General features: G+C 48.2%; 5 protein-coding genes, 3 long non-coding RNA genes and 1 other non-coding gene across 40 annotated transcripts; 6 read left to right on the top strand and 3 right to left on the bottom strand.

The window, feature by feature from the left end:
* Positions 1–1,802: 1,802 nt before the first annotated feature.
* PDAP1 (PDGFA associated protein 1) lies at positions 1,803–12,762 on the bottom strand. The gene is made up of 6 exons (XM_072837148.1): positions 12,595–12,762; positions 9,374–9,465; positions 7,938–8,048; positions 5,822–5,943; positions 3,575–3,726; positions 1,803–2,522 (listed from the first exon to the last, which is right to left on the bottom strand). The coding sequence occupies exons 1-6, from the start codon at positions 12,605–12,607 to the stop codon at positions 2,464–2,466; spliced, it is 549 nt and encodes a 182-aa protein (XP_072693249.1). The 5' UTR covers positions 12,608–12,762; the 3' UTR covers positions 1,803–2,463.
* Positions 12,733–21,547, top strand: BUD31 (BUD31 homolog). Of its 8 annotated transcripts, XM_072837154.1 has the most exons (8): positions 12,733–13,072; positions 13,408–13,562; positions 14,078–14,208; positions 14,330–14,411; positions 14,625–14,745; positions 19,145–19,267; positions 19,492–19,658; positions 21,306–21,547. In XM_072837154.1, exons 5-8 carry the CDS (start codon positions 14,652–14,654, stop codon positions 21,354–21,356), a joined length of 435 nt encoding a protein of 144 aa, XP_072693255.1. In that variant the 5' UTR covers positions 12,733–13,072; positions 13,408–13,562; positions 14,078–14,208; positions 14,330–14,411; positions 14,625–14,651; the 3' UTR covers positions 21,357–21,547. The 8 variants fall into 8 exon arrangements, with proteins under 8 accessions (XP_072693255.1, XP_072693253.1, XP_072693251.1 ...); XM_072837152.1 differs by lacking the exon at positions 13,408–13,562 and having other exon boundaries at positions 14,078–14,213; XM_072837150.1 differs by lacking the exon at positions 13,408–13,562.
* LOC140638930 (ATP synthase subunit f, mitochondrial) lies at positions 18,802–76,231 on the bottom strand. 13 transcript variants are annotated; one of them, XM_072837069.1, is made up of 12 exons: positions 62,368–62,390; positions 61,778–61,920; positions 57,066–57,173; positions 38,931–38,943; positions 36,281–36,755; positions 33,391–33,531; positions 30,826–31,044; positions 28,595–28,696; positions 25,994–26,698; positions 24,855–24,971; positions 24,019–24,201; positions 21,064–22,170 (listed from the first exon to the last, which is right to left on the bottom strand). In XM_072837069.1, the coding sequence occupies exons 1-12, from the start codon at positions 62,373–62,375 to the stop codon at positions 21,988–21,990; spliced, it is 2,397 nt and encodes a 798-aa protein (XP_072693170.1). In that variant the 5' UTR covers positions 62,376–62,390; the 3' UTR covers positions 21,064–21,987. The 13 variants fall into 13 exon arrangements, with proteins under 13 accessions (XP_072693159.1, XP_072693161.1, XP_072693163.1 ...); XM_072837058.1 differs by lacking the exons at positions 38,931–38,943; positions 57,066–57,173; positions 61,778–61,920; positions 62,368–62,390 and adding exons at positions 18,802–19,017; positions 39,179–39,272 and having other exon boundaries at positions 22,003–22,170; positions 36,281–36,792; XM_072837060.1 differs by lacking the exons at positions 38,931–38,943; positions 57,066–57,173; positions 61,778–61,920; positions 62,368–62,390 and adding exons at positions 18,802–19,017; positions 39,146–39,250 and having other exon boundaries at positions 22,003–22,170; positions 36,281–36,764.
* On the top strand, positions 39,403–59,900 carry CPSF4 (cleavage and polyadenylation specific factor 4). 10 transcript variants are annotated; one of them, XM_072837132.1, is made up of 8 exons: positions 39,403–39,661; positions 42,627–42,677; positions 44,283–44,435; positions 46,590–46,685; positions 47,074–47,167; positions 48,268–48,340; positions 49,885–49,980; positions 59,568–59,900. In XM_072837132.1, the coding sequence occupies exons 1-8, from the start codon at positions 39,559–39,561 to the stop codon at positions 59,607–59,609; spliced, it is 708 nt and encodes a 235-aa protein (XP_072693233.1). In that variant the 5' UTR covers positions 39,403–39,558; the 3' UTR covers positions 59,610–59,900. The 10 variants fall into 10 exon arrangements, with proteins under 10 accessions (XP_072693233.1, XP_072693229.1, XP_072693230.1 ...); XM_072837128.1 differs by having other exon boundaries at positions 39,404–39,661; positions 49,810–49,980; XM_072837129.1 differs by having other exon boundaries at positions 39,404–39,661; positions 49,810–49,980; positions 59,589–59,900.
* On the top strand, positions 75,916–80,828 carry LOC140638952 (uncharacterized). Its single transcript, XR_012035878.1, has 3 exons — positions 75,916–76,470; positions 79,481–79,557; positions 80,240–80,828. It is a non-coding gene; the product is annotated as an uncharacterized lncRNA (long non-coding RNA).
* Positions 76,522–81,473, bottom strand: LOC140638950 (uncharacterized). Its single transcript, XR_012035875.1, has 3 exons — positions 81,345–81,473; positions 80,216–80,389; positions 76,522–79,642 (listed from the first exon to the last, which is right to left on the bottom strand). It is a non-coding gene; the product is annotated as an uncharacterized lncRNA (long non-coding RNA).
* Positions 81,474–81,571: 98 nt separating this feature from the next.
* Positions 81,572–86,123, top strand: LOC140638953 (uncharacterized). Of its 2 annotated transcripts, none has more exons than XR_012035879.1 (3): positions 81,572–81,893; positions 83,959–84,159; positions 85,850–86,123. It is a non-coding gene; the product is annotated as an uncharacterized lncRNA (long non-coding RNA). The 2 variants fall into 2 exon arrangements; XR_012035880.1 differs by having other exon boundaries at positions 81,576–81,848.
* On the top strand, positions 81,604–81,675 carry TRNAW-CCA (transfer RNA tryptophan (anticodon CCA)). The gene has a single exon. It is a non-coding gene; the product is annotated as a tRNA-Trp (tRNA).
* A 258-nt stretch (positions 86,124–86,381) lies between the features above and the next one.
* On the top strand, positions 86,382–101,855 carry LOC140638937 (uncharacterized). Of its 3 annotated transcripts, none has more exons than XM_072837116.1 (5): positions 86,382–86,852; positions 88,451–88,621; positions 89,067–89,164; positions 91,283–91,409; positions 98,492–101,855. In XM_072837116.1, exon 5 carries the CDS (start codon positions 98,795–98,797, stop codon positions 99,923–99,925), a length of 1,131 nt encoding a protein of 376 aa, XP_072693217.1. In that variant the 5' UTR covers positions 86,382–86,852; positions 88,451–88,621; positions 89,067–89,164; positions 91,283–91,409; positions 98,492–98,794; the 3' UTR covers positions 99,926–101,855. The 3 variants fall into 3 exon arrangements, with proteins under 3 accessions (XP_072693217.1, XP_072693216.1, XP_072693218.1); XM_072837115.1 differs by having other exon boundaries at positions 86,386–86,852; positions 98,712–101,855; XM_072837117.1 differs by lacking the exons at positions 86,382–86,852; positions 88,451–88,621 and having other exon boundaries at positions 89,099–89,164; positions 91,283–91,356; positions 98,712–101,855.
* The last annotated feature ends 508 nt before the right edge of the window (positions 101,856–102,363 follow it).

The raw sequence follows: 102,363 nt of genomic DNA on the forward strand, positions 1-102,363 counted from the left end.
CTGGGAAGGTCCCCAGAGACCAGCTCCTGGATATCCTTGGCGTCCCGGGGAATCAGGCCACTAAAATTGGCAGAGACATGAGGTGGCTGCTGCAGTTCTGTGGGTGTGAGGTGACCTGGGGATAGCACAGACCCTGGGGACCAACAAGCTGTAGGGATGAGGGACAAGGAGTAGAGAAACACCTGGGAGAATCCTACCACACAGGGGTCATTGTGTCCCCACTTTGGACAGAAGGCCTTGGGGCACCTGAGTCAATTAAGTGTCCAACACGATTTTGGCTCAGGTCATGATCTCAGGGTGGGGAGATTGAACCCTGCATCCAGCTGAGTGTGGAGCCTGCTTGGGATTCTTTTTCCCTCCTCTGCCCCCAACCCACTCTCTTTCTCAAGTAAACCTTAAAAAAAAAAAAAAAAAAGGCCTTGTTACCATTTTTTAAAAGAAAACAAAGCCAGAAAAAGAAGTTACCTCCTCAAAGTCTCACAGGCAGGAGGTGGCAGAGCCAGGATCCAATCTCAGGTCTGACTTCCAAGCCCCCCTGGAGGAGCCTCTGGTGACATGTACTCGATGTAAGTCAGGGTCTCTAGCTGAGCCAGAAAGGAAATGCTTCAAGGCAGCAGTCTTGCCGGCACATCACCCAGCTACACAGGTGAGATCTGTACAACCACTCGTCAGCCTGCAGACATCAGGGAAGTCCTTGGCTCTGGTCTCACACAAAGGTCCAACAAGACGAGGACAAGTCCTGGGCACCCCGGGAGCCCTGGTGACCCAGGCCAAACACGGCCTCTCCATGCCAGCCATTATCGCAAATCTCCAGCTTCCAGCATATTAGAAGATGCCTCCTTACCACCCCGTGTGGCTCTAGTTCTGCTTGCTGGCAGCCCCTGGAGCCAAGGACTGGGTGCTCTGTCCGTGAATCTTGCCAAACAGCTACCACCTTCTTGTTCATCTTCTCAGAGAACCTCTTTTTCTCGGTACAGACCTGAAACTGAGCTGTGGCATGACCTCCAAGGGGTGAGGGGAGGGGACGGTGCTCTGGCAAACCTCTGATGGGGGTCCTGCTCCTCAGGTCCAGGGTCAGGGGCTTTCCACCAGCTGCAGCTGCGGGCAGTTTTTGTATCCCTTCTGAGGCTCCAGCGAGGTCACACCCAGGGAATGTGTGTGGCAGGAGTCACTGGAAGTCAGGGGTCCAGTTCCATCTCTGCCACTCAATCCCGCTTTTTGACCTCAGGGCAAACCCCTGCTTGGCACCAGTTACTGACCTCTCAGAACCGTATATAAAGGATGCTGGTGTTCACAAGGCAGAGTGCCCCTCATGAAGGGGTGCAGGAGAAGGGACAGGCACAGTGGCCAAGCCTGCAGGTGGTTCACACGATTGTGCCAAACCTCAGTTTCCCTGCCGCCATCCCCACCATCCAGGGAGGTAAGGATGGCATGAGGTAATGCCTGGCAGCCATGCTGGGTGTCAGGACACTTCCTCCCAGCACTGAAATTCTGAGACTGTTAAGGCTGGGGGCCCCTGGAGGGCAGGACGGGGAGGTATGGTGCTACTGCCAGGTTGCTATGGAGCATGGACGGGTCGCAAGCCACTCGGGCTCCAGATCCACCATACTTGGGTTAAATGAAGGGAGGGGCTAACTCTGTATCCTGAGGTCTCTCCTGGCTCAGATGCCCAGGGACCAGTCCTCATGTCCTGCTGGGTGCTGCCTGAACCATGTGGAGATGGACCTGAAAGCAAACCCGTGCCCTCCTGGGTGGAAAGGGCCCAGGCACAAAGTGCCCCCAAACGGATCACAGAACAAAGATTACGATAATGTCAAGTTTAATCTGCCAAATATACAAGTTGGACTTGTGGAGCATGTTTTGCCTGGGTGCTGCACAGTAAACAGAGGTTTCTTGAAATGATCAATGGGTAGGGTTAAGAATGGGCCCGAGCTCTGGCCAGAAGGGTGGGGATGGGGCAGGGAAGGGCAGAACGGACTGGCTGGAGACAAGCCATGACCCTCAGGGACCCAGGGGCATGGGCTCCCAGACAACAGCCCCTCTCAGTGAGCACCCAGGCAACACAGACTAGGGCTGGTTGTTGCAAACTTGTCAGCAGCTGCCCCACACACAACCACCCCCTACCGTGCAACCTATGGGACAAATGGAAGCTCCTCTCACCCCACCTCCCAGGCACCCCCAACGAGAGTTCTGAATTCTAAAAACAGCAAAAACACCCGAATGGTTACATATGAAACGCTCTCCCGCGTCTTTCTGTCTCAAAGATAGCAGCCGCCCCCTCCCCCCAGCCCTCCCTACCATCCCCCCAAATGATTTCTGTGCCAAGGTGAAGAGGAGACCCCAGGCTGCAGGGGTTCCTTGCCGTGAGGGGCTGCTGTGGCGGCGCCAGGGTGGGGCAGGTGAGACTCGGCAGAGGGCCTGGCAGCGTGGCCGGATCCCCGGTGCCTCCTCCCGCAGGCCGTGCTACTTATTCAGGGACAGCGACTGCATTCGTTTTCCCGACAAAGTCGCATCATCCTTTGCTGAGGGTGGGAAGGGAAGGGCAGGTGTTAGCACAAAACCACCCTTCCCCCCACCACACACACACCCCCGGAGCACAGCACTGTAGGGCTCAAAGACCTCAGAAAACATTCTGGGCAACTGGCTCAGCTGGCAGAAGAGGAACAGACCCAGGGAGAAGAGGGTTCCTGGGGGCGCCACTGCGCCCGACAGGGGCACCAACGCACAATCTACAGGGCAGAGAGAAATCTCTAACCCCACCCCCAGGCAGGACCCTGCAATTACACCTTCTCCCTGTAGGTGCTGCAGCCTCCAATAAGCAGCAACGTTCAAAGGGTTTAGGGTTTGTGAAGCGAGAGCTTCCGGTGGGAAGCTGGGAGAGCAGGCTATCTCCAATGCAGTGACAACCCTGGGGCAGCTGATTTCCCCTTCTGGGCCTTGGCTACCTTGTGAATTAGCGAGGAGGCAGGACAGCAGATCCCTAAGGGCTCTCGTGGTCCCCCCATGTATAGAGTGTATGAGACCAGGAGACAGAAGGTCATAAGCATTCGACTTATAAACCAGACCAAATCCCACAGCCCCCACTGCCAACCTTTGACCCCACTGGAGGGAGAGCATCGGGGAGGAGGGACAGCTGGGCCAGATTTCACCCAGGTCTGCACTGTGAGGTCCAGCCTGCCCCTGTCCCACCCTCTCAAGCCCCTCAGATGGACAGCGGTTACCTGAGGCAGCTCTCCCCACTGCACAAGGCACCAGATACCTTAGCAGGTCCTTGAGGGTCAGACCTAGCTGTATCCCTGAGGCTTCCATCAGATGCTGTGGACAGTGCTCTGCTTAGATTCAAACCCTTATCCAACTCCCGGCTGCTGCTGGACCCTCCCAGCACCCTGGGACATGGTGGGCACAAACGCCCACCACCCCTTGACATGAGAAAGGCACTTGCATATACACACAGGCTGGGCCTCTACCCAACAACCCAAGCCCATGCCATGGCACAATGAGGACACTGAAGTGCAGGGTTTGGTGGCTTGCCCAGAACCAGATTCAGGCAGCTGCACCAGGGCTCAGGACTTACCTTTCCTCTCTTCTTCTTTCTTCCTGGCAGCCTCTTCCCGCTGTTTCCGGATGATTGCCAGCCGGGCAAGGTCAGCTTTGGCTTGCTCTGTCTTCCCAGCTAAATGCATTTTCATGTAACGCTCTTTTGCTTTCTGCTTCTCGATTTCTTCTCTGTTTGGATAAAATGGTGTCACAGGGAACATCTTCCCCACCATAACCGGCTGAGTTGGATGCGGGAGCCAGATGAAAAGCCAAGTACTTGGGCCTGGGGCTCAAGTGGAGGAGGGTGCCCTGGCTGTGTGTGTCCCCTCTGTGTTGGGCACTCACCAAACAAACAGGCAGAGGCACAGCCTAGACTCTGGTGTACAGACTCAAGGGGCTAGAGGAAGTTCAACTGGTGCACCAGCTTCTCCAGATAACACAGGATGGGGGTGAGCTCAGCACAGAGTGAACAACATCTGCATTGTGGGGAAAGGGGTGCTGACTATGGTCTGGTGTCCACAATGAGAAAGGGGGATCAAAAACCAAGTGAACACTATATCCAAAGATGAGCAGGAGGAGGAAAGCACTGGAAACCACATTCTATGGGGGGTAGAGAAGGGAGTGGATCAAGTAGCCCAGATGGGAATCACACCCACCCAATCTCAGGTCAAGAGAACATGGCACATTCTCAATCAGGGCAGTTCAGATGTGCAAGAGGCTGTTCTCAAGGGGGTGAGCACCCATTGAGGAGGGTGTGGGAACAACAGCTAGACTCCCATAGGCATCAGTCACCAACCCAGTAGGTAGAGAAAGAGGTGATGGGTCATTTCTTTCCTCTGAGGATATTCCTCCCAAGCCTGAGATTCTGGAGTGGGCACGCTTTTTCACTGTGGTGTTGGATGGTCCCATCTATACCAGGTTCCTGGAAGAGCCATATATTGGAGGGGGCAGGGAAGCCCTGTCTAGCAGGGGCCTGGGAGAGGGACTTGCCCCCCCAGAGGCCTTCACGGCACACAGCATTGGGTAATAAGAAACAAAGCATGGGGCCTGGCCAGACAGGAGAGAAAGCCACCCACAGAAAGTTAGATAAGCAGATGTCTTACCCAGGAGACTCTGGACAGGAGACTGGACAAGACACTTGCTAGAGAAGAGACTAAAATACCTCTTAGCTCAGCAGATCCTACCCTGGGAGGTAGACGCAGAGCCAGGAGCCTCTAGGCTGAGCAGAAGAGATCCAAACCTGGGTGGGCGGAGTAGGGGGTGGGGTGTGGGTGGGGTGGTGGTAGTGGTTTTGAGTGGTGTGCCCTGGAGGCATCTAGAATGACTGATGAGCAAGGCTACCCAAAGTCTCTGCAAGGCTCCCTCAGTGAAGGCTAAGTCCCAGGGCAGGATGCTGACCTTTATGGTTTTCACTCTGCAACCTCAATAAGTGGGGGTGACAACAAGATCTCCTTTTTACTGGTGAGACAGAAGCTACCGGAGAGGTACCTGGAGCTCATGAGTCTTCCTTGTGGGGTATTCATAGACCCCCTCAGCCGTCATGGGGTTAGCACAGGAAGGTGGACTTAAATACTAGCAGCTCAGAAAGAAAAAAAACTGGGCAGCTTTCCCTAGAAGGCTTCAACCTCTTGGAGGGCCCCTGATGTCAGCTGGTGGCCATCCAAAGTTGGGGCACTACTTGTCTGGGAATGGCCGTGTGCAGGGCATTTCAGCACTGGACTGGGATCCTCGCACAAACCAAGAAGAGGCTCTCTGCAGCTCTATTTCCAGCTGGGACTGAGAGAGCGCTGGGGCAGCCAGCAGTGTTCACTGGGCTGCCTTCTCCCACCTGCCCCCCTCTCATGGCAGTGACACCAGAGAAGAATGCAGGCCAGGAATGGTTAGCTCAGGCTGGATAAGGGAAGAGTCCCTGGAGTGTGGTGCTCTGGAGGAAGGACTGTAGCATAACCCTCCATATCCCTGGCCATTACTTCAAAAACAACACTCGGGTCTGAATCTGCTGTTCTGTTTTTCCCTGCTGTGTTCCCATTGGTGAAAAAAAAATTATTTTTGTTTTGTGTTTTTGGCAAAGCTTCTATAGAACCTTTGGGGAATGAGATGAAATAAAGTAAATGCTCTAGTTGGAGCCCCCACTCAGCTACTAGGAACCTCAGAGCCCAAGAGGTGAAGGCAGGGGAATTGGGCGCCTCAGCCATTTCCCCCCAAGCCCCTAACCCCCGCCCCACCCCACAGGCCAGGCCCCTGCCCTTGTGCCCAGGTCCCAAGGCCTAGGAGCAGAGATTACCGTTCTCTCCTTGAAAGCTCCTTGGGCCCATCCAGGTCCAGTTGTGTGACCTTTTTGGTTGTCTGTGCCACCCGGTTAGGGTTCTCGATGTCGATGAGTCCCTCCACGCCTTTGCGCTTTTGCTAAGATAGGACAAGAAGCTGGCTGTTGGAGAAGTTTGGTCCTGCAGAGCCTCTGAGGGCCATGCCATCTCCCAACAGCCCGCCTGGATGGGGACAAACTCTTGCTCTACCCAACATGATTCTTGGCCTGAACTTCACAGGAGGAATAGCACTTAAGAGGAGTCTTCACCAGCCTAGGAGGTACAAGGACAGCGAGTGCACAGGACTAGAACCCAAGCTAGGCCAAGTCCCAGCAACCACAGGGGACGAACAGAGACACAGGACTAAATAATTTGCCTAAGGTGAACCAGGAAGCGGATAGTAGATGAGCTGAGAACCTAAGCCCAACTCACGAGCTCTCAACACAGAGCACTATATCTCCACTTCAAGCTCAGCCCCCGAAAAGTTTTCCATGGAATCTCACAGCTGACTGCAACGAGCACCACTGGATCCCCAGGGCAGGGCAGGCGAGGCCGAGGACATCCTCAGGACCAATTCCCATTCCTAGCCATCCCAACTGATAGGAGGGGGGTGATGTGAGAAGGAGCCATGAGATCACAATCTACAGGGTCGGGAAACCTGAACTTCCCATTTCCCTTAGGGCAAGTTCAGCAAGAGCACAAGTCCTCAATGTAGCAGGTTGGGTCCAAGCATCAGTCCTTGTTAACCCCAACTTTTCTCTTTAAATGACCGGAGGGAGACAGCTTCCAAACCTCAGCTAATCTGACAGAGCTCCAGACACCAACATACAATCCAGCTACCTAGAAACGCCTCCACTAGGAGGCTCCACATTCCACTGAGAGCACAAAGTGAATGTGCCTCACTCACCCTGCCCCTTCCTGACCATCCTTTATGCCACAGCCTCATGCCCCCTTCCCTCAACCCCCAAACCCAACCCTCCGCAACCCACAAAGAGCCCAACTCTAAAATGTGGTGTGAATCTGCCCACTTGTTTCCACTGCCATTGCCACCACCCACCTCAACACAAGCCACAATTTGTCTAGAGACTGGCTGCCATTTCCCTGCTTATATCCTCAACACCCTACCATGAACTCTTTCCAGAGAAGCCAAAACCGCCTTTTAAAAGCAAATCTGGGGAGCACCTGGGGGGCTCAGTCAGTTAAGCATCTGCCCTCAGCTCAGGTCATGATCCCAAACTTGGGATTGAGCCCGACATCTGGCTCGTGCTCAATGGGGAGTCCACTTCTCTGCCCCTCCTCTGGCTCATGCTCTTTCTCACCCTCTCAAATAAATAAAACCATAAATAAGTAAACAAAAGCAAATCTAGTCATCTCTCTCTCCAACTTCAAGGCCTCCACCATCGGCCTCCTACCCACAACAGTGAAACCCAAACCCTTTCAAGTGCCACATGGAAGCTACCCTTGCCAACTTCTCCTTCATCCCAAGCCACTCTGTATCCACCAAGGTACATCCCTGATTGGCCTCCTGTTCCTGTTCCCACCCCGGGGCCTCTGTGCTTGCAAATCCAGCCACCCGGTCTGTGCTGCACGACAATTTTCACACACCTGACTCCACCCTGTTTTTCAGATCTCAGTTTAAAAGCTACCTCCTCACCACACACTATTTCAAGTACCCATAATCACAGTTCATCTTATTCATGATACCTGCCACTACTTGAAATTATGCTGTTCGTTTACTTCTTTTTTGTCTGTAACTGCCCCCTTGGGGCACCTGGGTGGCTCAGTTTGCTAAGCATCTGCCTTCAGCTCAGGTCATGATCCTGGAGTCCTGGAATCAAGCCCTGCATCAGGCTCCCTGCTCAGCAGGGAGCTTGCTTCTCCCTCTCCCTCTGCCCCTCCTGCTGGCTCATGTTCTCTCTCTTAAGCAAATAAGTAAAATCTTAAAAAAAAAAATAAATAAATAAAAAGAAAGTAACCCCCTTAAGAGCAAGGACTCTATCTGCATCTACCACTGGAAACGGTCATCAACAGGCACCTGATAAACATTTGCTGACTGAATGAGGCCAAGTCTCAGGCCTCCACCAAACACAGTACCTGGTAATCATCTTCCTCATCTTCACTCTCATCTGAGTCTAGAGATTTCTTCTCCTTTTTGGGGTCACCTGCAGCCCCATCTCCACCTTCTTCTCCTTGTTCCTCTTCTTCCTGTTTCAGAAATGGACAACCTGCAAAATCAAAAATGCACAAACCCCCTAGACTGTGACCCCTGCTCCCACCACCTCTAGTCTGTGGACCCAGAAAAATTAAGCCCCAGAAGGCTGGGGCCAAGTATGACAAGGGTCCGACTCTGGGACCCCGGCCCCTAGTTGGGGACCTGGGTCAGAGGCAGCCTATCTATTCAGCTCCACAGTCTAAAAACCATTCCCACAGTCCATCCTGGATGAGAAGTTCATCTCCCAGACTCAGAAGAACTCAGCTGTGGGGCTGAAAACCACAGTCCTGCTCAGCTCCCCTTCTGCTTCCCCAGCTGCCACATGCAGCTGCCAAATCATACTCGCTTTTCTGGACAAGTCCTCCCCTGCTCTCCACTCCCACAGTCAATGGTAGGCCAGCCACTCCAACCTGCCCATGCAGAGGCCTTGCTGTGTTGGCTTCCTAAGACAACACCCAACATGTCGCTTCCTTCCACCCTTCTTGCTTCCCCACCAAAAATATTCCTAACAAAAACAGTAGGTCCTTCCCCCTCCTTGCACTTGCCCACACATTCTCCAAGGTCCTGCTTAGCTGCCAGCAACTCCATCAAGCCCTCTTGCCCTCTCCCAGTCGGTTATGGCCCCTCCCCTTCTAGGAACTCCCAGGCACTCCACAGCAGTGTCACTCATCAGGTCTGACTGAACTCTTTTCAGCCCTTATCCATGCAAGGATCTAATGGTATGGTCAGGGATGTGGATGTGAGTGATGATGGAAACATTCTATTTCCTGACAACAGGCTGTAAAAAACACTGCAGGAATAGAGTAAAGTATTAAGCTCAGACTAGAGGGGGAAGGGTGAATAGCATCAGTGAGAGTCACAGAGGAGGCGACGTTCAGCAAGGTCTGGAGAAAGGAATAGTACTTTGCCTGCTAGGGGTGTGGGAAGGCAGGGCATCATGTCACGCTGGGTCTGGCAAGCAGTCTGGCATGGCTACAAACAAATGGGGCCTGCTGGGAACCTGAGCTATGGATGGGCTGAGCCTGGCAGAAGGACAGCTTCCAGAAAGCAGGCACACAGGACCAAGAACAGAGACCCACTAAGGCAATCACTGCTAAAAGAACAAAGTTCTAATCGATTCAATCAGAAGATGGCTCTTCTTTTCAGTCATTGGTTGTTCTGGGATACTTGCCTGCCGCCCATGCCCCATCCCCAATCCCAAACCTCAGGTGCTGGCTGCTTCTTAGGAATAGGTGGTCCTTGCCTGGCCTCTCTGAATGCCAAAGAGGCAGGGAATCACCCTGGGCCACTGGAGTGGCCTCGACAGGCATGTACTCACCCTGGCCTTCTGCTTCTCAGCCTGGAGCTGTGCGTCGATCTCCTCAGGGCTTGTGTACTGCCTTGCCCGGCCTTTGTGGCCTCCCTTTCTCCCTGCACAAGGATTAGCAATTTAGGAAGGTGGAAGGGAATAGGCTTCCTTGATGGCCCTGAGCCCCAGGGGGCTGTGTCCTGATGCACAGAAGCAGAGACCTCCCCTCCCCCTCACCAAGCACCACCCAAACCTATACTTTCCTACTTTCATATGTTCAAAGGGACAAAAGAGGCAACGTGTGACAACCTGAGGCAGCTCCAAACTGTATGCTGGATGTAGGTTCCTACAAACACAGCTCTGAGGGAAGGATATGGAGGAGGGCACACTGCATATCAGAACTGGCCAAATCCCATGGTTCCTTAGAATCCAAACACAGTGGGATGCCTGGCTGGCTCAGTGGCTGAGCGTCTGCCATCGGCTCAGGGCCTGATCCTGGGGTCTGAGATCCAGTCCCGCATCAGGCTCCCTGAGGGGAGCCTACTTCTCCCTCTGCCTCTGTCTCCCTCATGAATAAATAAAAAATCTTAAAAAAAAAAAAAAAAAGGATTCCAAACACAGTGGACAAAAATGCAGTAAAAAACATATAACACTTATGCCCCTGCTGTCACTACAGTGGTTTTTACTTGGCAAATGTTCGGTCACAGCCATGCACTTATTTGATCCTCAGAATAAACCTATAGGGAGTCACAGCTGGTCTCGTTTTACAGACAAGTCACTGAAGATTCAAATCTCAGCTGCACCACTTACTAGCTTTGGGCAGGTACATAACCTTTGAGTCTCAGTTTCTCCATCTGTATCCTTACCTCCTACAGTTGTCACGGGAATGAACTTAACATACATACGTCTGTTGGAACAGTGCCTGGCACTGGATAAGCACTACAGAAACATACGCTAGGTTTGTGCCATGTTTGTTACTTTTCGGATAGAGTATTTTGACAAAAAGAAAACAACAAAGGCACTAGCCTCATCAGTGATTCACTGTAAATGTCAGAGAATACAATAAAATATTTCACATTCACCTAAGTGGCATGCTAGAAAAAAGACCCTAATAACCTACTGAGAACTTTCTTGAGCTTGAAGTGAGAAACATAGCTGACAAATTTAAAGTTGAAAATAAAACCAACTACCTTCTAAGAGTTAAAAATGTGACTAGTGATTAAAGCTCATCTAAGAGTATCAGTTTTACAGTCCAAGCCTCTTGAGCCAAGACAAGAGGCTGACTTAAAGCCATCAGCCAGTTTTACAGCAGGGTGGCACCTGTGTCTGCTGGTCCTGGAGGATGCTGGGTGGTTGTGGCCTCAATCCATTCCCACTTCTACTGGAAGCTTCGGCCCAGTTGATTTCCAGTGAGTGTTTCACTGAGCACAGAGAATCTGTAATTAGACAGCCAGAGCTTCTCTGGACTCCAGAGACAGCAGCAGAGATACCAACCTCCTCCTTAGTTCCTAGACAGCAGCTGCAGAGCCATAATTGGCTGCTAAAGACCACACCACCCATTTTTAATAACTACCCGGGTTCCCATGGGTGTCTCTGTTTATGCTCATGAAAGTCCTATTGTGTGATACCAAGCTTGCCATTAAAAAAAAGAAAAAACCTAACACCCTTTCTTGCCCTCTTAGTTTTCCAAGAAGTAGTAACAACTCAATACTGGCTACTATAGGCTCTCATCCCGCACACCTGCCTAGGGGATACTGACCTTAGTTTAGCCTACCATAACTTCTGTCAGAAGCTCCTTCTGCCTTTAAAAGTGATTCACAGTAACTTACTGGAAACAAGAGTGCATCCTTTTCTCTAGGGGAATTTTGTAGTTAAAAAAATATATATCTTTTCTTTAGTTTTTGAAGTAAATCAACACAAGCAAGAAATGCAAATCTCATCTGCCCATAAAAGCTTTTCACAAGCCAAAGGCCAAGTCATTTAACCAAGATATTCAGCATTTTCTAACTGTAACCTCTAACCTTGGCTCAAACTATCTGTGAAGTAGGACTTTAAAAGCCAGAATTCTGGAACCAGAGGGTTCATTTAGCACCCTCCTTTTGCAGGACCAAGATCGAGAAAAATGGAAGAGACTGATTCCACAGATGAAATCAGTAGGGAGGTAGGTTTAAATGGATTCGACTCTGTAAACCCCAATATCTCTGCAAGTAAAATCAGGAAGTCATTTAGGTTTGAAAAAAACTCCCAAGATTTCCTGTGGCTGAAGCAGCTTAACCAACATGACACATGAGCTACCGCTATTAACCGAACATATGTTCTGTGCCAGGAGTTAGCCAGGCACTCTGAGTGCTCTATTTTTTTTTTTTTTTTAATGACCTCTTTCTCCAGCTCTCCAAGCTAAGGGTTATTAGCCAAGTGCTCCAGATGAGAAAAACAGAGTGGAATTAAATAATCTGTTCAAGGCCACAGGGTTAGACAGTGACACAGCTAGACTTCAAGTCAAGAACTTCTGACTCTTAGGGGAAAGAGAATGAAGGACTGTCTACCGTGGATCCTCGGTCTTCTTGGACAAGAAACTGACCAAACCCTACAAATAGTGCTTAGCGGACACTTAACGATGGCCCGGCGCTGTGCCGCGCACTCCACGTGGATCACCTAGTTTAAGTCTCCCATCCGTACTATGAGGTAGCTACAATCACAAACCCGGTTTGCAAATGAGAAAACCGAAACACAGGGAGATGAAGCGCCTGGCTCAGAGGCACACACGCAGCCGCTGCCGAACAGGGGCAGTCAAAGCTAGGTCCGCCAGGCGCCAGAACACCAAGTTCTCTCACGAGGCAGGCCCGGCTCGCCCAGAGCTCGGGAGGGCCCACGTTTTACGCGAAAGGCAGACGAGCCCCGGCACAGGCGCGGGACGCGGTGACTCAGTCCCCGGCAAGCCTACAAGGGGAGGGAACTCCAGGTCCCCCAGGCCAGCAGAAGCGCGCCCTAGATCCGGCCTTCCGTGCCGGCGAGGAGCCGGAGGCCCCCGAGTCTTCTCCTAAGACCCCCGGAGGAGTAGCTCGTGGCCACTCCGGTCCTCAGTTTTTCCATCCGGACAATTGGGCGTCGAGGCCCACACCTGGCCCTCAGCCGGCGCGGACGTCCTCCCTCTGCGCCGCTGTCCGAGACACCCGCGGGCTGAATGAACAAGAGGAGCCGGACTCGGGCGGCCCCTCGAGGCCCACAAGCCACGCGCACTCGCCCCTCACCTCCTTTAGGCATCGCGGCTCCGGCGGCTGCGGCGGCGGCGGCGGCGGCGCCTCGAACTGACACCGGAACCGGAAATGCCTCGGGCTCGACTTCTTCCGCCCGGCCCAGTTTTCTTCAGCGCGCCGCCGCCGTCGCCGCCGTGCCCCCGAGTACCGGGGACCTCAGGGAAGCCGGCTCACGGAGACTGTCCCGCGGGTCGCCTGAGTCCAGGCTCGCCCGGGCGCTGCCCAGGCAACAGTGCCTCCAGTCCCCCCGCCCTGGGGAGACGCGTGAGCCTGCCGGTCTCCCCGCGGGATGTGAGGGCAAAACGCAATAGCGGCTGTAAAATTCTCTACAGGCAGAACTGCGGATACCTAGGATGACGCAATCTCGGCGCGAGGTGGGGAGCGGCTCCGCGAGGACCTCAGCCTGGAGAGATCGCCTGGGAAGCGGAAGCCGTCGGTAGCGAAGTGGCGGCTGACGGTGACGGTGGTTCAGGTGAGCGTTTTTCTGTGTCCTCCAGTACCTTGGTAACAGCTAGGGCCAGGGATCGGAGGTCTGCACCGGGCCAGAAGCGATCTGAGCGGCTGGCCAGGGGCAGTTTCGGGCCCCTGGAGCGGGAGGTCAGAGGAGGTGGTGCCTCGTTCGTTTTGCCCAGGGTATGGGAGATTTGAAGGTTCTTCTGCTTCTAGGCTCCCCCTCCTCCCGCTGCTTTCTTTGCAGAGAACGTTTTCTGTGTAAATGCTCTTTGTTCTTTTGTAAACCTAGCCTAGATGCCGTCGTCTCTAGGGAGCCTTTCCTGTTATTCCGACCGTAACGTTTTCCTTCCCTAGCTCTGAACGCCTTTCCACTCGTTTCTTCTGAGCGCTGCCACCTCTTATTCCGCCTGCCACCTCTTGATCCAGTTGCTTCCTGCCTATTACTTCCCCTGGGCTGTTCTCTGGCCCCCAGATGGACCAGGCTCTCGAATTTCGCTGGATCATAGCATGTTGGTCATCCCGTATCTTTGTCTTCTCAAACCGTGCGCGCATTTGGGCAGGGTCCAGATTCTGTCCATCTCTAGCTTCAGCGCTGGAGAGACACGTGCAAAGACCACTGGTTTGGAAGTCAGGAGCCCCCTAGTCAGAACCATACTCAGGTAGTCCTCAGCTGTGTGACCCTGACTCTACCCCTAGAAATTTTATTCCTTAACTGTAAGGTTGTTAATGGAGAATTGATGAAAGGACTGGGGGAGGGGGGCGCTTTGTAAACTCGGAGTCAGGCACTCCACGGAAGGGACGGACTGATTGAGTTTGGGAGAGAGGAATCTGCTATGCTTCAAAGTAGGAGGTAGGTAATTAACCTGAATCCTCTGTGCCAATTAGGAAATGCAATGTGGTTTGAAATACGTTTCATTTAGATTTGTACTGGATGGGCTTTATATGACTTGCCTTTATATAACATTTTTCTTGGGTTTAAAAGACTTTTTGGCAATCCAGCTAATTCACTGCCCTCATTTTATAGACAAGACTGAGGACCAGAAAGGGAATGTGACCTCCCCAAAGTCACAGAGTAATTGGTAGAGCTGGACAAGAACCTAAGCCTGTAACTGAAGAGACCAGAGGTCTTTCTGTTACATTCTTGGGAAGCAGACGGTAAGGTACTTTGGCTTTACACCATCTTTTTCCCTTTTAAGCCCTCATTCTCTCTGCTCTCCCAACCATAGACCTTCTCACACTGTATTGTAATTACCTTTTCATTTTGTTTTCTTGCTAGAATTTCACTTTCCCAACGACAGAAGTTATGTCTTATGGTTTGTTCTATGTTCCCAACATCCAGTCCAAGGCCAGGCTCATAGGTGATGTTAATGATAACAACAAAAATTTACTAAACATATTTAATACAAGCATATTCCATATAATTTTAATGAGATCTTCACGATGGCCCTCTATGCAGATTTTACAGATGAGGAAACAGATTTAGGGAAGTGAATGTGCACCAAAATAGTGGCTAGTGAAGGCTTTTGGGGATCTTAGGTTCAGAAACCAATCCATTTAATTTTCCCTCCCAGATCTTTGCAAATTATCTTGTGAGAAAAATGCCTAAAGTCAAAAGAAGCCGGAAAGCTCCCCCAGATGGTTGGGAGTTGATCGAGCCAACACTGGATGAATTAGATCAAAAGATGAGAGAAGGTGAGTGGGGTAGTTCCTAACTGGGTGAGCTGCATCTAAGGGTCACAGGCTCAGATGTCTCCAGGGACCAGGCATAAATGCAAGTATCATATGGGAAGAGCCAGTCAGCACCACTGTGGCTTCTGGGCACTGACCTGTTTTGTTTGCTTACTAACTCAGGAATATTAGGAGTTCTGGGAAGTAGGATGGCACTAATGAAAAGGTCTCCAAAAACGTTTTGGAGCCAACTTAATATAAAAGCCTTAGAGAATAAAGATCAAATAGTCTACCTATAATCATCGACTGTTTTGGGTTAGGTACATATTTAGGATCTTACGTTTACTTGGAAAATCCTGTCCTTTTTCATTTTCACATTTTCAGAAACAACGTAGTCCAGATTTTCCTTGCAGGTCTCTGACACTGTTTTTATCATTTTGTTTTTGCATAGTCTACTAGTTTTCCAAAATGTACTATCTTCAGTTCCTTCAAAATGCTGTATGATCCTGAACTTGATGAATCAGTGTAGCATGTTTTTAGAACTCTTATCTGAAGCCACAAGCATCTGTTGGCCTTACATGACGAACTTACTGGATTATTTTCTTTTCATTGTTTTAAAAGAGCAGGGATGGGAGAGGTGCTTGGGCTTGATCTCAGGATCCCGAGATAATGACCTGAACAGAAATCAAGAGTTGGATGCTCAATTGACTGAGCCACCACCCAGGCACCCCTAAATAACTACTTTTGTAAGGACTTTGAATTAGTTGAAAATGAAGCATAAACACTTGCATAATGAACATTTAACTAGATTTTTTTTAAAGAATAACACTTAAAAATAATTGTTGCCAAGGTTTTGAAGTTAATGGGACATTTCTTTTAAAGTTCTTGGCATTAGCAAAGCAGCAGAAACCTAAATGTAGTCTATACCATGATGCCCCTACTTCTAGCTTCTCTTCCTTCCCTCAAACATGGCAGGACTCTGCATCACCCATTGAAAAATGCATTCCACTTTGTGTGTGAACCTGTACAAAACAACAAGAATGTTCACATGGTCTTATGAAAATGGGCCTAAAAGGGATTTTAAAAATGAGAGTGCAGGGATCCCTGGGTGGCGCAGCGGTTTGGCGCCTGCCTTTGGCCCAGGGTGTGATCCCGGAGACCTGGGATTGAATCCCACGTTGGGCTCCTGGTGCATGGAGCCTGCTTCTCCCTCTGCCTGTGTCTCTGCCTCTCTCTCTCTCTATATATATATCATAATAAATAAATAAATAGATACATAGATACATAGATAGATAGATAGATAGATAGATAGATAGATAGATAGAAAGAAAGAAAGAAAGAAAGAAAGATAGAATGAGAATGCTGCTATGTTTAAAAGATCAAGAAACAACAAAGGCACAAGGAGGGAGGCTCTGCTTCCAGCTCCAGCCTAAGGAGAACCATGCCCTTCCCTCAGCAGCTTATGCAGCCACTGCCTTTCAGTACTCAACCCAGGTGATCTGATGTCTTCTCTAGCCTAAATAGGAGACTATACCAGCTGCCTGTTGAATGGCCCCATTTGGACGTCTCAAACTTACCATTTCCAGAACCGAATCACTCGCCCACCCCAGAGTTGTTTCCCTTCTGAGGCCACAAACCATGGAGCCGTCCTTGACTCCTCTCTTCCTTTCTTCCTATCCAACCACCTAAGACATCCAGATTCCTTTTTTTTTTTTTTTAATTTTTATTTATTTATGATAGTCACACAGAGAGAGAGAGAGAGGCAGAGACATAGGCAGAGGGAGAAGCAGGCTCCATGCACCAGGAGCCCGATGTGGGATTCGATCCCAGGTCTCCAGGATCGCGCCCTGGGCCAAAGGCAGGCGCTAAACCGCTGCGCCACCCAGGGATCCCGACATCCAGATTCCTAAGAAGAGTGGCAGAATGAAGAGGGAAGGTTTGTTACAGATGAATGAGACAAATCAACAAAATACATCTGATGTTGTTTGGGCCTTAATTCAGACACAGCTGTCAATAAGTGTTTTGAGGCACTCCATGAAAACTGAATAGGGACAGAGTATGGGTGCTAGTAAGGAGTAATGGTTGGTTTCGCTGTGTGTGATACTGGCATTATAGACCTTTTTAAAAATCTTTGATATGTTAGAGATAATACATATTATGAATGCGATACTTGATGTGAGATAATTTTAAAATATTCTAATTCTCCACCCTCAAAAATGGGGAGAATCAAATAAAATAACAATAGCTGAATGTTAGTAATTGATGAAACTGTGTGATAGGAATGTGGCAGTCCACTCTGCTGTTTTGTGTGTATTTTAAATTACCCATAGAGAAATGTTAGAAAATCCATCAGTCTAAATTTTGATTGCTTTTAAATCCTACCACCTGGCCCAAGCTACCCTGACTTCTCACTTGGAACTGCAGTAGCTTTCTGCTTCTCTCTACAGTCTTCTCCACAGGGCAGTCGGGGGAGGGTCAGATCACTGTCTGCTCAGGACCCTCCAGTGGTTCACCTCCTCTTCAGAGCAAAACCAGTCATTCTGTGGCTTTCCAGGTCAAATACTCTCTCGCAGTTCCCTCTTTAGCTCTACCTTCTACCTCTCCCTTACCTCCTACCCCTAGCTGCTGTTCCTTGATCCCCAAGTAGTCCTGTCTCCGGGCCTTTGCATGGGCCTTTGCATTGCTGTTCACTCTGCCTTATAAGCATGTTTGCCCCCCCCTCCCCTTTGAGATATGCTTAACATCAAACCTGTGACTTGACGTATATATTTTATGAGATTAATAACTTAACGCCTGTTACCTCAATTTTTTTTTCCTGTGAGAACTTTTAAGATCTACTCTCTTAGGAACTCACACATACACAATACTACATTGTGAACTGTAGTCACCATCCATAGGACTTCTAACTGGAAGCTTATACCTGTAACACCCTTCACCTGTTTCACTCAACAAGCCTCCCCCCTTGGTTTCTTAAAGACTCTCATCAGATGTCCCCTTGTGCCTTCTTTGATCACCTGTATAAAAGGTCAGTCCCCACTTCTGTATTTTCTTCTTCTCTGTGGCCTTCCCCACTTACCTCCAGGTGCTAATGCACTTCCCTGCCCTGGAACGCAGCTCCAGTGATGCTCTGCTTGCCCCGCTGCAGGACCTCCGGTGCCCAGAGCAGGGCCTGAGCTATAGCAAGCATGCACTGTGCACTGGCTCGGTCCTCAGTGCCTGCCCTGAGGATCACAGAATCCCATTTGTGAATTCTATTTCCTAAGTAATAGAATGGCCCCAAAGGTGGAGAAATGGAGGTAGCTTTCTTGACCACTCCTCACCTTTCTCCTCTGCTCTAAAAACTGAGTGGAGATGGTAGACAAAGATCAACTTATAACTGCTAACAGAAAGAGAATTGCCACTTCAAATAATCATGTTTAAATCATGTGGCTTATTTTTTATCTTTTTTTAAAATAACAGCTCTATTGAGCTAGAAGTCTTATTCTATAAAATTTGCCCTTATACAGTGTTAAGGAGGGTGTTCAGGATATTCAGATTTGGACAACCATTACCTCCTGAAGAAAGCCTGCACCCTTTAGTATTCTCCCCCGCCCAACACCCCCCCCACGCCGCCATCTCCCCAGCTCTCTCAGTCCAAGGCAACCACTGGTCTTTCTGTCTCTGCAGACCATCATCTAGTAGGTGGGCTTTGGGGACTAGTTTCTTTCATTTGGCATCATGTTTTCAAAGTTCCTCCGTGTTGTAGGAGGAGCCAGTACTTCATTTTTTTTTTTTTTTTAAGATTTATTCATTTATTTATGAGAAAGAGAGAGAGAGAGGCAGAGTCACAGGAGGAGGGAGAAGCAGGCTCCATGCTGGGAGCCCAACGTGGGACTCGATCCCAGGACTCCAGGATTGCGCCCTGGGCCAAAGGCAGGCGCCAAATTGCTGAGCCACCCAGGGATCCCTTCATTTCTTTTTATGGCTGAACAATACTCCATGTATGGGGGGCTTCGTTTATCCATTCAACAGCTGATGGATACCGGGATTGCCTCAAATTTTGGCTGTTGTGAATACTGCTACTTGCACATTCATATAGGAGTTTTTGTTTGCATGTGTGTTTTCAGTTCTCTGGGATATATTCCAAGCAGTAGAACTACTAGGGCATATAGTAACTTGAACTTCCTGAGGAAGAGGCCAGACTGTTCTCCAGGGAGGCTGCACCGTGTTACATTTCCATCAGCAGCAGCATATGATCCAGTTTTCCCACATCTTCAGTACTTGTTACTGCCTTTTTGATGATAGCCAACCTAGAAGGTGTGAGGTCGGATTTATTCTTTATCCTTAGTTATTAAAAAGAAACAAAAAACAAACCAAAAAAAAAACTGTATCCTGTGAATACTACCTGCCACAAGAAGACAAACACACACCTTTTTCTCCTCAGCTGAAACAGAACCTCATGAGGGAAAGAGGAAAGTGGAATCTCTGTGGCCTATCTTCAGGATCCACCACCAGAAAACCCGCTATATTTTTGACCTCTTTTATAAGCGGAAAGCCATAAGCAGAGGTAATTAGCTAAATTCTCTCAGCCTCACCAACCTGAGTAGCTTTCAGATTTACTTCATGGTTCTTGTTCTTGCAACCTCAGTAAATGTTGGTTTTCTTATCACTAAAAAAAGCGGGGAGGGGTCAGGGCTGGCTAAATATTCTTTTTAATGAAGAGCAGTGATGGGCCAGGGCTGGGGAAGCTTTGTTATACCATGGTCTGATGCTCTTTCCCCTTTTTGACAGAACTATATGAATACTGTATTAAAGAAGGCTATGCTGATAAAAACCTGATCGCAAAATGGAAAAAGCAGGGGTATGAGAATTTATGCTGCCTGCGCTGCATTCAGACACGGGACACCAATTTTGGGACGAACTGCATTTGCCGGGTCCCCAAAAGCAAGCTGGAAGTGGTAACGTTTCTACCCCTCTAATGTCCAATGATTGAATTTAGAGATTACTTTTTCAGTTCAGAAGTCTGCCCTAGTTGATGGCAGAGATTCAACACAATTATGCTGGGTGTCCTGCTGGCCATGCCCTAGGGAGGCCATGTCCCTCTCCTGAAGAATCCGTGTTAGGCAGTTTGGCAGCAATCGTTTGTTAGGTCTGGGGCCAGTCTCAACTGCACCCTTGGGCAAGTTACTGAATTCCTTCCTCACATAGGAAGTGGGGGTGAGGAGGGCTGGGTCAGGGGAGGCATTTCCATTCTTACCCTCCTGTGCTCACCCCAGATACTTTTCTCCAGATCTCTTTCCCTCAGATTAATTACATTGTATTGCTTCTGTAGAACTTTGTTCTAAAACTAGACCGCAGCTGGGCAGCTCAGGCATGGTGCTGTATGTGTAACTGAGCCTACAGCATATAAGCCTCTCTGAAGTAGAACTGCAGAAGGAGGCAGTTACCAGAATGTTCACCTTAGTGGCCTCTGAGTGCGGCCCCTTGGCTGACCATGGTGGGCCAGCTGGGCAGTCAGGCCAGCCTGCCCACCTCCCAGGTGGCTACCTTTCACACTAGTGCCTCACCACAGGTCCCTTCCTGTTGCAGACCAGTTATATAGTCTATAGAGCTCTGGGCCGGGGACTTTAGCTCAGCAGGCTACTCTGTCTCCCTGAATCATCTCTAAGGCCAGGGAGCAATGAACATCGAATGAGGGCCCAAGGATATCACATTCTTCCTGAGGAAGAATCTGGGTGCTAGTTTTCTGGTGGGAGCAGGGAGAAGCGGTGGAGTGCCTAAGCTCCCTGCCAGGATTCTATGGTGGCATTTGGTTAGGGGTGCTGCCCCAGCCTTGTGGCCAGAATAGAGCTTGCTTTCAATTTAGTTAGGTTTCACCATCTGATCTTGTTTGCTTAGGTAAGGGCCTTGCTCCTCAAATTAAAAAAAAGAAAAGAAACACAAACCATAGCTCTGGGGCCTCTGGCTGTTGGGCAGGCCCTCAGCCAAACATCCGGGCACAGCTGACCCAGGGGGAAAGACTCTTCTGCCATCTAAATTCCAGTGCATATCTTCTGCCCCAATAAGAAAGTTCCCAGGGATCCCTGGGTGGCGCAGCGGTTTGGCGCCTGCCTTTGGCCCAGGGCGCGATCCTGGAGTCCCGGGATCGAGTCCCACGTCGGGCTCCCGGTGCATGGAGCCTGCTTCTCCCTCTCTCTCTCTCTCTCTCTCTGTAACTATCATAAATAAATAAATAAAAATTAAAAAAAAAAAAAAAGGAAAGTTCCCAGCCTAGAGGGCCTGAGCTTCTGACACTGAGCCCCCTGAGCAGTAGCAGACCCACTTCCAGCTCACTGCAGGGTATGTCATGCTCATTTCACAGAATAACAATCATTCACGTTTTATTCCTTTATATGGGGCAAGTGTGTGCACTGAATGTGCATAAATTAAATGCATAGAGTTGTAGCTTCAGTGTCCATAGCAACTGTTTGCATCTGTCGCAGAAGGCTTTCTGAGGAGAGTCCTGAAGACAGCAAATGTCCCTTTGCCATCCTTGGTGGGAGGGTTCCGTGGGGCAGGGGAGGCATGTGGCAGGAGTGCAGTGTCTCAGCTATCCTCTGTTGCAGGGCCGGATCATCGAGTGCACGCACTGCGGCTGCCGGGGCTGCTCTGGCTGAGGTCCTTAGGCCCTGACCCCTCTTCACCCTGAACTTTGGACTTCTTGGGTTTCTGCCCGTGGTGCCACCCTCTTTCCTAGGAGCAGCTTTTCCTGCAGAGCAGTGCTCCTGGCCTGAGTTGGAGCATGGTCTCCGTATGTAAAAGCTTTGGTGTTTATCAGTGATTTGTAGAAATAAAACTTTAAACTTTCTGGGTTCTGCATTTATTCTTTCAGAGGTAGCAATCTGTGGAACCCAGGGGGTAAGCGCCAGGCCCTAGAGATCAGTCACCCATGGACCTCAAGCACCCTATTGGTGCTGTGTGACTGTGAACAAGTTCACTTTCCTTGTCCATGATGGGGGACGACACCCACCCCCCAAAGACAAGGATGTGACCAGAGATGGGGTGCCAAGGTGGACCAAGCTGCTCTTGGACCTGCCATGAACTTGTCAGGCACCTTGGGCCCAGTGTTTCTCCTCGTAACTGCCTGAAAAATGCTGCAGCACTTACTCTAGGCCGCACCCTTCCTCTGGCTTGAGGCCACAGGAGTACACACATAGGCCTAATGCAGAGAGGCTCCTAGGGCTCCTGTAGAGCTCTATAAACCACACACTCTGCTCCTTCTCTGCTGGAGGCCCCCAGCACTTCCTGTCACCTGCCTCCAAGGCTTCTGTCCATATCAGCCTCCGTGGTGGACTCTTGGTCTCCCATGGGCCTGATCCGGAACTTCTGCCACGGGTGGGGGGTTTCCTCTGCTGGCATCGATTTCAGCCACTGCTTATAGTAAGCTCGGAAGCCATCAATCTTCTCCAAGTAGGTGTTTTTCTCTTTGTACTATAAATGGAAAAGCATGGACTTCAGAGGAGCCATTAGTCACTGCATGCTACCCACAGCTAATCCCAAACCATGGCAGCTGACTCAAGCCTCAGGAAAGCTGTTTGTGCTTCTAGGTGGTTAAGGGGAGAGGGCAGAAGAACTGTTTGATACCTGAGTAGCTTACTGTCAAGAAACACAGGTGCTGTGGGGCAGACCAGATTCCCATCTAACAATCCCTCCAAATATGTGCTCCTGTGCTACACCCGGGGATGGCACCTCAGCCCCCCAAGCTAGAATCCCTGGGTGCCACTAACTGTCTCTACAGCCTGAGTACCTCCCCTGTGTCCTCTCAGCACTGCTGCAGTGGTCTGCAGGAGTGGAGAAGAAAAGGAGGAAACAAGGTGGGCCCAGCAGAGGCCAAAAAAAAGCTGGTAAAGGAATACAGAGAAAAACACCAAAGAGATCCAAGATCAAGACTATTTTTTTTTCAAGATCAAGACTATTACCACACAATGACAAACAGCTGTATTCAAAGATTTAATGATTCTAAACTTGTATGTACCTAATACAGCCTTGAAAGTACGTAAAACAAAAAGCTGATGGTCACAAATAGAAATAAATCACCTTCCTAAGGGAATATGAATGTGACCTGAATCCAGTAAGCTTTAGGCCTATGGTGGTCTGGTGTCTGAATTGAACCTGAGAAAATCCCCTGAGGACTCCACACCACGGAGTAGACAAATCTGCTAACTAGAAGATACTTGTAACGTGGAACAAAAGACAAATATACAGAACACAAAGAACTCTGAAAAGTCACTAAGACAAGAGTCAACCAACTGCTCAAAGATGCCCAGCTATGCCCTCTCCTGGCATACGCTCTACTGTCTCCTGAATTCTAAGCCTTCACAATGGCACTTGAGTGTTGCACCTGCATAGCTGTCCCTGACCCCATGCCTGGGTGTGTCCTTGCCCATCTCCCTCCATACCGGGGTGGTGTTCCTCCATGATGCAGCTGCTCTGGAGGCACTCAACACAGGGTCTCAATGGACCCTAAAAATGAACCCCACAGCCTATCCTTAGAACAATAAGGAAAGAAGTGGCTATTAAAAGTAGATTCTGGGCAGCCCAGGTGGCTCAGCAGTTTAGCGCCGCCTTTGGCTGAGGGCCAGATCCTGGAGACCCGGCACTGAGTCCCACGTCAGGCTGCCTGCATGGAGCCTGCTTCTCCCTCTGCCTGTGTCTCTGCCCCCCTCTCTCTCTCAATGAATAAATAAATCTTTAAAAAATAAAAAAAATAAGAGATTCTATCAGCCCTGCTGCCATCCCCATTCACTTGACAACAGACACCAGGCAATGAACAGGTACCAGGAAGCCAGGTGAAGAAGAGAGTCAGTCTCCAACTCGAGGGGCTTAGGTTTTGTGAAGGTGACAGTCACACATGCAGATGCAATTACAGGTTGTGAAATGGCCAAAAAGGAACAGTGCTCTAGGTGATGGGAAGGAGGGAGCAGCAGGGCATCCCTGAGAAAGAGCCATCCAAGCTGCGACCTACAGGGTGAGGAGCCAGTTACAGGAAAGATGAGGAGCCTACTGAAGGTAGAGGGACTACAAAAACCGCAAGGCAGGAAAGGCTGATGTTACACAGAAATGATGGAAGGCCAGCAGGGCTGACAGTGAATACAAGGAAGAGTGGCCTGAGATGTAGTCCACAGGGACACATGGGCTGTGGTTTAAGGAATTTGGGATTCTTCCTAAGGGAAGCAACTGACATTTAAAGCAAGGGAATTCCAATTCCTCAAGGCCAGACCTGGGGTAAAGGGTAGGTGGGGTGACTAGAGGACTCTGAGTTAGAGTTGGGGTACACACCCGATCAAAGGTAGGTGGGTACTGGGCTGCAAACTCTAGTTGGCGGATGACCACCTCATTCACCGGGACTCTATTCTGCCTCATGTCCTTCAGGATGTCAATGAGATAGGTGTAGTCCAGCTTCTTGAGGGCCGCGTTGATGAGGGTGCTGTAGATGTGGGTGTTGGGGGTCATCTGGGATTTCTGGAACAGAAACATAAACATTCAATCAGTGACGTGACGGCAACTGTTGGGACAAAGCAGCCCACTGTGCGTGTCAGGCCATTTAGGTCTGCTCTGCAGACCAGCAACTGGGGCAAGGTCAGTACCTTGTGGCAATAACAGGCTGTACCCCCCCACTCCAAAAAGGAAAGCACATGTGCCCCACACTGTAGGTCCTTCCCCCCCCCCCAACTGAGGACCCTACCCTCTCAGCCCTGAAGAACTTGCTCAGAGATCACTGGACTCGGGCAGTAAACCATGTGTAGACTACCTCCTCAGCTCTTGGCTGTGGTTTACTGCAACCCCTGCCCCTAGAATTCTGACATATATCCGTCCAGAGTTGGGGCCAAGACCTGTCCCCACCCCTCGAGCTCTCCCCACTGCAACCACCTTCAAGACTGGAACACCCCATGCTTTCAGTGCCAGTTCCTGCAGCAGGGTCCACTTTCTCTCCACCTGGGCCAATGACCATTCTACACTTGAAGCTAGAGTGATCCCATTCTCCCTGCCCTCACACACACTGTTTATGCTGTCAGGGTGGGGAGGCCTGGGGGTTCGGGGGGGCTCAGCTTTCTTCCTGAGCACCTCCCAAGTTCGTAGCACCATGGGTTCCACCTAGGCTTGGACCAACTCACCTTCATGTCTGCAAGCAGCTGCAGACCATCCCTGGGCCTACGGCACCCAATGGCCAGGTTGCAGAAGGTCTGCAGGTTGGGGATGATTCCCCTCCTTGCCAGGAGTGGTAGCAGCGCCTGTGGGGACAGATATGACACTACCAGGCCTGGCAAGAGCCTTCTCAGTTGAAGTTCCATGGCTGGCTGGAGACCTCGGGGGAACAGCTCTGCTCAGAGGCTTCACAGCTCCCTGTGTGACCACATGGATGCTGTTCTCAGCTTGGCTTGCGAGCACCCAGCTCCTCGGAGTTCAGTCCCTCTGCGAGGACACCCTGCCTTCCAGCCTGTCTCAGACATGCCCTCCCCTCTCCCTGAAGCCCTTCATATTCCTGTGCCTCTCTGCTCCTCTGCTGGCCATCCATCCCAGCACTCAGGCCTTCAATGTCATCTGACCCCACAGCCCAGGGCTGCAGACAATGCCAACAGCAGTATGGGAAGTAAAGATGAGACTGCGAGGGCTGGGGTAGGAAGATGCCCTTGCAGCTTGGCTGGCTCAGGGAGGGGCTCTCACATTCAGCTTGTCTAGAGGAAGGTGCGCTCTGCACTGTGGGCCTGAAGGCAGAAGCTCTATCTCTGCCACCTTTGATGTCCACGAGAGCTCAGTGCTCTGACAAGAGAGGCTTTAGACAGATAAATGGACAAAATCCCACAAGGGCTTCAGTGTCCCCTCTGTGAAATGCAGGAAGCCTCGTACCAGCAGAGCCTTGGTGGTGTGGTCAGTGAAAAGAGGAATGGATGGGAAGCTCTTGGAACAGCATTTAGTGGAGGACCGTTACGTGTGTGTGTGGGTCGGAGGGTGTGGGCTGAAGGGTGGGGACACTCGGGTCCCAAGCTCCTGTATGCCTTGTGCCCCTCGGGACAGTGAAGATGTGTTTGGTGTCTGTCTGCATCCATCTGTAAGCTCCTCAATGGAGTGCAGCTGGCTGCTTCACCACTCAGTTCTCAGCTTTGCCCAAGCCCAGGCCCAGAACAGAGGCTCTACTCAGCCTGCCCACCTATTGTGGAATGGGTGACGCCCCCTGCAGGGGAGCCAGGTCCTGCAGTTGGAAGGTCAGAGGAACCTTCCTCTTGAATCTGGTGCCTGCCTCCATGCCCCTCACCTTCGCCCCCTCCAGATCGCCAAGTTTGCTCTTCTTCCTCATCAGTGTGTTGAAGAATGTCACGTCAGCTTCCACCTGGTGCGTGTCCAGGACAGTCAGCAGTGAGGACTCTGCAGGACTCCCAGGCTCTACCACCTCAGCCAGCAGTGTGAGGGTTTTGATATTGGGCTTGAGCCCATGCTCTGCCATTTTGCCCAAGAAGCCCTCCAGGCCCCCCATCAAGGCCAGCCTGTCAGCTGGGGTGGTTACAGTCCCAAAGGAGACCACAGCTGGGGGGACTGCTCCCAAGGTCAGGAGGTTGGCCTCCAGTCCCCAGCGAGAAGGTTCTGAGGCCAATGAAGTGAGGGTCACCATGTGGTCAGGCTCCGTCTTGGTATCCACCTCAGGCTGGGCCTTGCTGGGGGCTCTGGCTTCACGAGGCTCTGGAAGGCCCTCAACTACCTGAGAAGGTTCCAGAAACAGCTGCCTCTCCAGGGCCTCCACGTGCTTGATTGACATGCCATCGCCCACCTGGGCCTGGGCTCTCTTCCTTGTCCGAAACCCACCTGCCCGGGGCTGGAGCAGGACCATCTCCTCCCTGGGCCTCAGGAGCAGTGCTGAGGCCACCTCCGGGTCCCCCAAGCCACAGTCTCGAGCTGCCCCCAAAAGGAGGTTGTAGCCATGCTGGCTCGGCTGGAGCCCCAGACTCAGCATCTGCCTCCACACCTGCCAGGAAGAGATAAGTTCAGGCTCTGCACTCCTCAGAAGAGCCTTAAGCAGAGCAGACACAGGAAATAAACAACCATTTGGCAAATACAAAGGGCACAGAAAAGAGCTAAAAGCATCTAACCCAATGCCCAGCTCTAGACAACTAAGAATCCTGAGACTCTGAGGACTCTCTGGGAGACTTCACAGGGGTGCTACTCCTTTTCTCTCTCTAGCTCATCTCCAAACTGTTCTCCCACTTTCATCTCTCTGCCCTCTTCCAGAGCCCCCGTACTGGGAATAGACTTCACCCTGGATCTCTGTCCAGTTTCTCTGTACTCTGGGGAGGGATATCAGAGAGGCTACATCCTGAAGGAGTCTAGGCTGACTTAAGAGCTGGATTTAGTGACACTTCCTGAGTGTCCACTGCATGTCCTGCCCCTTGCAGCCTCCAGGAAGTATAAGAACACAGGGCAGGGACAGTGCAAGGGGGGTTCAGCCAGGAAGAGCACCCCCTAAGCTGGGGCCCCAGGCAGCCCTGTTTCCTCTTGAGATGAGCTCATTCTTACCCCACAACACAGCACCTAGCACACTCAGTGTGTTCTCCACAAAGGGCCACTCTGATCATGTCTGGGTCACTCTGACATCGTTTCTAAGGTGCCAGGAGATGCCACACAGGGCTCACTGGTCACACTGGCTTCTTTGTGGGCTCAAAGGGTGGCCACATTTGGTGGGATGAGAGCTCGCATCTAACTTTCTGTCTTCATCAGGGGTAAGTGTGCAGACAAGGCAAGGAGTCAGTCAGGCCCAGGTGGGTGCAACCTGCAAGAGGTCTGCTGCCCACCAGAGAGGGTCTTAAGTAGGGCAAAGGTCTCAGCAGAGACCTGAGGTTTAGCACAGATTCAGGTTCTTGGGAGTCAGATGGGCCTCAGTTCAAATCCCAGATCTGCTTAATAGCTGTGTGACCTTAGGCCACTTACTCAACCTCTGTGAGTCTCAGTTTCCTTGTCTGTAAAACAGGGCTGATGGTGCTTAGGTTGAGCAGTTTAACAAGTGCACAACACAAGCCAGCTATTAGCATTTCTAACTACAACAGACCTAGAACAAAGAAAGCAAGAAACTAGATCTTGGCTGATTTTTACTATAAAGCTCTTGCTTTCAGAGTCTGCTGAGGAGAGGCATGCGTTTGGTCCAGGGCTGTCCCAGGTCACTGGGGCTCAGCCTCTGTGTCGATCAACCACCTGGGGATCTTGCTGAAATGTTGATATGGATGTAGTAGGCCCAGGTGGGGCTGAGACCCTGCTCTTCTGACAAGCTCCCAGGTGAGGTTAATGCTGCAGGTCTGTGGGCCCCACCTTAAGTTGAAGAGCTCCAGGGGAGCTCTGGCACCATTGCTACTACTGGCACCTCACTTGCCTAGGGCCAGGGGGGCAGTGCTCTCAGGGGATCTGAGGTGGAATCAGAGCAATGGGTCTCAACTCTGATGTCCATGCACATCTCTCAGGACTAACTGAAGATCCCTGGGTCCCACCTGCAGAGATGCTGAGTGTGGGCCTGTGGGAGGTGAGCTGGAACAAACATTCCATGTAAGTGTGCTGCAGGCCTTCAGAGACTGTAAGCTTAGCCGATCTGAGCCAGTGGCATGGAAGGCCATTTGGCAGAGTGAAAGAGCATGGGCTGGTTGTGCCCTCACGTGGCAGCAGCCATGCCCCTTCTAAGGCCCTCCTCCCCCGCCATCTGTAAAACGGCCGGAAGCAGCATGCTTTATGAAGGCCAAACTATTGCAAACATAACAACACCTGCAAGGGGCAGTCACAGGTGCTCAAATGGACACGTGGTCATCATTTGCACCTGACACAGGTGCACGTGGGAAGGGGCAGCGGGAGAGGCAGAAAGACAGAGCTGGAAGGGACAGACCTGTAGGGTGTATCGGAAACCCGTCTTCTTATCCTGGATGCAGCCCATGAGCAGGTAACTGAAGGTCTCCTCTGTGACTACATGCCCTTTCTGGACGATTTCCTGGAGGAGGGAGTAGAGGCCACACTGCGAACCTGTGGCAGAGCCCAGGCCCAATGGGTCTGACTCAGGGCAGACACTCCTGGGGCAGGCCATGGCCATGCATCTAGAAGAGGTGGGACCTGAATCTGGCTTTGGGATGGCTCAGAACCAGCCCCTGAGCAGAGCTGTCCAATTGCTGCCTGCATTCCCTCCTCCTCTCCTTCTAGGCTGCTCTTCCTGGTTGATGTGATCACTTTTGGGTAGACCCTCTGCAAAGACCACTGCAGCAGCCAGTTTTAGCCCCTGTGCTCAAGGCACTGAAATTGCACAGAGCTGGCTTCAAGTCCTAGCTTTGCTACTGGCTAACTGTGAGTGTGGGCAAGGCATGAAGCTCCCTGGGTTCAGCCTCCTCATCCAGAGAGCAGGGTCACAGGCAGGACTTGCCTTGGAGGATCTCTGGAACACCTCCACAACAAGGTATAGTGCCCATGCACATTTTTATGACACTTGTTACCCCTGGCCTCTCTCGAGCCTGTCAGGCTTGGCCATTGCCTTCTTGAAATATTCTTCCACCCCTCAGCTCCTAAGGGTCTCCTCCTCGAGCCTGTCTTCCTCTGTCCCTCTTGTGAGCATAGGTGTTCCCACCCTACCCCACCATCAGCCACTTCTGACTCTCCCCGTCACCAACCCTTCCACCTCAGAGAGGTTTTATCATTTTATAGATCTTATTTCTTTGAGAGAGTGTGCACATATGCACACATAAGCAGGGGAAGGGGCAGAGGGAGAGGGAGAAGCTGACTCCCTGCTGAGCAGGGAGCCCAACACGGGGCTCAATCCCAGGACCCGGGTATCATGACCTGAGCTGAAGGCAGACCCTTAAATGACTGAGCCATCCAGGCGCCCCTCTCAGTGAGGTTTTAGTTTGTGCTCTGTCTGGGACTGTCTCCCAACTGTCTCTTAACTGGTCTCTCTCCCCACAGACTAACCTCCATAAAATATCAATGACATCTCCGGACAGGTCAGAGGCCAATCAGCCACACTGACCTCTTCTGGAGGCTTCAACTACCTGCCCCTCACATGGCACCCTTGGGAAGGATTTATCACTCTCAAGGAGGTCTCCAGGGTTGAGACCCCATGATCCTGCCTCTCCTGTAGAGCAGGCCACCTCAAGGCAGCCAACCCAGAGGCTGGTCACAGGCTGCTCTGCACCACGTGGTGCCTGGACGATCCAACAGGCCCCTTCTCCTGTGGTGGGCAGGTGGGACCTCAGTACATGCAGTGAGGAAAAGCATCAGTCAGCAGTGGGAAAAGCAAGACAGAACCTAAGAGCAGAGAATGAGCGTGTCCATGGGCCTGAGGGAAGACAAGGCTGCCAAGGGCATGCTGAAGTTCTCCTGAGGTTTAGTTGTGAGGACCTAGAGCCTTCCTTTAGGTGTTAATTCACGTTTGTCTCCCTTCCCAACCCGAGAGCGCAGAACTACCACCCCGGTCCTGGTCCTCCCTGCTTAAACCTCCTCATGGTCTCCTCTGGAACTGGGGATAAAAACCCTTCTTATAGCTGAGGAATAAAAGCAGCTACAGAGAGCACCTTGATGGCTCATTCAGTGAAGCATCCAACTCTTGATCTCAGCTCAGGTCTTGATCTCAGGGTCGAGAGTTTAAGCCCCACATGAACTCTGAACTCCAGCATGGAGCACATTAAAAAAGAGAGGGAGAGAGTGACTATGAGCCAAAGCACTGATGCAGACAAGACCCTGCTCAGCAATCCCATGCCCTTGCTCACCACCTGCTTCCCTCAAACCTGGCACCTCCTGGAAACCAGCGATTTTTGTTCCCACTGCTTTAAGCAGGATGCCTTCCCTGGTGAGCATTGATTCATCCTTACTGCTGTGATGCCCTGCCCTCCTCTATGGCACCAAGGAGTCTCACACAGAGTCGTAGCACACAGTAGCACACACAACCCACCACCCTCCTAGGGGCAGGGCTTCTTTATCTGTCAGACTGAGGCCTCTGCCAATTGGTGAACCCAAGCCCGATTCCTCATCAGCCCCTGAATCTTCCTGCGGGAGGGACATCAAGAGCCATAGCCTCACATCTGCCACATGGGACTGGCCCCGGGTGGGGGAGAAGGAAGGAAGGGGCACCCTTACCTTGAACACATCAAGGCACATCCTGAGGTCTGCGCACAAGGCAGCCATCTTCAGCAGTGCATGGTATGTTTTTAAGTTGAGCTGGAAGTTTCTGGCCTGGAGCTGCTGCCGGAGCTTCAGGGCACTCTGCAGAGCAGAGTCCTTCCAGGGGGACTCAGCACAGACATTGAACAGGGCTGTGTACGTGGCATCTGTGGGCTCCAGGTCCCTTTTTTTCATCTGTGGAGATGGAAAGAAACCTGAAGGTAGCTCTGGGCCAGCTGGACAAACAGGTGACAGCCGCCCTGAGGGAAAGCTGGAAAGAACTCTGTTCCTGCATTTAACAGGCCAGTTGGCAGGACCTGTGCTAAGGTGGAGCTGAGTGACATGTCAGAGCCTACTTCTCCAAAACCCTGACTCAGCCAGAGGGCCTCTGAAAACCTGCCCTCCAGATGCACCAAGGAAAGCATCATCCTCCCCATGGCTGTCAGCCCACTCTGGGCCTGAGATGCCTTTAGCAGAATCCTCCTGATGCTCTCTCAGCTCCGCATCGGGCTCCCTGCTCAGTGGGTTACCTGCTTCTCCCTCTCCCTTTGCAGATCCCCCTGCCTGTTCTAAGTAAATAAAATATCTTTTAAAAAAAGAGCCTTGTGCTCAGAGTCAGGCTGTTTGGGGCTCAAATCCCAGCTCCAATGCTCACAAGCACAGTGACCTTGGACATGGCACTTCACCTCAAACATGGTGGCCGTTGTTTCCTCATCTGAAAAATGAGGATGGTGATCCAACTATGAGGATGATGTATGCCGTGTGTGAACTCATGTACATGACAAATGTGTCCTGAGGACTTACTGTAAGCCAGGCACCAGCTACCAGTGGTTACCAGGACAGATACTGCTTGTTTGCATCAAGCTTACACTCCAGGTAGGACGAAACATAACAAAGAAAAAATCAACAACAGTAATGAGGGCGGCAAAGTACACACACGGAAAAATCGAATAGGGGCAGAAACCTGGCAAACAGCACTTTCGCCAAGTGACCAAGGTATCTGTCACGTGTGCTAAGTCCCCTGGCAGGAAAAGGACACTTTGCTTCTGTGACAGCCTTTCCCCAAGCCCATAACCACAGCCTTGTCACAAGTACAAATGGAGAGACATTCTACAAAATCCTTGACCAGGGCAGCCGGGGTGGCTCAGCAGTTTAGCGCCCTCTTCAGCCCAGGGCGTGATCCTGGAGACCTGGGATCGAGTCCCACATCAGGCTCCCTGCATAATGGAGCCTGCTTCTCCCTCTGCCTGTGTCTCTGCCTCTCTCTCTGTCTGTCTCTCATGAATAAATAAATAAAATCTTAAAAAAAAAATCCTTGACCAGTACTCCTGAAATCTGTCAATGTCATGGACAAAAAGGAAATTCAAAAAGTATCACAAAATGGAGAAGCCAGCGTGGGGACCCAGACTGGATACAGGAAAAGAAAGAAGATCTCAGTGGGAAAAAAAAAAGGTGAAATCCAAATAAAATCTGGAGTTCAGTTTCTAGTAAGAGTGGTTTCTCAGTTCTGATAAATAGACCGTCAAGGCATGAGATGCTACTACAGGGATTAGCAGAGGGAAGGGTATTCGGGAATTTTCTTTACGTCTTTGCACTTTTTCTATGAATCTGAAATTATTCCAAAGTAAAAATTTTATTAGAAAAAAAAAGAAGCAAATTGACAGAGAATAACTTAAGGTAAGAAAGAGTGAACTGTACATCTCTGAGGTGACAGGTGGTGATTTAAGGGTCCTCTCAAATGTGAGTTAAGAGCTGCTATTGGACTGTGAACCAAAAAACACAACAAACACCCCCCTAGCACTAGCTGCCCCTCACTTAGCACCTGAATGCTCTGCTGCTAGGTGGCTTGTCAGGGAAGCTTCCTGTCTTTCTCTACCGTGATGGGTCCTTAGGTCTTTCAGAGGCTATGTTATTTTATCATTTGGAACCACAATTCCCCCCCCTGCTTCCAGCTAGAGATGATCAGGCCTCGAGGAGGTACATCCCAAATGGACAGTAAGTCTTGCTGGGATAAAGGATGTTCCCAAGCTTCTGGCTGCAAGAGAGGGTTGGATTATTTCTACTAGAGCCTACTATCCTCTTAGGCAAAGCTTTCACGACTACACAGGACATAGCTTCCCAGCTCTGAAAATAAATACAACACAAGAAGTGGATGAATATAAAGTGAAACCACCTTCCAAGAGGCACAAGAGCCCCTTTCTAAAGGACCAGCTTTGGACGCAAACTGCGTATATGTGTCCCATGTGGACAGTAAGGGTGAGACAATGTAAACACAACAGGAGCAGCAGTGGAGAAGGGAGGCGGAGTGGGGGGAGGGGGAGCTGCTGCAGTCCAGTCAGGGAATGGAAGACTTTCCACCCAGCTCACATAATCATCCAAGATCCCCTCCACTTTACAGAGGATGAAACAGAGGCCAGGAGGTTAATCTGGCCATGGTAATGTCCCAGCAGTTGACATCCTGCCATGCGCACCCAGCTCCTTCTGCCTCAAAAACCCATGCCCTCTGAAGCCTTACCCCTCTGCCCCCAGCCCCGCACTCACATCGTTGTAGAGCCTGAAGGCCTTCTTCAGGTATCCGGCCCGCCCACAGCCCCCGATCAGTACAGTGTAGTTGCACTCAAGGGGCTGAAGTCGCTCTTCCTTCAGCATCTGCCGCTCAAACAGATCCAGGGCCTCAGCCAGCTGCAGGGAGAAGGGACATGGGGGGAGGGGTGCTTAGGGAGGCCTCAGAGACCCTCAGCAAAGAGAGGGAAACTGAGACTGAGGGACTCCCCCTGCCCCCACCCCCCCAGCCTGCCCAGGAACCACACAGCTGTCCTGGGCCTCTGCTACCAGCCTCTTGGTCCCTGGGCTCTGCAGCAAGGGAGCTTCATGGTGGCCAGGAAGAAAAGCCCACTAAATTCCCACCACCTACAAAAGCTCTTGGTCCTGCTGCCATGGCTGCCTTCCCTCCAGCCAGACAATGAACTCCTCGAAAGCAGGGCCATGTCTTTGTCTCCTTGTGGGCCTAGAGTGGAGCCAGAGCCTGGCCCTCAGTAGGTCCTCAGAAAATGTTAATTCTACAAATCCTGGGATCTGCCCTGCCTTTACTTCCTTGGTGACCCCACCTATAGTGGCAGCCCCTTGGGCCTAAGTGGTATGGGAGATTGGGTTCTGGCCAGGATGGTGGGCACACTTGGGGCCACTGTGTGGCACAACCACATGGGGCCATTCACAGCAGCAGCCTTCTGAGATGGCATAAGACAGCAGCCCTGAGTGACCAGCTTCCTCTGGCTGCAAATCCCCTTACCCCACAGTCATCTCTACCCCATCCCTACTCCAATACCATCTCCTTTAAATCCTCAGTTCACCCCCTTACAACTTAATTATTGTTTTCATCCATTGGTTCAACCAGTAATTACTGAATCCTACTATGTACCAGGCAAGGTCCATTTGCTGGGGATATAGCCATGAACGAGAGGGAGGCTCCTCATGGAACACATTTTCTAATGTGCAAAAGACAGATGCCAGGTGAAATAAAAAAAATATGTACTATGTCAAATGGTGATAGGTTGTTATTTTATTCTTTAAGATTTTATTTGAAAGAGAGACAGAGAAAGAGTGAGAGAGAGCACGAGCAGGGCCTGGGAGGAGGAGAAGCCTGGGATCATGGAACTGAGCCAAAGGCAGATGCTTAACTGACTGAACCACCCAGGTGCCCCAGTGATAGGTTTTAAAACAAAAATAAAGCAAGAAGTGCCAGAAAAAAAGGGTATGGGAGATTTTCCTGGGTTTTTAAGAGATTTTATTTATTTATGAGAGAGAGAGAGAGAGAGAGAGAGAGAGAGATCATGAGCAGAGGGGGAGGAGCAGAGGGAGAGAGAGAGGCAGACTCCCCACTGAGCAGGAAGCTCAACACAGGGCTCTATCCCAGGACCCTAAGATCATAACCTGAGCTGAAGGCAGACACTTAACCAACTGAACCAGCCAGGCACCCTGGAAGATTCAGTTTTAGATAAGACAGCCAAGCAGGGCTTCACTCAAAAGGTGACAGAACAACAATCTGAAGGAGGTAAGGGAAAAAACACCACTATATGAGAAAACAGTGCAAAGGCCCTGAGTCAAGAGTGTACCTGGGAGTTGGAGAAGCAGAGAGGAGACCAGGATGGTTATAGCAGTGAGGGAAGGGGAGATAAGAGTAGAGAAGTAAGGAGAGTGGAAGGCAGACCTTGCAGGCTTCATAAGCTTTTGTGAGGACTTTGGCTTTTCTTTATTTCTCAAGTTTTCATTATGGAAAACTTCAAACATACACAAAAGTAAAAATAACTATAATGATTAACAATCTTGTTCATGCACACTCTGTACTCCCACTCCACACTGAAATCTTTTTTTTTTTTTTTAAAGCAGGCTCTATACCCAGTATGGACCCCAACATGGGGCTTGAACTCATGACTCTGAGATCGAGTTAGACGCTTCACCAACTGAGCCACCGAGGCACCCCCAAAATGGAATTTTTAAAGCACATTTACAAGGTGCCTGGGTGGCTCAGTTGGCTAGGCATTTGCCTTCAGCTCAGGTCATGAACCCAAATCCTGGGATCAAATCCCACATGGGGGGTGGAGTCCTTTTACCTCTGCCTCTCCTCTTCACTCCTGCTCATTCTCTTTATGCTCTCTCCCCCCAAAATAAAATATTTACAAAAAATAAAGCACATTTATAGACATTCCATTATTTCATTCCCCACATCTTCAACATACACCTCTAAGAAATTTTTAAACATATGTCAACGTCATTATCAACACCTAAGAATACGAACATCGATGTCATTGAACACATTTGCAAGTCCTAGCAGGAAGAGTAACATAATCTGCTTTCTGCTTTAACAGGGTGGTTCTGCACTGTGCAGACATGGGAGAAGGAGGTGGTGAGAATGGCAGGCAGCCCACTTACAAGCGTCGTGGTAGCTGAGGAGCTGAGGATAAGGCAAGGCCTGGGCTTTCAGGGGGAATACTACAAGAAGGGTTAAGACTGGTCATATTTTAAAGCTCCAGCTGGAGAGAGAAATAGAAGAGTCAGGGATGGCGCAAAGGCTTCTGACCTGGACAGATGAAACAGTAGGATCGCCATTTAATGAGATGAAAACAGTGCAGTCAAAACAAGGCTGAGAACCAAAATTTCAGGCCAGTGTGGGTGGGTGTAAGGGAGCTGGTGAGGTAGCCGGATATGTATATGGGGAGGGCTGGGCTGGAGAGAAGAACAGAAGAACTGCAGTGAAGGGGGAGCCTGAAAGCCAGGGGGTGGCAGATCACCTGGTGTAGCAACCAGAGTGAGTGAAGACAGAGAAGAGCCCTGAGCATCTAAGTATGTAGAGGTCAGGTAAGGTGGCTCCTCCAAAACACTAGGCTACAGAGGAAGTAGAACCAGGACCAACAGAATCCAAAGGTCCCCTCACCTTTCCTTCTCTGATCAGGTGTTTGCACTGAAGGAAGTACCAGTAAGGGGTGTTTTTCCGGCCCCGCCATGACTTTGGCTCCAGCTCTCTTTCTTCATCTTCAGCACTCTGTTCCCTGAGCCGCAGGTTATACAACTGGGCTGTTGACTTTCGGAACATTCTCCTCGAAGAGTACTTGCTGGAGAGGGTCCCAAAGCTACCTTCCTCTTCTTCCTGAGTGGCCGTGGGGCTGGGCTGGCTCAGGTCAGAGCTGAGGCTGCTCACATTCTTCTGGTTCCCCTGGCCAATGGGCAGCTGCAAGGGGGAGCTGCTGCAGGCTCGAGTCAGCCATGCAGCCCTCAGCCATGTGGGCCCCTCCCTGCCTCCTGCCCATTTGACTCTGAGAGGGTCAAGGTGCTGGAGGGCGGACAGTCCCACAGGGCGGAAGCGGGAGAAAAGCTGAGCAAATCTCATGAGGTCCAACTCTGGCTTTTTCCTCCAGGGCCTGGCACAGGTCAGAAATATAATGAAGTCTACTTGGGTTTGTAGTCACAAAAGGCAGAAAGAAGACAGAGAACGGATTACAAGCACGAATACTGATATTAGAAAGCCTGCTTTCAGATTTCGGTTTTGCCAAACAACCACCCATGAGTCCTGGGGCACTCACTGCTCTGGTCTCAGTCTCCTGCCCTGTGAACTGGGGTTAACTATAACCACTGCCCACACAGTCCTGTAGCAATGACTGAATGAAGCTCAGATACATGGTGTGCAGCACAGTGCTGGCACAGTAAGCCCCCAACAGACATAAGCTATTGATATTATCAAGCCATGATCTGAGAGACCAGTCACTGAAGTCAGAATGGAATTTGAGTACTAGCCAGAGCTGTTGTGTGACTAGGCCCATTCCTTGACGTTTCTGTGCATACATTTCTTCAACTGCAAGATGAAGATGATCCTACTGACCTCACCGTAAGGTTGTTGTTCTTTTTTCACCATAAGGTTGTAAAGATTAAATAAGATGTTTTTAGCATATCTCGTTTACTGCTGTTTCAAAAGTTAAAGCTATTATAATGTATTATTTTAAAAAATACCATCTGGGCCTCTGCACAGGGAAGTTCTCTCAAGCATGCCTTTTCTGCAAAATTTGTGGATACATAGGCTAGAGTTGTGCTGTCCAGTACAGTAGCCACTAGCCACATGTGAACACTTAAAATGAGTCTAATCTAAATGAAGACATGCTTTAAGTATAAATTACACACTTGATTTCAAAGACTTTATGCCCAAAAAAGTAGACAAATTATACACAATCACCTTTTGACACGTTGAAATAATTTTGGATATACTGGGCTAAATAAAAATTTAACATTAGTTTTCACAATTTTTCAGATTTAACATGGCTACTTGAAAATTATAAATCGTACACATGGCTTGCATTACATTTCTATTAGTGCTAGACCAGAGATCCTGGTCTGCGTACTTGAAACTCTTTTGATTTTTAAATTTTTTTTTTAAACTCTTTAATAAAAAAAAATGCCAGGGGACGCCTGGGTGGCTCAGTGGCTAAGCGTCTGCCTTTGGCTCATGGTGTGATCCTGGGGTCCCAGGATCGAGTCCCACATCAGGTTCCCTGCATGGAGCTGGCTTCTCCCTCTGCCTACGTCTCTGCCTCTATGTGTTTCACGAATAAATAAATAAGATCTTTAAAACGTGTATCAGAATAGCCACCATGACACTATTTTAAGATCTGGTTGTAACAGAAGCTCACAGTTGGTAAGACTTTTAAGGGACTGCAGACTGATTAATAACTGAGGCTCAAGGGATGCCTGGGTGGCTCAGTGGTTGAGCCTCTGTCTTCAGCTCAGGTCGTGATCCAGGGGAACCTGGGATCGAGTCCCACATTGGGCTCCCCTTAGGGAGCCTGCTTCTCCCTCTGCCTATGGCTCTGCCTCTCTGTGTGTGTCTCATGAATAAATAAATAAAATCTTTAAAAACAAATATCTGAGGCTCAGGAAGGGGAGTGACTTGCTGGGGATCTTGCAGCATGTAGTGGAGTGCAAAGGTGAGACCCGCCAGCTGTGGAACCCGTCTGCCAGTGAGCCCAGGTCTGGATATTAGCCTTTCCTGACACCAGTACAGACATCTGGTGAAACCTGCGACCGTAACAGAACCATAACGTGAGCACATCCGTGATTCTACATTGTCAAGTAGCCACATTAAATAAAGTGCTTAGGTGCGTTAAATGAAATGCTGAGCGCTGCAAGAAAAAAAAAAAAACCAAAAACCAACCATGTCGAAATAGATATTAAGACGTTTTAAAAAACAAGTTCCTGCTATTCCAGTATATAGGCTGCTTTTCCGACGCATGAACACCAAGATCCAGTCACAGCAGTGATTAGTGTAGACGATAGCTTGTGGTAACTTGCACGTACTCTACCTCCGACCATCACTGACGGTCATCCCCACTAGAAACCCCGACTTAGTTGAGGGCCCTGTTAACGCTACACCTGCCAGTCACGGAAGGAAATGCCCATTTCACACAGAGAAAACTAAAGGTGCAATTTTCTCCCTACCCAGGCTCATTAACCTGCCAGTAATGACATCCCCTGAATTAGACACGCGCCGCCGCTGTGCTGGGGTGGGGGTGGGGTAGGGCGGGCGTCCCTCCCCGGACGCTCCCCGGGGCCCTCGGGCCAGCCCGACCCCCTCCACAAGGGCCTTTCGAGCCTCGGTCGTCTCACCAGACAGCCCCGACCCCGGCTGCGACACTCGCGGCCCCTCCGTCGTCCCGTCCCCGCCCGGGAACAGGATCTCACTGGAAAAGTCCCCCCAGTGAACACAGCCCGGAGCCCCGCGCCGCATCGCCCCGCCGCGCCCTCCTCGCCTCACCGCGCCGTGCTCCAGGGGGTCCTTCCCACCGACCTTCACGTCCGCGCAGGCCCCCCGCCGACTTCACGCAGGCGCAGTCCGCCACGTGAAAGCCCCGCCCCGTGCGCGCGGAGGCGGGTTACCCCGGGCGGCGAGAGGAGGTAGGAGTTCGGCTGGCGGCTAGCCTGGCCTGACGGAGCGTCCCGTACTCCCAGCTCTACTGGCCGGGTCTGGACAGGCGAGAGGCCGGCGCGGGTTTCGGCAGCTCCCGGCATCCCTCGGGCGGCGGCGGCGGCGGCGGCGGTGGCGGCGGCGGCGGCGGCGAGGTTGGAAGAGGCGGAGGACCGTGGGCGGCGGGGCCGGTGGCGGGTAGGAGTGTGAGGGCGGCGAGAGATCTGAGGAGTAGTCGGGCCGGTGTGGCCGCCGCCGCCGCCATGCAGGAAATCATCGCCAGCGTGGACCACATCAAGTTCGACTTGGAGATCGCGGTGGAGCAGCAGCTCGGGGCACAGCCGCTGCCCTTCCCCGGGATGGACAGTGAGCGCGGGGCCGGGGCCGCGGGCGAGGGGCACGACCGACTTGGCCCCGGGACCCCTCCCCTCGGTTCAGGCCGCCCTTTCCGTGGGTCCCGGGACCTTTTCTGCATCGGACCTGGGGACTCCTTCCCCCCTATCCTGGGACCCCCTTCCCCCATTCAGACTCGGGAGCCCCCCTTTCTCCAACCTTTGATCCCCTGGGGCTCTTCTGATACAGTCTTCTGGAGGGCAGGATCGTGTCTGGTTGTTGGAATAAGTCGTGAACGAAAGCGGGTGTTTGAGGTTGGAAATGATTTCCCTGACAAAACTAAAAGAAAGTAATGAGACATTCCCCTTCTCTGACTCCAGTCCCCCCTCCCCCCCCACACACACACTTTGAGCACCCTCTCCTTGCTTTCATCAAAACTGGGCGGTTGGAGGCGTCTTGCTGGAGGAAGGACCGACCACCTGTCTCCTCTCTGTAGAAGATTCCCAGTTAGACTCTCAAGCTCCATTCTTCTACGATGTGCCCTCCTGGCAGCCTATCCCTCACTTTTTCTCTGGACTCCAGTTCTGAGTCATTCATCACACCTGGGCAGCTGCCTGAGTTCCCTTTGTTCTCCACCGTGAAAGGATAGTCTCTAGCTCTTTCACCCCCCCAACTTAGGTGGATATCTAGCACTTTAAAAGACACCGGCAGTTTTCTTCTCTCTTTTCCAGTCACACTTGGAATGTAATGTTAAAGCCTAGAGGTCATTCGGTTCAATCCACAGATGGGGCACCTGGTTCTGGGGAAGGGAATTGCAGAAGACCACTTGGTCCCTGGCGACTTGGTACATGGTGGAACCACGTGAGCTCTCCAGTGTTCCTTACTGGTTCAGTCTGTGGTTCCCTGTGCTGTGTCCCATGCCAGAGGCTCATGTTCACCCAGGCCTGTGTCCTGGAAGAGCCTCCTTGCAGCCTCATTCCTCTCAAGTGGCCACACTTATCATGCACGCATGACCTGAGTTGTCTCAGTCATGCCGACACTTCCCTGTGAGATACCACTTATACCCAGGAGACATACCTCTCTGGCAACCCTATGTACACACCACCTCCATCTCTACTATACACATCTTATAAGCAGCTGCTGAAATTCAGATACACACTATTAACTACCCCTGGACACATGTGATCACTTCCTGTTTGTGCATGCTCATCCACTTTATTTATTTGCTAGAGAGAGCTAGTGAGCACAGCCGGGGGAGGGACCAAGGGAGAGGGAGAAATAGGCAACCCGCTGAGCAGGGAGCCCAATGCAGGACTCGATCCCAGAACCCTGGGATCATTACTTGACCTAAAGGCAGACGCTTAACTCAGCCACCCAGCCACCCCATGCTCATCTACCTTTGCACATGTGTCCTTTCCCTGTGTTGATGGATCCATCCATGCAGGGCAGCTCCTTCCCTCTCTCCTCTCCAGCCTGGGACCACACATACTTGAGTCTATGAGGGCAGGTGCAGAGGCCCACATACCTGTTCTAAGGAGGGTCAGGGACATGCCTGGCCATGGGTGCTGCCCTGGCTTAGGCCTCAGACTTGGTAGGCACCCTCTGCCCTCTGCCAGTCCATGATCTATTTCAGTGTGTTAAAGCCCTGGGTGGTCACAATCGTTTCTCCTTTGGGCACTTCGTTGCCATCTTAGTTTTGGGAAGAATTGTCAGTTCTCTCCTGAAGACATACTCTTAACTTATCTGCCCGAGACCCACCCCCAGGACTGTAGACTTCTGGCTTCAAGCAATGAAGTAACCTTAACCTCTGAGTGGAGCCCAGGAATACTCTTCTGTGATGCCTTCCTTAATATAAGGCTTTTTCAACTTTTTTTGAAATGCAAATGAATAACTTTTTTTTTTTTGGCTTCTTAAGCTTTTTGAGATGCAAACCAATGATATCCCCTTGACAGCCTTAAGTCTGTCCTAGCAAAATCTGCCTGCTTCTGAGAATCAAAGGAGTCTCTTACAAGATAGCGAAGAGAAGGATGAAAGTGGCTTTCCAAACTGCTCTTGGTGGGTTTTCAGCAGCTCTAAAATGCCTGCCAATGGAGAAAACTGTTAATGAAGCCAGGAGAGTTTATGCTAGCAGCCATGGTGAGTGAATTCCTGGGCTGATTGCAAAGGCTTGCCCCCTGGAGTCACTGATACCGCACTCTGCCTTTATTCCTTGGCTCACTTCACCCAAACTGGCTGCCTCTGTGGAAGCAGAAGACCGTGAGCCTTTAATTGTGTGTTGGTATTGTACCACCATGAGCTAGATCATGGGCAGGCACATTCTGCCTCTGTTTTCCTTGATGGTCTTCCCACCAGAATAGTGCCTCGGAGGCACCCGCCCCTTCTCTGGAGCTTGTCCCTCCCTCGAGTCCCCATTTGATTGTTTGTGCTTCCTGTGAGCTCACACCCTCCGTCTCAAGTTAAAGTGCCTGTGAGCCCTCTGGAAAGTCGGAGTCCACACTGGGGGTAATTAACTTCTGTAATCTTTTTTTTTTTTTTTAATTTTTATTTATTTATGATAGTCACAGAGAGAGAGAGAGAGGCAGAGACACAGGCAGAGGGAGAAGCAGGCTCCATGCACCGGGAGCCTGATGTGGGATTCGATCCCCGGCCTCCAGGATCACGCCCTGGGCCAAAGGCAGGCGCCAAACCGCTGCGCCACCCAGGGATCCCAACTTCTGTAATCTTGTGCTCCATCCTTCCCCCGCCCACTCCTAACTCCTTGAAAGCATCTTGCTTATAGGAAGCTCTCAGGATGACTGGTCTCTACATACGTGTCCGCAGAGAAGGACTAAAATGAGCAGCTTTTTATGTGTGTGGTCAGGCTTTGTATTTTTTTTTTTCCAATCTGTTTTCTGTACCCTGAACCCTTCATGGGTCAAAGAAGGGTCCCCTCCTTATGTCTTCAGCTGTCCCCAGTCACACCTCACTTTGTTTGATGCTTCTCCTTTCCTTCCTGCAGAGTCGGGAGCTGCTGTCTGCGAATTCTTTTTGAAAGCTGCCTGTGGCAAAGGTGAGAAACCCCGGGCTCCTCAAAATTCCCCCTGAGGTGCTTTCTGCCACCCTGGCCCCTAGCAGACTTCAGGCCGTCAGGTCTCTGGCTTGCATTACTTTCTGCAGATTAACAGTATCCCTAGATGAAATTACTGTGCTTTGGACAGACTAGGAACATGATGGGGTATTCTTCCTGAAATCTGAATCCCAGGACAGAGCCTCGCTCTGAGTCTGCCTCCTCACCTCACCTCACTTTGCCTGTGGCCCAAAGACAGAAGGCCCAAGCACTGAGGTGTTCAGAAACTTTTTCAAGATCTTGGAGTTAGTGAGTGGCTGAGCCAGTGTCTGAACCCAAGCCTTTCTGATTCTATAGTCTACCCAAGCTCTCTGTCCTCTGTACCCTGTCATCAAAAACCCCTACAGCAGTCTGTCCTGTGGAGCCATGTTCATACCAACCAGACTCCAACAGAGGCTGCTGGAACCAGACTATCCACTAATTGATAAGGAGACAGATTGCTGGGTGAGACCTTACATGCCCTGTATAGGTCTGGGCATTTTTCTTCCTGTAGGTAAATTTATTTGGAAACTAGATTTTAATCAGAAGCTTGAGTAGGGAGCACAAAATTGGAGCAAAGGGATGGTTTTAGTGGATGATTTTGGCAAGTTTGGTTTATGACTCTAGCCTTTCCCAGGGTAACAATAGACCTGCTGGGTAGATCAACCAGGTTGCCCTTGGGCTCTCTGGTTAGAATATCATCTCCCACTGGGCTTCTGGTCTTTTTCCTACATTTGTGCTTATTAATTCTGCCCTTCTGACAGATAGCTGTCCTTATCACAGGGCACTGTGGCTGTCTTCTGTGTTGACAGGTAGCCACTGGCCGTATGTGGCTAGTTAATACATGTGGCCAGTGACCGCCATATTGGATGGCATAGATACAGAACACCAGTGCAAAGTTCTGTAAGAAGGAGCTGGTCTAGGGTCTTTCCCGGTTACAACCTCATTCTGGTTGGGTCTTCCCCAGTAGTCCCACCAGGCCATGAGTTAGAAACATGAGTTTCCAGGAGTATGGCTGTGTCCCATCTGGTGGCCAATTGCTCAGGACCTGCTACAGAAGGCAGACCTCCCTCAGTTTGTGTATGATGCATTTCTCTTTCTTAATTCTTGAATGCTAAATGAGCCCTTATAACTAGAGGTAGAACCCACTTGGAGTCAAAGCTTCTGCTGGTGATCCTCTTTACCTTCTGTTTTGGGGGGCTGTGTTTCCCAAACCCTAGTTTTTCCTTTACTGTCCCTACAATTTTTGCCATGTCTGTGTATCACTAGAACTATAATTAAGAAAGAAGCTCATTTTCCCACTACCTTTAGGCTTGTTAAGGTTCCATTTTACAGTAATATTGGTGAAATCATGATTTGATGTTTTCGTTGGGTTTTCCCAAAACACGCTAAAATAAAGTAAGCACTAAAACCTAAGATGTGTGCTTATGTACTGCCTGAAATTACGTTGCCTTCTGCCAGAGTCAGCCACAACCTTCCAGGACATGTTGCTCTCAGGTACTCGAGGGATGTGTGGGACGAAGGCACCACCCTCCTCACAGCCGCCCCCCCCCCCATCTTCCTTGGCAGGGGGCATGTGTCCATTCCGCCACATCAGCGGTGAGAAGACCGTTGTGTGCAAACACTGGCTGCGGGGGCTGTGCAAGAAGGGGGACCAGTGTGAGTTCCTACACGAGTACGACATGACCAAGATGCCCGAGTGCTACTTCTACTCCAAGTTTGGTAAGCAGATGCCTGGCTTCAGGAGCCCCGGGGAGGCCTCTGCCAGCCCTGAGACCCAGAGGGGACAAGCAACTGGCTGGGCGCCTGCACTTTCTGCCATCTCCCAGCTGTCCGGCTTCAGAATCTTAGGCCGTGCCCACCAACCTCAGCTGGCCCTCTAGTTTCAGTACTTGGACAAGTTTGGGAGACGACTGAGGGTTACATGGTGGGTGAGCAAGCCAGGCAGCTGGCTGGAGGCCTTGTTTCTGCTCACACTGGCCTTTTCCCCTAAATCAGCTGCTGCTTCCAACGTGGTGACTCCTTACCCCGCTCCAGGCATGTGTTAGTTCCTCCTCTCTGGGAATGTGGTCCCAGGTAGTAGTTTGTAAACAGGGGCTGTTTTCTGGTGGCCAAGAGCACCACTCCTCACCTTGAGATTGCCTTGATCCCTGTGTAGAGAACATGTGCTCTTCACCATCCTAAGTGGACTGCATGGAGAAGCAGGGACGGGCCAGGGCTCGGCAGGGCTGTTACACTCGCTGATGGAACTAGAATACCCTGGCTCTGTGCTGTGGGTGAGGCTGCCCAGCAAGGAGCCCTGTTGATTAGGATGAGGGTGGACTCTAGCCTCAGGACGTCCAGCCCTGTGCAGGGACCCAGCGGGAGACTGGAAGCCTGCTGTACTCTTTGTGGTGGGTAAGGGGTGGGGGTAGTGCTGGGCGCACTATACACTTTCAGAGCTGTCATCAGGAGATGTTGATTAGTCCAGCAGCCCAACAGGTGTGGCCTGATGGTTTATTAATGGTAGTTGTGCTTTCTTTGTAGAGGTAGCTTAAGCTGTGAAGTCAAAGTGCAGATGGTCAGAAATAGGACCCAGGCTTCCCGGCCCTGCCCCACCCATACCAGCACTGGAACCAGCACTAGAAGAGGGCGTCCCCTTTTCATGGATGCCGTCTCCCATCTGGAACCAAAGGCGGGAGCCAGCCCTCCTGGACAGACTCTTAAGGGCTCCTCTCAGCCTGGCCCAGGTTCCTTCATTCCTGCTGGGCCTGGCAGCCCCCCAATGCCTCTGGTGCCCCTGCCTGCTCTTTCCCTACAGAGCCTGTCCTGGTGCACATGTACTATCTGCAGCTCCTATCATCCGGGACACAAGTGAGGGTCCTCCTTTGGCACTGGAGGGACGGTAGTAAACAGGACAGGCCCAGTCCTCGTCCCTTGGTGCTTTTGCTCTAGAGGCCCAGGGAAAGAGGCAGCTGACACCAGTGAAACAAAGATGAAAATGACATGTAGGAAGTGCTCTGAAGGAAATAGACAGGGATGGGACCATGTCTGGAGGACCATATTGACCTAGGGTCAGGGAAGGCCTCTCAGGTGAGACGGAGCTAGGATCTGAAGGCTAAGAAGGGGCCACTCATGGTGACCAGCTGGGGTGCCAGTGTGACTGGGGGAGGAGCAGCCTGGGGGAGGGGTGTGCTACACCTCACAGGGACTTGTGTGTCTGGGAAGGAGTTTGCATTTTCTCTGAAAAGCAGTGATCAGATTGGCCTTTCATGTGTAACGTGGATCAGGGAGGGCAAGCATGTGGCACAGCCACCCATCTGGATGGTTCCTGAAGTTGGGTGAAAGATGCTGCTGGCCAGCTACCAGTTGCTCCTGAGAGGAGCTGTCATCACAAAGGCTTTATCACACTCTTGCCATAGGGATCCAGCCTCAAGTTCCCAGGTCTGAAAGATAGAACCCTCAGACCTTTGTCCCATCCCAGCTAGTAGATGTGAAGAGCTGATCAGAATAGACCAGTCATTTCCTGACTCAGTGGGTGCTTTTGCATATTTGGGTCCCCCACAGTGCCCAGGATACCCCCTTTGCAGAAGTGGTGGAGCCATGAGTTATTTGATGACTGCGCACCCCATGCCCGGCTCTGTGTCGTTGACCTTCAAGGCAGCATGGACATGTGTGAGGGATGCACTGTGTACAAGTCATGTACATGGTTCATGTATAGGTCAGGAGTCTGAGGCTCTGAGAGGAGCCTCACCAGGACTCACCAGGCCAGGAGACACCAGAACTACCTGGCCCTCTGCCACACAGCAAGCCCAGCCTTGAGAAAAGCAGAGGTGGGTCTGAGTCCAGCTCTCCCAGAGCTTCCCCAGATGGGTTCATGTCTGGCTTTCCCTGCAGGGGAGTGCAGCAACAAGGAGTGCCCCTTCCTGCACATCGACCCCGAGTCCAAGATCAAGGACTGCCCTTGGTATGACCGTGGCTTCTGCAAGCATGGTAGGTGTCAGAGTGACTGGGCTCCCAGCAAAAGGCTGGTCCTGTCTTCCTCTGCCCACATGACCTCTCCCTGTCCTACCTGTTCCAGCAAAACCTGGTGTTATGCACCTGGGGCCAGTGAGGCTTTTCTACACCCTCAGCTCACCTGAGCCTCCCAAAGCTCCCGTGTGGACTGCATCCTCACCTATATTTTGCATAAGGAAACTCGCGCTTAGGAGGTCTCATACCCTGCCTGCTAATGAATGGATCCGAGGCAGAGCCAGCATCTAAAGCCCTGCTCTTGCCCTCTGCACCTGGGCAATGGTGTGGCCAGGGCTCTGTTACCCAGGGGCATGAAGCCATCCCCTGAAGCGGGGGGTCCGAGCGTCCCGGATGTTTGGCTCCACAGGTCCCCTGTGCAGGCACCGACATACTCGAAGAGTCATCTGTGTGAATTACCTCGTGGGATTCTGCCCGGAGGGGCCCTCGTGTAAATTCATGCAGTGAGTAGCCAGGCCCTGTTGCCCTCCAGACCTTTCCTGGGTCCACCTGGGCTTTGCTGACTGGGTGGTATCACCATGGGGCCCGGGGCAAGGGCCAGTGCTGCTCCCTGAACTCAGAGGTGGCTCTGTCCAGCCTGGCACTTAACCTTTCCTGGGTTGCAGATCTGACGAAAGCTGGCCTCCATGCCCCAGAAAAGCTCACATCTTGCATGTCACTTAGGGACCTCTGGTTAAGAACCTGTGCCTAAAAGGAAGCCAACTTCATTATGGGGGCCTCCCCTGTGGAGGCACCAAGTTTGAGTTTCCACGTATGCTAGTTCATGTAATTCTTCATAAGCTTGTGTGAGAGAGAACCTCCCCATCTCACCCAGAAGACTGAGGCTCAGAGCTCAGCCATTGGCCAGGGTCACGTGGTAGTAGGGGTGGCACCTGGTCAAAGGCAGGCCTGTGGCCTCTGCAGTTGGGTTCTCATTGCCCAGCAGGGCTCAGAACTCCTCTCCTAGGTCTTAGTCCATGTCTGTCACTTTGGGTGGTCATGGAGTTGGACTCCTCCCTGGGGTGGCACCGGGACTGCAGAATACTGTCGTCCTCCTACCTCCGGGCCACTTCCATCCACCCCACTGACACCTGCACAGAAGCACAGTATCCTGATCACTGCCACACAGGGTCCAGCTCCCTACGTGAGAGCCCAGGAGCCTGCAGGTGGCCGGGCAGGTTCCCCAGGGAGTGTGTCTTGTTGGAGGTGGTCTGGCCACCTGAGTTAGACCCTCAGGGAGGGGCATGTGTTGGGAGGAGCTCCCATTTCCGAAGCCCTTGGAAAGTAGCTCTTGTTGCAGGTCCCTAGGTCCTAGCAGCCAGGTGTAAGCAGAGCTGGGTCTGAGCCTGGGCGAATCCATTCTTTTTGCCCCTTTTCTCCAAAGCTCCAGGGGCTGAGCTCAGAGCCAGCAGCTACCCCATATTCAGGCTTGTTGCTCTGTGCTTGGGCACAGGCTGCCTGTGAGCTCCGGGCCAGGATTTGAGAACACAGCCTGGCCGGGCCCCTCTCTCATCCCCTCTTCTCCTCCCCTTGTTCTCATACCCTCTGGCTGCGGGGTGACCAGCCCTCGATTTGAACTGCCAATGGGAACCACCGAGCAGCCCCCACTGCCACAGCAGACGCAACCTGCAACAAAGGTACCGTGCCCCGGCCCCTCCCCAGCAGTGGCTGTCCCGGTATGCAGGCGGCTACAGACCCAACTGGCGATGTGGGAGAGGGTGGAGGGGACAGGAGGGGAGTCTCCCTGAGTTCCAGCAGATTTGGGAGCAGAGCAGTTGGTCTCTCCCTCTAGAGGTGGAGGGCTGCCTGCTAGAGCTGAATGCCCACTTGGCTTCTCTTCCCTCTGCGTGGCAAGTGGCTCAGTGGCACCCCCTCGGGAGCCAGAGTGGAGGGCAGCATGAGCACCAGGGGTCAGCTGCTCTTGCTCCCTTTATAAACAAGGAAACAGTCCTGAGGCCACAGCTGGGCAGGAGCAGCCCTGGAGCAGAACTGAAGCTGACCGGCTCTCCTGCCTGTGCTGTTGGTGCCCCATGTGGAGGGTCCTGGCAGGAAGGGAGGGCTGGGAACAGGGCTGAAAAACCAGCTGGCTCCACCTCCCTAGACAAAGGGGTCCCACAACCCAGCAGTAGGCTAATTCTCTCAAGCATGACAGCGAGAGATGCCACAGACAAGTGGGAATCTGTAGCAGTGCACACCTCTCCCCCACCCGAACCAGGGGCACCCTGAATTTGTTTATGGGAGTGGAGGGTTGGGGGCCCAGAAGAAAGGGTGGCCAGGTGTGTTAGGCAGGGTCTCAACAGGCCAAGTAAACCCACCTACTGATCTTAAATCCTTACCTCTTACTTGTTGGACTCTGAGCCCATTGCCAAAGCCCCATCCGTCCTTCGGGGCTACGGGCTAAGGTAGGAGGGCCTGTGGTGGCCAGACATCTGGCAGTGACCCCCACCCTCAGGAGGCTGTGGGATAACTCATAGGACTCATCACAAAGCGGGGAGTTCCTGGGTGCAGGTATGACCATAACGACCTGGGGGTGTCTAGCTTGGTGCTCCTGTATTTATTTACCGGAGGCCAGAGCCAGGAGCCCTCGTGGTTGAGAGGTGGCCTAGCCGTCCAGTCCCGACGCCAGGAGCCCCCACCCCCCTGGCTCACAGGACTCCCTAGCAGAAGGCTCTCTCAGCCCCTAGACCGCAGGTCAGCATGTCAGCCTCCAACTGTTTTTCTGTGACTGTTGCTCGCCGTGTAGGCTGCTAAACATCTGGCTGAACCAAGCGTTCATCCTGACCTGAAGCTAGAACCTCAGAAACAAAAGTAAGGCCTGCTCATGCCCTTGCCCTGCTGCCCCAGAGACCTCCTCGTCTCTTTGGTGTTTTGTTTTCTACTTTTATTTTTCGTTTTTGTGTGTCTGCATGGTGTTTTTCGGGCAGCGGCTCCTGCCATCATCACCAGATATTTGTTTTCCACCTGCTCTCCTGAGCAGGGCCATTGCAGAAGCCCTTCTTCCTGCTGGTCATGCGGGATCAGTCCCGCACTCTTTTTTCCTGTCCCCATTGGTAGTCTGCGTGCACGTGTTTTCCACAGTAAAACCGTGTTGTGTAACTCTTTCCAGCAAAGTAACAATCCGCCATTACAAAGGTCGTCCTCCTTGATCCAGTTAACGAGTCAGAACTCTTCTCCCAATCAGCAGAGAGCCCCGCAGGTCATCGGGGTCATGCAGAGTCAAAACAGCAGCGCGGGCAACCGGGGACCGCGGCCGCTGGAGCAGGTCACCTGTTATAAGGTGAGTCCCAGGGCTGGGGGGCTGGTATGGCCTTCACAGTCAGGATTCATTCCCTCGATCTGCAGGTAGTTAATTTTGAAAGATGAAAACATCTTTGTCTCTGTTGACCGTCAGAGTCAAAGTGGGCTACTCTGGTGGGCTAGAGACCATCCTGCTTCCTTCCATCCATGACACGCCAAGGCCAAGTGAACCATCACACATGCTGTTGAATGAAAGGATGGAGCTTGTGGGAAAAGGAGGGAAATCTTTCAGGGGCTAGTGATAAGGTATAAGCATAAAGCCAGGAGAAGGGAGTAAGCTCTGAAGTCTCAGGATGGCCTCACATCCTGCAAGAGCATACCCAAGGGAAAGGCACAAAGCTTTAAGCCCATGTAAGAAGAAAACAAAGAATTCACCCCACCCCCAGCACGTGCACACATACACACACTCCTTTATCTCAGGGAAAGGTAAGCTCTTTAAAAACCTACTAGAAAACTTATCTCATTCTTGGCTTTGGATGGAAATTGGGGAGATAAGTGCCTTGAGAATTTTCAGTCACCAGGGGACCCTTGTATTCAATCCTCAGTGAAGGAGGGCTGGAAAGCTATAAACTGGGTTTTCCAATCTGAAACAGACTCAGATGTGGGCTCCTGGTGCCTGGCTCTACAAGGAATTTATTCTCAAGCCGACCACATATAATTCCTACAGCCAGAGTGTTGAATGTGTTCGTAATTAAAAATCACAAAATCTAGAAGGAAACCGCCACCACCGAGGGAAATCCGCAAAAACAACTGATAACTAGACCACAAAACCCCTCAGGTTTGGGGATTATTAGACAAAATACAAAGTTAGTACATGCTTTTTGTAAAACCACTGAGATGACATAGAAATGTTTTGGGTACAGAGTGTTATCCCTATTCCCACCTTTCCTAAAACAGCCACTTGATTCCGTGGGCTGTGTTGTCATGATTTTTGGTTTTGGTGCTCTTTCACACCCCACAGGGGACCCCACATGGAGAACTGTGTGCCAAGCTTTTAGTCACACAAGCACTAGGAAAGTACATTTTAATATAAATAGGGCCCTGGTATGTATAACATTCTGTAGTCTTTTTTTTTTTTTTTTCTTCTCGATAATATGTTGTGGATCATTCTATGTAAACCTAATCTGTTTCAGTGGGTGCATAACAGAATTGCAATTTACTTTACCAGTTCTCTGTTGGTAGCAATTTAATTTTTGTTGCTAAAAACATTACTGAATCTGACACTTAGACATCTGTGAGCTCTTGCCTGAGAGCAGCAGCATCCGTGCCTCCCAAGTAGAAGGTCCGAGCCAGGAAGCGTATGCTTAGCTTAAATTGTTCCTAGAACTTTCCCTCAGGAAAAGCTGAGCCACTTCCTGCAGCCATCACACTCAGCCCCTGCTCTGTGCCAGCCCCACTGAAACGAAGGGTGCTAGCGCTCTTTCCCAGGAGGGGTTTTGTGTTTTGCGGGGAGGAGACAGCAGGTGCCCCAAACTGCTAAAGTTAAAAGCGCACTTGGATTCAGGGAAGGCTGAGCCTGAGCCCTACCGGGTGGGGAAAGTACAGAAAGGAGGGTATGCCTCTGACCAGTCCCCTCTCAAGTAAGAGAAACCGTATGTGTTTTGAGGCAGCGTAGCTGGCATCTTCACCTCCTGCCCCCTGCACTCTTCAGCAAGGCCTCCAAAGCAAGCTCTCCTGAATCCTAAACTTAGGTGAAGCCAGAACCTAACAACCCCCTTGTCACCACAGCAGCCTCCTAGTTGACATTAAAGGCACCTTGTGGGAATCCCAGGTTCTCCAGGATCAGCTGTGGAGGCCAAAGGCCATGCCAGGTGCTCTGAGCAGGGGCCCGGTTAGTCCTTCCCTCTGCTTATCAGTCCAAGGGCCAGCTAGCAGCTGTACAGGCCACTCATCCGCACAGTTACACCTACACATCAGACAGACGGGAGAACATAGGGCCCTTGGGGTCCAGAAATAGAGCAGGCAAGAGATGGGGCCATGACCGGGTAGAGCCTGGCATTCCAGGCTGAGGAAGCCAGGACTGGGAGGGCCCTGAGTGGGTGTCCCCACCTGTCCTCCTGACCCCCTGCTTAGTGCTCGAGGCTGCTGTTCAACCTTTTAACTAGCTTCTGTTTTTTGAGTAGTATGAATGAACAAAGAGAAACCAAGGAAGGGCCTGGGGAATCAGAGCTGGGATGAGGCTGAGTCAGTGCTGGATTTCTGAAGTGATGCTCTGGGGCTGTTCACCCACATCTAACCATTGTCCCATGTCTCTGATCCTATAACCAAAACCTGTCCCCTGGGGTAGCTTAGGAAAACATGGAAGAGCCAGGAGGGAAAACTGTGGGTGCAGCCCACCCTTTGTGTCCACGGCAATGGTCCCCGAGGTGGGGGGAGGAGCCTGGTGGCTTCTCTGGAGTTGTTGCCTCCTGTCTCCAGAACAGTGCCTCAGAAAGGTAAGTGGCTGGCCAGCCATACAGAGGGGCCTATACCATAGGATTCTTGTCCTGCCACCTGCCACAAGAGACCTTCTGTGGACAGGCCCGTGTGGATGTTGGCCCAGCGCCTGCTGTGCGCTCTCAGATCATTCTTGGGCTCTGTAGCCTCTTCCATCTGCTGAGCTGCTGGAGTTTCTGGGCCACTGTACCTTTGGAGCTCCTTTTTCTTTGTGTTTGAAAGTCTGTACCACTGAGAATTCCAGAGTCCAATCCTTAACCTGGTATTTGGTGGGTGCTACCTTACTTGAAAACTGTATTTAAAAACGGTGGGTGTTTTTGTTTTTGTTTTTTGTTTTTGTCTCCTCCCTCCCTTCCTGCTGTTCCCAGTGTGGTGAGAAAGGACACTACGCCAACAGATGCACCAAAGGGCACTTGGCCTTTCTCAGTGGACAGTGACAGCAGCTGGAGCCAGCTCAGAGCAGCCCAGAGGGCCCCCCCTGTTGGGAACCAGTCTGGGCCCTCCTTGGGAGCATGCGTTGAACTGTTTCACACCAGTGTTGGTGCAACTCTGGCTGGGGCTGGCAGGCAGGCACGCTGGGGTTATTCTGAGGGGCTATGTCTGTCAGCTTCCCTATCATTTTGCTGTAATCTTTTAAAAAGGGGATAAGTGCTCTACTTTGGTCCTTCCAAGTCGGCATCATGTTTGTCTACCATCCACACCTCCTGTCCGGATCTCTCAGCACACAGCCCTCTGGGGAGGGGAGGAGGTTGTGGCCAGGGGCTTGTGCTAAGCAGTCTTTATGGAAGGCAGCCCCTCCCCTCAAGGCCTCGTCATTAAACACCACTTCTCGGTGACCCCAGGGCTGATGGATCATTTACAGCTTCGGCCAGGTCATGACTGCTTCCTCCGTGTCCTGCTGAGTTCAGAAGCTGTACCTATCGATGTGATTTGAACGAGGCAGCCCTTTGGGCAAACTTAAGTGCACTTGTTGCCTCAAGCCAGTCCTGCTCCCAGGTGGCAGTGGTTGAGAGGAATAGCACACTGCTCTCCAGTGTGAGCGTCTTTTTCCTCTGGGCTGATTGCCTTGGAGCGCCTACTTGACAACGGTATCTCTCAAGGTATATGTTCAGCTGGAGCTGCCAACCACCCATTGAATAGGGGACGCAGTCCATGTGTGCACCTACCTCCTGCCCCACCAAGTGTCTGTACAGTCACTCACCCTTGGCCTCCGGAGACCACCCTGCCCCTGAACCTGGAAATGTGAAACCATCACCTGCAACCTGCTGGGCAAGTGGGCCTCTCCAAGTCCCGTTACAAGAACACTTTTTATGAGGTTGATTAAAGCATGTTTTCTAAGCTGCGTCTCATTACTTCAGGGACCCTGTGCCAAGGAGAGGACTCCTGCTGTTTGCCACTCTATGTGCCTGGCACGAAGCTTTCATATTGGTGCTTGCTTGTCCCCTCTTGACAGGTGAATATCTCAGAGGGAAGGGATGTTGCCAGGGAAGGAGGGGCCTCTGTACTGGCAACTAGTAAAGTCTGGAAGCTTGGCCTTTGTTTGGAACAGCCACATGGCAGGTCTCCTCACTTCATCTGAGATGTTGGATAATACCTTATTCAAGTTTGGATCTCCTAGGAGATAATTAGCCACAGTACCTCACCCTGTATACTCCATGCAGCGTACGTGCTTACCGTATACCCCTCAAGAAACCAGTTCTGGCCTTCATGTCGCTTTACTAGAAGACCTCTGATGAAGGGTTAAGGATGAGGGTGCCTGTTACCCAGAGCAGTTGTGAGCTCCTGTCAGGACCTGTGTTTTCCCTTGCTCCCCTGAATCCTCCCTTGGAACTTCCTACAGGTGAAGCTTTCTTTCCAGGAGGGCCTACACTACTGCTGCCTGTGTATGCAGAAAGAGGGGAAGGGAAGGCATTCATAAGCACTCAGGGTATCAGTTTTGATGTGAAAGCATCAGCTGACAAAAACTCACAAGTGCTTAGAATACTCAAGGTGCAAAGAGCAGGGAAACCCCTCCAGACACTTAACAGGTATAACTAGATGGCACCCCACCTCCAGTGAGCTGGGACAGGGTCCTGAAGCTGTGTGGGCAGCCACTGGTTCAAAGCCCTGGGCCATCAACAAGAATCACCCTTTGGAAACTGTAGCGCCATCTCACTGCTGATGTAGAAGGAACTCCAAGAGGGCAGGGAAATGGCTATACCAGGGAAGCAGTTGAGTACCAGTCAACTTTTATTGGATATTAATCGTGAATTAAGCAATGGAAGGATTCAAGGATGCCAGGCAAAAGTCATGGTCAGGAATGCCAAATGTGCTTCCACACTGGGCCCTCTTCAGTGGTACTTGCGTAGCCGTTCATGTTCTGAAGTTAGAAAGGCAATATGTTAAGTTTCTTAAAAGGTGTAGTGAGAGTACAAGAAAAGAGGGCAGCCACGGCCCAGGGCGGGGGGTGGAGGAGGTAAGGGACCTGGCAGGCTAAAAACCACATAAGGCCATCGTGAGAACTCCTTTCAGGAGATAACCCAGAACTGGCCTGCCAGCATCTCCGCAGAATCAGTAGATGTGGAGGTATAAAGGCGTCTCAGGAGCTACTCTGCCACCTAGCCAGCCTCTTCCTTCCCAGAAAGAACATGCACTCAAAGTCCCCAAGAGGCTGGCCTTCAGACTGGTGGGAACTGGACATGGTCAGAAACAGTCTGGGAAAAGCCAATGGCCGTGGATGCTGTGCCACCATCTCCCACCACACAAGTTCCTCTCTGGCCTGAGACCCAGGACAAGCTACCCTTTTGCAGAGTACCACAAAGACCAGATTGTACTCTCTTTGCACTGGCTGCTGGAAAGATGAAGCCAAAATTTTCCACCAACCCTCAGCAGAGCCTACAGTACCTTACAGAATGCTTCCTAACCATCACCTTTATCCTGGCTTCACGTTATATTTTGTTTTCTCTTTGCCACAGTTTTCTCGCTTAAAATAGCATCCTGAATACTATATTCTGACAAGTCCCTCCCAATTTTTAGCCATCAGTAAAATGATGGACATATAAACGTGACAGTGAACCAGTACCACCCTGCTATGAGAAACCCCAGATGGCAGGTGACCGGAGAGATACTCACTGAGCTCCTTGTAAGAACGACAGTAGTTGAAAAGCACATAAGCAGCCAGCACCATAGAAATCCCAGCAACGCCCCCTTTCTTCACATTGATATACTTGTTGTAATACCGGTAGTAACCTACAAACAGGAGAGGAGACTTTGCTGTGAATGCTTCACACAGTGCAAAGTCTGGCTTAAATTCAGGGGCCCAGTCCTGCTCTGGCTCTTGAAGCAGCTCATCCTAAATTCACTGGCTGATGAAGAAAAGCACAAATGCCCCATGGGTCTTGCCGTGGGAGCCCAGGACAAGCCCCAGCAAGGCCCACCTTGATTCTGCCCCTATGCTTTGGCCTTCACTTTAATAGAACTGGCTCAGCCTGTTAGACTTTGATCCTACCTCACTCTCCCCTCCAGCTCTAGGGATCCCCTTACCCTGATTCTGACCAAAAACCCAACCCCAACTAAGGCCCACTTAGCTATGGCCAGCTGGGTCTGCCTGTGAGGGAAGAAGGCTTTGTGCAATCATCTCTTTGCTGGGTACCCCAACAGTGAGGAAATAATTTCTGCCCTCTTTGGGCCTTGGCTTGGTTGACAAAAAAGAATGAAATGATTCTAGAAGGCCCTAGTTTACAACAGTGAGGGAAGCTGTGAAGGAGCAATATAGGGAGCTGTGGGCATGAACAGGCCACTTTCATCTATGCGGAGTAGTCAGGGACTATTGTCACTAAGAAACATGTCAGAGTATTCTAATCCTAGCTAAGGAAAGGCCCAGGGCAGAAGGAAAACATGGCACACAAGACAGTTACAGTGTAGCCAGAACTGGAAAAAAAAAACAGGAGGCCATAGAGGAGGCCGGAGACTACACAGGCCCCCGTGCATTGCTGTGGGTCTCTGATTCCTGGGAGGAGAACAGAGCTGCTATGGGACTGATGTGATTGTGCACAGTCCTGAAGGAGAGATCATCTCTATCGTCCATCCTGGAAGTTTTGCCTGGCAGGGGGATGAGCATTATATCACAGACCGACATTCGCTATACTTCAAACGCACTTTCTTCTTTAAAAAGTCTTACGAGGGATGCCTAGGTGGCACAGCGGTTGAGTGTCTGCCCAGGGTGTGATCCTGGAATCCTGGGATCAAATCCCCACATTGGGGTCCCTGCATGGAGCCTGCTTCTCTCTGCCTATGTCTCTGCCTCTCTCTCTGTCTCTCTCATGAAAAAATAAATAAAATCTTAAAAAAAAAAAAAAAAAAAGAAGTCTTATGATGTAAAAATGCTCATAGATGTTTAAGACAAAGGCAATGGTACCCATTTCAAGCAACAGAAAACATGGTCTTGGCTGAACTATCTTAAAGCCAGTCTTTGGTAGGACCAATCACCCATCAAACACGGAGATTCAGGGGTAACAATCTGTCCCTGTCTTTCTCTACATAATTTATTGGTCTGAAATGAAGCCTTTACTGTTCAAATTAATTCAGAGCAAAGAGAGACCTGAATACCCAAGCATTTGCTTTGGTTGACATAAGCCTGTAGACTCTGACCTCTTTGAAAAGCTCCAGCAATGCCCTTAGGGGTGAAATCCCGCATCAGTATCCAGCCTGGCAGCTCTCCTAGTTTCACCTCCATAAGCTTCTTTTCCTTCACTGGTACTGAAAAGGAAGAGCAGAAAACACGCTGAAAAACCTCCAGTAAGACAAATAGCATCCGTTTGTGTCACTTACTTCAACCATTCAATAAAGTCACCACAAAAAGGCTGCACACAAGTAATATTATGAATAAATATATCACACCAAATTTATTTTTTCAAGCCAGAGTGTATAGAAAGCAACAGCTTTATGAACGAACAAGATTTGAGTAACAGCTTACTGGAAGTAATTGTAAAAACTGAACCTAACGGCCATGTGGAATTAAGTATCAAGCGGAGGACAGAATAATTATTGCAAAACTACTATTTACTTGTATTAGCAGGTAGCTGATGCCTTTATTTTATGAGTGGGGAAGACTGACTCAGAGAAGTTGGGCAACTTGGCCAAGGTCACACAGCATGCGGGCAGGAGGCAGGGCTCAACCTGAGGTCTGGCTCCCATGCTCCTGAAGAGAATCTGATGTCTACCTCAAGTATCCTACCTGGACCGCAAATGTTAAATGACTTAATATAAACCACTCCAAATGATCCAATGGGCCGCAGCTAATCTTCCAATGAGAGTCTGGGGACAGGGACGCCTGGGTGGCTCAGTGGTTGAGTGTTTGCCTTCGGCTCAGGGCATGATCTCGGAGTTCTGGGAATAAGTCCCACATCGGGCTCCCTGTGAGGAGCCTGCTTCTCCCTCTGCCTAGGTCTCTGCCTTCTGTGTCTTTCATGAATAAATGAAATAATCTTAAAAAAAAAAAAAAAAAAGAGAGTTTGGGAATAGAACAAGAGGGGCTCCAGGTGAGGAGAGGTCAGGAGATCTATGGGATTCCGTTCAGTGGTGGACTCTTGAACCTGGTCCTTACAGAGCCTTAGTCTTTAATTGGATCCCCAAAATGGAGAAGAAACCTTTGAGTAAATTTGGTCTGGCTCCTTCTGTGGTTAGTAATCTTTATGAAGGGACAGTGGTCTTTGGCTCCTTGCCCTGAAGAGAATACCTGCTCAGCAGCTCTTTAAAGTTGATCTCTATGGGGAGGATGAGAAAGGAGACAATTCTCTCCTTATGAGCATCTGAACATTCACCGTTCTACCCTGCTCTGGTCCTCCCCAGTCCCCTTCCTATTTTACGCTTAAGCCAAGATGATTACAATATAGCCTCAACTGGGAGCCCTTCTTGACTTAAGCCAAGATGATTACAATATAGCCTCAACTGGGAGCCCTTCTTGACTCAATGGCAGCTTCTAATCTGCTACAGGTCATTTGGAGAACCAGACACTTGGCCCAGCTGGACACTATCAAGTGTCTGTCAAATGAAGGCTTAATACATAGCCTGAGCGTTATGGTTTAGACTGCTTGTCCCAAACAAACTGGTCCAAACCTTCCATCTAAACTCATCCAACAAATATGGAGCACTTACTTTATGTCAAGCACATGCTAGCACTGTGGATACGGCACTGGCTACAGACGAAAGCCTGGCTCTTAGAAACCGACATCCTATCACCAGACAATGATCTCATGCACTCATCTCACCAGGCTCCGTACTGCCGCCAGACCCCTTTCTGTTGCTTCACCTGAGGGCCTTCATGTGTGCTGAGCTCTTGGATCATCACACGGCCAGCTCAACTTAAATGTTATTCCCTAAAAGGCCTCCTTCCCTGCCCACCTTATTTCAAGGACTAGCACTACCTTCCCATATAACCTCTGAGCTCCAATTTGTCTGTAAAATGGCTTATTCCAAGAACTGAATGAGAATCTATATAAAACCATTTCAAACCTTACTCAGAACTGTAAATTGTTAATATTATTATTGTTGAAATATCAGTAAGGTCTGTGTGAAACAAGACAGAGGCAAAGAAAGAAATGGCATACAAACCAAACTTTAGAACATTTTAAGCATACAAGACTTCAGGGATGAATCGCACCCTTTAGTTCTTTTACAAACAGTAAACTGGGGATCCCTGGGTGGCGCAGCGGTTTGGCGCCTGCCTTTGGCCCAGGGCGCGATCCTGGAGACCCGGGATTGAATCCCACGTCGGGCTCCCAGTGCATGGAGCCTGCTTCTCCCTCTGCCTATGTCTCTGCCTCTCTCTCTGTGACTATCATAAATAAATAAAAATTTAAAAAATAATAAAAAATAAAAAAATAAAGCTAGCACATTTACTATATTAAAAAAAAACAAAAAACAAAAAAAAAAAAACAGTAAACTGTGATGTGATTAGTTTGGTAATATTTTTGAACATGAAACAGTCTAAAATGAATTTTGGGATATGTCCCAAATCTCTGTCAGAGAGTTTAGGGTCAATGGTAGTAACACCAAACAATAAAGTCATTCGAGAAAGACCTGTACTTTTCTCTGTCACCCCATCCATTCTGTTCCTAGAAAAGTTTAACAAGTACACATTTTTCATGCCAGTTTTGTCTTCACTTGGCTCAGGAGCCCTCACTCCAAGAATGACTGTACCACATCTCTTCTTGAATAAGAATGTAGTCAACACCTCTGCTACACCTCTGCTACAGTCCCAAAGCCTTCTTGCATGCAGTGAGGAGTGTGAACGCATCATTCTAAAACCAACTGGCTTTAAATATGGCCACATGGGGGGGCAGCGAGTGAGTGACGAATATATAAATGGAACTAGAATGGCAGACGTTGCTAACTGTTGACACTGGGTCATGAGTACTAAGTGTTCATTACACTATTGTTTCCTTTGTCTTTGAAATCTTTGAATAATAAAAAAGTTTAAAAGTGCTTTTAATCATAGGATTGTGTTGGGGGAGAGGTGCAAAAGAAACACAGTATCTTAAGTCAAAGTATTTTTCACTGGTAAAAGGTAACTGAAAACAAAACAAAATTGGGTCACTTCTGAGCCCACAAACTACGAAAACATACTCTGCATCCTCATGACCACATTCAGAGGCTGGCACGGTGCCCTGGCACATCACGGGAGAAAACAGCCAACAATTTAAAATTCATTTTTCCATATATTTATACACATAAAGAGGGTTTCCTTTTTTTTTTTTTTAAGATTTTATTTATTTATTCATGAGAGACACATAGAGAGAAAGGCATAGACACAGGCAGAGGGAGAAGCAGGCTCCATGCAGGGAGCCCAACGTGGGATTCGATCCCGGGTCTCCAGGATTGCGCCCTGGGCCAAAGGCAGGCGCCAAACCCCTGCGCCACCCAGGGATCCCTTTTTTTTTTTTAACCATTCTCAGCTCACAGGCCAAAAACAGACCACAGGAAATCTAGCCCACGGGCCAGTTTGCTTACCCAATCTCATCTGCTGCTAATTCATATTCCCATCACTTTATTTGCTAGTGAACTAGTGGCTTTATGCTTTGGCAACAGACACCATCTAAAAGATGGTCAGTACTTAAGAGACTTGAACACAACTCCATCACCTAGAGTCATACTAAAAGGGCCAGATGTGACATGACCCTGCTCAGAGGTTACGGGGTGGAAGCTGGAATGACCAGCACTCAACAGAGGGCCAGGCAGTCTTTCCAGTACCTTATATGTACCCAGTTGTTTAAATGCTTAGTCCACAGTACTCATCACTTCACTCTACTTAAAAGATGCCAAGTCTCAGTGCCTCCTTTTCACATGTCCTCTTTAAACAACATAACTGCCGCTGATAAATAATCTCAAGCCTGATTTTACAGATGGGAAAAGCAGCATCATTCTCATGTTTTCTGATCCCCTCTTCATGTCTCCAGGCTGATATTAAGCATATAGAAGTTGGGTAAAACACACGTAGGTTAATCAAAACTCTGCCTCAAGCAGGCCACACTCCATCTCTGATTGTTATTTTCATCTTTAAAATGAGATCAATGTTCCAGACAGGGACCTACTGACAAGGCTACTGTGAGAGGATCTAGGGCTAAAATATGGTTTCCGTACTAAAACAAAAACAAAGACGAAAACCAACAAAAAATCAGTGTGCAGAGTCTGGTAAGTGTAGATTTATACACGCATGTCACTGAAAAGCCTGCAGATCGTAATGCCATCCTTGTGATTAAAGCTCAGTTTGCCATGAGGCCCCAGACTCCTCTTTAGCAGCCCAGCTCAGCCCTCTCACTAGTTGTGACCTTGAGTAAGTCGCTCCACCTCCCTAAGCCTATTCAAAGCGTATTCAACATATATGCGTCCAACCTTCCTCGGTATCAGGCACAGTCCTAGGCATTCGCTCCTCCTGGAGCTTAATTTGAGCTTCAGCTTTGGGAAGAAGGGAAGAAGCTGCGCGCAGGGTTCAAACACAAAGCGCCTAGGTGGCGGCGGGGTCAATATTGTTCAGCGAAGAGGAAGGGTGGCTGGAGGTGGTGCATTCCCAAGCTCGCAGACGCGTCCCTCGGCTGCCCTGACCCTCCCCGCTGCAGCCGAGAGACGCAGGGCCTTGGGCAGGCGGACGGCGCGGCTGAGCGAGCAGAGAAGCGTCGGACGGTGCAGGACCCTGGGAAAAGGGCTGGGTGCGCCTCCGGTGAGGCCGCAGGGAAAGCCCTGAACGAAGGGAAGGCGGCTCCGCAGCCCCGACTCCCTCCCTCCCAGCGCAGCCGTGAGCCCGGAACCTCGCATCACGGCTGCTGCCCTCAACCTTGCAACCTTAACCAGGTCCACGTACTCACCGGGCGAAGCCATCTTGGAGTCCTGGGTGTCCGCTCTGCCGGACCGCGCAAGGACTGCTGGGTAGGGAGCGACGCGCCGCTGCGCGGCGGCGCGGGAAGCAGGGGTTCCTGGGAAGCGGGTCGCGACCAGTGCGAGTCTAGAACTGCAAGCGCACCATAGGATGAAGGGCGAAGTCCCTGGAGGGCACAGCCTCGGGACTCTGCAGTAGGGAGAGGAGGATGGGGGTGGGGGAATAGGAGAATGGGGGGGCGGGAAGGTGATGGTAGAGCTCAGCCTGGCCTTCCCATCCTAGGAGGGAAGAGGCTGGCAGGGACCCAAAAATGGGAAATGAGAAAAGAGCATCCTGGCTTTCTAACCTTTATCTCCTTAAAATTGTTCTGGGAGGGGATCCCTGGGTGGCGCAGCGGTTTGGCGCCTGCCTTTGGCCCCGGGCGCGATCCTGGAGACCAGGAATCGAGTCCCACATCGGGCTCCCTGCATGGAGCCTGCTTCTCCCTCTGCCTGTGTCTCTGTCTCTCTCTGTGTGTGTCTCTCTCTCTCTGTGACTATCATAAATAAGTAGATTTTAAAAATTGTTCTGGGAACTTACAGAAGCATAGGATATGTATCCCAGCCCTGGACTGGGCTCTGAAGACGGGGGAGGGGGAGGAAGACGCTGGTGGCGGGGGGGGGGAGACGCTGGGGCGGGGGGGAGGAAGACGCTAGGGGTATACAGCTCTAACCCTTATTTCCTCCACTTTTCCAAGCACAGTGATGCTTCACCACCATTTTGGTTTTTTCTGAAAAGGCCACGATAACCATTCCTGGTTAAGAAATTCTGACTTGGGCAAGATGCTTTGATTCCCCGAACTTCACTTCCTTCTCTAAAGTAAGGAGCTCAGCTCAGGGGAGCTGCCTGCCTCAGGGAACTTTAGGATTCCACTATTTTCTTCCCTATTCAAGAAGGAGCCTAAGTATGAAATAAACAAACAAATAAATAAGGATTTATGGTTATGTGAAAAAACAGGAGTGCAAACAAAGCCTGGAGTCAGAATGCACAGATTTCCCCAAGACCCATGATTTCGAAGTCCTAGCCATTCATCTTCAGAAGAAAACAGGGACAAGGAAGGGATGAACCCCAGGATCTTGCTGTCTTTAGTGCAATGCATAAACCCCCTGGGCGAGAGGCTCAGTCCCAGAGGGTTGTAATCTACTCCCTTCATAGATCCATCAAGAAAACACATTCCTCAATGGAGCAGAGATCCATTTTCTTGACATTTGTCTCCTCATAGAAGTTTAATTCATTTGAAATACCTTTTCTTTCCTTTCTATTCTTAGAACAAAGACAAAAGTCCAGTGCTTTTCAAGGTAGCTTTGGATACCATGCTCATGTGTTGCTGGAAAATTTCTTCTCAAGTCCTGATAAGTTCAACAAGTTGTCACCAGCAATGCATGGGAGTGTGGAAGTAGGAGGTATCATACCCATTAACACTTTATTTATTTATTTATTTATTTATTTATTTATTTATTTATTTAAGAGGAGAGAGAAGGGAGGGGCAGAGGGAAAGGGAGAGGGAGACTCTTAAGCATGCCCAGTGTGGAGCTCAATCACAACCCTGAGATCATGACCTGACCTGAAATCAAGAGTCAGACACTTAACCAACTGAGCCACCCAGGTGCCCCTCATTAAGACTTGTTTTAAAGGGATTTGCATTTCTGGAGTGACACTGGGATCTGGTTTGCAGAGGGAATGGGGCAGTTCTCTGTTAGACAAAAAGCTGTGACCATTCCAGGTTTGGCAACCTTGAACGATCTTTCTTCTCACCACAGAAATAATAGGGGTGCTTCTTGCCAGGAAAAACTGCCCCATAACAGGGAGCTCCTTACAAGTTAACAAAGGCCATTGTGATCATTGTCTCATCCTAGGTGGTGCTGGGGGTGGGAGGCAGGGAGGGATCATTACCTTCACTTATCAAACAAGATTCCTTGTGATACTTTTTTTATTGCCAAGTACACTGTGGTAGTTAATACCCATCAGTGGTCAGCTTACTTTTCTGCCTCTTCCACTATAAATTGAGCTCCTTAAAATAAAGCTCTGTTTCTGAACTCAAAGTCTGGCTGTCTCATTCAAGATGTTCAATTGGTGTTTGTTAAATTGTTGTACGAGGAACAGAACAATAAATGAAAGAATCACAGAGATAGCAATTGAAGAAGTCCCTATGTTCAGTATGTCAGAAATGCAAGGAGCACCTCATCATGGCATCTTAGCACACCAAAGGGGAATAAGGCCCCAAGTGCATTTCTAGTATAATAAGGAAAAGGTCTAAAAATAAAAAATAAAAAATAAATATATATATATATATCATAGAGTGAGGGCGAAGCAAAGTTCTAATGGCAAGGAAGCATTAAGGGTTAGTGCAGAGAGGATATGCCTGATACACAGGTGGTGAGGTGAGAGGAGTTGAAAAGTGAAAAAATCCTGGAGGATCTGATTTATATGCAATTAAAAGGAAATAGTACAGAAGGATGGTGACAAGGGAGAGAGCAGATTAAAAGAACATAAGAAAACAAGTTAATTTTATTTATTTTTTATTTTTATTTTCTTTAAGTAGGCTCCATGCTCACTGTGGAACAGGGCTTGAACCTATGACCCTGAGATCAAGAGCCAGATACAACTGACTGAGCCACCCAGGTGCCCTTCTTTTAAAAAGTACAAAGATTAGAAATGAAATTTATACCACAGATCATGAAAACAAAATGAGAGATGAGGGAACATAAAAATAAATTGTAAAAGGTGGCTGAAAATTTTTTAAATGGGAATCAACAAAAATATAGCACATTTGAAGAGAATTCAAGAGACAGTGTTGTAGACAAATAATATTGAAAACAACTGAAAAGCAAGGAAAATGGTACAAAATATCAAATTGTTATTTTTTATTTTAAAGATGTTATTTATTTGACAGAACACAAGCAGGGAGAGCAGCAGGCAGTGAGAGGGAGAAGCAGGCTCCCAGCTGAGCAGGGAGCCCAATGTGGGGCTTGATCATGTCCTGGGATCATGATCTGAGCCGAAGGCAGACACTCAACCAGCTGAACCACCCAGCTGCTCCTAAATTATCAAATTATTAAATGATGAAGAGATCAATGAAAGGTAATGGGAAGGAAGGTGTTAATGTGTGTAAAAATAGAGAAATACACAATCTTAGATTGCAAAATAATAATAAACAGGACTGTCTTTGTTTGAGTGGTTCTAACAAATTACCATAGACTGGGTTGCTTAAACAGAAACTTATTTCTCATAGTTCTGGAGACCGTAAGTTCAAGATCAAGGTGCCTGCAGATTTGACTCTTGGTGAGGGCTCTTTTCCTAGTTTGCAGATGGCTGCCTTCTCATTGTATCCTCACATGGCAGAGAGCCTCTTTTTTGTGTCTTTTACAAAGGTGCTAATTCCATCATGAAGACTCCACCCTCATGACTTAATTACCTCCCAAAGACCCCTCCTCCCAATGCCATGGCATTGAGGAGTAGGGGTTCAACATGTGAATTTTTTTTTTAAAGACTATGTTTATTCATGAAAGACACACAGAGAAAGAGGCAGAGACACAGGCAGAGGGAGAAGCAGGCTCTATGCAGGGAGCATGACGTGGGACTGGATCCTGGGTCTCCAGGATCATACCCCAGGCTGAAGGCGGTGCCAAACCGCTGGGCCATCGGGGCTGCCCAACATGTGAAATTTTTTTTTTAATGTTTTATTTATTTATTTATTTATTTATTTATTTATTTATTTATTTATTTATTTAATTTTTATTTATTTGTGATAGTCACACACAGAGAGAGAGAGAGACAGAGACACAGGCAGAGGGAGAAGCAGGCTCCATGCACCAGGAGCCCGAGTGGGATTCGATCCCAGGTCCCCAGGATCGCGCCCTGGGCCAAAGGCAGGCGCCAAACCGCTGCGCCACCCAGGGATCCCAACATGTGAATTTTTTAAAGATATATTTATTTCTGGAAAGAAAGAGAGCATGGGGTGAGAAGGGGGTCAAGGGAGAGGGAAAGAGAGCCTTAAGCAAACTCTGTGCTGAGTGCTGATTGTGGAGCCCCACACGGGGCTGGATCTCACAACCCTAAGATCATGACCTGAATCAAAACAAAGAGTTGGTGCTTAGCTGACTGAACCACCCAGGTGCCCCATATTTTTTTAAAGATGTATTTGTTTATTTGAATATGTTTTTAAAGATTTTATTTATTTACTCATGAGAGAGAGAGAGACAGGCAGAGGGAGAAGTAGGCTCCACACAGGGAGCTGGATGTGGGACCCGATCCCGGGACTCCAGGATCACACCCTGAGCCGAAGGCGGGCACTAAACCGCTGAGCCACCCAGAGATCCCTATTTGTTTATTTGATTTTTATTATTATTATTATTCACGAGAGACAGAGAGAGAGAGAGGCAGAGAGAGAGGCAGAGACACAGGCAGAGGGAGAAGCAGGCTCCACGCAGGGAGCCCCACATGGGACTCGATCCCAGGTCCCCAGGATTACGCCCTGGGCTGAAGGTGGCGCTAAACCACTGAGCCACCCGGGCTGCCCCCCTATTTGTTTATTTGAGAGAGAGAGAGCATGTATCAGAGTGTGGGGGAAGGGGCAGAGGGAGAGAATCTTCAAGCAGACTGCCCCCTGGGTTAAGAGCCCAATGATGTGCTTGATCTCATGACCCTGAGATCATGACCTGAGCTGAAACCAAGAGTGGGGTGTTCAACAACTGAGCTACCCAGGCACCCCTCAACATAGGAATTTTTAGAAGATACAAACATGGGGACGCCTGGGTGGTTCAGCAGTTGAGCATCTGACTTTGGTTCAGGTCATGATCCTGGGGTCCTGGGATGGAGTCCTGCATTGGGCTCCCTGAAGGGATCCTGCTTCTCCCTCTGCCTGTGTCTCTGCCTCTCTGTGTGTGTCTCTCATGAATCAATAAATAAAATCTTAAAAAAAAAAGAAGACACAAACATGTAGTCCATAACAGGAACCTAAAGAAGAGATGTAAATAGAATTAAATGATAATTCTCCAGAAGAATCTGTCCCTGTTACTCTCAGCACATGGGCAGAGGGGACTCATGTGAGCTGTTTGCCAGCCCCAGCATGTTGGTGATTGGAATAGACAGGCTGCGTTGGGTGTGGGGGATGACTGGATCTAAGGGACCTGGTGAAGTGATTTCATTTTATACTGGAATGTGATTGTCATGTTCCCATGACAATTGGCTCTGACAATTTCCAGGGTAGGAATTACTGAAAAAGAGTTTCAAAAATATCAAAGAGTATACTTTCTCAGGGAATTAGTACTGAGAAATCTATTGGGATGTTTTCCAGATGTGACGTTTGTGTTAATGAAACCCTGCATGTGAGTCAGAGTTGGGGTTGGGTACTGTAAACTTTAATTCCTTACTGCAGAAGCAAGAATTATGTAATAATTGAGAGAATTAAGATACTGGCATAATATCTTCGATGGCTCACAATGCAATATTTAAAGTAGTGACTGAGGGGCGCCCGGGTGGCTCAGTTGGTTGGGCATCTGTCTTGGTTCAGGTCACCGTCCCAGGGTCCTGGGATTGAGCCCCACATTGGGCTCCCTGCTCGGCAGAGGTCTGCTTCTCCCTCTCCTTCTGCCCACCCTCCTCCTCCTGCTGGTACTTTCTCTCTCACACACTCTCTCAAATAAGTGAATAAAATCTTTAAAAAAAATAAAAATAAGATAGTGATTGAAAGGATTAGGCAAAAATGAAAGCTATATTACTTAAGTAAAATTGATTCTGAAATGGTATGTATGTATGTATGTACGGATGTATTTATTTATTTATTTATTTATAAAGTAGGTTCTACACCCAACATGGGGCTTGAACTCACAGCCTGAGATCAAGAGTCACATGCTCTACTGACTGAACCAGCCAGGTGACTCAATATGGTATTTATGATTTCTAAATAATTATTTAAAGACAAAATGCTTACAAGTGGATAATATCAGAGGGGAATGTTAAAATATCCTTATTAAGGGATCCCTGGGTGGCGCAGTGGTTTGGCACCTGCCTTTGGCTCAGGGCGCGATCCTGGAGATCCAGGATCGAATCCCACGTCGGGCTCCTGGTGCATGGAGCCTGCTTCTCCCTCTGCCTGTGTCTCTGCCTCTCTCTGTGACTATCATAAATAATAAATAAACCAACATTTAAAAAAAATAAAATAAAATAAAATATCCTTATTAAATGATGGCCTTTGGTGTTTTGTTCGTATAAAATTTTCCTTTAGTAAGGTTGTATTTTTAGTATCCCCTACAGTTCTGTATAAACTATGGGCTCCCCACCAAGCTGATAATGTATGGCTCTGACCCCAACCTGCATACCACAGGTTTGAGAACTGAACTAGAGTAAATAATTACCCAGGTGCCAGACTGACCTGTCTGATGCACATGCAGGACACATCCAAATAACACTGCAAAACACCATTCATGATAAAATCCAACACCCATTCATGATAAAAACTCTCAGCAAACTAGGAACAGAGTGGAACTTTCTCAACTTGAGGGGATCCCTGGGTGGCTCAGGGGATCCCTGGGTGGCTCAGCGGTTTGGCGCCTGCCTTTGGCCCAGGGCGCAATCCTGGAGTCCCGGGATCGAGTCCCGCGTCGGGCTCCCGGCATGGAGCCTGCTTCTCCCTCTGCCTGTGTCTCTGCCTCTCTCTCTCTCTCTCTCTCTCATGCATAAATAAATAAATGAATAAATCTTTAAAAAAATGATTGCATGAAACAAAACACATTCACAAAAGCTATAACAACAAAGAATATGGTTGTCAATCCTGAATGGCTTTTGAGCTGTTTTTTGTTCATTTCATCTCAAACACAGGGTATTCTCCAGTGGTTTAGAGGTTGCCATTGGGACTCTTTCCTCTCCTGAAATTGGGACTGTCCCTTACCTGCAGGGCTTCACACAGAGGCACTGACACACCCAATTTCTCATTTCTATAGAGGCGACTCTCACTCCCAGGGCTCAGGAAATCGGGACTCAACAGCTCCCCGGTGGCTCCAGATGGATGGCCACAGCGGACCAGAGCTGCAGGTGTTAGCAGGGCTGCTGGGCAGCCTGGAACTGAGGGCTGGATTCCAGAGACACAAGTGCGGGGCACAGCAGCCCCAGCCCTGGGCAGAGATGGGGAACATGGTGTCAGAGGGGCCAGTGGGTGCGATTAATGCAAGATCTGAGTCTGTGCCTGTGAAAAGGACTACAGGCTAGGATAGGTTGGATTCCTCAGCAGAGTTAGCTTTAAACGGCCTCTGGAAGGAAGGGACCAGCAGAAGGCCCAGAGCTGGAGACCCCTCTCTCTGAGCTGGCCTGCCACCTGGGCTTTTATAGTTGCTTTTCATAAATCTGGCCAGTCAGCGGTTGAGGCTCTGGGAGCATCACAAAGGGACCTTTTGGGGCACCTGGGTGGCTCAGCGGTTGAATGTCTGCCTTTGGCTCAGGTTGAGATCCTGAGGTCCCAGGTCCTGGAATCTAGCCTCACACTGGGCTCCCTGCAGGGAGCCTGCTTCTTTCTCCCTCTGCCTATGTCTCTGCCTCTCTCTCTGTGTGTCTCATGAATAAATAAAATCTTTTTTTTTATTAATAAAAAAAAAAATGCCTCCTGTGCCGTGCTTTCCGGGGAGGTCAGGGCTCAAGGTCAAGCCCGAAGTTAAATCAAGTGGAAGACCTTCCAGCAAGGGCTGGGGACAGGGATCCCTGGGTGGCGCAGCGGTTTAGCGCCTGCCTTTGGCCCAGGGCTGGATCCTGGAGACCCAGGATCAAATCCCACGTCAGGCTCCCGGTGCATGGAGCCTGCTTCTCCCTCTGCCTGTGTCTCTGTCTCTCTCACTGTGTGCCTATCATAAATAAATAAAAAATTAAAAAAAAATTAAAAAAAAAAAAGGGCTGGGGACAGCATCCTCTCTCCTGGTTCCAGGACTCCCACCCAGCCTTCGGAGTCCCGCCCACGCGGAGCAGGTGGTTTCCATGGTGACAGTAAACAAGCCTCAGACCCAGAAGGGAGCCCACGTGGGGGTGAGGCTTTTGCCTTGGCAGCTTGGGGTTCAGGACGCCCCGACCTGGGCTCTGTGCGGAGGGGCTACAGTCCTCAGGAAGGGGCAATAGCTCTCGGGAGAACCAGAAACCAGGCTCCCAGGGACGCAGATGCAGCCCACATGTGCACGTGGCCCCACCCTGCAGAGCTGGGGAGTGTGCGGGGTGAGGGTGACAGAGGCATGCCAAGCAAGACCTCCTGGTCACAGCGCTGTCCTAGATGGGAGCAGTGGCCTGCAGAGGAAAACTCTCAACCCCCACACGAGTAATGTGAGCAGCAGCTGAGAAGGGAAAGAGGAACATGGAAGAAATAAATGAAAGCTATTGGATGGGAACACACACATGCACAGAATCATTTATAGGCCCAGATACATACAAAACTTTCTCTCTGGAGCCCAAGGAATAAATAACCCTGGGACAGGAACCCAGCACTGAGTTTGTTCCAAGAACCATTTCTGTCCAAAAGCAGGTGAGATGGAGCAAGTCAGAGGAGTATTCCCAGGAGGCCACCATACAAGTGACCTGCTTATCCAGGCATTCTGCCCCTTGACCATAATGTGTTCTTTGGTGCTGGACACTGGGGGGAAGGAGTGTGTAGGATCCCATCTGGAGCCTGCACAAGGGATGACTCTAAGGTCTCCTAGAGTCTACACTGGAATTGGAGAGAACAGAGGGTGGAGGGGACACCCTATCTTCACTCTACCCATTATGTTTAATTCACTGGGACGGTTCCTGCTCCCACATAGTGTCCAGCCGACAGTGAATTCCAGACGATGGAGTTAATCTCTTCAAGCGAACACTTGGGGAAAATGAAGGGCCATGCCAAGTTCCTCCTGGGAGTCAGAAATGTGCTCTAGTTCCCCTCTCAGACCTGCTCAGAGCCTAAGCCCAAGCCAAGAGTGAAAGATAAAATCAGTCCCCTTTCTCCATCCCTAGAGCTTGGATGCTGCTCTCTATGATATAAAATGGATACAGGGAACCCAAGGAGATGGAGTAAGAATGTCCCAACAGTCCCAGATGCCTCTGAGCCATGACCAGGAGGAGGACACAGCAGAGAGATGAATCACTGATGGTAGTAGCTGCTTTCTGGAATATACCAGGGCTTGTGTGACCATGGCCAAGTTTTCCCCTCTGGCCTTATATTCCCAATACATAATTCTGATTCTGACACCAATCCCAACATGTAGGTTTTTCACTTGACCACCAAGCATGTCTCTGAAATTAGCTGGGGGTCCCCATTCCCACTTGAGAAAAATGGATTCTTTCTTCTTCTTCTCCTTCTTCTTTTTTTCTTTAAGGTTTTATTTATTCATGAGAGACACAGAGAAAGAGCCAGAGACATAGGCAGAGGGAGAAGCAGTCTTCCTGTGTGGAGCCTGATGTGGGACTCGATCCCAGGACCCCAGGATCACTACCCGAGCCAAAGGCAGACACTCAACCGCTGATCTACCGAGGTGCCTTGAGATAAATGGTTTCTGACCCATCAGCTATAGACAGGAGGTTCCAATGACTTCCACCCTTCCTGAACTCAGAGAAACATTTTATTTACTAGCTCACTGGTTTACTATGAAAGGATATTACTGGGATTCCGTGGGTGGCTCAGCAGTTTAGCGCCTGCCTTCTGCCTGGGGCATGATCCTGGAGTCCCGGGATCAAGTCCTACGTCAGGCTCCCTGCATGGGCCTGCTTCTCCCTCTGCCTGTGTCTCTGCCTCTCTCTCTGTGTGTCTTTCATGAATAAATAAATCTTAAAAAAAAAAAAAGAAAGGATATTACTCAGGAACAACCAGATAAAAGAGATGCACAGGACAAAGTATGGGGAAGGGGCAAGGAGCTCCCACGCTGTCTCTGAGCACACCACTCTCCTTGAACCTCCATGTGTTCACCAACCTAGAAGTTTTCAGAACCCCATCATTTTGGGTTTTGTTGGAGGCTTACTACACAGGAATACTTGATTAAATCCTTGGCCATTGGTGGTTAAACTCAATATGAAGTTGATGAGGCAAAAATTCATTCACACTGAAAAAAATCAGAACAGATTTTTTGGAGGGTGGGGGGGTGAAGGTGGGGATAGACAAGGAAGGGACATAAGAAAATTTTGTGGGACAAAGCCTATTGTTCTATAACTTCATAGAGGTTTATGTTACATAAATGTTAAAATTCATCACTTAGGGCGCCTGGGTTGTTCAGTCAGCTAAGGATCTGTCTTTGGCTCAAGTCATGATCCCAGGGTCCTGGGATTGAGTCCCTTATAGGGCTCTGCTCAGCTGGAAGTCTGCTTCTCCCTCTCCCTCTGCCGCTGCCCCCACCCTCCCCCACTCTTGCGTGCATGCTCTGTCTCTCTCAAATAAATAAAATCTTTAAAACAAAACAAAACACTGGACGTCTGGGTGGCTCAGTGGTTGAACATCTGCCTTTGTCTCGAGGCGTGATCCCGTGGTCCTTGGATCGAGTCCCACATCAGGCTCCCTGCGTGGAGCCTGCTTCTCCCTCTGCCTATGTCTCTGCCTCTCTCTGTGTTTCCCATGAACAAATAAATAAAATCTTTAAAAAAGAAAATAGAGCAAAACAAAACAAAAAAACCTCATCACTTAGGATACATGCGTTTTGGGATGCTTGGGTTGCTCAGTGGTTGAGCGCCTGCCTTTGGCTCGGGTTGTGATACCAGGGTCCTGGAATCGAGTCCCACATCAGGCTCCCTGAGAGGAGCCTGCTTCTCCCTCTGCCTATGTTTCTGCCTTTTTGTGTCTCTCGTGAATAAATAAATAAAATATTGTTTTTTTAAAAAAAGGATACATGCATTTCATTGTAAGCAAATTTTAACTGAAAAGAATACTGTAGATATATTGAACTCCAGTTAGTAGGCATTCTGGATTATTTAAGGAAAAATGTGCTGGTGTCTGCAATTTTCTTTGAAATGGGTACAAACAATGATATGGGTTGATGGGCTGGGGGGTATGTGATAAAGCAAGTATGTTTAATTGTTAATGACAGGGGCTCTTGGGTGGCTCAGTAGGTTAAGCGTCTGCCTTCAGCTCTGGTCATGATCTCAGGGTCCTGGGATTGAGTCCCACATCATTCTCTGCTCCACCAGAAGCCTGCTTCTCCCTCTCCCTCTGCCTGCAGTTCCCCCTGCTTGTGCCCTCTCTCTTTAAAAAGCTAAAAAAAAAAAAAAAAATGCTAATGACAGAATTAATGTTGTGAAGAAACAGGTGTTATCTGTCAAATTAATCTCCCATTGTTTCAACATTTTCATGATTAAATGCTAGGGGAAAAATTTTATGAAGCCCTTCCTACTTTGATGTTGTGTGGAGGTCCCCATGCAAAGGTAGGGTAGTTGGATCTGTTGGGATGCCAGGTCAATGGGAATAAGCCTGTTCAAGGCAAAAACGTGATAATGAGTCATTACTCAGATTCCTTTAGGAAACCCACCCTAGTGTTTACTTTCTTCAAGATACCAGAGCGGTGGAGGGAGGCCTTACACAGCTCAGGGAGATTCAGGGAGCACAAGAAGCATGGATAGGACCCCATGAAGGACACACTGCCTCCCAAGTGTGCTGGGCAGGGTAAATGTTAATATCATGTGGGGTGGGGGATGCCCTTTGTGCAACTCCTCCATGAAGAAATCATTAGTGGGGACTCACACGTTCATTCATCAGCTCCCATGGAGAAGAGAAGAAGCTGCATGAGTCTGAGCATGTGGCATTCTCTTTCTTTTTCTTTCTCCTCCTATTGCAGACCCAGAAACTCTAATCACAGTGCTCATTAGGGCTCTGATTATTGTTGTTGTTGTTGTTATTTTAAGATTCAGCTTACATTTTCCTCTCTGGTTTGTGCCACATGCAGTGAGGACTTGTCAGATTCAGATCCTCAAGGTCCTCCAGACCCTGCCCACGTGACCCCTTTAGTCTCCCCTGGATTGGGAAGAGGTCTGCACCTTTTTCAAAAGCTGCAAAAGACTTGTTATGAGAAATAATATCTGTTCCTTCTGAGGCTCTTTTTCACTCTGGTGTTCTGCAAACAGATTTTTACTGCGGACAGCACTTTCACACCCTGGCTTCCATTTCCCTTGTCAGCCAAGTTTTCTGAGATTTCCCATAAGGCTGAGGTCACTGGCTCACATTGTCCTTCATTCTGGTGACGTGCTTCCTGTTGTCACTATTCTGCCAGCATTGGAATGTTGGTATTTCCTTCCAGAGCCAATGGGGCTCCGCGTGGTGTTTCTCTGATTTTTCTTTGGCTTCTTCTTCTTCTTTTTTTTTTTTTTAAGGATTTTATTTATTTATTCATGGGAGACACAGAGAGAGAGAGCCAGAGACATAGGCAGAGGGAGAAGCAGGCTCCCTGCGGGGAGCCTGATGCGGGACTTGATCCAACGACTAGGGGATCACAACCTGAGCCAAAGGCAGACACTCAAACATTGAGCCACACAGGTGCCCCTTTTCTTTGGCTTCTTCAAGGGTAGAGAAAGTAGATAGGGGTGAGAGGTGGGAACCCAAGTCTATGCGTGAGACTCAGAAGAGAAGCTGTGGGCTGCAGTGGTGGCCTCTGTAGAGTCAGCTTTAAACGGCTCCAGAAAGAAAGGGACCAGTAGGAGGACAGCAGCCAAAGGGCCTGGGCTGAGCAGCCAGACTGTGTCCAGTACAGGCTCTGGTGACCTGGGCTCCCCAGCCCCCATCCTCAGCTGAGGTGTGTGTGTGGGGGCACACAATGAGACTTGGTGTTAGTCCCATCTCCACCTGACTCCCACAGAGAAGTCATCTTTTGCCCAAATATCAAGGCTATTTAGTGGATTTACACCTCAGAACCCTCAGGACCCCCAGCAGTTTTCCTCTTTCTGGCCCTAACCCTTCCCCATCCCGCAGCTCCTGTTCACCTTCCCCGCCCAGACGACAATCTGTGCAGAACTGCGCCGGCGGAACCCGAGGGGCCTTTCCAACCTGCCTTGCCTGCGGCTGCACTAGCCTTCCCCTTCCTTGCTCCCTGGCAGTTTTCGTGTAGTGCCCATTAGTACACCCTGCAAAATTTCAAGACCAGGGGCGCCTGGCTGGCTCAGTCAGAGGAGCATGCAACTCTGAATCTCGGGGACGGGGATTCCAGCCCCTCCTGGGTGGAGAGAATACAAACAAACAAACCCAGGAACAAACAAACAGATTTCAAGACCAGCCAGGTGCGGAGGCAGCGTCGCTCTTGCCCCTGTGCACGTGCTCCCTTTGCAGTGGAACCCACTTCCCATCCTCAGTTTGGGTGATTTTAGCCCACAGGTGATAGTCTGCTCCCCTCTCCGCCCCGCATCCGGGGAAAGGGAGATGGGTAAGTGGCTGCGTCTTGGGAGGGGCCACCCCACAGCCTAGACTTCTGGGCGCCAGCGCGAGGATTGAGAAGGGGCAATCGATGCGCAAAGTGGGAAGAGAGCTCCCCGACAGTCATCGATCGAGATGTGGCGATCACCCGTGTTCGGGACTGTAACATTCTTCCCCAGGAGGAGGGGAGCAGCTAAGTTCTCTTCCACCCTCCCCTCCCCTGCGCCCCACGGTCCCAGCCTCCCGGGAGCAGATCCCTGCACTGGGCAGGTGGAAGCGCGCCCCCGGCCCACCTTCAGCGGTCGGCTCCCCGCAGGCTCCTTCCACCGCTAGGCAAGCCCCGCCAGAACTCCCCGGGGGCGTGAGGGTTGAGTCTCCCAGGCGATTCTCCAGAATCCCTTCCTCTTCTGCCTTGAAATGGTTTCCTGCGTCCTTGAACCCTCTTCAAAGAGAGTTAATTAATTAACTAATTATTCCTTAGGGAGCTTGTTGACCAAAGACGGTGTCTGGGGTATAACTGAGCCTTAGACACAGCGTACCCCCAGCTTTGGGCCCCTGGTCCGGAGCAACCGGAGTGGGGGGAGGCCCTGGCCTCGCACCTAGGTCTATAACTCCAACCCTCCCGGGATGGGCCTTCCTTGGTGGGATCTGAGCCCCCACCAGTGGCGCAGGGAGCAGCAGAACTTCCCGACCCAATGCGGGGCGGGGGCGAGGCGGGGCGGGGCGTCCTCCCTACTTAGGACTTCTCCGCTGAATTCGCCCAGGGAGCCCTCGTCTGTCACTGAGCTGTTGGTTTGAACTCAGCACGTGCCCGGTCGGGGTCGGGTCCGAGGGTCCGATCTGAGGTCGCAGCTGGGAGGGGGAGAGCCTGGGGGCGGGCAGCGCTGGTCTTCTGGGGAGGCCCTGGAACTGCCGCGTGAATTGGAGAGCCGGGGCGGGGAGCAGTGGAGACTGCCGCCCGTGGGGGGCTTACCAGCACGAGGGAAGGAGGAGCCGGTGGCATCTGCGTCCCCTCCTTAGTGCCCGCCACCTGGGCCGCGTGGGGGACTAGGCGCCGCCTGAGCCTGGAAGGCCCCAGAGAGGGGCCGGAGGGAAGCGCTGTGATGGCCACTCCCTCGGGTGGAGGGTGGAGGGCCTAGGGCCAGAGCTAGGATTTTATACATTCACAAGCCAAGGTTTCAGTTAATGGACGAGTGAGGGGTTCAGCTTATTCCAGAGATGTACTCCCCAGGACAGGTCCAGCTGCAAGTGCGTTCCGGTGCAGACACCATTAATACAATTTCAGAACCCCATGAAGGAAACCTAACCACGAGGTAAGAACTGCGTTTTTATTCAAAATTCTATGTTTTTCATTGTGGGAAGTCTCAGGATTGTTCCTGACAGTTACACTTCATAGCTCATAACATGGCATTGGGTGTAGTTGGCGCTGAGCAGCTATGTGGGAAACTGAATAAAATGTATGTCTATAAAAGAATGGAGCAGCACAATGTATACATATATCAAATCGTTATATCATGTATCTTAAACTGATTCAATGTTATATGTCAGTAAAAAAGAATACATGTGCAGGAAAAAAAGAGCGAATCACTAGTTCTGTGGTACTACTTGTACAAACACCTCCACCCTAAAACAAGGTGTCCTCTTAGAGATAATCTTCATTGACATAGGGAAGGATTTGAAGTTTTCACCTCCAAGAATGACCCAGGATAACTGATCCATCTAAGTTGTGGAGGGAGCTTGTTCACTCAAAACTCTGCCTAACTGGGCAATAAAGGAAAAGCTGAGCGAGTTCTTCCCAGGGCTGTTGCATCTTAGATAAATCACTTTGGGCAATTTCCTTAGTCTCTGTCTTTCCATTTCCTCTCCAGAAAAGTGGGATTCATAATAACAATGTCTACCACAGAGAGAGTATGTAAGAAGATTAATAATGTAACATACTTAGGATAGGCAAGTGGCCCATAGCAAGTATTCCACTTAAATGTTATGTTAGAATTATCTTCTTTAAGTAATTAATTTTAACATATAGCATTATATCAGCTTTAAGTGTACAACAAAATGATTTGATATATGCTATTTGCAAAATGATCACTGCTGTGCCCAAGATCGCGAATCCGAGAAACCGCCAAGGAGCTGACACCGATGCAATCACACGAGGGTTTATTTACAAGCTGGAGCCTGGGTCCAAGTATACCCGACGCAGCGGAGCAGGGACTTGGACCCCGAGACTAAGAGGCTTAGCAACTTTATAGGGGCCAGTGGCCAATGGGATACGCAGAAAGTTGCACAGTCATGCTGGTCCACTGAGCCGGATTTCCCATTAGGATGTGTCCTGGTCTTTGATTAGGGCGGGGCAGTGCCCTAAGTAATAAGCAGGTCAGCACAAGGCGGGTGCAGCCCAAAATAGAGTCAGTCCTGCTCTGGTTGTCCAGGGGTAGGGGATTTTGTTCAATTTCCTGGGTCCCACAATCACCACAGTACATCCTGTTAATATCCAACACCACACACACAACCTTTTCTTGTGATGAGAACTTTTAGGATCTACTCTCTCAGCAACTTCAAATATACAATACAGTATTAGTAACAATAGTCACCCTGCTATACATCGCATTATCTTCTTTAATTCTTAAAACACCTTGACAGAAGATCTTAGAATCACAATTTTACAGATAAATGAAGCTCCTCTTTCCAAGAAGCTTTTTCACTCAGTTCATTTGGGGAACATTTACTACTAAAGTGCCTGTTGCTGTGATCATCAATCCTGTTCAATACTCTTCACCTCTGACTCACCACTGAGTCCAGTAAAGGCTCAAAAGTCTTAAAGAGTCCTGAGGGGAAGAGGAAGGAGCAGTGGATTCTGACCTGCAGGATATGCTGGGAGTAGGCAGATGGGCGAATCTTGGAAACTGGCCAGTGAAAGCAACAGGAATTCAGGGTCTGAAGATTGGGCCTGCAGGCATCAGTGACTACAGGTCTGTAAGAGAGTGCTTGAGACCTTCTGTTGAGATTAATTCGGGGATGAGAGGTTGAGTTATGAGGGTTTGGAGGCGTCTAATATGGTTGGGGAGTGGGGATCAATGCAATTTGTGATGTGAGGTCACATCCAAGGTCAGTGATGGAGGTTGAATAGAGTCAGTGTTTTGTGCCACTCTCTGGGGGTCCATCATGGGCAATGTTAAGCAGTGACAGGGCATATAAGGGGTGAGAGAGGTCCCCCTTCTCTTGTTCCTACATTAGGGAGAACAAACTTCACCTCAGTGATCAGAATCTCCTTCAGTTGAGGAAAGGGTCTTACAGTAAATGGATCATAAGAGCCCTACTAACCTTCAGCTGGTTCCCAATGCCCCTCACTCTTGGCTCTATGCGGAGTATCAGCAGAACCCCCTGGAGGAATCATACCTTACTTCTTACCTTTTCTTTTTTTTTTTTTTAAGATTTTATTTATTGGGGATCCCTGGGTGGCTCAGCGGTTTAGCGTCTGCCTTTGGCCCAGGGCGCGATCCTGGAGTCCTGGGATCGAGTCCCACGTCAGGCTCCCGGCATGGGCCTGCTTCTCCCTCCTCCTGTGTCTCTGCCTCTCTCTCTCTCTATGTCTATCATAAATAAATAAATCTTTAAAAAAAAAGATTTTATTTATTTATTTGACAGAGAAAGAGAGCGAGCACAAGCAGGGGGAGCGGCAGGCAGAGGAAGAGGGAGAAACAGGCTCCCTCTTCAGGATCATGACCTGAGCCAAAGGCAGATGCTTAACTGACTGAGCCACCCAGGTGCCCCCACACCTTGCTTTTTAAAGTAAGCATGTATTAAATTCCCAGAAAACTCCTGAAAATTGATCCCAAAGTCTTCAAGACCCTTTTCATGTAAACTATGAAAAACCTATATGAAAACCATACATCAAGGTGAAATACTGGATTGTTTCTCTTTAAAATCAAGAACAAGGCAAGGAGTCTGATCCTGCCACGTGGGCATAGAGGTCAAATCTGAGCTCTTGCGGGGCAAGGTTGGGCTATTCGTCTGGAGGTCCCTACTTCAACCATATTTTAGGGCAGAGGGTGTGTTTTAAATCTGAGCTATATTTAAGGTGCTTCATTTATGTCCTAATAAGCCTCCCAAAAACTTAACCCATAGGTGCTGGCACCAAGCTGCTTGGTAAATGGCAGAGCCCAGCCTCCCCAGGACACACCCAGGGAAGGATTATGGTTTTTCTTGAATAAGAATGGGATTTTTGAGAATTCAATGGTAGCAGTTTTTCATTGAGATTGTTGAGTAAAAAAAGAATTGTTTGTTTTAACACATTTACCCTTTTCCCTCTTCTTTTAATGTAAGATTATTAGAATGAAAGAGTAACAGCATCTCTGCTACCGATACCCCTGAATCATCTGAGGCCACAAAGAGCTGTCAAGGTGGGAGTGAAGCTGCCAACCTCAATCTGGAGCAAAGCCCCCAGTTGATCCCTTCCTGGGAGGGCATTCAGTATTAGGAGTTTCCCTGGGAGAAATAGAAATCCATACATTCTGGTTGGAGCTTTGGGAGAATCCCAAATTTCAGACATAGAGATGATCTCCAAGTCTGTGTCTTGGAGGTGCTCTCTTAACTGTTCTGTTACCTTAATTTTTTTAAAGATTTTATTTTTAAGTATTTTTCTACACCCAGTGTGGGGCTCAAACTTAACAGCCCTGAGATCAAGAGCTGCATGCTCTACCACTGAACCAGCCTGGCACTCCTATTGTTGTTACTTTAAAATCTATTCCCATTAAAAGGATATAGACCAGGATGACTGGGTGGCTCAGTGGTGGAGCATGTGCCTTTGACTCAGGGCGTGATCCCAGAGTTCCGGGATCCAGTCCCGCATTGGGCTTCTTGCATGGAGCCCGCTTCTCCCTCTACCTATGTCTCTGCCTCTCTCTGTGTGTCTCTCATGAATATATAAAATCTTTTTTTTAAAAAGGACATAGATCTATAGATCCTTTACATTCCATAACTCTATATCCTCAGATTAAGACTAGTATCATGTGTTGTATTTGAAAAATAAAATATATTATTGAAACAATAAAGAGGTACCTTTTTTCTCGTTGCAACTTTTAGTGGCTCAGTTTGGCTCTTAGAAATGCTGGCAGAGTGAAGGCTGGTTCTTCTGTCGCTGCAGCAAATTCACTGCAGCATCTACAGTGGAAGCTTTGCTGTGAGTGCTCGTCTATAAACGACATGGAACCTTCTCAATGTCTTCCAGCAGGTCTGGATATGTAGAAAAAAGTAAGGCACATGCTGAAAGGCAGCATTGAACCAGAGACCTCAAGTCTTAAGTTGAAATCGTCCCCAACAGCACTAGTCTTGACTGGGAATTCTTTGTTCTCAACTCAAAATCCTCATTGTGTGCTGTGTCCTAAAACTCAGAAGAGGAAGGTTTCCTGTTACACCAGCAAGGATATGGAGAGATCAGTCTTGATATTTCACCCAGAAAACCTTTATGATGCCCAAGTCGGGGACACCTGGCTGTCACATGGCTTCTGCGTCCAGAATCTCCCTGATGCCAGCTCTGCTCCATTCACTCAGCACCATCAATGAGCAGAGCGCTGCTACCGAAATTGTATTATCTACAGTCATGCTCCACATCCCAGCCACAAAGCATTACTCTCCCTTCTCTGATCCCCTGTTCTTTAACCCAAAATATCACATCAGGGATCCCTGGTTGGCGCAGTGGTTTAGCGCCTGCCTTTGGCCCAGGGCGCGATCCTGGAGACCCGGGATCGAATCCCACATCGGGCTCCCAGGCATGGAGCCTGCTTCTCCCTCTGCCTGTGTCTCTGTCTCTCTCTCTCTCTTTGTGTGACTATCATAAATAAATAAAAAAATTAAAAAAAAAATATCACATCAGGTGGCAAGATGTACAGAGCCTGGTGTCTGCAGGTGCTCAACACCCCATATCCTAGTTTTGTTTTTGTTTGCATTCGTATCTGATGAGATTTCTACAACGCATATGTGTTAATTTTTTTAAAGCAAAAAATAAAACTTCTAAGTGTCCCTTTTGGGAAGCGGAAATAGTCTTCCTCCACAGGCGTAACTGGGGTGCAAATTCTCGCGTTGCTCCGCGTACGGAAAGGCTCAGACTGAACACAACCCGGATCCCTGACGCCCCCACCCCTGCCCCCTGGGAGCTGCGACTGGCATTTTCCACAGACGCTTCCCATACCTCGCTCCCTAAGACCCCTGGGGAGGTGGGCTTCCCAAATCCTGCCCACGAGTACCCTCCGCGCCCGGAGCTCCTCGCTGGCTTCACCCACATTTGCATTTTGCTTTGAATAGCTCGGTTCTATTAGGGACAAAGAGCTCAGAGTCAATCCCAAGTCAAAACACGGGCGGGGTGGGGGGAGGGGGGACAACTGAACCCTGCACCTGACACCTGCTGAAACCCAAGTCCTTCTAAACGACAAAAACCGTGCAGCGTGCAGGACCTCGTGGCGCAACGGTAGCGCGTCTGACTCCAGATCAGAAGGTTGCGTGTTCGAATCACGTCGGGGTCACGGCTGTGGCTTTTCTGTTTAGCGGCCCGAATTGATTCGATTCGGTAGTAAAACGAAACAAAATAAGCGGCGGCCCGCTACCTCCCCGCCTCGGGCTTTCTCTGACTGTTTTTTTTAGTCCAAGGGCACTTCTCGTGAACAACTCAGCAATGGACCGGCAGTTCAGCTGAAGGGTGAGGATGACCCGGAGGGGGCGGGGACCCCACAGAAGCCGACATGTAGGTCGTTCTGTTCTTATCCTTATCAGGACTATGCTTCAGAGAGGACAGTAAAATAGGGCGCGAGTAGCCTTCGTTAATGAATTCACTCTGGTGTGAAGAGTAGGGTTTGGTTTTTTGTTTGTTTTCTTTTTTTTTTAATTGGGTCGTTAGATGGGCATGGCGCAACGTCCCTGGTTGATATTTGTGTCACCTTGAAGAAAATGTGTTGCTACCCCTCCCCCACCACCCGTAACTTTTCAGGGTTTGCGCTTCCTCTCAGCCGCTCAACAGGGGGCGCCTGGGTGACGCGGGAGGTTAAGCTCCTGCCTTCGCCTCAGGTCATGATTTCAGGTTCCTGGGATGAGTAATGCGTGGGGCTCCGTGCTCAGCGTGGAGTCTGCTTGAGATTCTTTCTCTCTGCCCCTCCTGCTCCTGTTGTCTCTCTAAAATAAGTAAATAAAATCTTAAAAAAAAAAAAAAGAACCTCTGAACGTTGTGGTTAAAAAAAAAAAAACTGCGATATTGATTCAAAACTTATTATGCTGAGGATGTAGTTCTTGAATTTCCTTTTTTATTTATTTATGATAGAGAAGGAGAGAGGCAGAGACACAGGCAGAGGGAGAAGCAGGCTCCATGCACCGGGAGCCCGACGTGGGATTCGATCCCGGGTCTCCAGGATCGCGCCCTGGGCCAAAGGCAGGCGCCAAACCGCTGCGCCACCCAGGGATCCTGGAACTCTTGTATTCTCCCCACCTACATTTATTGTTTTTTAAAACATTCTGTCACTTTTTAAAAAGAGATTTTATTTACTCATAGAGACACACACACACACACACACACACACACACACACAGGCAGAGGGAGAAGCAGGCTCCATGCGGGAGCCCGAGGTGGGACTCGATCCCAGTCTCTAGGATCACACCCCAGGCTGCTGGTGGCGCTAAACCGCTGCGCCACAGGGGCTGCCCTCTGTCACATTTTTTTATAGAGGTTTGTAAATCCAAACACATATATACATATAATTTGTGCTATTATTATTATTTTTGCAAATCATTTGAAAGTTGCAACATCAAGACTTAAACTCCTAAACATTTTAGCATGCGTCACACTAAATTTAAGTATATATTATGCTAAAGAACAGAGGTATTCTCTTATATAACCACTGTAAAATGACCAAATCTTGCAAATTTGACATTAATACATAAGAATATCTAATATATACAACATATTTAGATTTTACAAATTGTCCCAGTAATGTATTTTATAAATTTTTTTCTAATTCAGCTTCCAATCTAAGATTATGCATCACAATTAATTTTCATGTGTTTTTAGTTTCCTTTGACATGGTACATTTCTCAGCCTGCCTTTGTGTTTCATGATATTGATTGTTTTTGTTTAATATTTTATTTATTTATTTGAAAGAGAGAATGAGCAGGAGCTGGGGGAGAAGCCTGATGCAGCTGATCCCATGACCCTGAGATCATGATCTGAGCCAAAATCTAGAGTCAGATACCTAACTGACTGAGCCACTCCGGTGCCCCTGGTTCCTCTGAGAATTTGAAGGGAGCTCTGCACCTGGAGCAATCTGAGCTCAAGAAAGCTCAAACACTCTCATATCAAGTGCCCTGGTTTAGGATTTATTTATTTTAATTTAATTTATTTTATTATTATTATTATTTTTGGTTTAGGATTTCTGGCTCCTGTAGGAGCCACTAGTGGGTTTATTGGAGCTAATTTTGAATTTCAAGGATGGAGGCAAACAAACTCTTTTCCAGAAAAGCATAGTGTTTGAGTGTAAAAGAAATTCCTGGGGAAAGAGACAAATGTAGCCTAATAACCCCAGCTGGAAAGGAAGAAGAAAGGCATCCCTGAGGGCTCAGAACATTCTTTCCTGTGCTCTGGGCCCTTGTTGCCTCTAAGTTTGTTTTTCAGATGCTTACTTCATTTATTCCGTTTGCATAGTACAGTCTTAGTCAAGTCAGTTGGGATCTGAAGATTCAAAATTATATCTTTTTCTTGAGCAGCAAGTGGAATAATAATGATCTTAAATAATGGATCCAAGTCTCTTGTTGTTTCTATGTAGGTTCCCTGTCCAGCATAGATCCCAATGCAGGGCTTGAACTCATGACCCTGAGATCAAGACCCCAGCTGAGACCAAGAGTTGGATGCTTAACCAACTGGGCTACCCAGGCATCCTTGATTTAGGTTGCTTGACAATGCCCACCACCAGCCCTGAAATCCAGGCTTTAACACAAAGGAGCACCAAACCACAGAACAAGAAGAGGTATTTGAGATGACTTATTTCAGAATTTTTCATTTTACAGCTCACAAAATAGTAGTAAACAACTTGAAGCGTTCCACCCATTCTAAGGTGCCATGAAGTTAAATGATGCAGCATTATTTTCTGTGTTAACCAATAAAGAAACACTGCCGAAGTTATAATACTTTTTTTTTTTAAATTTATTTATGATAGTCACAGAGAGCGAGAGAGAGAGAGGCAGAGACACAGGCAGAGGGAGAAGCAGGCTCCATGCAGGGAGCCCTACGTGGGACCAGATCGCGCGTCTCCAGGATCACACCCCAGGCTAGAGGCGGCGCCAAACCACTGCACCACCGGGGCTGCCCTCACTTTACTTATTTCATATTACTAATAGGTTCCTTTTTGACTTACTTAGATATAATTTTCTTTTTTTTTTTTTTTTTTTGGACCCGGCACGGCCAGCGCGCGCGCGGGGGCGGGGAGGGGGAGCTTAGATATAATTTTAATCATGTATTCTTAAGTGATATAATGACTTTTGTACTCAGATAAAAAGGAAAGTAAAATGATGACAGCATTGCTAAGTTCTTCACCTTCAGAATCCCATTCTTCTGAATCATTTTTCCACTCAATGTTGTTTGCACCCATGATTTTTCATCTGGTATTATTTTTCTTGCCACCAATAGTATTGGTAATTTGGCAACTCTTAAGTATGCTCCATTATTGTCTCTGGGATTTTCTTCTGATACCCATTCTGGCGTGCCTGTGTACTGCCACAGGTGTGATGACTATGCACTAGAGGCACCTGGCCAACAAAAATTTTAAGGTACTTCTGGATATCAGAGAAATAAAAATGTAAAAAACCTAATTCTAACAAATTAGAATCAGGGAAAACAGTAAAGTCTGCCTTTCATAATATTGTGACCATTCCTGGATTATTTCTGAGTAGCTGGTAAATCGTGTGTTCCCTGCCTGATTTTCAGATTCAAGCTGAGAAGTGCTTTCACTCATTTGTAAGTCTTTATGAACAATAGTAGTATTGTATGTTATCTGACCAGCACATGACAGAAAGATGTGTTTAGTCACCCTTATTAGAATTTCACAGTTAAAAAAAATAAAAAAAAATTTAAAAATTAAAAAAAGAATTTCAGTTTAGCTGGTCTTTATATTTTACTTTATTATTTTAATTTACCAAATTTAAAAAGTAGGTTCCAGGGGATCCCAGGGTGGCGCAGCGGTTTAGCGCCTGCCTTTGGCCCAGGGCGCGATCCTGGAGAGCCAGGATCGAATCCCACGTCAGGCTCCCGGTGCATGGAGCCTGCTTCTCCCTCTGCCTGTGTCTCTGCCTCTCTCTCTCTCACTGTGTGCCTATCATAAAAAAAAAAAAAAAAAAAAAAAAAAAGTAGGTTCCATATTCAGGCTAGAGCCCAATGCTGAGCTTGAACTCAGGACCCTGAGTTCAAGACCTGAACTGAGATCCAGATGTTCAACTGAGCCACCCAGATGCCCCGATGCAGGGTTTTATAAACTGTGCTAAGGAGTTTATGTCTATTTCAGGGTATAGGGAAGTTACTGAAGGGTTCTGAGGAGAGTGACATCAACAGACTTAATTTTTAAATAGCATGTATTGAGAAGCAAGATTAGATGTGGAGAGACTATTCAGGTGACTTTGGTAATGTGGACTGGAATGACAATTGGTTTCTCCTCGATTTTTAAGAATAGAACTGGAGCTATAGACCAGGTGTTTCCACGCAGAGCAGAAGAGTATCTTTCATCCTCATCCAGTTGTTCTTTGGCTCAAGGGGAGCAGCGGACCTTCCAGGACCAATGTTCATAAACTCCGGGTGTGCACAATTTGCTGTTTCAAAGCCAATTTCTGTCCTCGCCTCTTTCTCACGTCTAACTTTTCCTCCTGAACTCATTCCTATATGTTTTTTCTTTTGTATCTCATCAATTAGGACAATAGCTTCTCAACCCTGCCTATAGTGTGTGTGTGTGTGTGTGTGTGTGTGTGTGTGTTTTTCTGCCTATGGTTTTATCAGCCAGAATGCTTTCAATAAAATCACCAGTACTCGGTTTACAGATTTGGGGCTTTATTGTAGGATTGAGCAACACTAAGACTGTGTAACAGACTCACACACCACCACCAATTAATCAGACACTGATAATATTTGGACCTTTTAATTTTGTTAAAAGCTTTTTTGGGAGGCAGAGCCTGAGCAGGGGGAGGGACTGAGGGAGAGGGGGAAGCGGACTCCTGCTGAGCAGGAACCCGATGGGGGTGCTCAGTAGCAGGACCCTGAGATCCTGACCTGAGCTGACGTCAGACGCTTAACCCGCTCCAGAAGCTTATAAACGACAGTTTCTCATTTTATTCAGAAAGGAGACCTATCAGATGGGATATTATCTCCATCTAAAGGATGATACAGAAGCCCTGCACTTTTCTCCCCTGGCTCGGGAGACGCCACCCAGGACGGCACCGATGTCCTCGAGCCCTCTGGGAAGTGAAGTCCTTCCGCCGGGACCCCCGACCCGGCGCGGTCGCCTCCAAGTGCGCAGATGCGACTCCAGACGGAGCCTCGGGCTCGAGCCTTTTGTTTCCCCGCAGCTCCGCGGGCCCGGAAAGGGACTCCGTCCGCCCCTCCCGTCTCTCCCAGAGCGCAGCCCCGAGGGGACCTGCCCTGTGGCCGGAGCGGAGTCCGCACTGTGTCCAGAAAGAGGTAAGCGTAAGCTGGGCCCTAGGCGCGGGTCTCCACGCCCCGCCGATCCGTGCGTGCCGCTCCACTGCCTCCCGCAGCAACCCGGGCCACGCTCTCAGGTTCCGGCCCCGGCGGGAAGAGGGCTGGGCCCTGTCTGCGCGACCCGGGCCTACTCTCCAGAGCTCTACGAACTGCTCCCTCTTCTCTCTCGCTGGGAGGCGAGCTGGGTTTGTGGGTTCAGCGCTGAGACACTAGGCATCCCGGAAGTACGCTTGCCGCTAAGCCCGCTGGGAGATGGAGTCCGGGAACTTGAAGGAGGCGTGGCCGACCGGGGGATTCTGGGAGCGGGAGTGCGGAGTGCGGGGTGCGGGGAGCTAGAGAACCTTTCGTGGGTTTTGGCCTTCAACCTGCCCGTCTACTAAGTCCCTTAATGTTCTTAACTTCTGGGACTCACAAAAAAAATGTGGTCCGTGTCTTACTCATTGCCCTTCTGTGCTTTGCTTTATCAGAGTTTTGGGGCCTGCCTGTATTTGGGGCCAATACAAAGGGTTGAGTACACACACACACACACACACACACACACTCACTTTCTCTCTCTCTCTCTCTTTTTGGGGCCAATGCATAGGGTTGACCGCACACGCGCGCCTGGAATGCGAAGGTTTGGTCAGAGCCAGGGAAAAGCTTTGTTCCCGGGCAGTTTGCAAACCTGGGAGATGCAACCTTCGACTGCAAACCTATAGTACACTCTAAAGAGGAAAGATTAGGTTCAGAGTTAAATAGGCACTAACCACAAATTCCATGCCCTTTACAAGGACTAGTCGGGCTCAAGTCCCAAACCACGAATATCAGGTGCTCAGGTACAGAGTGACAAAACGGTTTCAGGATGTGGCAGCCATTCAACAGTTTGTGCTGCAGGCGTCTTTTTTTTTTTTTTTTTTTTTGCAAATTTTGTTGGACTTTGTGCCAGCTTGTCACCTTAGGCTGTACTGACTGGTTTTGTGCCTCGTGGTCAGTCAGCCTGATTAAAAGTTTACTTTTTCTCCCTTGACAGAAGGGAACCCATCTTGTCTGTCAGTTGTTACTAATTACTGAAGTCTTTTGTTCTCGCTCTGACCATGGAAGAGAATCCTGGGTGTGTACATTTTCAGGGTCTTTAAAAAAGAGCAGGTGGGGAATCAGCTGCTGTATAAGGGCCCCATCTACCAGCTGCCTGTCTTCATGAATCATAAGGATGAACCAATTGTCGGAGCCCTGCTTGTAGTTACTGCTACCATAATCATAGACCACCTTATGGTCAGCTATGTGCTTTAGGGTCTTGGGAATTTCTGCACAGGCTGGAACGAGGTGTGAGGCTCACAGTTCACTGCCCTGCTTCTTTTCTGGTTTTGTCCTGGTATGGCATGTAGTGACTGATCTCAGTACTCTAGAGAATGGTCTTCAGCTGTGGGGACTAATTTAGCCTAAATATTAAGGTTTCAAGCAAAGAGGAATTACTTCTGAGGCCCTAGGACTTAAATGCATAGGAGTAAGCCTCCTAGGAGGAGAGAGAGAGAGATGCTCCAGGGAGCAGGAACCATTTCCAGAGGATGGCGAGCCTAACCTCAAAAATCTCTCTCCAGAGCTTCAGAGTAGAGTTGAATGGTTTACACAAAGAAGCAGATTATGTATTGCTGAAAAGCCCGTGTTTATCTCTCATCTGAAACCGTGACTAAAGAGGAAGTCATAGCAGTAACAGGACAAAAAAGAGAAGCTCATCATGGATTATCTGACCATTGAAGCTGAGGAAGAAGGTAAGCATTATAGAAATAGCTGCAGCCTGCCTTCAGCCCAGGGCCTGATCCTGGAGACTCGGGATCGAGTCCCATGTCAGGCTCCCTGCATAGAGCCTGCTTCTCCCTCTGCCTGTGTCTCTGCCTCTCTCTCTCTCATGAATAAAAAAAAAAAGAAAAAGAAAAAGAAATAGCTGAAGAAGAGAGACTATTTCATCTTGCTTGCTTTTGTGATAAAAGATAGGTGATGCTTTTCTACTCCTTGTTAGATGATTCCAAAAGGTTGATGTATTGTGGGTCTACAATTTAGTTTTTTGGGCAGTGTGTTTTCACTTTATCATCTTTATCTTCATCCTACCTTTCTGAGTTAGGTTGAGTGGGGCTTGTGTATATAATTTAGCTGGTTTATGATAGCTTTTGTCTATTGAATAGAGTTTACTTCCTTTGTGGCTTTTTATCCCCCTAGTCCTTCCAGCCATTACTACAGAGGATGCTTCTCTGCCCCAAAAAGCGAACACAGAAGAAATGGAACCTACTGTTGGACTCCTTCCTGTGGAGTTCCAGGCAAGTTTGAGTTCCCTCCTCTGAAATCTTAGCTAGGTCTTCATGGTGTGTTGTTTCCTTTTTTCATTTTCTTTAGAGATCCACAGCAATCCCAACTAGAGAACTGAACCAAGGTAATATTTCCTTGAAGACTTGGAAGTCTGGGGAGAGCTCCAGCTTGAGCATTGAATTTGGGAGTAATCTGCGTGAGTGGCATTATAAACTGTGAAACTGTGATCACTGAGGGAATAGAGAAGAGTTGAAATTTTATTACTGAGCCCTATAGCTCTTCAAATCTTAGTGGTCAGGGAGATGAAGAGGAACCAGCAAAACAGACTGATAAGATGTGGCCAGTGGGGTAGGGAGAAGTTGAAAGTATGGCATCCTGATAACCAATGGGAGAGTTTCAAGAAGCAGGGAGCGATTAGGTGTGTTAAATGCTGCTGCTAAGTCAAGTGTGATGAGGCCTGAGAATTGATTGTTGGATTTAAAAATATGAAGATCATTGGTGACTTCCAAGAACAATTTCATGGAACGGCAGGAATGAAAGCCTGACTAGAAAGGATTCAGGAGAGAATAGGAGAGAAATTGGAGGCAGGGACTACCAACAAGTATTTTGGAGAGTTCTACTTTAAAGGAGAGGACCGAAGAGGGTTTTTTTTTTTTTTTTTTTTTTTTTGTGTGTGTGTGTGTGTGTGTGTGGTTTTTTTTTTTAGGATTTTTAAAAAGAATATGGGCACAATAACATTGCTTATAGGTATGTGAGAATGGATGGAGAGAGATGTCTAATGACTGAGCTATGGGGAACTCTAACATTTAGAGCCACTTTTCAAATGTTACTTCATTTATTTTAAACAAAAAATCATGTGAGTTAGGGATGATGCCTATTTCATAGTAAAACTGAGGCTCACAGAGGTGCCTGGCTGGATCAGTCAGTGGAGCATGCGACTCTTGATCTTGGGGTTCTAAGTTCAAGTTCCACATTGGGTATAGAGATTACTTGAAAATAAACTCCAAAACTGAGGCTAACAGTAACTTCCTCAGAATCATAAGGTAGTTGAACACTAATCAGAACCCAGGTATGTCTGATCCTAAATCCTATGCCTCTTAACCACATATTCTTTTTTTTTTTTTTAAGATTTATTTATTTGTTTTAGAGAGAGCACTATAGTGGGGGTAGGGGTAGAGGGAGAGAGAAAATCTTAAGGAGACTCCATGCTAAGTGTGGAGCCCAATGTGAGGCTTGATCTCATGACTCAGATCAGGGCTCTGAGATCATGACCTGAGCTGAAACCAGGATGCTTAATCGACTGTGCCATCCAGATGCCCCTCAACTACTATATTCTATTGGTTTTCTCACAAAGCATTCTCCGGTTAAGTATGATCAACAAAATACACCGATATGACTGTCAATATAACAGAGTATAAAGAACAGTTGATCATTTTCAGTTTACAATCAATAAATCCATTCATTCAGAACAACTGTAGTTACTAAAGGATAACTAAATAAATCTAAAAGTCATAGCCCTAAGTACAGAGAAAGAAGTAGCCTCTGTTAGAACAGGATGGCTATCTGTATACAATCACAATATCAAGCAGAATTTCTATAAAATCTCTGAATATTCTAGAAATCAGTATAAATTACATATCTGAGATTTATCCCATCTACAACAACTAAGTACAATTAGTAATTAACATTTGGTTGTCATTCAGTGGTTAGTTTACATTAGATTTATTTAGTATAATATGTAAAAGACAGAAACATACAGTTAAGAGTACAGCTTTGATGTCAAATCACCATGTTGTATACTTGAAACTAGTATATTTTATTTTACATTTAAAAGAAAGAGTATAGCTTTGGAAGCAGACTGCCTGGGTCCAAATCTCAGATCTGGTCCTCATATCTGTGAATAATGTTAATAAGAGTACTTACTTCATATAGTTATCATTACAAGAGGTAGTTCAAAGGACTTGGAACATAGACGATAGATTATAAATGTGAGCTATTATTATTTTCCTTAACATAGAAATTGTAGACTGTTCCATAAAATAAAGGCTTAACCTTTAGATTAAAAAAAATCTTCTTCTTATAGATTGTTCTCTTCCCTAAGTCCTATAATAGTGTGCTTGTTCTTCCAGGAATTGGTGACAGTCAAGGATGAGGAAATGGACTTAACTCAGGTGGAAGAAGAACAGCTGAATTCTGCCCAAAGGTACATGGGCATGGATATGAAAGTGGAGAATTGTGGGAGCCTGGTATTTTGGGGTAAGGAAGTTAATTTTTTTTTAAAAGTATTTTTTAATTTCTTATTTATTTATGATAATCACAGAGAGAGAGAGAGAGAGAGAGAGAGAGAGAGAGACAGAGAGAGAAGCAGGCTCCATGCACCAGGAGCCCAACGTGGGATTCGATCCTGGGTCTCCAGGATTGCACCCTGGGCCAAAGGCAGGCGCCAAACCGCTGCACCACCCAGGGATCCCAGGAAGTTAATTTTTAATGCGAACTGCTTACTGGGACATAAGCTTCTCTATAACTAAGGGCGTCTAAAATGCCATAGTTTTGCTTAAGATCCAGAGGGCCCTAATCCCCTAGGAGATCCCTGATCACTCTGGGCTCAGAATTGGCTCCTTTTCTCTTTTGCCAAGTAAAAGTTCACTGTTTTTGGTATTGAAAAAGGCCAGCTTCATTACACTGTTTCGTTTTTTTTTTTTTTTTTTACAGTGTACTTCCTTAAATCATCATCATCATCATCATTATTATTTAAGATTTCACTCATTTATTAGAGAGAGTAGACTGAGCATGAGCAGGGAGAAGGAGGAGCTTCCTCCTTCCACTGAGCAGGAAGCCGGACTTGGGGCTTGATTCTGGGACTCCAGGATTAAGACCTGAACTGAAGGCAGACACCCAATTGACTGAGTCACCCAGGTGCCCCATTACATTGGTTTAAAGATTTGTAAAGCTTTAGTAATCAAAACAGTGTGGTATGATGAAAGGATAGATGTAAATCAATGGAACAGAACAGATGGCCCAGAAGTAGACCCACACAAATTTCTGACAAAGATGCAAAATCAATTCAATGTTAAAAGGAGAATCTTTTCAACAAATGGTACTGGGGGATCCCTGGGTGGCGCAGTGGTTTAGCGCCTGCCTTTGGCCCAGGGATCCTGGAGACCTGGGATCGAATCCCACGTTGGGCTCCCGGTGCAAGGAGCCTGCTTCTTCCTCTGCCTAGTCTCTGCCTCTCTCTCTCTCTCACTGTGTGCCTATCATAAATTTAAAAAAAAAAAAAATGGTACTGGAACAACTGGATATATATATATATATGCCAAAAGAAAATCCATACCTCCCACCATACACAGTTATTCTCAATGAATCACAGATATAGGTATAAAACCTAGAAGAGGGACGCCTGGGAGGCTCAGTGGTTGAGCCTCTGCCTTTGGCTCAGGTTGTGATCCCAGGATCCACGATTGAGTTCCACATCAGGCTCCTTGCATGGAGCCTGCTTCTCCCTCTGCCTATGTCTCTGCCTTTCTCTCTCTCTCTCTCTCTCTCTCTCTCTCTCTCTGTCTCTCATGAATAAATAAATGAAATCTTAATAAAATAAAATAAAAAATAAAAGGTAGAAGAACCATTTTATTAGATATAATATCAAAAGCTTAGGGCAGCCCCGGTGGCACAGCGGTTTGGCACCTCCTGCAGCCCGGGGTGTGTTCCTGGGGACCCTGGGGTCGAGTCCCACGTTGGGCTTCCTGCGTGGAGCCTGCTTCTCCCTCTGCCTGTGTCTCTGCCTCTCTCTCTCTATGAATAAATAAATAAATCTTAAAAAAAATATCAAAAGCTTAGTCTAGTCAAGCTCTCTGGGTCTTGAGTTTGCTTTATTGGAAGGTCCCTTGATAGATATAGGACCATTCGGATGATCTGTTTCTTCTTGAGTGAGCCGTCGTAGTGATTTACCATCTTTCATTCCTTATATTGGTAATCTGTATCTTCTCTGTTTTAATTTTATTAGTCTTCCTAAGATTTTAACAATTAATTTTTTCCCCTTTGCTAACTTTAGATCTAATTTGCTCTTATTTTAATTTCTTTTTTTTTTTTATTTATGATAAGCACACAGTGAGAGAGAGAGAGAGGCAGAGACATAAGCAGAGGGAGAAGCAGGCTCCATGCACCGGGAGCCCGATGTGGGATTCGATCCCGGGTCTCCAGGATCGCGCCCTGGGCCAAAGGCAGGCGCCAAACCGCTGCGCCACCCAGGGATCCCCCATTTTTAAAAACCTACTTAAAGTAAGTTTCTTGTGGACAGCATAGAATTGGGTCTGGTTTTTAAACACATGCCAACAATTTCTGGAGTTTTCAATTGCTGTGTTTAGGTCATTTACATTTAAATTAACTATTGGTACAGTTGGATTTAAATCTCACATATATCTAGTTGTTTTCTATTTGTTCCATCTTTTCCTCGTTCATTTTTCTTTTTCTGTTTTTTGGTTGGGTATTTTCATTATCCTATTGCAAATACTATTCATTTTATATATAGATCAGGGGTTGGCAAACTTCTCTATAAAGGACCAGATGGTAAATATTTTTTGCTTGATGGGCCATATACTTTCTTGCAGTTATTTAACTTTGCTATTGTAGCATAGAGGCAGCCATAAACAATTTGTAAAAAGTGGGAGTGGCCAGATTTGGCCTGTGGTGGGTCAGTTTGGTTGCCCCATGGGCCATAACGTGCTGACCCCTGGTGTATATACAAGTTCTTGACTTATATAAATTACCTTCTGCCTATAAGCACATTTCTTATAGTGCACACCTACTGGTAATGAATTCTCTCAGCTTTTGCTTGGCTGAAAAAATAACTTTCATCTTTCTATCTTTCTTCCTTCCTCCTTTCCTTTTCCCTTTCCCTTTCCTTTCCATTCCATTTTTTTTTTTTTTAAAGATTTTATTTATTTATTCATGATAGTCACACAGAGAGAGACAGAGAGGCAGAGTCACAGGCAGAGGGAGAAGCAGGCTCCATGCACCGGGAGCCCGACGTGGGATTCGATCCCGGGTCTCCAGGATCGTGCCCCGGGCCAAAGGCAGGCGCCAAACCGCTGCGCCACCCAGGGATCCCTCCATTTTATTTTTAAGTAATCTCAACACCCAATGTGGGGCTTGAACCCACAACTCCAAAATCAGGAGGCACATGCTCTTCTGACTGAGCCAGTGAGGCACCCCTTTTATCTTCCCTTTTGAAAATGAAATTATATTTTCACTGAATATAGAATTCTTAGGGACAGAGGTTTTTTTTCTTTCTTTCAGCAATTTAAATGTGTCCCTTCATTGTCTTCTGGCTTACATAATTTGTGACAAAGTTTGTGTAATTTTTATTTTTGCTCTTCTGTAGTGTTTCTATGGCTTTTTCTATGGCTTTTTTTTTTAAGATTTTTTTTTTTTAATTTACTTATTCATGAGAGACACACAGAGAGAGGCAGAGACACAGGCAGAGGGAGAAGCAGGCTCCATGCAGGGAGCCCGACATGGGACTTAGTCCCGGGTCTCCAGGATCACACCCTAGGCTGAAGGCAGGTGCTAAACCGCTGAGCCACCCGGGCTGCCCCGGCTGTTTTTTTTTTTTTTTTTTTTTAAAGATTTTATTTATTTATTCATAGAGACACACACACACACACAGAGAGGCAGAGACACAGGCAGAGGGAGAAGCAGGCTCCATGCAGGGAGCCTGATGTGGGACTCAATTCCTGGTCTCCAGGATCACACCCCAGGCTGCCGGCGGCTCTAAACTGCTGTGCCACGGGGGCTGCCCTCTATGGCTGTTTTTAAGATTTCCTCTTTATCTTGGTTTTCAACAGTTTGCATACAATGTATTTAGAGGTGTGTGTGTGTGTAGGGGGGGTGTATGCACATGCATGTGCATGTTTCATTCCGCTTAGGGTTCTCTGAACTTCCTTGGATTTTTGGTTTGATACCTTTCATTAGTTGTGGAATATTATCAGCCATTAACTCATCAAGTACTGTTTCTGCCTATTCTCTCTGTCTCTTCTCCTTCCAGGATTCCAATTACATGGATTTAGAGCATTAGATATTGTCCCGCAGCTCTCAGATGGTCTCTTCTGGTTTGTTAGGTTTTTCACTCTTTTATGCTCTTTATGCTTTAGTTTGGGTAGTTTATTTTGACCTATTTGGAAGTTTACTGATTCTTAGCTTTGTTGACTTTACTGATGCGTTCATCAAAGACATTAATCTCCATTACCAGTTTTTCATCTTTAGCATTTTCATTTGACTTTTATAGTTTGTATCTCTTTGCTAACATTCCTCAACTGTTAAAGCATGTTGTCCTTCTTTTCCACTGGAGACTTTTACTTTTATATATTAATCATAGTTACTTCAAGTTCCTTTATATCTGGGTAATCATTGAGTCTGTTTCCATTCATTACTCTATGGTTTATACAATCAGATTTGATTGGAGAATGATGCATTGAGAAAGGATACAATTAGCTCCATTGAGTTAGGGGAGAGATGATGGTAACTGAATTGGGGTGGTAATAATGGGGAGAGGAAATACAGAATGAATGAGAGAGATTTGGGAAGTATAATCCATAAAACTTGGTGATTTATTTGTTTTGGTTGGTAGTGTAGAGGGAAAAGCTTAGTATGATTCTCCGTTTTCAGACTTTAAGCTAGAAAAGCTTTTTGGAGTTTTGTGAGGATTAGATGTATTCATATATTTAATTTTTTAAAACAGTAGCTTATACATAATAAACATTAGATATTTCCTGATATTATTATAGTTCATAGCATATATATATATATATTTTTTTTTTTAAGATTTTATTTATTTATTCATGAGAGACACAGAGAGGCAGAGAAGTTGAGGGAGAAGCAGGCTGCCATTGGGGAGCCCGATGTGGGACTTGATCACAGGACTCCGGGATCATGACCTGAGCCGAAGGCAGACACTCAATCACTGAGCTGCCCAGGCATCCCTAGTTCATAGCATATATTAAACTTTAGGTTACCATGAGATTTTCAACTTCTGAAAATTATGGCAGCATTAGGATATATTTTGATCAAATATTGGTATGTTTCTATAATGGGATAAAAGGATCTTAAGAAAGGCTTATTACTCTCCAGATTTGTTCACTGCTTGTATTATTTGCGGCCAGCTCAGTGCATACATCTATTTCTTTTTTTTTTTCCTTTTTAAAGATTGTGTTTATTTATTTGAGAGAGAGAGAGCATGAATGGAGGAGAGGAGCAAAGAGAGAGGGGAAGCAGATTCCCCACTGTGCAGGGAGCCTGATGTGGGGCTCAATCCCAGGACCCTGAGATCATGACCTGAGCCAAAGGCAGACACTTAACTGACTGAGCCACCCAGGCACCCCCATACAACATCGATTTCATGCATATACTTTTTCTTTACCAGAACTATGATAGGCCCTGAGAAATATCAGTGAACCAAAGAAAATTACCTGCCCTCAGAAAAAGACCTTTTGGTGGTGGAGTTCATATTCTTATATTAGTGTCTTTTTATTAATAAGAATGATGGGGGATCCCTGGGTGGCGCAGCGGTTTGGCGCCTGCCTTTGGCCCAGGGCGCGATCCCGGATACCCGGGATCGAATCCCATGTCGGGTTCCCGGTGCATGGAGCCTGCTTCTCCCTCTGCCTGTGTCTCTGCCTCCTCTCTCTCTCTCTGTGACTATCATAAATAAATAAAAAATTTGAAAAAAAAAAAAAAGAATGATGGTGGTGACATATAGATGATGAAAGCTGGGAAATACACAGATTGAGGGATAAGATGAATTAAGGTATGGATATACTGAATTTGAGATTTCCAAGTGGATACATGTAGTTGGCTAGTTGGATATATAACTAAGTAAATAATTGGATTATATGGTGTAGGGGACAGAAGTAAATAGTTGGATTATACAGTGTAGAGGACAGAAGTAAATAGTTGGATATATGGGTGTGGGATCAGAACTAAGCTGGAGATAAGAATTGGAAATCATTGATATATAGAAGGCAACTGCAACTAGTAAACAAATAAATCCCAGAGATAGATTTATTTATTTATTTATTTATTTATTTATTTATTTATTTATTTATTATTTATTTTTATTTATGATAGTCACAGAGAGAGACAGAGAGGCAGAGACACAGGCAGAGGGAGAAGCAGGCTCCATGCACCGGGAGCCCGACGTGGGATTCGATCCCGGGTCTCCAGGATCGCACCCTGGGCCAAAGGCAGGCGCCAAACCGCTGTGCCACCCAGGGATCCCTAAATCCCAGAGATTTAATGCACAGTAGAGTCAACACAGATAACAATATTGTATTATAATCATCAAACTTGCTAATGACTAGATTTTAATTATTCCCATCACAAAATAGAAATAAAAAATAGAAATAATAATTATGTAATATAATTGAGGTGCTAACTATCAATACATCAGCATCATATTACAGTATATAAACACATCAAAGTAGCATGTTGTGTACCTTAAACTTATACAGTGTTTTATGTCAAATATATTTGAATTTTCTAAAAGAAGCAACTAATACCATGGACTAGATGAAGTCTTTAATGGAGACAGTGTAGTGGAGAATGGGGAGGGGCAAAAAAGGAGAGCCTAGACTGTATACCAAGAAGCATCAACATTTAAGAAGAAGAAACAGAAAAAGCTCTAAATAAATAGCAGGAGTAAAACTTGGACAGCTTAGAATCACAGAAGTTAAGAAAGAACATCTGCCAATTATATCTGAATAAAGTTTGGGGAAAGATGGGGGTGGGAATGTTGTTAGGAGGGATGCATGGTCACCACTGTCAAGTGCTGTTGAGGGGCCAATCTAAACAAGGAATGAAAAGAATCCACTGGGTAGGATGCCTGGGTGGCTCAGTGGTTGAGTGTCTGCCTTTGGCTCAGGGCATGATCCCGAGTCCCGGGATTGAGTCCCACATCAGGCTCCCTGCATGGAGCCTACTTCTCCCTCTGCCTATGTTTCTGCCTTTCTCTCTGTGTCTCTCATGAATAAATAAAGTCTTTAAAAAAAAATTCTCTCTCTCTCTCTCTGCCTCTCCACTGGCTGACCCTGCTCTCTTTAAAAAAAAAAAAAAGGACCGATGGGAACTATTTAAAAAAGTCAAAAGTGGCTATTTCTGGGTGATTATTGTAAGTAATTTTTTTTGTCTTGTACTTTTTAAAAACTGCCCAATCTCAACTTGTGTTTTCATCTTTTCACTCTTCCTCAGATATTTTTTTTTTCCTCAGATATTTTTTATTAACATTTATTCTTAGCCCCACTGCTTATCTTCCTTCCTGACTAGTCCACTGTTTTCCATTCTTTTAGGTGCAGCATCCTCATTGTTCTCTTACTGTGCCTTGTACTAGCCATTCTCCCATCTCTATTAGTCCCTGGAACCTCCTCAGACATTCCCAGGAGGCACTTTCTGAAAACATTCTAATAAACAAACTTATCAAGCATCATTTTTTTTTCCCTCTTGCCAACTCAGCAGTTTTTTTCTCTCACCCCAGAGCACACAAAGACTTGTACTTTTTATTGATTTCAGATTCCGAATCTATACCTGAAGCTAAAGAATCCTTTTCAAAGCAGGGACTTTATGAAGAAGAGTCACCTGAAAGAGAGCTGATCATGGAGAGACTTAAAAAGGATGAGTCCTGGGACTCCAGATTGATGGAAGCCTGGCAATGTGAAGGCACATTAGAAAGACAGCAGGGAAATCAGAAGAAAGATTTAAGGCAAGTCATAATTAAACGCAAGAAAATCTCTGTGGAGAATTGTAATCAAACTGGGGAAAGCTCAAACCCAATTAAACATCACAACATTTACTTAGTGAAAAAGCCTTGGAAGTGCAATGAATGTGGGAAGTCCTTCAGTTACTACTCAGCCTTTATTCTACATCAGAGAATTCATACTGGAGAGAAACCTTATGTTTGTAAAGAGTGTGGGAAAGCCTTCAGCCGGAGCTCATCACTTATTCAGCATCAGAGAATCCACACTGGAGAGAAACCCTATGAGTGTAACGAGTGTGGGAAGGCCTTCAGTCATCGATCAGCCCTCATTCAACATCATATCATTCATACTGGAGAAAAGCCCTATGAGTGCAATGAATGTGGGAAGGCCTTCAACCAAAGCACATATCTAATTCAACATCACAGAATCCACACTGGAGAGAAACCCTATAAATGCAAGGAATGTGGAAAAGCTTTCAATGATACCTCATCCCTTATTAAACATCAGAGGGTTCATACTGGAGAAAAACCTTATGGATGTACAGAATGTGGGAAAGCCTTTAGTGACAGGTCAGGCCTCACTCAACATCAGAGAATTCATACAGGGGAAAAGCCCTATGAATGCAGTGAATGTGGGAAAGCTTTCAGCTACTGTTCAGCTCTTATTCAACATCAAGGAACCCATACTGGGGAGAAACCTTACAAATGTAACGAATGTGGGAAAGCCTTCAGTGATCGCTCAGCTCTTGTAAGACATCAGAGAATTCATACTGGTGAGAAACCTTACAAATGTAAAGAATGCAAGAAGGCCTTCAGCCAGAGCTCATCTCTTACAAAGCATCTGAGAACTCATACTGGAGAGAAACCATATAAATGCAATGATTGTGACAGAGCTTTCAGCCAGAGTTCATCTCTTATTCAACACCAGAAAACCCATACAGGAGAAAAACACTACAAATGTAAGAAATGTGAGAAAACCTTCAGGGTGCATTCAGCCTTTCATCAACATAAAGAAATTCATGATGAATAGAATGCAGTAAATTATTAAAATAATTATGTAGTCTCTGGGAACCCAGGTGGCTCGGTAGAGCATGCAACTCTTGATCTGTGGGTTGTGCGTTCAAGCCCCATGTCAGGCATAGAGTTGACCTAAAAAAGAAAAGAAAGGGTGAAAATTATGTATTCTCTCCTGATTGTTCAGACCTGTTCTAATTACAAGGTATACTACAAAAACATATGAGGCTGTGTAATGCAGAAAGATAGCTCTCTTCCTTGAAAGGTTATTAGTTATGGGAAGAGGACAAGAGGTACAGTAACAAACCCCAGAAAGTGAAGCAGTGAAGAGAAATCCTAGAGAAACACAAGAGAAAGTCTGGTTTAGTCAGAGAAACAGCCTTAGGAGCTAAGCATCTGATATCAGTAGAAAAACTAATCACACGGGATGTCTGGGTGGCTCAGCGGTTGAGCACCTGCCTTCAGCCCAGGGCGTGATCCTAGTGTCCCAGGATCGAGTCCCACATCGGGCTCCCTGCATGGAGGCTTCTTTTCCCTCTGCCTGTGTCTCTGCCTCTATCTGTGTCTCTCATGAATAAATAAATAAATAAAATCTTAAAAAAAACTAATCAGAGGAGCAGACTGAACAGTACTCGAGGCTAAGGCTATTTTTTTTAAATATTTATTCATGAGACACACACACACACACACACACACACACACACACACACAGAGAGGCGCAGAGACACAGGCAGAGGGAGAAGCAGGCTCCATGCAGGGAACCCGATGTGGGACTTGGCGCTAAACCGCTGAGCCACCTGGGCTGTCAGAGGCTAAATGCTCTGTAAATAGTAGTTTCAACCTGAAGCCAGGTGGGGAGGATCAGGATCCTAAAAAGGAAAATCACCAGGAAGTTTCTCTAGGGAAATAAAGAGAAAAAAATTCTAAGCGTAGGAAATACTCCTTTTCTCTGTCCCTACACACCTCTTGTTCACTTGCAAACATTTACACTGGAGTTTATTAACCCTGGATGTACACAGAAATCTAAGAAGCTTTGAAAAAAAAGTACCTGGGTCCTAGCACCAGAGATTCAGATTAAATGTGGACTAGGGTGCAGCCTCGACATCAGGAATTTTAAAATTCCTCAGGTTCCAATATGCAGCCAAAATTAGGAACCACTGATTTAGGCTCTTTCTGCACAAGGATCAACTCAGTAAAGTAGGAGCACTACAGGCAATTGAAAGGATAATAGTGATCTACCTCAGCTCTCAGGAGCTCTTGGTGTCCTTGTTTCTGTCTTTTCTTTCTCTTTCTAATTATATAATGTCATCTTTTCTTTTACCTGACTTTGGATCCTTTTGTTTGGACCTTTTAAACTTTTTTTCTGACTTGGTGTGAATTGTACTGCCTGATACTAACTTCTGTTAGTATCTGCTCTGGCCCTCACCCTTGCTAATGTGCTCCTTTAAGCTTGGTTACAGCTTTCTCAACCACTTCTGCTTACGAGGATCATATATTGTGTTTGCTACCCATGGCCCAAAGGTGGCAAATATTAATCAAAAGAAACAAGAGGAAGACCAGAAATCAGGAGTGGAGACAGAGTGGGAGGGAACATCAAAGAGTTAAACTTTTGACTCCAACTGTATAATTGCTATCTCACAATTTCCTGAAATTAGAATATAATTTAGTTGTGTGTACTAATTAATACTGAATTTGAAGGGATGTAAGTGGAAGAAAGGTAAGTAAAAAGTGTTTCTACATTGAATATGACAAAGAGGGGTGGGTGCCTGGATGGCTCAGTTGGTTAATCATCTGCCTTCGACTCAGGTCATGATCTCTGAGTCCTGTGATAGAACCCTGAGTAGGGCTTCTTGCTCACTGAGGAGTCTGCTTCTCTCATTCTCTCCCTCTGCCCCCCTCCCCTACTTGTTCTCTGTCAAATAAGTAAAATCTTAAAAAAAAAAAAAGTAATATGACAAAGAATAATAATGCTAAGGAAATGATGAGAAATTATAGATGATACTATAATTCCTATAGAATATCCATTAAAAAATAATGCAAGTAGAGGAATTAAATTACATGTTAAAAAATGTTTAACCCAAAAGAAAGCAGGAAAGGAGGAAAAGACACAGATGGGACAAATCATAAACAGGTAGCAAAATGGTAGAATTAAGTTCAACCATATCAATAATTACATTAAATGTAAAAGAGACACTCCAAATAAAACTGTGAGACTGAATAAAGAAGCATGACCCAACTATATGTAAAAGACTCATACTTTAAATACGGAAACACAGGTTGAAAGTTCAAAAGATAGATTCATAGTGAAAACACTAATCATGAAAAAGCTGTAGTGGATATATTAATATCAGATAAAATAGAATTCAAGAACAGGGGTGTCATAGATACATAAGGACATTCTATAATGATAAAATAGTCAATTCATCAAGATTAGGAATTATTATAATCTAGTTG

This window comes from Canis lupus, chromosome 8 (genome assembly GCF_048164855.1).
Source record: "Canis lupus baileyi chromosome 8, mCanLup2.hap1, whole genome shotgun sequence".
Classification (NCBI taxonomy): domain Eukaryota; kingdom Metazoa; phylum Chordata; class Mammalia; order Carnivora; family Canidae; genus Canis; species Canis lupus.

Coding starts and splice junctions, on each gene's coding strand:
- PDAP1 (XM_072837148.1), bottom strand. Junction 3,727..5,821: donor GAGCTTTCAAGGAGAGAACG/GTAATCTCTGCT, acceptor TTATCCAAACAG/AGAAGAAATCGAGAAGCAGA. Junction 2,523..3,574: donor GAAAGAAGAAGAGAGGAAAG/GTAAGTCCTGAG, acceptor TCCCACCCTCAG/CAAAGGATGATGCGACTTTG.
- BUD31 (XM_072837154.1), top strand. CDS start 14,652: ATGCCTAAAGTCAAAAGAAGCCGGAAAGCTCCCCCAGATGGTTGGGAG. Junction 19,268..19,491: donor GCGGAAAGCCATAAGCAGAG/GTAATTAGCTAA, acceptor CCTTTTTGACAG/AACTATATGAATACTGTATT. Junction 19,659..21,305: donor CCAAAAGCAAGCTGGAAGTG/GTAACGTTTCTA, acceptor CCTCTGTTGCAG/GGCCGGATCATCGAGTGCAC.
- CPSF4 (XM_072837138.1), top strand. CDS start 39,559: ATGCAGGAAATCATCGCCAGCGTGGACCACATCAAGTTCGACTTGGAG. Junction 39,662..42,626: donor GCCCTTCCCCGGGATGGACA/GTGAGCGCGGGG, acceptor TCCTTCCTGCAG/AGTCGGGAGCTGCTGTCTGC. Junction 44,436..46,589: donor CTACTTCTACTCCAAGTTTG/GTAAGCAGATGC, acceptor CTTTCCCTGCAG/GGGAGTGCAGCAACAAGGAG.
- LOC140638930 (XM_072837069.1), bottom strand. Junction 33,532..36,280: donor ACCTGATCAGAGAAGGAAAG/GTGAGGGGACCT, acceptor TTCTCCCTGCAG/CTGGCTGAGGCCCTGGATCT. Junction 26,699..28,594: donor GTTTCCGATACACCCTACAG/GTCTGTCCCTTC, acceptor TCTTCCTGGCAG/GTGTGGAGGCAGATGCTGAG.
- LOC140638937 (XM_072837115.1), top strand. CDS start 88,588: ATGGATTATCTGACCATTGAAGCTGAGGAAGAAG. Junction 89,165..91,282: donor TCCTTCCTGTGGAGTTCCAG/GCAAGTTTGAGT, acceptor TTGTTCTTCCAG/GAATTGGTGACAGTCAAGGA. Junction 91,410..98,711: donor TGGGAGCCTGGTATTTTGGG/GTAAGGAAGTTA, acceptor TATTGATTTCAG/ATTCCGAATCTATACCTGAA.